The 106,800-nt window shown below is 37.0% G+C and overlaps 2 protein-coding genes and 1 non-coding gene across 3 annotated transcripts; all 3 read left to right on the top strand.

Annotated features, from left to right (window-relative positions):
- Positions 1-4,662: 4,662 nt before the first annotated feature.
- SmD2 (small ribonucleoprotein particle protein SmD2) lies at positions 4,663-27,853 on the top strand. Its single transcript, XM_090370803.1, has 3 exons — positions 4,663-4,747; positions 18,721-18,897; positions 27,606-27,853. Exons 1-3 carry the CDS (start codon positions 4,743-4,745, stop codon positions 27,781-27,783), a joined length of 360 nt encoding a protein of 119 aa, XP_090226929.1. The 5' UTR covers positions 4,663-4,742; the 3' UTR covers positions 27,784-27,853.
- A 12,473-nt stretch (positions 27,854-40,326) lies between these two features.
- mRpS10 (mitochondrial ribosomal protein S10) lies at positions 40,327-80,669 on the top strand. Its single transcript, XM_090370802.1, has 6 exons — positions 40,327-40,487; positions 46,716-46,787; positions 60,575-60,714; positions 60,908-61,016; positions 76,290-76,379; positions 80,555-80,669. Exons 1-6 carry the CDS (start codon positions 40,380-40,382, stop codon positions 80,618-80,620), a joined length of 585 nt encoding a protein of 194 aa, XP_090226928.1. The 5' UTR covers positions 40,327-40,379; the 3' UTR covers positions 80,621-80,669.
- Positions 80,670-98,545: 17,876 nt separating this feature from the next.
- Positions 98,546-98,627, top strand: TRNAS-GCU (transfer RNA serine (anticodon GCU)). Its single transcript has one exon. It is a non-coding gene; the product is annotated as a tRNA-Ser (tRNA).
- The last annotated feature ends 8,173 nt before the right edge of the window (positions 98,628-106,800 follow it).

Here is a 106,800-nt window from a genome sequence, read left to right as displayed (position 1 = left end):
ATTCCAAAACATCGCAAAAGTGTTCAATTTCGTTCAGTTCAGACGAATATGGAGGCCATTCTAGACGCTTTAATATCTTCACTGTGTTCCTCGAACCACACGTGCACAGTGTGAGCTCGATGACACTGCCCATAATCGTCTTGGAAGATCCCGTTTCTGTCCGGGAGAAAAAATACAATATGGAACGGTTCACGTGATCTCCTAAGAGCTGCTGGTATATACTACTATTGTATTAGGCCACCCGAATATTTAAATTCACATGCCGTGCTGTGTGTCTTATGTCTGTTAATTGCGTGTGTTCTATGGTTGATTTGTCTGTTCTGCTGGACGAAAAACCCCAGATTCTTGGGGGGGGGACCTTGTTATCTATGCCTGAGACCAACTAACTCAGCCATGGAGTGAAAAGAGCTCATTAAAGTTCGAAGCCGGGTCTTTACCACTCGGTGTGGGGAGGACAGTGACGATACCACCGTGCTATCCGCGCAGACTAAGAGCTGCCAGTAGACCTCACCAGTGAAACTTTGGTCCAAATATTCAATACTTTTCCATTCCTTACCAAGTTTTCAATTTTTAGCAGTTTCAACTATATTCTCCAGGTGCTCTTCCCCCCTAACTGTCAGCCTTAAAACACATATCCACAAAACTTCATGTACACGATCAAAATGGCGACCTCATATTATGTTTTCCCTCCAAAATCAACGTTTGTCGACGCCATGACAGTGATGGAGGCAAATAATAACAGAAAATTCACTGATATTTGTTTTAGAGGCAAATGCCAAGAAATTAAAATAAAACCCAGGACAGCAACAGAGTGGTCAAAAAAAGACGAAAAATATCTCACGACCACGTTGTTGCGTCCCCCGTTGTGTTCAAAATCACCTTTAAAGATAGCCTCTCCAAATGATTTGGAGAGCCAACAATATTAAACTATAATCTGAAACGACAGTTACAGGATTGCATTATGCAATGGCAGCCATTATAGAATATGGTAGATGAAAACAACCATGAAACGGCAAAATCGAAACTAACTTGAAATAAGAAAACTCCCTAACTGTCATGCTTAAAAACATATCCACACACTCATCAAAATTTGACGTACATGATGGTCATATTTTCTATCACTTGGGCTGGTCACAAAACACATCAACAATTGAGGAATCCGGGAACTATCTCTTAAGCTATCACTGTCCACACGGTACTCACCACCCCCACCAAACTATGTTCCGGTGTGACCGAACTTTCTGGTGTTAAGTAGTTTCACCATCAAGACATTGCCAGGCCCCATACGGCTAATATTGTGTAGGAAGTGATCACTGTCATAGATGCCGACATTCAGCCACAACCCACTTATTCACTGTACTTAGCTCCGTGTGATCTCTTCCTGTTTCCACGTCTGAAGAAGGCTCTGAAACGCAAGCGTTTGATGTCCGACACAAAGATGTTCGCAGAGCCACAACGTAAGCACTTACCGTCTTTCCAAAAATGGTTTGCAAAAGCATTTAATGAGCGGTGACGAAAGTGTGTAAAGCTTAAGGGAAAGTATTTCAAGAAGGAGAAATCCACAGAAGATTCATATGATGAAAATTAAGATAAGATAAGATATTGCACCAGTTCATCCTGAGCTGGTAGCACAGTGGTATCATCACCTTCCTCCCCACACTGGGTGGAAAAGGCTGGGGTTCGAATCCCGTTGATGACATGAGGAAGTTTAATGGGCTTTTCCCTCCGTGTTTGAGTTAGTCGGTCTCAGGCGTCCAGCAAAACAGACAAATCGACCTGAGAAAACAAGAAATTTACAGACACGAATACGGGTTTATGTATTGAATTACGGGTAACCTAATATAATAATTTATATTTTGCACCAGTCCGCGAATTAAATGATCACCTCCTCGTATTATAACTGCGGCACGTGTATAGATCTTTGCCTAGGTCTTGCAAATTTATAAGCGCCTTCGTCTGGATGAAGCCAGATAAACAAGACTGAAAGATTATTTAAAAACTTTGCTCCACCCCTCATAAAAAATGAAAATAAGATATGGTATAATCAGAAAAATTTCTAACTTTTTGCCTTATCGGTAAATCTTTACAAAGTTCAATCACCTGAATTTTTAACTAAAGTCGTAAAACAAAGCCGCTCAGTTTTGCGATGAGTTTTCCAGCATACTAATTGCGACAACGCTCAATTCAATAGGGAACTGATAATCAACGATACAGTATAAATTGAAGGTGTCGTTTATATGGATTGTCCTGCTCGTTCCCTTGACCCATCTCACCAGTTACATGTGGAACGTCCTTGTAAGACGTAACGTTGCTCATCGGAGCTGTCCAGTGATACTAACTCAACTGGAAACAGCCCTTACATAGGGAGGTGACTGATTTAACAGCTATTTACTGAGAGCATATCAAATGGTTAAAAGAATTCATAGAGCAAAGATTAATTTTCAAGTAAAAGGGAGCTGGTCCAATTTGATATTCTAAAGGAAACTCTGTCCTTCCATTATAAATTCTAAAATTGAAACGTTAATTTTCTTGCTCTTTGAGAAGTTGGAGGCAAATTCCTCGAAAAATCACCTATTTTCAGACCTAAACAACTCAACAGACTTCATCGGACTGATATTCACTTTCGTATTTGTCTAATTTCATCAGCATTTTTTTTTAAATATCGATCCTATCCTTCTCACATCTGATTGGAATGAATTTAACCTGATATGTGAATGAATTGCTGAAATGCGTTCTGTGTAATATAGTCAATAATTATAGGATAATTTTCACTCTCTCTCAAAGTTTTCGAATTGTTGACCTTGTGCCAATATCAATTTGACAGCGATATTGGCACTTTGCCTATTAATTTCTGTTTTATGGTAATGCATATCTTCTGTTTATCTGATTTTGTCTCAGGCGTAGTTCAGCCTCCCTGAGACCAACTAACTCCGCCAATTTGTAAAAAAAAAAAAAAAAAAAAAAAAAAAAATCACAAATAATCCTCACCATTGACGGTGATTTGAACCCCGGCCTTTTCCACCAAGTTTAATAAAAGGTATTCAATAATTATATCGACTTTGGATATAATCACCAACGTGCTACCCAGGAAGACGAACCGCTACTCACACGTGTACGTCCACTGAAATACAAAGGGTACTAGGAAAGTTTTGCAATACAGCTTTGTTTATTTAATTTTTTCAAAGTAATTTCCTCTACATTCAATATACCTCTCCATCCTCCGAAACCAATCTTTAAACCAGTTCTGCCAAGTTTCACTAGGGAGTAAAGCACACTCGTTGTCCCAAGCCCGTAGAAGGTCCTCATCACTGGAAAACCGCCTCCCCTTTTAGCTTCATTTTCACATGCGGGAACAGTGCAAAGTCGCAGGGAGCAAGGTCTGAACTGTAGGGAGGGTGCTCGAGAAGTTTCAGTCCTGTCGTGGTCAAATATTTGGTGCAGGCTTTGGCGCGGTGAGCTGGAGCATTTTCGTGATGGAGGTACCAGGTTTCCATTCTTGACTTTGGCCGCAGGTTCTTCATAGATCCAATGACTTTAGGCAGGCATTGTTCAGTATACCACTTAGCTGTGACTGTCTTCTGCGTGTCCAAAACGACACGTTCCACAATTCCACTCGATTTGAAAAATACAGCTATCATTTTCTTCTTTACAGATCGGGATTTTCTGACAATTACGGGTGTGTCGTCATCATCAAAGACCCAAACTTTGTTTTGAGCCTTGGTCGGCAGATCGTAATAGTACAGCCAAGTCTCGTCACCTGTCACGATGTTGTTCACATACCGAGATTGTCCCTTATCAAACTTTTTTAACATCTCCCGGCACCAAGTCACACGTCGTGTCATCTGCTCTTCAGTCAGTTGATGCGGCACCCAGAGAGAACAAAGTTTCTTCAAGTGCAAATGATCTTGCAGAATCGAACGAATTGCTGGTGCATTTAGGCCCAAAGTATCCTCTATCTGTTGGTAGGTCACTCGCCTGTTTTCGTCAAGCATTTTCCTCACAGCAGTAACGTTTTCCTCCGTAACTGACGTTCGTGGCCTTCCCGGCCTCTCAGAATCCTCCAGAGTGAAATTTCCCCTTTGGAATTCTCTATACCACCTGAATATCGTTGTACGATGTGGACAATCATCATCTAGTGCAAGAGTCATTTCTTCTAAGCACTGGTCTATGGTTAAACCACGCACGAAATTATACCGCAAAACTGTCCTTATCTCATTTTGTGACCACGATGCCATCGCAATCACTTTACACTTTCACTACTAATGAATAACTGAGCCCATTGACTTGGCGCGGCGGCTACTATGCACATATGAACATGTCTCAACATACAGCAACAAGCAGCTTCCTGTGATTCATTGTTGCGTCATATTGCAAAACTTTCCTAGTACCCTTTGTAAAACAGAAGTAAGCGGTCCCACGCCACACTACCAATAAAAAACTGAAAACTTTGATCAATTATAATGGAACGTTTTGTGCCATAAATTTAGAAGCCCTGAAACATTCCAATCCACAATGATCATAAATTTTTATTTCTTTATCTAAATTTTATTTATATATAAGATTTTCATATTTTGTAATCTTGGGCTTCGGCTCGCTGAGTGAGTTGTTTAATATTTCCTTTTGATTGCGGACTAAACAGTTCATGCCTCTCGTGTCAAAAATACAAACTTTTACTGTTTGGTGTTTCTAATGTACTGTCGCGCAATTTGATTTTGTGAAAACCCTGCATAAAAGGAAAAATAATGTCGTAAGTGTTTATGTAAAATTGATTTTACAGCACGTGCATGTCATGTTTATTTGTATTTGTAAATTTAAATAAACATTTCACGGTGAAAAAAACACCAATTTTTATTGGTGTTTCTTTCCACTGCAGTTATTTCCCATACAGTATGTGAATGAAAATTTCTTATGAAAAGGTGATTAAACACATACCCTTCTGCTGTGTTCGGGAATCATGCCATGTTAGTTACCATTTGACATGTACTAGGGCCTGAATAACTGATGGGTCAAGAAGAATACGACCAATGCAATGAATTGAAAAATGACCTGTCTACTCTTCAGTGTCTTAAGGGATTCTGATGGCCGGCTTCCATCATTTGCGACTCATCGAGAATGCTCCTAATGAAAGTTGCGCAGCTTCACTCTTGTGTGCAAGTTTGCTCCTTCATACGAAAAGTACATATGAAAACTGCTCAGAAACAGACCAATAATTTAACTCTAGTTAGACGTGTGGATTACCTGTCACAATGTCAGTTCAGTGATTGTGCAGATTATTATTTCTCTCATACCTCTGTAATGGAAAAATCGGCAGAGCCAGCCTTCATCAGATAGCAGTTTTCTTTAAACCAAAGCAGGCCCTGTATTTTGTGTCTGAAACCAACATTGCCAAGATTATTGCCCTTGCTGTTAGCATGTTATGATTACTATTCTTTCACACCATGTGGAAAAGGCCTCAGTTCAAATCCCGTCTTGACTGGAAGAAATTTTATCAACTTTTTCACACAATCTGCTAGGTTAGTTGGATTAAGGTGAAGGTTGCATAGCTTTATCTCCTCGAAACTGAGGTGTTTCATCCAGTGGACAGGCAAATACAGACAGAATATACTTACATCGCATAACTTTAATTGCTTTAGCACTTAACCCATGCTCACACCTAGCCAAACATTATGAATCCTGAAGGCAACATAACTATGTTTCACAGATTCCTACAAGTCATTGGCCTAATGCAGCAACCAGTCAAGACTGCATTGGGTATTTGAGTCTACCAATACTCACTCTGACTAAAACAGAGATGTGAGACATGATACAAACAAATTTATGCCTGAGAAGGGAGAGCATATTTTCTTTACAGTTATATGATGATTATAGTTTTATATTTGATTGATGCTGTACTAAGTTGAGTGATTATGGTATTTAAATATAACTTGCATGATGTCATCAAAGGGTAATTAGATGAAAGTTTATTTGGATGTACAATTAAGGTTTCAAGGCATAAAAGATTTTTTTTTCTTAATATGGTTATTTTTTAATTTGCATATAAATATAGGAAATATATAAGTCAGTGGTTTTTAACCTCTTTTTTAATAATGGCACCCCTAAGTAATTTATTGTATTTTGCGGCACCCCTACTCAATTTTCTCAATATATAATATTAAAAAATATATACAGGGTGATTCACTACCAGTGCGACAAACTTGCAGGAGGTGTAGGGGTCACAAAGATGAATCGGAATCACATAGCATTGCAGGGTCCGAAATGCCTTCGTCATGTGGTAGAGGACGTTGAACGGGAGGTCGCGTGAACAGCGATCCCGCTGGAAGTCAGCATTTGCGAACTGGTTCCCGAGGCAGTAGGATGGACGAGTATTCAAACGTTGAACTGGCCGACCTTCACCTCGCGTATGGAGCTGCGGACTGTAACGGGCGCGCCGCTCTGTGCTTGTACCAGGAATGTTTCCCGCACAGGCGTGCTCCTCATCATACAATTTTCGCACATGTGCACAGAAGACGTGAGACTGGTTGTTTCACGAGAGGTACCATGAATCGAGAATGAACGACGAGGATGCCAGATGATGAGGAGAATGTCCTACGTCTTGCAGAAGGCAATCCGAGTACGAGTACTCGAGCGATAGGCCAATGATTGGGTATTTCCCAGTCCACTGTATGGAGGATACTGTCAACAAACCAAATGAGTTTGTACCATCTGCAATTCGTCTGATCACTGGAGCCTGCGGATTATCCACTCCGGAGGACTTTTGATTCTTGGTTTCTTCAACAGAAACGGTTCACAAATGCTGACTTCCAGCGGGATCGCTGTTCACGCGACTTCCCGTTCAACGTCCTCTACCGCATGACGAAGGCATTTTGGACCCTGCATGTGATTCCGATTCGTCTTTGTGCCCCCTACACCTCCTGCAAGTTTGTCGCACTGGTAGTGAACCACCCTATATGTTATATGATATTTATTATAATAATATAATTATAGACATTACATTTCATAATACAAATTATATATATACAGTATATAATTTTATTCTTTATATAGAGGTACTAAGTAAACATCAATTATAGATCACCACAAAATTAAAAAGATACTGTAAACCTTTTTATAATGAAATAAACGTATATATTAAAAAATAAGTTTAAGTAACTTAAACTCAAATTATGTGGCGCCCCTGTAATGTTGTTGCAGCACCCCTGTTGAAAACCACTGATATAAGTGAAGACAAGGACAAATCCTAGGAAAGGTAATTAACCTCCACCACAGTTATTCCAAAGGCATGTACTTGCATGTTATGTTTTGTTTTATCTGTAAACAATAGCTTTCATATAATGTTATCCAGCCCCATATTGAATCTCCTTTTGTTTTCCTATGCCCCCCCCCCAAAAAAAAACACAAATGCTTGGTGTGCCCTTGAATGAATAATTGACCATGAATGTTCTTTTTTCTCACACACAAAAAAAAGGGGGGAGAAAAAAACCATCTTGCCCAGTAATGGCAATTTGATGTATTTGTGCATTTCATATACAGGAACTCCCAGACTTAGCATAATACTCGACTTACAGAAATTCAATTTTACATAAGTTTTTGCTGGCCTGTGCAAACCTAAAAAAATTGAGGAAACATATTTTGCAAAAAAATTGAGGAATAAATGGAGGTTTTTTTTTTTTTTTTTTTTTTTTTTTTGGTAGTTGACGCATCGGCATCTGTGGCCATAATGCACCTTCCAAGGTTTTTGCAGTACTTTGATCCAAGCCCGAGGTGGGATTCGAACCCGCGACCTTTGGGTTGCTAGGCAGGTACTTTACCCACCCGGCTAGCCCAGTCGGCATAAATGGAGGTACTGTGGAAATATCGTAATGAACTGAACTGCACATTGGGTTTTTTTTTCGTAATTCATTCCAAGGCCTCAGAAGTTGAAATTTTTGCTTGCTAACTAAACTATTTATCTCTCTAAAAGGTCATTTTTATAATGGATGGAAATTGCAGTATACTTTCATTGTTATCATATGTTTCATTATAAGAATCAATTTTGAATGCCTTTGTGATATTTTTCTAAAACACATTTCTGGAGGTCACTACCATAAAACAATAAAAACAATTTGCACTTTCCGGCTTATTCAGCTTTTCTGTTAGTGCATCTAATTACAAATGGGTAGTAAATGCGATAATCCTGATAACTGGAATTCTGTGGGTGTTTACGTTACAGTATTATGGTGAAATGAGAGTCTCTTCACTGAAATCTTCAATCATATAAAAAAACATAAATTTTCAGAATCTTCTCTTCATTCAAATTTACTTATTACAATGGTGAAGAGAAAGGGACCAATAGAAAATGCAATTGCTGGCAGTGCTAGGAAACTAAACAAAATTGATTTAGAAATGTAGATGATTAATTAAGAAGTATGAAGCAGGACAAAGTTTGTCATCTACTGCACGGAATTAGATCTCGATGCTTCAACAGTGAATACTATTTTAAGGGACAGTGCATGTATAAAAGAACATTATTATATTATTATTAGCCATATGTTGCAGGGATATCTGAGGCTTATGCTGCACCAGCCAAAAAAAATTTCTGAATTACCCTGAGAGAGAGAGAGAGAAAATTGAAGGAAATCACCAAGAAAGAGAAGAATGATGATATCTAGCTCAGAAGCCTAGTTGCCAACCCCGTACTCACCAGATGTGAGCCCATGTTAAAGGATCAACACATTTAAGATCAACAGTGATCACAAAACAGCATTCAGGTGCCATATCGAAGATGGAAAATCTGGTTTTTGATACATATTGCTTTTTAAAACTTCATGTTTTAAAATTCGGGACAAAATTAGATTATCATGGGAGATTTGTATAATTTAGTGCATATTTACACTACAGTAACATTACGATACCCCACACAAAAACACCATATCGCCTTTCTAAAACATTGCCTTTTTGAGGGGGGGGGGTTCCAAAATTCGCTAAAGTTAATCTTAAGCAGAAGATTCCCAGTATAAACAGGCTGTTGTCTGCCACTTATAAAAAATGAGAATCACACTTTCCTGTTCAGTGAAGCTAAGGTTTAAAACATACAAGACAATTATACAAAATTGCTGATTGCAGAAACCTTAGAAATGAGACTACAAAGTAACTCAATTAACGTACAGTGTCCGTTTCTCATTTCAGATTCATTTTGTACACGTGCGTAGTAACGACGAGCAATCACCTATTAATATAGAGTACACACCCAGCTCACATTAGTATTCCAACCTGTGAACAAGACGAATGTCGAAAAGCTTGGTCCCCTTTAAGGAAGGAAAGTTTCATAAATTATTTTCATTGTCGCTTTCTTAATTTTAGCAAATTTTATTCCACAATATAATTTTTATCACCGTCTATTTTTTATATTATATAGTTGACATAATGTCTTCGGTCACTCAAGGTTTCGTGGAGAGTTTGAGGTGCCGCCGTAGGCAGGTGGGTAGGAGCAGCAGTGCATAACACACGCTTCTTGATTAGACCGGGGTTCGAGGCCGTGACCACCAAATACGAAGGATGTGGAAAGGTCAGGAAATGACCACCGCATATCCCCGGAGCAATATGGTCTTAGTTGCTAATGCTCCTAAAAACCAAACAACAAACTGGTGGAGAGTTTGATGGGTCTGGGATCAGGTTGGGGCTTTCAACTGTGATCTCAGCTTGTCTGATCATTCATGTACTAAGAGTGATGAACACATTAAATTATTTTATAGTTTTCATGCATTTTAAATCATTTTAAATTGGTCTTTCGTGGTGAGTAGAGTTAGAGTGTAGAAGTTATCCTATGAAGAAGTATACGTTTGCATTTTTAAGTATTAATAAAACTTAGGATATATAGAGCCATAATAGCTCTTAGTTTCATATTATACTCTTAGTTAAGAAAAATATTAAATTTAAGGCAGTGCATCCAGACTTGGGTGAAGTGCAGTGTTCAGTAAGTTTGGTGTGTATAAGTGCTGGGAAACAAAAATTGAGACCCGGAGTGTGTTATAGGTGTAATGACTGTGATGAGTATACCAAACAGCTATACAAGGAAATGAAGTGGTCCAGAAGTAATCAAATCAGAATGTTTCATAATGAGGGATTTTAACTTTCCAGATGTTAACTGGAATTCATGGGTTGTTCACACACACTAGCAAGACTTTAATGGATTTCTTGGATGACCCTTTTCTATAGCAGCATGTTAAAGAAGCAACAAGAGGAAGCAATACCTTTGATCTCGTTATCTGCAGTGATTCTCCATGCATTAAGAATCTGCAGGTAAAACATCCACTGAGTGGCCACAATCACAGTGCACTAATAGAATTTAATTAAAGACAACTATTGTCAAGGGTAAAGGCTTTTGCTTTCCTAAGGCAACTACAAAGATCTCAGACAGTATTTAAATTGCATGCAGTGGAACCAACTGATGATATTACCAACAGCAAATTCTAAATGGAAATTATTTAGGAAAGTAATTAAAGAAGCGAACAGGCTTTTTATATTATCAGAGAAATACCATTCAAGACAGACATAATTGAATGTCAGATGAACTATTGAGTCACTTGGCAGGAAAGAAAAGTGCATGGGATGCATATAAATTATCAGGTGATATAGAAGCCTATTGCAGATATAAATTAGTCTGTAAACAAGTCACAACAGAGGTCAGGCAGGCTGAACCAGATTATGAGAAGTCTCTGGCAAAGAATGCAAAGAAAACCAGCAAAGACTTCTATACTTATATTAACAGTACAAGGAAGGGGTTGAATCACATTGGGTCAATTGATGTCTGTGAGTTAACTGTTGCTGACCCTGCTCAGGTTGCAGATAAATAGGTGGAACAGGACCAGGGTATGTCTGCCAGGGGAAAGGTTGATGACATTGTCGAGCAGATATCATCTTTTAAGGGCACAAAGGGCGATATTGTTGTACACATTGACACTAATGATATTAAGAGTAGGAGACTGGCGGAATTACTTAACAAGTACTGGTCAATGTTGAAAAAAAGCCATGAGTTAGGGTTGAATTTGAAAGTGTCTGCAATTCTGCCCAGACACGATAGGACGGAGTATATGATGAAAGCCTTGTCGATCAGTTCGTCCCTGGAGAGATTGTGCAAGGCTCAAGGGGTAGAATTTTTCTCAGCCTGTTCTGTGCTTGTTAACAGGAGAGATTGCTTCTACAGGGATGGGATACACTTAAATAGAAAGGGTTCAAGAGTATTTGCTGATGCTATCGAGGCCGAGTTAGGTGGAACGGAAAACTGCTAGCTTGGAGGGATATACATACTAATAGATTAACAGCAAACACTGGCAGAGGTGAAAGTGATTCTTGGACTGCTTCTGTTGAAATGCAATTGAGAAGCATCCTGGAAAGCAAGGGAATGGGGATTTCCAGGACTGCTGGGAGTCATAGTGGAACAAGTAAATACATGGGCTGTGTTAGGGTAACTAAGAGTAGAAACAGGTGCATGTATACTTGTGTGTACACCAATGCTAGGAGTATAGTTAGTAAATTTGATGAGCTTGAAGTGCTAGTCAAGACATCAAAGGCAGATATTGTTGGGATATCAGAGACGTGATGTCACACAGACATAAGCAGTGCAGAATTTGAATTTGGGGAGTACAGTGTGTACAGGAAGGGAGGAAGGGTTATGCTGTTAGTTAAGAAACACAAAATCTTTGGAAGTGCATCCAACTGATGTTGGTGGACAATGCAACGTTGAGTCTGTTTGGTGTGACATAAACGCTGGGAAAGGAAAAATGAGAGTAAGTGTGTGTTATAGGCCGAATAAATCTGATGAGTATAATGAGCAGTTGTGCAGATAAAGAGTGGGCCAGTAAATCAGAATGTCTTATAATGGGGGATTTTAATTTCCTGGAGATAAACTGGAATTTGTAGGTTGGTAACTCACACACAAGCAAGGCTTTTGTAGATTTATTGGATGATTGTTTTCTACAGCAGCATGTATGGGAGGCAACTACTGGGAGTAATACTCTTGATCTGATTATCAGTAGTGATTCTTCATACATTTAGAATCTGCAGATAAAGGAACCACTAGGTGGCAGTGATCACAGTGTGCTGAAGTGGGGTTTCCTCAAAGAGGCAACTACCATCAGGGGTAAAGGGAAGGGTTTTTGCTTTCGTAAATGTGACTACGGTGGTCTGAGACATTATTTAAATTTTATACTTTGGGACCAACTGATGATGTTACCAACAGCAAATTCAAAATGGAAAGCATTCAAAGAAATAATCTTGGAAGCTACTAGGCTTTTCATTCCAACTAAGAAATAGTTGGAATGAAATACAAGGACTAATAGATTAACAGTAGCCACTGGCAGAGGTGAAAGTGATTCTTGCACTGCTTCTATTGGAATGAGCAGCAGCCTGGAAAATAAGATGCAGGATATTTCAGAGACTGCTGGGAATCATTGGGGTACAAGTAAACACATGGGTTGTGTTAGGGTAGCTAAGAAAAAGAACAGGTGCATGTATACTTGCTTGTACACCAATGCAAGGAGTTTAGTAAATAAATTCAATGAATTTGAGGTATTGCTCAAAACATCAAAGGCAGATATTGTTGGGATTTCAGAGACATCGTGTCACACAGATATAAGGAATGCAGAACTGGAATTTGGGGAGTACAATGTCTACAGAAAGGATAGGAAGGGAGGAGGGGTTATGCTATTAGTTAAGAAATACATAAAATCCAAGGAAATGAAGCCAGTCGACATCGCTGGACAGTGCAGTGTTGAGTCAGTTTGGTGTGACGTAAGCATTGGGAGATCAAAATTGAGAGTAGGAGTGTGCTATAGGCCTAATGACTCTGATGAGTATAATTAGAAACTGTACAGGGAAATAGAGTGGGCCAGTAAATCAGAGAGTCTTATAATGGGGGATTTTAATTTCCCAGATATTGACTGGAATTTGGGGGGTGGTCACTCACACACTAGCAAGGCTTTTGTGGATTTATTGGATGATTGTTTTCTACATCAGCATGTTCGGGAGGGCAACTAGAAGGAGTAATACTCTTGATTTGATTATCAGTAGTGATTCTTCATGCATTAAGAATCTGCAGATAAATGAACCACTAGGTGGCAGTGATCACAGTGTGCTGAAGTGGCATTTACTCAAAGAGGTAACTACCATTAGTGGTAAAGGGAAGGGTTATTGCTTTCGTAAAGGCGACTACGATGGACCGAGACAGTATTTAAATTCTATACAGTGGGACCAACTGATGATGTTACCAACAGCAAATTCAAAATGGGAAGCATTCAAAGAACTTATCTTGGAAGCTACTAGGCTTTACATACCAACTAAGAAATATTGTTCAAGGTTTAGGCCTAAATGGATGTCAGATGAACTAATGAGACATATGGCAGAGAATAAAAATGCATGGGATACACACAAATTAACACATGACACAGAAGCCTATGATAGATACAAGTTGATCTGTAACCAAGTTACAAAGGAGGTTAGGCAGGCGAAGGCAGATTACGAGAAATCCTTGGCAAGGGATGCAAAGAAAAACAGCAAAGAGTTCTTTACTTATGTAAACTCTAGAAGGAAGGGGATGAATCAGATTGGTCCACTTGATATTGATGGGTCAACTGTTGATGATCCTGCTCAGGTAGCTAACAAACTAAATGAATATTTTGCATCGGCATTCACACATGAGGAGTCATTCAGCTAGGGGAATGCCAGAGGTGTATTCAACTCTGGCAGTAAGCTAGAGAATCTTGTAATCTCTGAGAGTAAAGTGGAGGAGAAATTGTTGAAGATAAACACAAGAAAGGCACCTGGGGTGGGTGGGATCTATCCAGTTATATTAAAGGAGGCAGCAAAGGAAGTAAGCAAACCCTTAGCCATAATTATGAGAGCTTCCTTGGACTCAGGGGAGGTACCCATGGACTGGAGATGTGCAAATGTGACCCCAATTCACAAAGGAGGATCAAAGGCTGACACAAGAAATTATAGACCTGTGAGTTTAACTTCTGTTCTGGGGAAATTATGGAGGCACTGGTTAAAGAAGCACTGCAGGATCATCTAGACAAGACTTCAGTTATAGCTCAGACACAGCGTGGTTTTGTTAAGGGGAAGTCTTGCCTGACCAGTTTGATTGGATACTATGATGCAATTAAAAAAAGAACTGGATGCAGGGAATAACTTTGATATTATATACTTGGATCTTAGAAAGGCTTTTGATACTGTTGCACATGGAAGACTGCTGCACAAATTGGAGCAGTGTGGCATTGGAGGCAAATTGCTGCTATGGATAAAGGGGTGGTTGAGGGGGAGGAAAAGACAGAGAGTGGTAATCAATGGACACTGCTCATCGTGGACTAAAGTTATTAGTGGAGTCCCTCAGGCTTCAGTATTGGGTCCATTATTGTTTTCTGTATTTATAAATGATATTGATGATGGTATATCAAGCTTAATGTCCAAGTTTGCAGACGATACGAAGGTTGGCAGGGTTGTCAAGGACACTACTGACACTGCTGCTGCAACAGGATGTGGAAAGGTTGAGCAGATGGGCTGAGAGGTGGCAAATGAAGTTTAACATTGACAAATGTAAAGTACTACATATGGGAAACAGCAACCCCAGAGCAACGTATCAACTGTGGTACTACACTGACAGTGGTAGAGAATGAAAGGGACCTGGGGGTGGTTGTGCAGGCAGATATGAAATTCTCTGAGCAGTGCAGACGGGCTGCAAGAGTAGCTCATGGTGTATTGTCAATAATGTATAGGAATTTTTCTACCAGGGATAAGGAGGTGATTATTCCCTTGTATAAGGCAACGGTCGGACCACACCTAGAGTACTGTATACAGGTCTGGGGGCCTCATTTCAAGAATGATGTAGAGCTGCTGGAACAAAGGGTTGCTCTTACGAAGAAAGGCTTAAGTTTTGCAAATTACAGTGTCTGGAGACTAGGCACCAACGAGTGATCTGATAGAGGTGTACAAAGCCTTGAATGGTTTGAGCATGCTCAATGCTGATGGGGTTCTTCCTCTTGCTCAGAATAATCACCTGAGATGGCATAAATTCAAATTGAGGAAAGACGTAGGATAGTCATGCGGAAATTTGCCTTTAGCCAGCGGGTGGTTGGTTGGTGGAACAGACTTCCATCCCTTGGCGTGGAAGTTGATAGCCTAAATAGGTTTAAGGCTCAGCTGGACAGGTATTTCAAATGAACAGAGGGGTGAAGTGGAAGTGGTGATTTTATTTATTTTTTTATTTTATTTATTTATTTTTTATTTTATTTTATTTTATTTATTTATTTTTTTTTTTGGCTGATGCTGCATAAGCTTGCTTTCTTGCATCAAATGCCTCTACTAATGCTAATGATATTGATGATGGTATATCAAGCTTAATGTCCAAGTTTGCAGATGATACGAAGGTCGGCAAGGTTGTTAATGACATTAATGACAGTACACTGCTGCAGCAGGATCTAGAAATGTTGAGTAGATCAGCTGAGAGGTGGCAACTGAAGTTTAATATTGACAAATGTGAAGTACTGCATATGGGAAGCAGTAACCCCAGAGTAACATATCAACTCTGTGGTACTACACTGACAGAGGTAGAGAGTGAAAAGGACCTGGGGGTAATTGTGCAGGCAGATATGAAATTTTCTGAGCAGTACAGACGGTCTGCAAGAGTAGCTCATGGTGTCTTTTCAATGATATACAGGAATTTTTCTAGCAGGGATAAGGAGGTGATTATCCCCTTGTATAAGGCAATGGTCAGGCCACACCTTGAGTACTGTATACAGGTCTGGAGGCCTCATTTTAAGAAGGATGTAGAGCTGTTGGAACGAGTACAGAGAGTGGCGACAAGATTAGTGAAAAAAAGGGTTGCTCTTACAAAGAATGGCTCAAATTTTGCAAATTACGGTGTCTGGAGACTAGGCACCTGTGAGGTGATCTGATTGAGGTGTATAAGGCCTTGAATGGGTTGAGCAAACTCGGTGCTGATGGGATTCTGCTCTTGCTCAGATTACTCACATGAGGGGACATAAATTCAAACTGAGGAAAGACAGTTGTAGAATAGATGTGCAAAAATTTGCTGTTAGCCAGTGGGTGGTTGATAATTGGAACAAACTTCCATCTGTCGTAATGGGGGTCAAAAACTTAAATAAGTTCAAGGCAGAACTAGAGAAGTATTCAACTAGACATTCAAATTTCTTTGAATGGATGTCTTACACTGGTGAATGTTTCACACTTTGCTGAATGTTTCCCATTTAGACTTTGCAGTTGAGACCAATCCACTGCTTGCAGTGGGTTGGTTTCACTGAAAAGAATTTAAAAACTGTAAACACCAGTTTAATCCCTTCTGTAAAAGTAAAATCCCCTTCTTTTACCCCTGAAAATATTTATATCTTTAACTAAATCCTACAGCAATATATTATGATCACTGCTATCTTTAGTGGTTCTTTTATCTGGAGTTCCTTAGTGTGTGAAGAATCTGCTGGTTATTAGAGAGTATTGCTTTCTCACTAAATATCATATTGTTTTAATGTACTTGCTATTGTCCAATCCACCCTGAATAAATTTAAATATTGAAATTGGGCAGATTGTTAAAGGGATACTATTTTGTCCAACACTGCAGAATGAAATGGGATGCATGCTAGCAGGTACTGTTCAGACTTTCTCTGTGCATAGTTTCTTGTTTGCATTATCTAGAATAAAATCTTGTTTATGATTTCTGAGACTATGATTTTTTCTCTGACTTGTGTTTTCCTAAACTATATTCTGAACAAATATGAGATTTTGGTTAATCAAAGAACTACGTGTGGGAATGTCAGAAAAATGCTGGTGTAGCGTAAATCCCATTTTATTCTGAAATGTTCGAGAAAACAGCTACAATATTGAAACAGCATGATATTTGGTGCAGGCAACCTTAAAAAAATTACAAGCTATATTCTACCTAATTAATTTGCCTTCTGTGGAAATGTCTAGAAGTGAAGCGCTTTTACATTGGTGCATTTTACAATGCGGGTTACATTGGCTAAGTAAAGAGATATCTCAAGGCTGGGAAATCATGTTGATGCTATACAAAATAAGAAATTTTTAGTTCAGCATTTGCTTGAACATGGATGGCAAGAGGGTAAATCCTTGTTTAGCATCCATTATCAGGTACGAAAATGACCAGCAATATTTCCATTGGTTAGAGGTTATGCATAGATAATACCAGAAGTATATGATGAACAGGGAAAGGGGAACTCTTGTCCATCTGGTTTTTGAGTCTCTGATACTACATTGTGATAAAGCCGAGTGGAATGTAAAAAAATGGGACCTTGTGTAGTGTTATGTTGTTCCTCCAGTCACTTAGCTACTGAGCCCACGGAGAGAGAGAGAGAGAGAGAGAGAGAGAGAGAGAGAGAGAGAGAGAGAGAGAGAGAGAGAGCGAGCGAGCGAGCGAGCGCCAAGGTCCTCTTTCCCCGCCCCCTCCTACCCATTGCCCATCTTTCACCAAGGATGTGGGCTAGACATAGGATGTAGGTAAAGTCTGGCTGGGGTGAACTTTGGTGTCACCAGAGCTTGCCAGGGAGGACCCCCCCTAGGGAAAAAAATTCTGGAAGTTTTTATTGGAAAGGAGTGCAATGGTAGTAGTTCAAGCTGAGGTAAAGGAGGCGGATGGTAGGGAGACGTGCACCAGGAAACAGGGAACATAGGGGTACCCCTTGGGGGAATCCCATCTTCCATGATGGGGGACTGTTAAGAACAGGGAATGGCCCACCAGGAGAAAAGGCCATTCCCTGGTATGGGGCGGTAGTAGGTTTTTAGAGGCGTCAATTGGGGGAGAAACAAAACAGGACATAGTGTATAGTGTTCCAGGTAAAGTGGCAGCAGTGAGGTCTTAGATCTAAAAGATTATGATATTGGTCACAATGGCAACATCATTCATTCACATATGGTATCATAAATCACATGCCAAACTCCATATGATTAATAGGTATATTTAGGGACTGTTAAGAACAGGAAATGGCCCACCAGGTGAAAAGTAGGTATGGGGGGGGTAGTAGATTTAGAGAGAAGTCAGTTGTGAGGGGGGAGAACAAAACGGGATATAGTGTATAGTGTTGCAGGTAAAGCGGCGGCAGTGAGGTCTTAGATCTAAAAGATTATGATATTGGCAACATCAGTCATTCACATATGGTATCATAAATCACATGGCCAACTCCATATGATTAATGAGTATATTTAGGAAGCCACCAGATAAATCATTATGATTGAGAAACATTAGTTTGTATGTTAAAAGCTACCATTGTTTTAATTTTTATTTTGAAGTGCAATTGCTTTCAGGTTCCATGATGCTATTTTAAAGTTTTAATTGCAAATAGTTCTCTAATTTGTAAACAATTTTTATTTTGATTTACGTGTGATATTTTATATAAGTGATTTAGAGTGTTAAAGATTTGTGAAGTACAGTTTGGCTTCACAAAGTTAAGACAATAAACAAATTCTCACTCTGCTATTCAGCATATTACTCCTAAACTACAAGTAGTACAATTCTGAAAACATGATCTTGAGACAAGTTGGCCAAAACAAAAGTATATACATAACTCCAGACATCCTGGATTTGACTGGATACATAGAATTTACTGGTCACTGTCTGCAGGTCAAAAGGAATATTTGCTTCTTATTATTTATTTTTTTATTTATATATTTTTATATATTTGCAATTATTTTCATATATATGGGCAATTTTTTTCTTTCAAGTCTCTTACAGAAGCCGAAGAGTGATATGACTCCAGAAGAATTGGCAAGACGGGAAGAAGAAGAATTTAATACGGGCCCTTTATCAGTTTTAACTCAGTCAGTTAAAAATAATACTCAAGTTCTGATAAACTGTAGAAACAACAAAAAGTTGCTAGGAAGAGTTAAAGCTTTTGATAGGTGAGCGAGTAACTGTGAAATGGATTTTTGACAGTGTTTCTTCTGACACTCTTTATTCATGACCATTCATTATATACTAAATAAAGATTTAACTGCGATTAACTATAAAATATTTTATTTTATTTTTATTTATTTTTTTGTTATTTAAATGACTAAGTTTTCAATAAATTTTCATTTTATACAGTTACCACAAATGACCAAAATTTTGAAAACTTATTGTAGTGTAAATATGCTTATTAATTTGACATTAAATACAAAATGTGTTGTAGAAAGTAAAGGTACTCAACATTGGACTCCTGGTAGGGGTCCAAACACTACTCAAATTCCTGTTGTTTCTTGGTTAGTGTATATCTGTAAGGAGACGTAATGGCATATCATATGCCATCTTTGCATCTCTTGGTTGCATCTCATGCCTTCTACCTGCTGTCCTGCAGTCACTGTTCTCAAAAAGTTACAGCTTATACTATAACCTCTCATGAAAAATGCTTTGCTAAAATCCAGGTAAACAATGAAGAAATTGTTTCCTGCATCCAACTAGCAGTAAGTAACCTTGTAAAAATAGCTAACCAGGTTAGTTAAGCAAAATTTTCCCTTATCAAAACTGTATCGTTCAAAATTCTGTTTCTATCTAAATGATCAGTACAGCCATGATTTTCCCCTACCACTGATGTCAGTTTGACTGATCTGTAGTTGCTCACTTTGCTCTTAGAAATGCTTTTATGTGTTGACAATACACTAATACTTCTCTAATTCAAAAAAATCGCTAATGAGCCCAAAGATGCCCACAAAAATTAACCTTGATGGTTCATTGCACTCTCTTCACAATTATTGGGTATATACCACCATCTGTAGGAGTCTTAATTACCTTTAGGCTTGGAAGTTTTTCTAATAAAAAGTCTTCTGTAATTTCATTATCATAATTTCATACTGCTGAGCCTCTCTTTGCACTATGAAGAGTCTTTCGTTTGTAAAGATTGATGTGAAGTACCTTCAGTTTATCAGTAACTTCAGCTGATTTATCTTATGTAAGACTTTCTCAGAACCATAATGCAAGGGTCCAATCTTATTCATTTCTTTCTTCTTTGTATTTCTGTATAAAGTCCTTGTCCTGGTTCTTTGCTCTCTTAGTCACTGATTTCTCATATTTAGCCTTTGCCAGCATAACCTTTTCTGTAGTACTGTTACAGATAAACTTGAAACTGTTATAGGCTTTGGTGCTCTTCATCACCCTGTAACTTTCAAATGTCCTCTTTTCTGCTCTATTAAACTGACCACCTCTGTATTCACCAATCTCAGCATCTATTGCTTTAAAGATATTCCATAAGTCTAATTGTATTCACCCTCCGGCTACTAACAATCCAGTTGATCGAGACTGTGTATAGCACCTTAACCTTGAAATTAAAACCTATACCCTTTGCCTTTAACAACTGCAACCTGTCTGCTAATGGTTCCTGTACTCTGTCATTTGATTTGTGGTTGATAGTTGGGTGTAGAATGTTCTTGGTTGCAGTATTTTCACTAACATATCCTGATACAAATAATGCATCTAGCTTATTTAAAAATTTTGTTCCCCATGGTGAGTTTCTCTCCTTCTTGTTCCAATCAGTATGGGAAAAGAGTTACCCATAATAAGACATTCACACTTGCTCTCACAATTCTATCTACACAAATGCTCTTGTCATACTCTTCACAAACTTCTGGTCCGTAGCACACCCACACTCATTTTACCTTTGTTTCTAACTACCTCAAACCACACAGATTCTAAGCTGATATGTACACATTCTGGATCTGTGAAAGTTTTTGTCACACTCAGGCTGCTTTTGATAAGAGGCATGACCCCTCCTCCATCCCACCACCTTCCATTTTTGCCTGTTCTTAATTCATTATATGAGGTGTGGAAATAAAGTTCCCAAACTGGTGATGGTGCAGTCGTGTTTGATGAGTCTGAAAATAAATGGATGTGGTATGTTGTAGTTCAAACTTCCTCCAACAGTTGGTGGAAGAGATTAGCCAGTAGGGTGATGGGTTGCAAGTAACAACCAGTTTCATTAGTAGTGGTAACATTCCTTGCCACGATTTTGCAATAAAGCAATGAACAAATATCAAATTTTTCTTTTAACTGGAAAAATCTGTAACAAATGTTAAAAACTGTTTATGGTGATAAACTTAAATCATACCAGTGTGTTTGAATGGTATAAACATTTCAAAGATGGACTTGAAGGTGTTCGTGATGATCCGAGAAGTGGGTTTCTGCCAACCTATCATCAAAATGAGGTCAAAATTGCAAAAGTTCAGGAAATTGTGGCACAAGAGATTGTCATTTGATCCTCAGATTGATGGCCGATGAGTTGGATATGAATAAGGAAACGTCAAACTCTGCATGAGGAGTTGGGGGGAAAGGTCGGTGCAAAATATGTGCTGCACAGCTTCACAGATGAGCAGAAGCAATGCAAAGACTTCATCCAGACTTGTCATGACAATCCTAATTTCCTTGATCGATTATCACTAAAGATGAATGTTGGGTGTTTCAGTATGACCCAAAGACAAAGCATCAGAACATGCAGTAGATTTCAAAATCATCGCCAAGACCCAAAACGTTTCATTTACAGACGTCCAGGATCAAGCCAATGCTGATAAAATAAATAAATTTTCTGTTTATATTCTGGGATAACCATATGGTCAGAAGAGTTCACAAGATAGAGAGAATACAAGAAACAGCACCGTATTTAGCAGTCACGTGCTTGAACCCCGGTCACTCAAGGCACATGTACTTATGCTCCCTCGCATCTGACCAGCAGCCTGATACTGAGAATATATATATTGACAAACTGTGTGATTTACAAGGAATTTGTACCTGAGGGGAAGAGAGTCAATGCTGCATTCTGTACAGATTTACATTAAATACTATTGAAATATGAAATGTGTTTCCTGAGTGAGGCTACAGTTTCAAGAAAACGGCAGCCAGTTCTTGTTGCATGACAATGCCTACCCATTCTGCACAGGTTGTGAATACACTTCTAATGAAACAGGACATTGTACAGATCAACCATCCACCCTACTCTCCTGATTTAGCACCAGTGGACTTCTTCCTCTTTCTCAAGGTGAAAACTTCCCTCAGAGGAAAGAGATTTCAGAATGTTGAGGACATAGAAAAACGTAACCTCCAAACTGAACATCATCTCTTTGGATGCTTTTGCTGACTTTTTGCAGAAACTTTTAGAACAGTGTAATAAGTGCATTCCATCAGGTGGCGATTACTTTGAATACAAATAAAACCATTTTGAGCTTCTTCACTTTGTGTTCTACTTATTTTGCCAGTCCAGGAACTTTATTGCCACACCTCATACATACCATAGTGAAACTCATTACCCACCATTTTTGGTTGGCATTGTGTTTCCATTAGCCTTGATATGTCATCGTTAGTTGTGTTAATCAGAATTTTAAATTTGCTTATTTTATTGATATAAAATGAGAAAATTTGAATGAATTTACAGACATAGTTGAGACAATGTTCTTTTATAGTTTGCTATTCTGACACACCCCTCAAAGTTATTAATATTGGCACATCTTGTTTCTGGCTGCAAAAACCAGAAACAAGAGCTCTTGCAGGTGGGGTAGGGAGAATATTGCTTTAACTTCTATGATCAGATAAATGTATCTGTTATTCTTGTTCCTCCCCCCCTCCCAACTCACAGTCTCACTGAACCTATCATTGAAAGGCCTCCTTTATGATAGTGGTAAGGGCTCTTGCATCGCCTTTGCTCAAATGTATTTTTTTGTCTCTGCAAAATAGATCCACACTGATGAAAATTTCTCCAAAAGCCTTGCAGAATCCCTCAGTTGTGAGTTTTGCCTAGACGGAATACAGACATACATTCCATCATAACACAGGATATAAGCATGCTGAAAAAATGTTGCCATTTTTTCAGCATGCTTATATCCTGTGTTTTTTTGCCAGTTCATGTGTGCTTAATATCGTTAATTACCACAAATACCATTTCCCCATGTATAAGACGCACCCTTTTTCAAAAAATTTGGGGTCTAAAAACTGGGTGTGTCTTATACAGTGGTTGTAGATTTTTTTATTTGCATTTTCCGCTTTTTCGCACTTGTTACCGGTATATTAGGTTACGTTTTGCCACGTTCTGCCCAGAAATGGCTCAGAAAAGATTTTCATACAGTGCTGAATTCAAGTTAAAAGTGATCCAGTTTGCAAAAGTGAATGGAAATCGTACTGCTGAACATAAGTTTGGTCCTCCTCCAACTGAGAAAACAATCCGAGACTGGCTACGGGAAAAAGAAACCCTACTGAAAACGCCATGGCAGAAGGAGGCCATGAGAGGCAAGTCAGCAAAATGGCCTGATTTAGAGAGGGAATTGAAGATATGGATTGAAGAGCAAAGGGCAATTGGAATTCCTGTGTCCACAAAGATGGTTCAACATGAGGCAAGAAGAATTGCTGATGAAAAAGAAGTTACTGATTTCAAAGGAGGACACAATTGGTGCTTCAGATTCATGAAACGGAATGGACTAAACATGTGTACACGCACCACACTTGCCCAAAGGATGCCTGAAAGCAATGAGCAGAAGGTCCTTGAACTTCATTGTTTTGTCATTCAATGTCAGAAGACACATCAGTTTGAGTTGGGACAGATTGCAAATATGGACGAAGTCCCCCTTCTTCAATTTGATGTCCCAAGTAACAGAACTGTTGATAAGAAGGGAGTGAAAACTGTAACTATGAAGACAAGTGGACATGAAAAGAGCCATTATGCAGTTGTTCTAGCTTGTTGTGCTGACGGAACCAAGCTGCCTCCTATGCTGATTTTCAAACGCAAAACAATGCCAAAAGAAGACATTCCTTGAGGAGTGATTGTCCACGTTCATGACAAGGGTTGGATGGATCAGGATGGGATGAAGATCTGGTTTGAGAATGTTTGGAGCAGGAGACCAGGTGGGCTCTTACGCAAACCTGCCCTATTGGTTCTTGATCAGTTCAAGGCACACAACAAAAAACACAAAGAAGATTGCTGCAGAGAAAAAAACAAAACTTGCCGAGGCTTGACATCTCAGTTCCAACCACTTGATGTCAGCATTAACAAACCCTTCAAAGTTGCCATGAGAGACGAATGGAACCAATGGATGAAGTCTTCTGGGGACAATTTGACACCAGCAGGAAGAGTGAAGAAACTGACTATAGGAGAAGTTTGTACCTGGGTGAAAAGATCCTGGGATAATATCAAGATTGAGATCGTTGTCAAGTCATTTAAGAAGTGTGGCATTTCAAATGCTATAGATGGAACTGAAGATGAGGCAATATATGAAGACTGATTCGTCATCAGACACAGATGAGGACAAGCTAATGGATGGGAGTTTTGACATTGATGAGGAGTTGTATGAATTTTATGATGAATAAAACTTGAGTTCAATAACTTTATGTAATACATTTTTTTTTTTTTTTTTTTTTTTTTTTTTTTTTTCAAATTTCGGACCCCAAAATTAAGGTGCGTCTTATACATGGGGAAATATGGTAATAATGGTCTCTTAACTTCCTGGTTCTAGTCCACCTGTCCTTATTGAAAAAAATGTTAAATTTTTGTGTTATAATTAATTGTAAAAAAAAAAAAGTTATTACTGAATTCATTCTGTAACTTTTTAGTGCAAATAAAGCATTTGTATTTATCTAAATGCTAATAGTTTAATAAAATTTAATAACTTTTCCTCACAAATAATACATGTTTTTAAAACTAAGAAATGGAAGTCGAAAGCTACGTTATTCATGAGTGTTGTTCAAATATGAATAAGAATTAAATAAATGTCCATTTATACTCTGGAAATCCAAGGCTAGGAGAGTTTACAACTGCATTGTAACTATTTCATTACAACCAGCATAATGGTGTAAGAGGCTAACAATGGGCTGTGCACTTTTTGTGGTAGCATTTGGGCACAGTCTTGCAGTTTGCAAGGTTGTGTCCACATGCATTACCCCATGACTGCAGCCAGTCCTAAATGTTTGTATTACTGACACTTAGCACCAGTCAAATTTTTTTTTAGTCTTTCATTTATATTTAAGCCACCCTTGTACATATTAATCACATGCTTGTTTTAAATGGGCTTCGCTCTAAAGTAATTTTTCCAGTTGGTCGAGAACAGTGCTGGAGTTTCTCTAGGGGGAGCTTTCAGAGCCTTTGCATCAAAGCCCATGAATCTCCCTCCTCTGAAAAAAGACATTAAGCTTCTTGAAAGGATCCAGAGATGGGCAACTGACATAGTGAGATCAGCAAAAGGATGACTGTAAGAAAGACTCCGATTATGTGAGCTCAGAGGTGATCTGATTGAGGTTTATAAGACTCTGAGAGGGTTTAATAAAATGAATGAAGGTGGAATTTTCACAGCTATAAAGAATTACAGAACTAGGGTCCACAAGGGAAGTAATTTAGACTAGTTGTAGGAAGTTTTCTTTTAGCCAGTGAGTCACTGATTGTTGGAACAAGTTGCCTTTGCAGGTAGTTGAGCATGATGGTTTGAATAAATTCAAAGGTGAACTGGATAGTTACCTGTGAGGAGGTAAGCACATAGTTTGTATTTTGTATTTTCTTATCTCTCTCTTTTTTTTTTCTTCTTATTTTTGCTAATGCAGAAAAAGCCTGTGGCTTTCTTGTGCTATATGGTAAATACTATTACTATCTAAACAATTTCTTCCAGAGTTTTACAGCTTTTTCTAGAATTTTTTGTTTCTCTGATTTTGCACTTATCTGAATAGCTTTTTTACAGAAATGCAGTTCAATAGGAAATGTATTCTCCAAACCACGACTAAACCAGATTAGTGGCCACTTTTTTTTTTTTTCTTCTTTTTTTTTTTGCAGATGACTTGAACAGTTTTCTGAGTGCTCTGAATAGTCAAGAGTTTTTCATTATTAAAAAAAGGATATTTGCTTTTGTTGTTTACATACTGATGGAATTATTTTGCTGGAATCCTGAATTTCTCACAAAGATATAGTTAGCATGAGTACTGCACTCTTGTGATAAACATTCATCCCCAAGATTGAATTAATTATGTGATCCATACTTTTGATCAAGATTCTGATCTTTCTAGCCATTTTTTTTTTTTTTTTTTTTTTCTTAAAAGTGAATTTGGCCAAATTTTGCTTTTTGTCATTTTTAATAGACTTTGTAATATAATAACAAAAAAAAATTGCATTGTCTTGTATGTCCTAGGTATCCTTTTAATATCCTGGTATCATCCCCTTTATGACATGAATGATATTGTATCGCCTGACAGGTCCAGATTTTAATATTTGAAAAAAGTATTAAGTTTTCTGAATTGTGCTTGGAGTATGCTATTTTATTGATGAATTTATTAATTTTTTTAATGAAAAAAAAGTTTATTAATTATACTTAAATTTTCATATCATAAATATCAACATTTTTGTGCAAATTTTGCAGTACACCAAAACAACAAATTAAGCCAATATTTGTGATAAAAAAAACTTTGCAATTAATGTATTTCAATAAAAAATTATAATAATAAATTTCTATTAATGATACCTGTCTACATAACAAATATAAACATTAAATCGTTCATATATATATATTTTTTTTTCCAATGTTCTTTTCACTGTAAGAAAATTCTCTAGAATTCCCAGCTGATTTACAGTTCATGGCCACAAACTTTACTGGAATTTTTTTTTCTCCTATTTTCTAAGAAAATGGCCCTATAGGCAACTGGTGAGCTTTGAGAAGCCCTTGGATAGTATAAAATGCTATTGTCATGGAAGGTAGTGGTGTTTCAGTAGGTGACAAAATGTACTTGGCTGTACACAGTGGAGTAATAAACAGTATTGTGTCACCTCACAGACCTACTCAATTTGCACAAAGTGAACAACAATTTAAACAAAAAAAAGAAAAAAGGCAGCACATACAAGACTAAAGATATTACCAAGAAGGTATTATTATTAAAGTAACAACTACTAATCCCCTTGCATTATAGCCAAAGTAGCTTATTCTACATCAAACCCCCATAACAACAACTAATTCCCAACCAGTGAATCACCAGGATTAAATATTACCCCACTGACCATGTCAGGGAGTGGAGGTGACATGATACTACTTCCAGGTTACTACAAGGTTTGTTTATTACATATTGATTCATACCCAGGGGCTACAGCATTTTAAAAGTATTTTAGTGTATATTGCAGACTTTAAGCATAGTAAGGAAGAACTCTTTATTGTATACATAAGGCACATGCCATACATAACACCCTTCATGGCTACAAGCCAGGGGTTAACCAGGGATAGTTAATGCTAATATGGTTGTTGTTTATTCCATGTTTAGTGCATAAAAGTTCTATTGGATATATCTGCACACACTCACACAGGCAGAATGAATGTATATGCCATTGCATTGCCAGATGAAAGTGGGTGTATTCACTTGTGTACAGTATATATGGTTTAAGTGCATAATTCCAAAGAAAGAAACCAGAGAAGATAAAAATGTTAGCATTCCCTCTTGTATGAAAGTGTCTCATCTGGAAAAGCCACATGTTTTGTGATGACTTTTATAGAATGTTATAGAATGATTTTTTATATTATTAAATAATTTCATTTTTCAGTATATTCAATTAAGGAAGAGAAATTAATTGCTCTATATGTTTCTGTGGGAGTTCTTTAATAATTTGTAATACTGATTAGTATTTTATATTTTACAGACACTGTAACATGGTACTTGAAAATGTAAAGGAAATGTGGACAGAAATGCCTAAAACAGGTAAAGGCAAGAAAAAAGCAAAACCAGTTAATAAAGATCGCTATATTTCAAAAATGTTTCTAAGGGGAGATTCTGTTATTTTGGTTTTGCGAAATCCACTTGCAACACAAAAGTCTTAAGAAGTAATTTGATGTTTTAAAATGCATTTTATTATTATTTTTTGTATAATAAACCTGTTTTGTGTCTGTTGTTTTCTGTTGTCATCTTTTTGATCTTAGCAGTAGCTTTTACCTATTAGATAAAGTGTCAGAAGAGCATACTTTAATAGTATGGTTCTAAAAACATGTTTTACATGAAAATCAAATTGTTTTTATTTTCCATATGCATTGTTATATTTTTCAATCATGTGCATTGAATAAAAGAAGTATTAATGCAGTGCACACTTCAATGGATACAAGATGTGCTAAACTGTTCTGGAAGGTATACAAAAAATTTTAAATCCGATTTAATCGAAGGGAAAAAAAGTAAAAAAAGAAAATTAGTGAGAAAAGTAAGGAGTCAAATGATTCCTATGGCTCAAGTCACTCCAAACACTCAAACAAGTTTATAAATGCCAATGCATCTGACTCTGATATCCAGTCTGTGGTTTTGAACAATAGTTGTAAAGTGAAAAGGCATCAGTGATGTTAAAAGTTGTTCCATCTTTGAAGGTGTGTGTGTGTGTGTGTGTGTGTGTGTGTGTGTGTGTGTGTGTGTGTGTGTGTGTGTGTGTGTGTGTGTGTGTGTGTGTGTGTGTGTGTGTGTAAAATAGAAAAATAAAACTCAGATATTAGAAGTAATGCCGCTGTGATTGAGACCTCCTAATAAACAACAGATTAATTTTCCTGGCTGTTAGAAGGTAAATGTTAATCAAAAATGGAAATTTTTGCCACTTCTCAGGTAGGATGGTTATTTTGGTGGCTAACTGGCACCCTGTCAGTCAGAAGCCAAGTTTCAAAAAAAGATTCCTGATCACTACCAAACTGAAAACTTGTGTTTTATTTTGTTTCTGTGCAATTAAACATGGAAATTTCTGTGCTTCTCAGATAATTATTAGAATTATTTTTCAAAAAGGAAATTCTAATGACCACAAAACTGAAAACACCTTGCATTTTATGTTCTATTTGTGCTTTGTTTTTTTTACTAGAAGTTCATTCAACTTAATTTTTTGTAATTTGTAGTTAATAATTTATAATGTGTCTAATTTTTAATTGTTTCTCTAAGGTCTTGGTAGTAAGGATGGAATGAAATTATAATTACAGAGTTCCTGAGTTAACACTTTATTCTTTTTCCTTTGCTTTTAGCTCTCATTCTTGTTATTTCCACTTCCCATGCTTTTAGATTAATTGAGGGCTGCTTGCTTTATATATTGTCTAATGTGAATTTAAGCTTAGAATATTATTTCAGCTTGGTAGTCATTAGGATTCTTTTTTTTTCAAATGCTTTCAAATTGGCCCCTCATCAGTGGGAAACTGATGAGGGGCCAATTAAAGCACTGAAATGGCAGGAAGTGGAGGAAATTTACATATTTGGTTAATAATCATCTTCTATCATATATATATATATATATATACTGTATGCTAAATTAAGACAAGAATACAGGTGGCACACAATTCATACCTTTATGATAATCAGAATCTAAAACTCATAAATAAAAATATGATAAAAAGTTATTAGTAAATTTAATGTAATTTGAAAAATGTCTCTTCGAAAGAGTGATTCTGTTTAAATATAGAGCTAACTTTGGAGAACTTCTGAGGGCATAATGATATCCCAGCCAGAGATTATAATAATCTAGAACTAAAGAACCAAGATTTCGCAAGAGCTTGTCTTTGGATGTGACTCACTGAATATAAAGCAAAACCTAATTTGTTGAGTAAAGCAGGTTTGGAAACGCTGTATGAAATTGGTGTTAACCTATTTTCGAGTCCAGAATTATAAGACAGTCATTTATTTATTTTTTTAAGGCAAGTGCAGGTCAAATATCTGATGCATAACATCGATGACATCAGATAGGATTAGATATAAATATAAAATAATATATCATTAAAACCAAAGAAAATTGCTACTTTATGCAGAAATAACCCTTACTGAAATGTTTTTATCAGAATGTAATGCTTAACTGATTAAATAACTAGAAAAATCGACTACTCACATAAGCTTAGAATAGAATATGATATGAGCAGATAAAATGCTGAAACAAGGTACAACATAAAGTGGTAAAATTGAAAATGCTGTTGCTTCAGAAAGGAATACCTGTAAGTCTAACACTTTAAAAATATAACAATGTGAGCAGATTTCAGAATTTTTCTGCACAAGACAACAACAAAAAATATTACCTAAAATAACTACACTCAGTTGCTGCACATCTGTGGTTACAATGGGGCTTTTTTTTTTTTTTTTTTAATAATGCATAAAATAAAATTGAGTGCTTCTCCAAATGCATTATTTGTTTCTGCATGCTTAAATGATTATTTGAACCTATAACTCATACTTCATTACTTACTATGTATGAGTTAAGGATGGAGAAGGCAAAATATCTTTTGGCATTGTGATTTGTTAGTATTTAGTTGCAGTTGAAAACATTCTAAAATTTTTACCATAACAAATCACAGTTCTATACAGGTAGCCCTTGATTTATGCCAGGGTTAGGTTCCTGGGGGACATGCACAAATGGAACCCTTTATATCATGGAATCAATGGGAAATCACACAGGTTCCAGGCACCAAAAATTTTACCTACCACTTTGCATCAATTGTGTTTTTTTTTTTTTTATCATCAGCGTTTGTCATAATTGTAGTAATAGTCAATGGAGGCATATTCATAGCCCTACACACATTAGGATGGCTTTCACCAGCTTCCATCCTCCGAATAACCATCTTATTTTCCCATGTGATCGATCGACGTGCCTTTTTTCACACTTTCATTTGCACTAGCATTGAACTTCTTTCAACAGACATGGCATCTCTTTATTCTAATAAATTAAACACTGCACATGGACCTTTCTTTTTTAGTTGTCAGTTTATTTCTATTCTAATATGGAATTCTTTTGCAATGACAGTGCTATTAAAAGCACAATTAATAAAACATGTTTGTGTAATAAATTTCCAACACTTGTAAATAGCATAAACAACAAGCGACTGGATGCTTCTCTGCATGGACCTTTACCACCTGCATCCACGGGTGGCTACTTTGAGGGTGGTAAGCTTTCTCATCTCTGTTTGTTTGTGATACGGACCGGCTAAACACTAATTGACTCAAATTGTCCTCGTACAGTACAATGCCAATAAATTTTGTCTGATGATTTTAAACTTTCAATTTATAAAAATTGCAAAAATAAATAAATGCAAATAAAAATGGCCTTGTGGTTAGTGACTGGTGTGAAACAAGAGCTACTTGTATATGCACATAAAACAGCAACAGTAATGGCACATTCAAGATTAGAACTGCCCGTTTGTAGTTAGTGTAGTCTAAAGAGTGGTCTGGAACTGCTAAAAGAATTTATCTCAAAAGGTACTACATTTATTTCAATTTTTGTGATTTTTTAATTATTTTTGATGTTATATCTATATGATGTAACTGATTTCAGTTATTGTTTTACATATGTTAGTAAATATATTTTGGTTTTTAGTATTTTATTTTAAAACAGGAACATAATTGTGGATATGTTCCTTGTAGAGCAATCTGTATCTTTTGAAAAGGATTTAATGGAAATTGGATAAACCAGCATCCACAAGACAGGCATTTTTGGACAATCGGGTTTTAAAGATTATTGGTCATTTACTTAAAATCACTTAATGAAATTCCAAATAAACCAAAATGTTAGCATGTCTGCATGCTATATATTTGATGATTTTGGCATTTGCAAACTATGATGTTTCGTGTGCCCGAGGCAGCCCAAAGTACAGGCAAACCAAGTGGCCACCTAGGGTGCCAAGACACTGGGGGCACCAACAGTGTACATGAAAGGACAATATTATAAAGATAGTTCTCTTAATGATACTCAAGCATGAATACTTAGAAAAAAATACATATTATGCATATTCTTTTTTTTTAAAATCTAACAGTTACAAAACCTGGATTAAAGTAAGCAAAATATAACATTTTTGCCGCTGTATCACCATAAAAAAGATTTGCAGGGCAGAAAGCTACAAAAATTTAGATTTGGCTTTGTTAATAAAAATGAATTATTTGATAGGTATGATTTAGTTTTAAATGAACATATCTGTCGACTTGTATCCAAAAAAACCCATTTTCACTACTGTAGGAGAACAGTCCAAAACTAACTAATACTTGGTGATTTAACTTACAAAAAAATTAGAAGGGCAAAGTATTATAGTGTTATTGTAGGTTGTACCACTGGTGCAAGTTTCGTTTGTTTGCTGTAAGATTCTTTGAAGAGACAGAAGTAAAAGAACACTATAACCTATCAACCTGTAATAGAAACAACTGGATTGGAAATATATGAAGCCAGAGTTTATTTATCAGAAAAACATCATATGAACATGGTGACTGACAAGGTCAGGGCTATGACAATGGATAAAATGTGAAAGGGGAATCCAAGCAAGGTTTGTAAATTCTAATCCTCGAGCATTGTATATGCCATGCGGATGTCATTCATTAAAAGTATTAATTGGGGATGCCTTAAAGAATTTGGTAATGATGGTGTTTTGGTATTCAAACACTACTGTATGTAAACTTGTCTGTTTCCCCATCACAGAGAAGTATCCTGAAACATTAAAATATTAACAACCAAAACCGTTATGCAAATCAAGGCGAGAGTGCAGGCTTGATGAATTAAAGCAAAACTGAAATAGTGCCAATAAATGTTTCAACACAATGTTATATTCTTACAAGAGTACAAATCAGCAGTTGAAGCAGCAACACTATAAGCAAAGCATTGGGAACAGAGCCTAAATTTAAAGTTACACAATTGAGACAATTGGCAAATTTTTAATAATTTAATTCCCTGGTCTATAATTTAACATAGACCAGGGAATTATTTCAATGTCAAATCAGTTTTTCAAAAATGCAGGAATTTTAAAGAAGTGGGGGATCTTAATTTAAAAAACAAATCATGACATTCCACTGATGAGCCAAGACATTACCACCTACTTAATATGATGGTTGTCCGCGTGCAGCCAAAATAGCTTGTACCCAGCGAGGCATGGATGCTACAAGATTTCTAAATGTGTTTTGTGGTATCTGGTATGAACATGTAACCAGCAGATTGTTTTAACTCCTGTAAGGTCTGTGGTTGAGATGCAGATCGGAGTTGCTCTTCTAGTACAAACAGATGTTTGATGGGATTGATGTCAGGAATTTTGAGGCCAGGGCAATACGCAGAAGTCTTTGTGTTCCATGAACCAGTCTCGAACAATCTGGATGGTGTGGCATAGTGAATTGTTCTGCTGAAAGTTAGCGCTGCCAGAGGGGAAGATCATTGCCATGAAAGGGTGTACCTCGTCAGCAATGATGTTTAGATATAGGGTAGACAAGCATTCCTGGACATGATTGATGACCCAGGGTACCCCAGCAGAACATCGCCCAAAGCATTACACCTGCACTACCAGCTTGTTTTCGTCCCATTGTACATCCAGCTGGCATCACTTCCCCAGGTAAGCAACGCACACGTATCCGGTCGTCCATGTGTTGCAAGAGGAAACATGACTCATCAGACCAGACGACCTTCCAATGACTGAATGTCTAGTTTCGATGCTTTTGTGCCCATTGTAGGTGCTGTCGTCGGTGAACTACGGTTAACATGGACACTCGGAGCGGCCTGTGGCTACCTGGCCCCATTCTTTGGGGCTAGGTAGCCACAGGCATTACCAGTAGGGTTCTATGTACTGTGTGTTGTGGCACATTACTCCAGTCAACTGCATTCCAATTACTGGCGAGTTGGGCCACAGTCGCCCTTATGTTGCCATGTACCCTCCAGGAGAGCCTTCAAGCAGCGATAAGCCGTGGTCGTCCAACACCTCACCGGCAAGGTGTTACCACGGCTCGTGGGTTTCCCCTCCTCGAACCACTTTCGGTAGGTACTAACCACAGCTGACCGTGAGCATCCCACCAGCCATTCTCCTTCGGATATGCTCTGACCCAGTCGTCTGGCCATTACAATTTGGCATTTGTCAAACTCACTTATTCCACTGCCTTTCCCACCTTAAGAACAAAAGTAACACTGATTAACAGTGCTCAGTATCAGGTGTGTTTTATACCTGGTCCGACCCGCGCATGTGGCATAGTTCAACTGCAGTTGTTTCGATTTGCATAACGATTCGCTGGTCGTAATGTTTTGGCTCATCGGTGTATACAGGGTGTTTCAGTTAAACGTTTCAGAACTTCTAAAAAGGGTAGGGTACATCCTGACAACTCGAAATCATATAGCAATGTGGGGTCGGAAATGCTTTCCTGAAGCGGTATTGTACACAGAAGTCCTCGTGCAGCACAGATTCGATTTTCGGTCAATGAATGGGCCGGTATTATGGGAGATCACCTCATCGGACCTTAGCTGTTACCGTGTCGTCTAATCGGACCTATCTACTTGATCTTTCTGCAGCAAGTATTGCCACAACTTTTGAGAGATGAACAGATTTCTGCATCGACGCAACAGACAATGTGGTTCCAATACGATGGATACCTTGCCCATTATAGCAGAGATGTTCGTAACTACCTGGATGTCACATTTGGTCAACAGTGGATCGGACGTGGTGGTCTCGTGCGTTGGCCTGCTCGGTCACCCGACCTATCATGTCTTGATTTTTATTTCTGGGGTCATATGAAATCGCTAGTTTATGACACCCCTGTTGACAATGCTGAGGAGCTGGTTGCAAGAATCGCAGTAGCTGCCGAAGAAATTCGAAATTCGCCTGGAGTATTCCAGAATGTTCGGATGTCCATGCGTCGGAGATGTGAAGCGTGCATTGTAGCCCGTGGAAGCAACTTCGAACACTTACTTTAATCCATGTACCTTTTGCTTCTTTTCATGTATTATTAAAACGATTTCTCACTTACGGTCTCTTTTCTTTATGGTGCTTCTGTGTACAACACCGCTTCAGGAAAGCATTTCCGACCCCACATTGCTATATGATTTCGAGTTGTCAGGATGTACCCTACCCCTCTTAGAAGTTCTGAAACTTTTAACTGAAACACCCTGTATATGCAGGCACTCCCCGACTAACGTAAATTCGACTTTACATAAATTTTTGCCGGCCGTTACAAATTTAATAACATCGTGGAAACGTATTTTGCTTTCCTTAGGAAGAAATGGAGATATTGTAAAAATATCGTAATGTGAATCCAATAACACATTGTTTTGTTTGTTTGTTTTTTCTTTTTGGTAATTCGTTCCAAGACCTCGTGCAAAGTGCAATGGAAATCGCATTGCACTTTCATCCTTGTCATATGTTCCATTATAAGAATCAATTTTGGATGCCTTTGTGATGATTTTTTAAACCATATTTCTGGAGGTCAACCACAAAACAATTTGCACTTTTGGGTTTATTGGTCGTTTCTGTTTATTGATCAGTCTATTAGAAACTGGTAGTACACTCGATCTTATTGTATTTGCGATAATACTGTTAACTGGACATGCCGATAACTGGAATTCTGTGGGATTTTACGTTATGATATTATGTGAAATGTGTTCCCTCGCACTGAAATCTTCAATCGTATAAAAAATAAATTTTCAGAATTTTCTCTTCATTCCTACTTACTTATTACAATGGTGATGGAACAAAAGACCAACGGTAAGTGCAAGTGGTGTCAGGGCTAGGAAACGAAACAAAATTGATTTAGAAATGAATATTCTTATTATTATTAATAGCCACATAGTGCAAGGAAGCGTGAGGCTTGTACTGCAGCAGCCAAAAAAAAATTTCCGAGTTACCCTGATAGATAGAGAAGTAGGAAGGAATCACCAAGAAAGAGAAGAATGATGATATCCAGCTCAGGACCCTGGGTGTGCCAAGTCCATACTCACCATATGTGAGCCCTTGGGGTCATGATTAAGAAGTACGAAGCAGGACAAAGTTTGTCATCTGTTGCACAGGAATTAGGCATTGCTGCTTCAACAGTGAACTCTCATTTTACAGGACAGTGCACGTTTAAAAGAACATTAGCATTAGCATTAGTAGAGGCATTTGATGCAAGAAAGCAAGCTTATGCAGCATTAGCCAAAAAAAAAAAAAAAAACACTTGCTGGCTAAAGGCAAATTTCGGCACGTCTATCCTACATCTGTCTTTCCTCAATTTGAATTTATGCCCTCTCAGGTGATTTTTCTGAGCTAGAGGAAGAATCCCATCAGCATTGAGCATGCTTAAACCATTCAAGGCTTTACACACCTCTATCAGATCACCTCGCTGGTGCCTAGTCTCCAGACACTGTAATTTGCAAAACTTAAGCCATTCTTCGTAAGAGCACCCCTTTGTTACATTCACTAATCTTGTTGCCCTTCTCTGTACTCGTTCCAGCAGCTCTACATCCTTCTTGAAATGAGGCCTCCAGACCTGCATACAGTACTCCAGGTGTGGCCTGACCATTGCCTTATACAATGGAATAATCACCTCCTTATCCCTGCTGGAAAAATTCCTGTATATCATTGACAATACTCCATGAGCTACTCTTGCAGCCCGTCTGCACTGCTCAGAGAACTTCATATCTGCCTGTACAACCACCCCCAAGTCCCTTTCATTCTCTACCACTGTCAGTGTAGTACCACAGAGTTGATACGTTGCTCTGGGGTTGCTGTTTCCCATGTGTAGTACTTTACATTTGTCAATGTTAAACTTCATTTGCCACCTCTCAGCCCATCTGCTCAACCTTTCCAGATCCTGGTGCAGCAGCGTACTGTCATTAGTGTCTTTAACAACCTTGCCAACCTTCGTATCGTCTGCAAACTTGGACATTAAGCTTGGTATACCATCATAAATATCATTTATAAATACAGAAAAAACAATGGACCCAACACTGAGCCCTGAGGGACTCCACTAATAACATTAGTCCACGATGAGCAGTGTCCATTGATTACCACTCGCTGTCTTCTCCCCCTCAACCACCCCTTTATCCATAGCAGCAATTTGCCTCCAATGTCACACTGCTTCAATTTGTGTAGCAGTCTTCCATGTGCAACAGTATCAAAAGCCTTTCTAAGATCCAAGTATATAATATCAAAGCTATTCCCTGCATCCAGTTCTTTTGTGACTGCATCATAGTATCCAATCAAATTGGTCAGGCAAGACTTCCCCTTAACAAAACCATGCTGTGTCCGAGCTATAACTGAAGTCTTGTCTAAATGATCCTGCAGTGCTTCTTTAACCAGTGCCGCCATTAATTTTCCTGGAACAGAAGTTAAACTCACAGGTCTATAATTACTTGTGTCAGCCTTTGATCCTCCTTTGTGAATTGGGGTCACATTCGCACATTTCCAGTCTATGGGTACCTCCCCTGAGTCCAAGGAAGCTCTCATAATTATGGCTAAGGGTTTGCTTACTTCTTTTGCTGCCTCCTTTAATATAACTGGATAGGTCCCATCCACCCCGGGTGCCTTTCTTGTGTTTATCTTCAACAGTTTCTCCTCCACTTTACTCCCAGTTATTTCAAGATTCTGCAGCTTACTGCTAGAATTGAATACGCCTCTGGCATTCCCCTCGCTGAATAACTCCTCATGTGTGAATTTCGATGCAAAATATTCATTTAGTTTGTTAGCTACCTGAGCAGGATCATCAACAGTTGACCCATCAATATCAAGTGGACCAATCTGATTCATCCCCTTCCTTCTAGAGTTTACATAAGTAAAGAACTCTTTGCAGTTTTTCTTTGCATCCCTTGCCAAGGATTTCTCGTAATCTGCCTTCGCCTGCCTAACCTCCTTTGTAACTTGGTTGCATATCAACTTGTATCTATCATAGGCTTCTGTGTCATGTGTTAATTTGTAAGTATCCCATGCATTTTTCTTCTCTGCCATATGCCCATTAGTTCATCTGACATCCATTTTGGCCTAAACCTTGAACAATATTTCTTAGTTGGCATGTAAAGCCTAGTAGCTTCCAAGATAAGTTCTTTGAATGCTTCCCATTTTGAATTTGCTGTTGGTAACATCATCAGTTGGTCCCACTGCATGGAATTTAAATACTGTCTCAGTATTTTACAACATATTAAAGAATCAACGCATTTAAGATCAACAGTGGTCACATGCTATCCAATCAAATTTGTCAGACAAATTATGGTGTGGTTGCAAAGGAACTGGATGCAAAAATAATTTTGATATCATATACTTGGATTTCAGGAATGCTTTTGACACTGTTGCACATGGCAGACTACTGTACAAATTGGAGCAGAATTGTATTAAGGGTGAGCTTCTAAAATTGATAAAAGGACGGTTGAGTGGGAGAAGACAGAGGGTGGTAATCAATGGGCGCTGCTATTCGTGGACTAATGTCATTAGTGGAGGAGCCCCACAGGGTTCAGTGTTGGGTCCAGTGTTTTGTGTATTTATCAATGATATTGATGAAGGTATATCAGACTTAGTGTCGAAGTTTGCAGATGATACAAAGGTTGGCAGGGTTGTTAATGACAGTAATGGCAGTGGGTTACTTCAACATGATCTAGAAAATTTGGGAAGATGGGCTGAGAAGTGGCAACCGAAGTTTTACATTGACAAATGCAAAGTACTGCATATGGGTAGAAGTAATCCCAGAGAAACATACCAACTGTGTGGTACCACACTTAGGGTGATAGAAAATTAAAAAGAACTGGGAGTAACTGTGTCATCAGATATGAAGTTTTCTGAACAATGCAGACAGGCTACAAGAGCATGTCATGGGGTTTTGTCAATGATACACAGAAATTTTGTTAGCAGGGAAAAGAAGGTAATTGTCTCTCTGTATAAGGCAATGGTCAAGCCAGGCCTTGAGTACTGCATACTGGTCTGGAGGCCTCATTTTAGGAAGGATGTAGATTTGCTTGAGCGTGTACAGAGAAAGGCAACAAGATTGGTGAGGGGAATGAAGGGATCTTCTTACCAAGAGAGGCTTAAGTTCTGCAAATTTCAGCGGCTGGAGACTAGGTACCTGTGAAGTGATCTTATTGAGGCGTATAAGGCCTTGCCTTGAATGGGTTGAGCACGCTGAATTCTGATGGGATTCTTCCACTAGTTCGTGTTACGAACCTAAGGGGGCATAAATTCAAATTGAGGAAAGATAACTGTAGAATACACGTGTGGAAATTTTCCTTTAGCCAGTGGTTTGCTAAAATGGATAAAAATAGGTTAATTACTGGAGCAAACTTTCATCTGTCGTTGTGGAAGTTGATAGATTAAATAAATTTAAGGAGAAACAGGACAAACATTTAGAAGGAATGGTTGTGTGAATTTTTTTTTTTTTTTTTTACTGTGCCACATAAGCTCATATGCTTGCTTTCTTGCATCAGGCACCCCGATTACTATTACTATTTCGCAGATGGAAAAGCTATTAATAATATGGATGGAAAATCAGATTCAGAAACAAGTGCCCCTGAACCTAACGGCCATTCACCCAAGAAGTATTTATGAAGAAAACGATAATTTCTTATCGCAAACCCCAAGCCAAGTTAGTGGCAAGCAACGGGTGGTTTAATAGGTTCAAGCACGCGATGGTTTCCAAAACATTAAAGTATGCGGCAAATTCGCCAGTGTTGATTCTGCAGCTGCAGAGAAATTTTGTGATGTGTTGGAAAAAACCTCTTCTAAATTTCCACAGCTCTCAACTTCGGCAGCGGCGTGCTTTTCAGCTGGAGAGTTAATTCTGGCAATGATGCTTGAAAGATGAAACTTGCTGACGTTAGTCCTGTCTCCTCTCTCTTTTTGTAAATTTTTATAATTTTTAAATTTTTGCAATTTTGTACACTTTTGTAATTTTCCCTGTGCATAAGATAAAATGAAATTGAATAAATAATTATATTGAAATGTTCATCGTACATTTCTTTTTTGCTTCAATCAAATTCAGCGCTCATAGTTGTGAGTGCTGCATAAGCATTTAGGGAAATTCCGATTTATGTAAAATTCGACTTACGTTGGTCTGTGGAACGCAACCATACGTAAGTCGGGAAGGGACTGTATATACTTGTATATACACACGCAGATTAGAATCATTTTAAACGTTTCTTCGAGTTTCGCTCCGTAGGGCACGTGGACATTTTGTTTATGCCCCCAATTTTATTAAATCGCAGTGTTTTTTCATAAATTGTTTAAGCTGTTGGCAACTAAAGCGTTTTATTAATATTCTGATTTATTCAGATATAACTATGTATTTCTGATGCGCTTGCACTATATTTATACATAGTCTGTTTGCAACTTTATTCCAACCAAAAATTGTTGGTAATTGTAATTGTGTTTTTTAAAGAATAGCTCAAAATGCACACGGTTTTAACTCGGAATTTTACTGTAAGAGGGCGTCAAATATTTGTTTATGCACATATGGCGAATTGCAGAGGTTGTTGCGTGCTGGTATAGTTTTTCGTTGAAAAAAGTGCTACCATCATAGAATCTTTCAGTTTAGTTTAAAGACAGTTTTCTTTTTTTTTTTTTTGTTGCCTTTCAATTATTTTAAGAGCTGGAATACTTTGTTTCGTTCTCGTTGAATAAAGATCATTTGATAAATTATTTTTATTCTTTTGCATGTCTTGTATGGTATAAATGCAAGGCTTATTTTACAAATTTGCCAAAAAAAAATAAACAGCAGGTGACATATCTCTGAAATGAACACCACTGTGTTAGCATTGAACTCATTTAAAAGACTTATTCCCAATTTTAGGACTCTTGTTCATAATTTTTGTTTGAAAAGCCTTTATAATTGGAATAATCAGGTATGATTTTTTTTTTTTTTCATTCCCAGTTATTCGCATTACTCATTTCTGGATTTAGGTTGTCTGGAGCCCTGGAACATATTTTGAAAGGTCTTGAAATGAATTTCGCGTAGGCCCTGGACCAGCAGCAATAGTATTGGTCGGAGCCCAGTCACGACCTTGGGGCACCCTTGTTGGCTGCTGTTTGATAGGCGAGATTTGTTATTAAAAATTGTAATGTTAGGAATTTTTTCGTTTTCCAGGTCATCAGCGTTGGAAGAAGTTGAAAATGAATTTTCACCAAAGGAAAATGAAACTTAAAAGTTGCAATTTTTGGGTGAATTCCAGATTATGGGTACACCTTGTGACTGCGTTGTGGGCATGGCAAATTCGGGATGGATTCAAGCAAAAGAAGTGTAGGTTTTTTAATAGACTTTCATTTTTGGATAGTGAAAAAAGGTTAGGAGTTAGTTTAGGCCAGTAATTCAGGACGGATTCAAGCAAAAGAAGCCACTTCCTCCAGGTGTACCCATAATCTGCAGTATAATCCAATTTTTTGATCGTGGATGAGCAAATTTTAAGAGTTCCATGTACTGTATTAGTATTGGCAAATGATGTAAGAAAGCAAGCTTATGCAGCAGCATAAAAAAAAAAAAAACCTTTACATCTATCCACCCCTTCCAATAGTTTGTCTAATTCTTCCTTGAATTTATTCAAACTCTGTATTTCCAAAACAATGGACGGAAGCTTGTTTCAGCAATCAACCACCTGTTGGCTGAAGGCAAACTTCTTACATTTGTTTTACAACCATCCTTACTCAGTTTGAATTTATGCTGACTCATGTGCATATTCTGAACAACAGGAAAAATCTATCAGCATTGAGTTTGCTCAAGCCATTCAAATCCTTAAACAATTCAATCAGATCACCTCACAGGTGCCTAGTCTCCAGACAATGCAATTTGCAGAACTGAAGCCTTTCTTGGTAAGAGCATCCCTTTGTTTCCCTCATCAAAATAATTTTCTTTCTCTATACCCATTCAAACAGCTCTACATCCTTCCTAAAATTAGGCCTTCAGACCTGTATGCAATACTCAAGATTGGGCCTGACCATTGCCTTATACAATGGGATAATTATCTCCTTATTCCTGCTAGCAGAATTCTTGTATATCATTGGCAAAGCCCCATGAGTTGCCTGGCAGCAACTTCATATCTGACTGCAATATATTCTCCAGGTGCTTTTCATTTTTCCGTTATCATGAGTCTAGTACCACATAGTGGTACGTTACTCTGGGATTACTGCTACCCATATGCAGAATCTTGCATTTATCAATATTAAACTTCAGTTGCCATTTCTCAGCCCATCTGCCTACTTTTCTAGATCTTGTTGCAGAAGCATACGTTCATTACTGTCATTAACCACTCTGTCAACCTTTATATCATTTTCAAACTTAGACATTAAACGTGATGTACCTTCATCAATGTTATTAATAAATACAGAAAAGAACAGTGGGTCCAGCAGTGAACCCTGTGAAATTCTATTAATAACATTAGTCCATGAAGACCAGTGTCCATTGATAACCACTCTGGCTTCTCCCACTCAGCCATTCCTTTATTCAAAGCAGTAATGTGCCATTAATGTCGCATTGCTCCAGTTCGTACAGCAGTCTGATGTGCAACGGTATCAAAAGCTTTACCAAAATCCAAGTATATGATATCAAAATTAATATTTGCATCTTAATTCCTTTTGTACTGCATCACAATAACCAATAAAATTGGTGAAACAAGATCTCCCCTTAACGAATCCATGTTTGATTGAAGTATAACTGCACCCCTGTCTAGATGGCCTGCATTACTTCTTTAACCAGACTCCACTATTTTTCCATGAATAGAGGTTAAGCTGAAATGTCTGTAATTACTTGTGTCATCCTTCGACTCCCCCCCCATTTGTGAATTAGAGCTACATTCGCATGTCTCCGATCCACAGAGACCTCCACTGAATCCAAAGATGCTCTCATAATTATGGCTGTGGGTTTGCTTACCTCCTTTGCTGCTCCCTTAATATAATTGGTTAGATCCCATCCACCCCAGATGTCTTTTCTGTTTAACAGTTTTTCTTTCACTTTCCTTCTTATTAATACAAAATCATTTACCTCCCTGGTAGACTTTAAAAACTTCTGGCATCCTCTTCCCTAAAGAATTTCTCATGTGGGAATGTAGATGCAAAATACACATTCAATTTGTCTGACCAGGATCATTAACAGTTAAGCCATTGATATCAAATGGACCAATGTGATTCATCCCCTTCCTTATAGTGTTTACATAAGTAAATAAGTATTTGCTGTTTTTTTTTGCCTCCTTTGCCAAAGATTCTTTGTAATCTGCTTTGGCCTGTCTAACCTCCTTTTTTACTTGATTGCAGACTAGTTTATAGCTACCATAAGCTTCTGTATCAACTGATAATTTATATATATATTCTGTGCAGTTTTATTCTCTGCTACATGTCTCATTAGTTCATCTGACATCCATATAGGTTGAAGCATTGAACGATATTTCTTATCTGGTATGAAAAGCCTAGTAGCTTCTATGATTATTTCCCTGAATGCTTTCCACATTAGAATTTGTTGTTATATCCACTGTATGGAATTTAAGAATTGTCTGAGACCACTGTAGTCTCATTTACAAAAGCAAAAACCCTTTCCTTTACCCTTGACAGTACAGTAGTTACCCCAGGGGCTCTCATCTGGTGAGTATGGGCTTGGGAAACCCAGAGTCCTAAGCTGGATATCATTATCCTTCTCTTTCTTGGTGGTTCCTCTCTCTTTTTCTCTCTCAGGGTAACTCGGGAAATTTTTTTGGATGGTGCAGCATAAGCCTCAGCCTTCCTTGCATCATATGGCTAATAATAATAATAAAAAAAATCCCGTATTAACACTATGTTCATTATCACCCAGTGATTTTTTTATCTGCAGCTTCTTAATGCATAAAGAATTACTGCTAATAATGAGATGAAGAGTATTACTCTCCCTTGCTGCCTCTAACATGCTGCTGTAGAAGACAGTCATTCAATAAATCCACAAAAGCCTTGACAGTGTGTGAGTGACCAATCCACAAATTTGTTTGCCATATGGAAAGTTAAAATCCCTCATTATAAGACATTCTGGTTTTCTGACTCACTCAGTTTCTCTGTATAACTTTTTGTTGTACTCATCACAGACATTAGGCCTATAACACACTCCTACTATAATTTTTGTTTTCCCACTGCTTCTATCAAACCAAACTGACTCCACATGCACTGGCCACCTATGTCAACTGGATATACAATCTTAGATTTTATAAGAGTGTAACCTTTCCTCCTCTTCTGTCTTGGCTGTCCTTTCTGTACTCCCCATATTCAAATTCTCCATCTGCATGACACCATGTCTTTAATATGCCCACGATGTCTGCATTTGATGATTGGCCAGCACTTCAAATTTATTTACTGTGCTCATAGCATTGGTGTACATGCACCTGTTTTTACTCTTAGTAATCCTAACACAGCCTATATATTTGCTTGGTCCATGACAAATATATACAAGTATATTTGTATCCCTCTTATCTTTTCAGTTTCCTGACCTACATATGGAGCATTACCTACTACTGCTACTGTCACAGTAGCAGTAGTAGGTAATGCTCCACCCCTTCCATTATATTCCATCCTTGTGAGACAGTCCATCCTGTTAATAAACACAGACCACACTGAGAAAAATACTACCCCTTGAGCTTTGCACATTCTCTCCAGGGCTGCATTGATTGACAGGCCTGTCATGATATACTTCTCTTATTGTGTCTGGACATAATTGTAGGCACTCTTGGTTTCACTCCTAATTTGCAACTTTTTCCTCCACATTGCTCTATACTTGTTAATTAAATCCTCAGATATCCTACTCTTAATATCATTAGTACCAATGTGTATAAAAATATTACCTTTTGTGCTCTTAAAAGATAATAGCTTCTCTACAATGCCATCAACTTTAGGCTCTGAGAGATACCACTGCTCCTCTATTCCACTTGCCATTTTTGCACATTTTTGTCTTGAGAGCATGCAGATATAAAATACAGTGGTACCTCATATTATGCTACATTGCATTACACTAATTTGTATAATGCCTTAGAAAAAAAATATTAACCAAAAATAATAGGTTTATGCAAAAAATAATAAATAGGTTAAAAAGAATAATAACAGATTTATTCTAAAAGCATTAATAGAGGAATATGATGCAAGAAAGCAAGCTTATGCAGTATCAGCCAAAAAAAAAAAAAACACTCCCATTTCACCCCTCCATTCGTTCCAAATACCTGTCCATCTCAGCCTTAAATTTATTTAGGCTATCGACTTCCAAAACAAAGGATGGAAGTCTGTTCCACCAACCAACTACCTGCTGGCTAAAGGCAAACTTCTGCAAATCTATCCTACATCTGTCTTTCCTCAATTTGAATTTATGCCCTCTCAGATGATTATTCTCAGCGAGAGGAAGACTCCCATTAGCATTGAACATGCTCAAACCATTCAAGGCTTTATACACCTCAATCAGATCACTTCGCAGGTGCCTAGTCTCCAGACACTGTAATTTGCAAAATTTGAGCCTTTCTTCGTAAGAGCAACCCTTTGTTCCATTCACTAATCTTGTTGCCCTTCTCTGTACTTGTTCCAACAGCTCTACATCCTTCTTAAAATGAGGCCTCCAGACCTGTATACAGTACTCAAGGTGTGGCCTGACCATTGCCTTATACAAGGGGATAATCACCTCCTTATCCCTGCTAGAAAAATTCCTGTATATCATTGACACTATGAGCTACTCTTGCAGACTGTCTTCACTGTTCAGAAAACTTCATATCTGCCTGCACAATTACCCCCAGGTCCTTTTCGTTCTCTACCACTGTCAGTGTAGTACCAAAGAGTTGATACGTCACTCTGGGGTTACTGCTTCCCACATGTAGTACTTTACCTTTGTCAATGTTAAACTTCATTTGTCACCTCTCAGCCCATCTGCTCAACTTTTCTAGATCCTGTTGCAGCAGCGTACTGTCATTAGTGTCTTTAACAACCTTGCCAACCTTCGTATCGTCTGCAAACTTGGACATTAAGCTTGGTATACCATCATAAATATCATTTATAAATACAGAAAAAACAATGGACCCAACACTGAACCCTGAGGGACTCCACTAATAACATTAGTCCACAATGAGCAGTGTCCATTGATTACCACTCTCTGTCTTCTCCCACTCAACCATCCCTTTATCCATAGCAGCAATTTGCCTCCAATGCCACACTGCTCCAATTTGTTCAGCAGTCTTCCATGTGCAACAGTATCACAATCCTTTCTAAGGTCCAAATATATGATATCAAAGTTATTCCCTGCATCCAGTTCCTTTGTGACCACATCATAATATCCAATCAGATTGGTCAGGCAAGACTTTCCCTTAACAAAACCATGCTGTGTCCCAGCTATAACTGAAGTCTTGTCTAGATGATCCTGCAGTGCTTCTTTAACCAGTGCCTCCATTAATTTTCCTGGAACAGAAGTTATATTAATATTTATATATATTAATATTTATATATATTAATATATAGTGCTGTTTATATTTATAGGGACCTATGGAAATATAGTTCTTAGAATACCTTAATATGTTTATATGAGAGTGAGTCAAATGAAAACTAGAATTATTTTTTATCCTTAACTGGTACTTCATTTTACAAAAACATCTCTGCCATAGTTTAGACACTTGTCCCATCTGCATTTTTTATACCTTGCTCGTAAAAGTTTTTTTTTGATTTGTGTTGGTACATTGGTGCCAACATCAATCAAAAACATGTAAATTATGAATTCAAAACACTTGACTAGCCTCATGTTAGTCACTATATATATGTTTACTCTGGGGATGTGAATTAGCATATGCAGCTGCACCTGAACACTTGTATTTCTTAGAGTTTTATTTAATCATCTCTTTTAACTCATATATATTTTCTTATTATAACACCAATATACCATCTATATATAATACAGTACTGTGCTTAATAATGGTACTCAAGAAAGCTGCCTATTAGCATTTATAAATAAATTATTATGAAGTTGTGACCATGCCACCATAGGTGCTATTTTATAATGGCCTTGTTTACAACCATTTTAGCATATTGTCCTGTCCTTGGGAATCAATTAATATTAGCTCACTGAAGAATTAAATATAAATTGTGCCATTTTTATTTTATAGAACATGGGTATGTACATGTTATCTACCTCAGTCGAAGGCAATGTCTTACCGGAGGAATCAAATGCTAGTCAGGTATGTATATGTTATATTTTTTATGAATAATATTCATGTGGAGCTTAAAAAACAAATAATTATGTCAGGAATGTTATTTTGCAGGAACACCAGATATTTTTGGATAGTGTTCCTGGCAGAATACTATATATTAAATAATTAAAAGCCATTTTAAGGTTTTTCCCTATCCCTCCTCTCTAAGCTTTGCCTTTTTTTTTTTTTCCTAAGTAAACCAATCTCAGAAATATTAGCTTTTTTTTAAATTTTTTTTTTAACAACTGATATTTAAAAAGTTTCTGGCCTATCTTAGAAAGGATGAAACAATCTGTAACAGAATCAACTTTTATTCAACATATTCACCTGTACTGTCACATCTGTAACCAGTGGTGAGCTGTGAATATTTTAACAATGGGCTCGCAGTTTTTCCAACTTACTACTGAGTAAATTTGATCGGTCATGGAAGTGACGTCATCTGCGTCTTCCACTAGAGGAGCTTCCTACGCTCGCACTACTAGTAGTGTGATTAGAGCGCGTGATGTGTTTTTCGTGACCGTTATGATATCTGGAGTCGGGCAGATTTAGGGGGGTGGACAGGCGGCTTATTATCCCCTCAACCATGCATATAAGTGAATGTGTAAAACGTTCCTAGGTCTATCTAAAAAAAAAAAAAAACCTCAAAAACCTGGTTGTCATGCCTCGCCTTACCATGATAACTGGATACGACAGTGTCTGGAGTTCTAACTTTTTAGAATTTTTGAATAGTATGACATCACAACCATGCTTCCTGAAGTTACTATTGCAGTAAGTATAATTGCAACAATACAAATATTTGTCAGCAATTTCTTTTTTCGTCTCGCATTTTCGTTACATTCCATTGTTAGGTTCCCCTAACAGCTGTGTATGTCGCTTCAACTACAAGATCGGTACAGCAATCGGTGCGTTTTACAGAGATATTTAGATATTTGCACTCGCAAGTAAAAGTAAAGTAAAAAGTAAAGTGCAGCCATTATCGACCCACTGCAGGGTGGAAGCCTCCTCAACAATTCATGCTGAGGGAAATGGACCATAATCTGCCACGCTGGTCCAGTGTGGGTTGGCAGATCGACCGTATTCAGCAGTCAGGGGCTTGAACCCCGGTCTACTCAAAGAGCGTGTGCTACTGCACTCCCGCTCCTACCCACTCGGCTACGGAGGCCGTTTACATCTCTTACTTTAGTTATTATAAATCCATTGTATCTTATCTTCCAGAAATTATGAAAATCTGTGAATGATCAATAAAATATTTATAATAAAAAATCTCTTTTATTTTACGTAATTGATATATACAAATCAAAATACCTAAAAGAAACGCGAAGGATGTTTTGCATAAATCATCTACCGCGCGTGCTCGGCACACGTGCAACTTTTTTATTCGTCTTTTTTTAAACAACTAGGGAAATATAATGGATACATTTTTTCATGCTAAAATTTTAATATTGTGAATAAAAAATAACATGAAATATTTTCTGTATCACAAATAACATAAAAGCTTTTATCACAAAACATTCCACAATATAAAAACAAATATTACATAAAAAACAAAAACAAACTTTCTAGAAAAAGTACACAAAAAATCACAGATTACGTGAAAAAAAATTATTTTACCAATATTCAAGAAAAATTTATTCTGAAAATTGCCATATAAAATTTACTTCTTTATTAATATTTGTTGTTAATCTTCTGCTTTGCTCAATAGCTGAGCGATGATTACAGAGGAATAATTTGATATAACGATCTGGATCAAATTGAAGCAATAGTTTTCCATACAACCCCAGGGGGGGGGCTAACATCTGGTGAGTATGGGCTTGGCACACCCGGCATCCTGAGCTGGATAACATCATTCTTCTCTTTCTTGGTGATTCCCTTCTACTTTTTGCCTCTCTCTCTCTCTCTCTCTCTCTTAGGGTAACTCAGGATTTTTTTTTTTTTTGGTTGGCGCGGCATAAGCCTCAGGCTTCCTTACACCATATAGCTAATAATAATTTAGATGTATGGTCATCATAATCTGCAACATGTTTAATTGTCATAATATTATTCATTACGCTGAAAGCTGAAATCAGCTTCAGCACTGCTAATCGCAATGGTTTCAAAGATATTTTCTGGCTTTCTTAATGGAAAAGGGAATTTCACTCGATTTTAAAGATAAACTGTCTCAACAAAATCTCTAAAATCATTAATTTTTATTTCATATTTTATCGGAAAACTTAAATTTCTTATTCGGTTTTCACCGTCTTGCCACCGAGATGAAAGTTCTTTCATATTCACGATTTCAGGTAGCATATGTTTAAAATTTCTTTCAATGGTATCGTTATTTTCTTTATTTAATTTAAAATCACCTTATTGCATTAATAACTTATCCTTTAGGGATAAAACAATGAATGTAATAACTTGTCACGAGGTAATTTTTTTACTTTAGATTTTGATTCCTTCAAATTCTTTCCACTTCAACATGCTCTCAATTTTATCTTCATAATTTCCTTCAGAATTTTTCAAATTAGCAATAGCATTGATAGTTCGAATAATTAATTTATATGCTTTTACCATTGTGATTCTGTAAAGCTTCTGAAAGGTAAGAGAGCTCCTGCAGGATGTCGATCATTAGTGCTAAATGGTTAAGAAATTCCAAATTTAAAAGTCGATTTAATAATCTGGAATATTAAACTTCTGATTCAAAATGTTTGCACAAAGCAGGATAATTCCTCCAATCCACAACTCCCATCCTCAAGCTACTCATCATGGCCCGAACACCCGACCGATTTTTATAGTTTCCACATCAAGTTCTTTAGCAATCATCCTTGATTCGCGCTAGTTTTTTGGAGTTTTTTTTTTTTTTTTTTTATGTAAACCCCAAACACGAGAGGTATTAGAACCTATAGTACTTAGTACTGTGCTTGGGTTGGAGGTTGAGAAGACGAAAGAAGATATTTGTTGACATTGGACTTGAACTTCTGTAGACTGTAATTTTCAGGAAATATGTATAAAGGAAGGTTGTTCCAGAAAACGGCAGTTGAATGAATAAACGAGAAAGATAAAAAGTTGGTTCTGTGAGTTTGGAGTTGGACAGTAAATGGATGTTGGCTGGTGGCAGCACGTGTTCGGACTGTTTTGAAGGAGAGAGTGGGAATTATAGAAGCTAATTCAGAAGAACAGTGTCCATGGAAGTCTGTAGAAGAGGCATGCAACAGAAACAGTACGTCTATGAGACAGCGAGTGGAGAGACTTTGTTAAAGATGAATTATTAATTAACCTAACTGCCCTCTTCTGAATGGAATCAAGAAGCCTGAGAGAGGTTTTGGGGGCACCACCCCAGATGTGGGAACAATATTCCATGGCAGGGCAGATTTGCGATTTATACAGAGTGAGCAGCTGTTTGGAAGAAAAGTAATGCCGAGAGCGAAAGAGAAAACCAAGTTTTTTAGATGCAGACGAAGCAATATTTGTAATGTGCTTGTGCCAAGAGAGATTAGAAGTCAGGGTAATCCCCAAAAGAGATATATCATTTTGCCTAGAAATCGGAGTGTTACTAAAGATAAGCATAGGAGCAGAAGAATCCTTTTTGCGAGATATAAGACAAGACTGAGTTTTAGAAGGGTTGAAATCAACTAAGTTGTCTTTGCCCCATTGGAGAATTACCTGAAGATCGCCATTTAAGGAATTGGTATCAGATTTTCGAGAAGTTGAAGCTGATGGAGCAGGACAAGGTTTCTCAAAACGGAAAGTGGAATGTAATGTGCTATCATCGGCAAAACTATGGATAGGATTTCCAGTCAATGGAAGAAGGTCATTAATATAAAAGAGGAAAAGAGTGGGGGAAAGAACTGAACCTTGGGGGACACCGGCATTAGTGGAGAAGTTAGAAGACAGAGAGCTATCTACCATCACCCTCAGTGAGCGATCAGAGAGAAAACTGGATAACCAATTACTAAAAACAGTTGGCAAACCATAAGATGGAAGTTAGCTTGTTTAGAAGACCTTTATGCCAAACACAATGAAAAGCCTTTGAGATGTCAAGAGCAACTACTTGTGTTTCACCGAACCTTTCCATTGAATTAGTCCATAAATGGGTAACATAAGCCAGATTATCACCAGTGGTTCGACACTGACGGAATCCATACTGGCGATCGTTGATCAGACGGAAGGTTTCCAGGTAATTTAAGAGTTGGCGGTTAATTGATTTCTCCATTACTTTAGAAAGAGTAGACGTAATTGCAATAGGACGATAATTGGATGGGAGGGATTTGTCACCCTTTTTATGAACTGGCTAGATATGAGCAAATTTCCAGCAGAAGGAAAAACACCTTTGGAATAAGAAAGTGAAAAAAGGCAGCAAAGAATGGGAGTAAGTTCGGGAGCACAGGTTTTGAGAACAAGTGGAGAAATACCATCGGGACCTGGAGCTTTCTTAGCATCAAGATTCGTCAAAATCCTTCTGACATCCTTTTGACGGAAGACCACAGGAGACATTGAATGGAGCGTGTTGGGAATGGTGGGAGGTGTTTTACCAAGATCATTAATACATGAGTTGGAAGAAAAATGGGATGCTAGCAGGTCAGCTTTATCCTTGGCTGAAGTGACAACAGAACCATCTGGTTTGGACAGAGGTGGGAGCAGAGATGGGCAAAAGTTGCGTCCAATAGTTTTGGCAAGAGACCAGAATGCTCGGCTACCATTAGGGCAAGAAGCAAGTTTTCTACTCTTAGCCTGTTCAAACTCTAGTTTGGAACTGATTAATAACTGCTTTACAATTGTTGCGAGCTTTGGTGTATGCAGAAAATGAAACTGAAGAGTTAGAAACAAGCCAATTACGATATGCAACATTCTTCTCTTGAACAGCCTTAACACATTTATTGGAAAACCAAGGTTTAGATAAAGGATGAGATTTTAAAGTGGTGTGTGGGATAAAGGATTCCATTCCTGCAAGAATAATTTTACTGACACGATCTGAGCAAACGTTGACATCAGAAGTTTTGAAACAGTAATCCAACCAAGGAAAAGAAGAAAAGAAGTCTCGCAGGTCATCCCATTTTGCATTCTTGTAATGCTAAACAACACGAGGTTGGGAATAGCCACGAGATAAAGGCTGCATTGGAGAAGAGACAATCACCAAGTTGTGATCTGAAGTGCCTAAGGACCTCTCACTTTGAGCATGTACTTAGAAGGGTTGTTTGTGAGAAAAAGATCAAGCGTATTGGCTGTATGATTAGGATTGTCCGGTATTCTTGTAGATAAATGAACAATCTGTGCAAGGTCATTAGTAATTGCAAAAGCCTCAGCATCTCGACCAGCTGGGTCGGGATGACTAGAAAACGGAAGCCAGCTGGAGTTGTGAACATTAAAATCACTAAGGAAAATTACCTCACTGTTAGGAAAGTTGGACTGGAGAAAGTCAAGTTGTAAAGAGAGGAAGTCAAAGAGCTCCAAGTGATTAGTGGAGTTGGGAGAACGGTAGAAACAACAGATGAATTTGACACAATGAGGTAGAGAGATTTTAAGCCAGAGAAGATCGAAGAGAGGAGATTCCAAATTGCCAAGTCTCTGACAGGGAATATCAGAATGGACATATGCACAAGTACCACCTTTGAGGCGAAAGGAATCATACAGTGATTAATTTGGGCATCTGAGATGAGCCGTAGTTGAATCAACCGATAACTGAGATTCTGTCAGAAAAAGTACATGGAGTTTGGCAGACTGCAAGTGGAAATGGACATCGTTGAGATTAGAACTGAGACCACATATATTTGTGAAATGAATTAGGAAGTGCTTGGGAGGTTTAGATCTTTTCACAGATAAGCTTGTTCTATTAGTTTGACAATTCATGGTGTATTCAATAGTAAGAAAAAGTGGGTGGGACATGCTGTATGAAGTAATGAAATTTTTGGATATGGCGTACACATGGTAAGAATATACCCAGATCCTTGACATAACGTGGCCTCGACAATGCTCCCCGCATACACACTACTCGGACTCCCTCCAGTCACTGTCTGGCAGAGTAGAGGTAGCAAGATTATACACTAGCTGATCTGGAAGCCTCCTAGAGAGTTACCAATAGGTTCGGTCCGGTGTATTAACTAGCAGCCTGCGAACACCGTTTTAGAGCTGTACCCTCGAAATGTGAGGAATATAGGATCTCACCATGATGTTCATCATAACCTCAAAAGTCATCAATCATACTGCATGATGGAAGAGATAAGGAAGGGTTGACCGGAACTTAGCTCTAGAGACTAAACATGGGTTCCACCACTTCAAGCCTCCAATAAGCAAAGTGGTGGTATTTCACCGGTTGATGAGAGTCATCTACCACCTAGTACCGCCTGGTAACATAGAGGGATGGCATTCCTCCATGTGGTTTGGGCGCCACACCATGACCCTTGCTTACATTGGTTCACACCTGGGTGGTCACCCACCATATACTTGTGCATGGAGTTTATACCCAATATTACTAACAGTCCCACCATCGTGAAGGTGCAAGCAGAGGATTTGGCTGTCACAGACCGTCCGGACTTCACCAAAATTGGGTCCACTTGACTTGATTCTCACCCGAATATCAGTTCTATCAGCGTTTTAGACTCCAGGTAGCTAGTACAGTTTGTCTGGCATATCTGAGAGAATGTCTGTGACAACCTCAAGGACCATTGGTGATATAATGGTGATATAATGCTAATTATTGCCTGTATGCCATTATATTTTAGAACATTTTCTACATAGTGAAAAACTCGACAAAGTTTCAAAATCTGTCATCATTTCATTTTCGTAAGTTCTTAGTTGCCTCAATCCCCCCCCCCCTACATTGCTACCCCCACTAGTTCTTTGAAACAGTGCAAAATGTCGGAATCACATGGATATTCAGCTATTGTGACCATGTAAACATAGACAGGAGAAATTTACTGGAAGGCATGGATCACTCACTTCTCCGAAAAACTGGATAGATCCCATCCACCCCATTACTGGGGTGAATGGGATCTATCCAGTTATATTAAAGGAGGCAGCAAAGGAAGTATGCAAACCCCTAGCCATAATTATGAGAGCTTCTTTGGACTCAGGGGAGGTACCCATAGACTGGAGATGTGCAAATGTAACCCCAATTCACAAAGGAGGATCAAAGGCTGACACAAGTAATTATAGACCTGTTAGTTTAACTTCTGTTCCAGGTAAATTAATGGAGGCACTGGTTAAAGAAGCACTGCAGGATCATCTAGACAAGAATTCAGTTATAGCTCAGACGCAGCATGGTTTTGTTAAGGGCAGGTCTTGCCTGACCAATTTGATTGGATACTATGATGCAGTCACAAAAGAACTGGATGCAGGGAATAGCTTTGATATTATATACTTGGATCTTAGAAAGGCTTTTGATACTGTTGCACATGGAAGACTGCTGCACAAATTGGAGCAGTGTGGCATTGGAGGCAAATTGCTGCTATGGATAAGGGGATGGTTGAGTGGCAGAAGACAGAGAGTGGTAATCAATGGACACTGCTCAACGTGGACTAATGTTATTAGTGGAGTTCCTCAAGGTTCAGTGTTGGGTCCGTTGTTGTTTTCGGTGTTTATGAATGATATTGATGATGGGATATCAAGTTTAATGTCCAAGTTTGCAGATGATACAAAGGTTGGCAGGGTCGTTAAGGACAATACTGACGCTATGCTGCTGCAACAGGATCTGGAAAGGTTGAACAGATGGGCTGAGAGGTGGCAAATGAGGTTTAACATCGACAAATGTAAAGTGCTGCATATGGGAAACAGTAACCCCAGAGCAACGTATCAACTCTGCGGTACTACACTGACAGTGGTGGAGAATGAAAAGGACCTGGGGGTAATTGTGCAGGCAGATATGAAGTTCTCTGAGCAGTGCAGACGAGCTGCAAGAGTAGCTCATGGTGTCTTGTCAATGATATACAGGAATTTTTCTAGCAGGGATAAGGAGGTGATTATTCCCTTGTATAAGGCAATGTTAAGGCCACATCTTGATTACTGTATACAGGTCTGGAGGCCTCATTTCAAGAAGGATGTAGAGCTGCTGGAACGGGTACAGAGAAGGGCAACAAGATTAGTGAATGGAACAAAGGGGTGCTCTTACGAAGAAAGGCTTAAGTTTTGCAAATTACAGAGTCTGGAGACTAGGCACCGGCGAGGTGATCTGATAGAGGTGTATAAGGTTTTGAATGGTTTGAGCATCTCAATGCCAATGGGATTCTTCATCTTTCTCAGAATAATCATCTGAGAGGGCATAAATTCAAATTGAGGAAGGACGGATGTCGGATAGATGTGCGGAAATTTGCCTTTGGCCAGCGGCTGGTTGGTTGGTGGAACCGACTTCCATCACTTGTTGTTGAAGTTGATAGCCTAAACAAATTTAAAGCTCAACTGGACAGGTATTTCGAACGAACGGAGGGGTGAAATGGGAGTGGGTTTTTTTTTTTTTTTTTTTTTTTTTGGCTGATGCTGAATAAGCTTGCTTTCTTGCATCATATGCCTCTGCTAATGCTAATGCTAACATATGCCCGTTTGTCGGAGTAAAGGAAAACCACAACACAGGTTGACCAGAGGCTATAATCCGTGTCGAGAATCTTCTTAATCTCTTAATCCTCTGACTGGCTATGGAAAGCATATTGACTAGCGCGACTTCTCGCTATGTGATTGCATGGGTTTTACGAACACCACTAACATTGTGAAACAGCAATCCCTTTCACCCTTAATTCGCACTTTCTAATTACCTAAATAGCTTAAAGGCCAGAGGTGAGAACAATGCATACAAAATTGTCTCTCCTAATTCTTTCGTTACAAGGAAATTTTCTCTGTTCAATGGAAACCATTTTAAATGTAATTACTAAGGGGAATCAAAAAAATTCACTATAAAGAAGTTTGTTAAACAGAGGTTTGACAGTAATTAAATCAAAAATGAAGCAGCTTTAAAATACATAACTGATCGATTGTGCCATTAAAATGCTGGAAATGGGGCCCTGCTCGCCCCACAATAGTTTTGTTTCTGGATACTCAATAATTGCATTCAGGATTTTATTTGTAAAATAAATGATCATCAACAATGGGCTTGCAAATTTAAAAAAAAAAAATAACAATGGGCTCTCGCGAGCCCACTATAGCTCACCACTGTCTGTAACGACAGACACACAATACAACTTCCTTTGTCCTGTCCCTTTAAATAAAGCGCATTGTCTACGCCTTCCAGTTACACCTGATCACATTGATAATATCATTATTTGTCTCTAAGTGTCACCCTTTCAAATGCTATTTCAATGCAGGAAACAGGTATTAATTGAAGGGCCCATGTTTGGTGAATAGGTGTGACAGTAGTTCACAACCTAACATTATTGATTGTTTCCACGATTACCCATGGCCTATAACTGGGAGCATTGTGCAGGAAGAATATTCCTCTGGCAAGTTTCCCCCACAACATTTGGCTTTTAATTGCCCATGATGTTTCAGTATCAAGTTTAACTTTTTGAATATTTAACCCCAGGGGCTCACATCTGGTGAGTATGGGCTTGGCACACCCAGGGTCCTCAGCTGGATATCATCATTCTTCTCTTTCTCGGTGATTCCCTTCTACTTTTGACTCTCTCTTGACTTTGATTCACAAGTTTGGTGAATAGGTGTGACAGTAGTTCACAACCTAACATTATTGATTGTTTCCACGATTACCCATGGCCTATAACTGGGAGCATTGTGCAGGAAGAATATTCCTCTGGCAAGTTTCCCCCACAACATTTGGCTTTGCCCATGATGTTTCAGTATCAAGTTTAACTTTTTGAATATTTAACCCCAGGGGCTCACATCTGGTGAGTATGGGCTTGGCACACCCAGGGTCCTCAGCTGGATATCATCATTCTTCTCTTTCTCGGTGATTCCCTTCTACTTTTGACTCTCTCTCTTCTCTCTCTCGCTCAGGGTAACTCTGGGAATTTTTTTTTTTTTTTTTTTTTGCTGGTGTAGCATAAGCCTCAAGCTTCCTTGCACCATGTAGCTAATAATAATAATAATCAATGAATGTCACGTTCTTTACACCAAGATGCCATCATCTTAATAGATGATTAGCCCTGAAATTTCTTGTGGAAAGGAAATCCTTCATCATTCAATCCCTGGACTGTTGCTTGGTGCCTGGATAATAGTATTGAATTCAAATTTTCATCCATGGTCACCAGGTGACTAACCAACTTGTTTGAATCCTTGGAAAATTTTACAAGAATTATCTTTTCACAATTCACTCTATTCTCTTCATCATTAAAGGTTTGCATTCAACGTTTTACCATTTTTGCTGTATTTTTTTTAATGCTTAAATAGACAGTATGATGTACTGAATACCTAGTTTTTCAAAAAAACAACACATTTTTTCTTGAAAAAATGGATCCAAAAATTTGGATGTGTACTTTATTTATAAATTTAAGAGCTTGAGATGTCTTTTGAGGCCAGACAAGAATCTGTAGCCAAGCGCAAGGGTATAAATGTTCATGCCCTTTAAGTGACTGTGGTTTGAGTCACTTGATTATTAAAATATGGTAGAATGTTCTTGTATCCTGTCCATCTTCTGAACTCTGACCCATGTTGGGTGTTGTCCCAAGTATAAACAAAAAATTTATTTTTAAAATAAAAACACTTTGCTTTATTAACTTCAGCATTTTTATTTGCTTCTCTGGCTTGAGCCTAAAAGAAGTATTTCATTTATTACCAATATTTATTAAAATGTAGCTTGGAATGTTGTGCTGTATAAAAAGAATCCCTTTTGGAAATGGACATTCTTGTTTCCCAGCAACACGTGGATTATTCATATATCAGATTTGTGTGATTTTTGTCAGAACTGAAACATAAGATAACTAAGACTCAAAATGAAAGGTAGGATAATTGGCCACTTTCATTATTCACCTCCCATATTCAAGACAGAAATTGCCTAGCCCACATCATACAGTTTGAGATTCTGTCCTGCTAAACACGACTAATAAAGAGATGCATTTACAATCTTTTGCAGTTAGTGAAAAACTAGAAGTGATTCAAGAGGAAGCAGAAAAAAATCAGAAATTGTGCTGCTGGTAGGAATTTACATAAAAAAATTCTCTTTTGTTTCAAAAAATTGGATGCATGGCTTGTTCAAGGACATGGAGTAGTCAAGAAAATATGGTATATTCTATAAATATATGATATCCATGAGATATATTTACCATTTTTGCTATGTATTCTATCTAACCCAATCTGATAACCTTCCAAAGTCAGGTTATGAACAGCATCACTTTTCTGTGGTCAACATCATCAACAGTCATGGGTCATATAACTTTATAATCCATTTTAAATTCAGGAATGTATTTCTTGATAGTGCTGTATGATAGACAGTCATCATGTAATGTCTCCATCATATCCTTGTGAAATTTCTTCCCAAACAGTTCCTTCAAGAAAAAAGGTATTTTGCTGCTGCACAGCTGTATTCTTTTTACAAAATTATTAGCTTCCATAGTTGTGACTTCTTAACGAAAAAACACAAATTAAAATATTACCCTAAAAATTTTTCACAGAAATGGAAGTTAATATTATCTTATTTTATTTTCAAATAAGGAAATATATGGCAGGCCAGAAAATTTTCAAATACCTCTTGTTCATAATTATTCAGTATTTTTAGTAACCTTTGGAAATATAATTCTTAAAATGCAAGATTCCATTTACATGAGAGTAAGCCAAATGAAAACTAGAATTATTTTATACCATTAACTGGTACTTTATTTTTAAAAAATCTCCACTACAGTTTAGGCACTTATCCCATTTGTATTTTTCTATATTTTTTATACCTTGCTCATAAAAGTCTTTTGATTAATGTTGAACAGTTTTTACCAATAACAATCAAAAACATGTATAAGTAGACCCATGAATGAAAGGTCTGCCTCCAAGCCACATCATCAACTGTAAATACACTGTGAATTGTCTTGGTGATGTTGTCTGCTAAGACAACATTCTTATAACTGTGTGAGGTTGTGCCAGGCAAGGGCTATCCTTCAGAGTGTTTCCTTCTTCATGGTACATAATGGGCATGACATACAGTTATTGTTATACACCTTTTCCATATGTTGCCGGATTTATGCTGGAGTGATTGCTCCTGCTTTTCAAAAACTGAATAACACTGTGTTGTGCTTAGCTTTTTTTTTTTTTTTATGAAAACCCAAACTCAGAAAGGTATTAGAACCTATAGTACTTAGTACCATGCATGGATTGAAGGTTGAGAAGATGAAAGAAGATGATACTTGTTTACATTATACTTGGATTTCTAGATTGTAATTTTCCAGAAATATGTGTGAAGGGAGGCTGTTCCAGAAAACATAAACCAAAGGAATAAATGAGAAAGAAGAAAAGTTAGTTCTGTGAGTTTAAAGTTGGACTGTAAAAGGATGCTGACTAGTTGTGGCACATGTTTGGACTGGTTTGGAATAGGGAAGAATTATATAAGCCAACTCAGAAGAACAGTGTCCATGGAAGTATCTATAGAAAAGGCATGCAGCAGAACATCTATGAGACAGAAAGTGGAGAGTCTTTGTAAGAAATGGGTCATTAATTAACCTAACTGCCCTCTTTTGAATGGAGTCTAGAAGCTGAGTTATGGGGACATTGCCCCAGATGTGGGAACAATATTCCATGGTAGGGGGTAATTTGAGATTTGTACAGAGTGCATAGCTGTTTAAAAGAAAAGTAACACTGAGAGTGAAGGAGAAACCCCAATTTTTTTGGTTTTGGTTATGTAGAAAACCCTATAATCCCTAATAGAGATATGTGACCTTCTGTCGAAATCAGAGTGTCATCGAAGATAAGCATAGGAGCAGAAGAATCCTTTTTGCGAAATATAACACAGGACTGAGTTTTAGAAGGATTGAAATTAACTAAGTTATTTTTGCCCCACTGGAGAATTAAAAAAGTTGAAGCTGTTTGTACAGCTTGAAGGTGTACAAACTGGAAGGTGAATACAAAGTGCTATCATCAGCAAAACGATGGATAGGATTTCCAATCAATGGAAGAAAGTCATTAATATACAAAGAGAAAAAGAGTGGATCTTAAATATTCTTTTAGTGGCATGGTATGCAAGTATATCAAGAACTGGAAATTGGTAAAATAATGAGCACTTAAATCTGCATGAAATGTAATCTGCCTTTAATTTCTTAACGAATTACAGATTATTATCAGACATTTCTTGGTACTTCCTGTACCACTTCTTCAGTGACCATAAAGACAGCAGAAAAGGTAAATTATGGTGACTTGATTTACAAAAAGTTGTTAATTCGATTATACATTTCATATTTGTTAAGGTTTAGTCTTGAATTAGTTAAAAAATAGCTGTTAGCAAAACATCAGGTAAAGGTTAAATTTTAAGTTTTAAATAATTTTACTTTAGTTATTAATTTAGTTAATAAGATTAATATTTAAAATTAAATAAATTAACATTAAGTAAATGGTAATCTATGAAAACTTGCACTCTTTTAATGCTGTTCTCATGATACTATCAACTTCACATACCAATACAGTGGTTTATATTCAGTACAGAACATATTTATATGTTCTGTACTGAATTGTACTGTACTCTCAAACTACAAAGGCTGTAGTAAGACCCCTTCAACAAATACTAAAATCCATTTAAATAGTGAATCCACCACTGGGACAGAAGCAGGGGGAAACACATACATGTTTTGTTTCTTCCATAATTGTTTCATAACAAATATTAGTGATCAATTTTTTCTGAGTGACTTAGATTTTACATTTATTAAATGGGTTTTTAATTTTCATTTCAGATATCAGAAGAGGAAGAACTAGATAAATTATACAAAACCATTGAAATTGAAGTTAAGGGCCATGATAATGCAGTTCTTAAAAGTTATCAGTGGTATGTGACACAAGCAGCAAAAGAATTGGATATTACTGTTGCAAAAGTGTAAGTTATGGCATGTAAAATGCCAGAAGCATTCTAATCCCAAATTCTAATTAGAATGATTAGAAGCATTCTAATCCCATCATTTATAGTGAACAATAATAATTAAATTTGTTTCTAACTTTCTCAGTTGTTTATTGATTATTCTTGAGTAGCAAAAATTCAAAAAAAAATTTTTTTTTAAATTTTCTTTTAGATGGGAGCCTCCAACGATAAGACTGCGAAAGACTGTGCTGAAGTCTGTATTTATTTTCAAAAAGCACAGGGTGCAATATGAAACAAGAACGTATTTTAGAGTAATACAGGTAAGTTTGTGTATTTTTTTAATTGCTTGAATAACTTTATTTTTGCAATTCTTTCTGCAATGCCTTATTACTTCATGAAAATCGGCACCTTAACTTTTTTAGATATTCTTCCTGATTCAGTAGAAAAGCCCTTTGTGGTTGGAAATCATAGTAATTATAATGGAAATAATCTTGAATCATTTGCCACCACTAGTAATTGTAAATACAAGGTATGTTCAAAACATTCCCAGAATTTTACTATAAAAGTTTATTGAGTGAACAGTTGGGTTTACTAACCTAATCATCTCTAAAGTACTTTCCTTCTGTGCACGCACGCACGCACGCATGCATGCATGTATGTATGTGCACACGCACATGTGAAGACAGGAACAGAGATGGCCCAGCCCATGGAGGAGCTCAACTGAACACTAACATAGAATCAGTACCAATTTATCTAGCAGTGGGGCTCTTCCTCACAATCTGTTCTATATAATTGCCTCCTGTGGTAAACATTACCCAGGCAGATCTCGATGATCTTATTTTGCAATTGTTCTCACCATTCCTACTTCTTGGAGATTTTAGTGGACATAATACCCTATGGCAGTGGTTCTCAACCTTTTATGCTTCATGTACCCCCTGGAAATGTGTATGTAACTGGCCTACCCCTTGTATAGATAGATAAAACTATAGTTATAGTTTAACAATGGGAATAAAATAAAACATATATATATATATATATATATATATACACATTAAATTTTGTATTCATAAATTACATATATCAATAAACACAAAGAGTGACATAAACAATTTAACAAATCTTATAAAATTATAAACATTTTACTGAGTAATCAGTGAGATGGTTGTGCTTATTTATGCTTGCACAGTTCATCAGTGGTTGGGGTTATCTTGGTAAGGTAGAGTCGCAAGTCATCTTCAACATCCAGCCTGTTCCTATATTTATTTTTTAAAGCAGTTAGAGATGAAAAACCAGTTTCACATAAGTAAATTCTTGTGAAAGGTAACAAATATTTGACTGAAATTCTTGACAGTCGGATATTCCTTCTCCACTCTAATCCAAAAACTAATCAATGGCTTTTTGGAATGAATGCCTTTTAAACTATTGTCACAAGATATCTCAATCAACTCTTCTTTATTGGACAATGGAAGCTTACATTTTTCCAAATCAAATGTGAAGGAGTCTCGAATCCATTCTTGCATTTCATCAGGGGGTGGAAAATACTGCCTTATAAGAGTGCTTAAGTGAACAATTATATGTAATCTGATGTCTTCAAAGTCTGCAATCGTTTGCTCATTTTCTTTACGAAATGAATCTGGTTGCTGAAATTGGTCACAGCTGTTCTTTTTAATTCCGTTTTTCTGGAGAGAAATTTTTTTTTACCATGGCCTCTGTTTTCTTCTCAACATAGAACACATCATCGTCTCCTTGTAATGATAAGTTCCAGATATTCACTTTTTCAAAAATATCAGCTAAATATGCTAACCGTAGAAGCCATTCTAAGTCTTGTAGTAGTCCTGAGAAGACATTCTAAGTCTTCTCAGGTAGGGAAGGGGAGGGAGGATTGACAAACGCATACAAACATGATCTACAGTGCAGCGCTTCGTCACTCAGTTCTCAGAAATTAATCAGTAGCAGCGTTGCCAACTTAGCGACTTTGTTACTGATCTAGTGACTTTTGAGCTCTCTCGTGGCGTACCCCCAAAAGTTTTACCGCATACCCCACGTTGAGAACCACTGCCCTATGGTGTAGAAATTAATGAATGAGGTCATATTGTTGAATGTATGCTCAACAATAATGACCTTACCTTATTAAATGTGGTAATCAAGCCCTATTTCCACATGCCTACCCATATGTTCGATCTCTCCATCTGCTCCCCTTCTGTATTTCCCCTTTTTTTCTGGGAGGTGGAACAGAATCCTTATGAAATTAACCACTGCACTTGCTCCTTGGCGCCTCCGTAGCCAGGTGGGAAGGAGCAGCAGTGCGTGGCACACGCTTCTTGATTAGACCAGGGTTTGAGTCCATCACCACCAAATACGGAGGATGCGGAAAGGTCAAGGGAATGACTACCGCATATTCCCGGAGCAATATGGCCTTAGTTGCTAATGCTCCTAAAAACCAAATAACAAACAACAACTTGTTCCTCAAAGGCCAGTACTGTAGGACTAGATGATATTCAATATGAGATGATAAAACAATCTTCCATCTCATTCTCTAGAGCAGTTGCTATATCTCTATAACCAAATTTATTTGGAGGATCAATTTCAGTTCCTTCAAATTGCCTAGGATAATTGCATAGGGCAATAATCCTAGCATTCCCAAAGCCATAAAAGTACCCCAAAATTTCTAATAATTAGTGCCCAATTTCTCTGACTAGTTGCTTATGTAAGGTCTTGGAAAAAATGGTCAGTGCTTGTCTTATGTATTATCTTGAAGCAAAGGACTATTTCAACAAGACAAAGTATGGCTTCCAAAGAAGCTGGTCCACTTTGGATCATTTGATCTGATTAGAAACAGCAATTTGTGATGTGTTCATAAAGTGTGAGCACTTGGTATTGGTTTTCTTTGATGTGGAAAAAGCATATGACACAACTTGGAGGTAAGGTATTTTTAAAGACCATCTATCTGGTTTTAGAGGTCACCTTCCTATTTTTATCAGGATTTTTTTTTTTTTTTTTTTTTTTTTTTATAAAAACAACTCTTCCGGGTTTTTGTTAGATCTGGCTTGCCCTGATTTTTTTTTTTTTTTTTTGCCAAATGGAAGTTCTCCAAGACTCTTTATGCTTTTTGCATTCAAAGTGAACTCTGTTACAGAACAGCTTCCTCCATCAGTAAATAGTAGGCCCCGAGTGCCAAGCGATTTTTCTTAAGCGAATTATAAAGTGATCCTTCCAAGTGATTTTTTTTTCTGTTTCATTTCTAGCTGCTCTCTTATACTCAGTTCATTGTAAGTGGTTCTTGACTTAGCAGATTTTAAGTTAGAACCCAGGAAGGAAAATCACCTTTCTTTTTTTAGGATATTTATCCATTTTCTCACTAACAAACTAATCCTCCAGCCGCTTGTCACTAGATGGCACTGCTCCTGCCTACCCATGGCGGGGCTGGAAACCTGAAAGGAGAAATAATCCTTTCAGGGCTAAAAGGAGCAACAATGGACTTGACAAACTAGGCTTCTCCTGGAACTATGGATCAAACTGATCATAATCGACAGCAAGATGATCCTAATCCATCTACTGCCAAAAGACAAAAGAAAGATTGACCCAAACCATCTCTTCACTCTTTCTAATTTTTCATTCCCTATCAGACCAGCCAGTTAGTAAACTTTCTCCCTTTGTTATACAAAGGTGTCTAGAACATGTAGCTGGTCCACCGAAAATGGTTAGCTGCTTGAAATCAGGCGACCTACTGATAGAAACGACAAATCATCGACATTCTGAGCTTGAAACCACAACTTTTGGAGGGATTTCCATCAAAGTCACTCCACATGCCACTTTAAATTCATCTAAAGGGGTTATCATGGAATGGGATCTCCTAAACAACTCTTAAGAAGAAATCGTACAAGAGCTACAAAACCAGAATGTCATACATGCCAAAAGAATCCTTATTAAAAAGGATGGAAACCTGATACCAACCCGCACCATCATACTTACTTTCAGTACTCCAACTCTACCATCATCAGTCAAAGCAGGATACCTGAATTGCCAGATAAAGCCATACATTCCCAATCCAATAAGATGCTTCAAGTGTCAAAAATATGGCCATTTCCAAACAGTATGCAGAGGACAAGCTATCTGTGCCACTTGTGGCTCAAACGAACATAACTGTAAAGAATGCAGTACACAGTCTCCTCGCTGCCCAAGCTGCAAAGGAGACCACCCTGCCTATTCCAGAGACTGTAATATATGGAAAAGAGAAAAGCATGTTCAAAAATATAAAACTGAACATAAGATCACATATCAAGAAGCCAAAAAGCAGATACCACTATTTCCATCAGTGAAATCATATGCAGCAGCAATAGCAGCAACTACAGTGCAGAAAACTAAGGTAACTGCAACACAGACTGACATCTCAGTCCCACCTAACAGCTCAATAGCAGATTGGGCACGTAATCTTCTTTTACAGACAAAACCAAAAGTTGACCAGGCAATTAATACACCCATTGTAATCTCACCAGATGCTGAAGATCCAACACCAACAAGCAGTACAAATCCCACCAAACCAGTTGAAAAAACACAAAAAAATACTGACACTATGAAAATTTATGAAAAGGAACAAGAAGACGAACCAGTTCTGGAACTTTATGCAAATGATGACATGGGTAGTGGTGGCCGACCAAGCTTCCCTAGAAAAGAAAAAATCAAAACAGATCGATTAAAAAAGCAGCTCATTGTAAGTCATCTGAATCAGTTACTAAACCCAAATAATGCATACATTTCTACAGTGGATTTGTCGTGGTATTCGAAGTAATCTAAATGATATCAAAGATTTTATTTCCCTGTATGCTCCTGCAAGTATCTGTTTACAAACAACAAACTTAACTCTGCTCATAAGTATTTCAACCAAGCACTACAATGTATATAGGCAAGATCGAAAAACCACAACAGCTCTTGGAGGAGTTGCCATTTTTGTCGAGTCTAATATTCCATCCAAGCATATTCAGCTGAAAACACCCCTTGAAGCAGTCACGGTATGCATCATGACTGGAATTACCTTGACCGTGGTTTCACTCTACCTTCCACCTAATCATGCGTATACACTGCAAGAATTTGAGGACTTAATTGAACAATTACCATCTCCTTCCTGTTTGATGGGGGACCATATGGGCATCATATCATTTGGGGATCACTTCATACAGACAAAAGAGGACAGATGATTGAAAAACTTGTAGATAATAGGAACTTGACACTCTTAAACACATGTACTCACACCCATGTCCATTTACCAACAGGGACTACCTCTGCAATTGATCTCACCATCTGTTCTCCAGCTCTCTTTCCTCTCCTTGACTGATCTGTTTCTGATGATCCCTATAGCAGTGATCATTACCCAGTTGTGTGTCACCTACTAGCAAATGATGTACCGCAACCTATAAGAGGTATAAAATGGAAATTTTGCAAAGCAAACTGGGAAAAATACCAATGTGCTGCTTCTTTAGATGAGAAAATCATAAGACATTCCGATATCAATAATGCTGTTACTCATATCATAAATCAAATAATTTCTGCAAGAAATATTGCAATACCAAAGACAGCTAACCAGTTCCATAAACATTACAAGCAGTGGTGGAATGAAAAATGCTTGGAATCAATTCAGAAAGTTCCCCACCACCACTAATCTCATAAAATATAAGAAAGCCAGAGCAAAAGCATGTTATATATGCCGGAAATCTCAGAAAGAGTCCTAGATATCTTTTGCAATCAAACAGACAGCAGAATAATCTGGAATAAAATTAGACAAATTTCAGGCAAATATTCAACCGTCCCTAAACCGATCATAAGCTGGAAAGATCATGACATAACTGAACCAGAAAAAATTGCAAATCTACTATGAGAAACATTTGAGGAGTTGTCAGCAACAACATCATACAGACCAATCTTTCAAACATATAAAGCTCAAATTGAAAAATACAAAATTAATTTCCATGCAGCTCATGAGATTTCATACAACCAACCCTTTACTATAAATGAATTGCATAAAGCCCTAGCCAAATCTAAGCAAAGTGAAGTGGGTCCAGATGGAATCCACTATCAAATGATTAAATACCTCACTAAAAATTCTTTATGCATGCTCTTACTGCTATATAATAGGATATACCTTGAGGATACATATCCAGACTCTTGGCGACATTCCTTTCCAAAACCTGAGAAGGACCATTCAAACCCATATAATTATCGCCCCATTGCCCTCACTAGCTGTCTAGGTAAAACTTTAGAAAAAATGGTGAATGATCGGTTAACATGGTTTCTTGAAGTCCTAGCCAATACGGGTTTTGGAAAAACAGATCAACAATAGACATAATGACAAAAGCCGAATCAAATATACGCAATGCCTTTCTCCGAAATGAACACCTTGTAATGATATGCCTTGATATTGAAAAGGCACTCAATACTACTTGGAGATATGGTATCCTTCATGAATTGCACAAATTAGGACTTCGAGGTCATCTACCGAAGTTCCTTCAGAATTTCATGACTAAAAGAACTTTTCAAGTCCGCTACCATCATATTCTGTCTCTAATATACAATCAAGAACAGAGTGTCCCCCAAGGCTCAGTCCTCAGTGCAACCCTTTTCGCTATCAAAATCAACCCTATAACAAAAGTTATTCCATCAGCATTTGGGGATATGCCGACCTATATGCCGACTACCTCACAATATCATGTCACTCACAGAATATGTGGACATCAAGAGGCAGCTTCAATGTGCTATTAACAAAATAGAGTCCTGGTCCATCTATAATGGATATCGAATCTCAGTACAAAAGACAGTGGCAACACTTCTGCAGAAAACGAAAAATGCATCCCGAGCCAGAACTAAGAATAAGCAATCAACAAATCCCACTCAAACATAGTATCCGACTACTAGGACTAATCATGGATCACAAATTAAATTTCCTAGAACACATAAAATATCTATATACAATGTGCTTAAAGAAATTAAACATTCTACGAGCTGTATCAGCCGTGACATGGTGAGCTGATTGTTATTCACTTTTGCACGTTTATCGTGAAATGAAAAAGAGCTAGATTAGATTATGGTTTTCCCATTTACTCCTCAGCTAAGAAAAGTGTGTTGAATTGGTTAGATCCAATTCATCACAGTGCATTATGTGTTGTTTCTGGAGCCTTTCGTACCTCACTTGTGTATAGTCCATACACAGAGATCCATGAACTCCCACTCAGTCTTCGTAGACGAGTTCTTCTTCTGAACTATGCTGCGAAAGTTCAAAGCCTTCCTGGACATTCAACATGGCAATATCTGTATAAACCGAAATGGGAAACCTTATATGTGAACAAACCTAACACATGCAAACCTGCAGGCATCCGACTAAAAGAAATACTCTCACAACTGAACTTAAGTATGGATAAAATCTACCAAGATACCCCCCCCACATCCCTTCCACCGTGGGAAATCATTTCAGTTGACTGTGACATGGTCCTCATAAAATGGAAACAGAACAATATCCCAAATCAACATATAAAACAGCTACATTCCTTTTATGTAAAGCAATTCTCTAACTATTCTCATCTGTACACTGATGGATCCAAGATGGATGCACACAGTGGTGCTGCAGTTGTATTGCCAAACAGCATAATTTCACAGTCTCTTCCAATAGAGTGCAGTATCTATAGTGCTGAATTGTTTGCAATAAGTCTCACCCTAGATCACATTTCCAAAACTTCCCTCGTAAAAAGTACCATTTTCACAGACAATTAAATGCAATATATGCTTTACAGACAGAAGATCATCCATATGTAAGAAAAATTCCTTCCTTCTTATCACATCTTAGGGAAAAAAAAAACAAAGTCAGATTCACTTGGATTCCTGGAAATTCTAGAATACTCGGCAATGAACGTGCGAATGATGCTGCAGAACATCTGTAAAACAAAAATTCTCGCATGAAATCCCGCTCATTGACTAAAAATGTCAATCGAAAAGCCTCTGAAAATATATGGATGCAGACCTGGAAATCCGAAACAAACAATAAATTATACCAATTCAAACAGCAGCAGAAATCCTAGAAATCACGTTTTCAGTCAAACAGACACGAAGAGGTTATTCTCGCCTGGCTTCGCATCGGCCACACACACATTTAATACACTCTTACCTCCTAACAAACAACGATCCTCCACAATGCCCTCAGTGTCTGACCACATTAACAGTGAAGAACATCATTATAGAATGTCCACAATACCAAATTGCCTGCCAGTCAGCTTTCAAATCACATTCAAATGAGCCATTAAGCCTTGAGCTCATTATGGGAGAAAAATCAAACATCAGTGAACTCTTTTCATACCTCAGTTTAATAAACCTAACCAATCATATATAATATGTCAAATCAGTAACGGTATAATAGGAAATAACAAAACTTGAACAGGTGCAGTATAGCCGAAGCTGCTCTTGCACCATTAAACCCCAAACAACAACAACAACAGTAAATAGTGCTCTTTATATTGATGATTTTAGTATTTTTTCACTCTTGCAACATGAAAGTTATTGAATGACAACTGCAACAAGCAGTTGACTTTCTTAGTTCCTGGGCTTTATCCAGTGGATTTAAGTTATTTGCACAAAAGACCATTTGTGTGCATTTTTGCTACAAACAGAATCTTCACCCTGATCCTGAATGCCCTCAGTGTCCATCAAGTTTGGACAAAATGAAATTCCTGTGGTAGCAGAAACCAAATTTCTGCTACCACATTTGGTTTCAAATGGAATCTTTACCTTGGTTTTGAACTCAGGCTTGGAAAAAATACAATTTCTGTGGTAGAAGAAATCAAATTTTTGAGACTCATCTTTGATCAAAAGCTGACTTTCCTCCACCACCACATCCATCAACTCAGGGCAAAATGCACAAGAGGTCTGAACATGTTGCTCATTGCCTTCTCCTCTAATTAATGGGGAGCAGATAACAGCATATTATTGCACCTTTATCAAACACTTGTCTGGTCGAACTTAACTATGGTTTCCAAGTCTATTCTTCCTCTAGAAATTCCATTCTCCAATGGCTTGTCCAGTCCGCAGCAGAGCCATCTGGATTTCCGCAGGGGTATTTCATTCTTTGCCCATCCAAAGTATTTTTTTTGGAAGCCAAGTGAATTGCCAATGATCCTTAGACATGAGCAGTTGTCATTGCACTATGCCAAAAAAATAAAATCCCTGCCAGACCACCCTACATGGACATCCATTTAAATGCCACAATGGAAATATTTGTATAATACACATAGAACTCCAAGTCATCCCTTTCATATCAGGATTTAAGAGCTAGTCCAAGATTTAAACTTTATCTTGGATAATACATCCACATCAGTTATGTGGATATATTATCCAATATGCAAATTCTGTTTGCTAATATGCAAATTCTGTCTTGTGATTTTTCTCTTAGCAGCTTGTCGAAAGTGGACACACTCCATGTACCAAGCTGAATGCTCAAAGTTTGAAGTGTTTGTGGGATCTGCTTGTGTCTTTCTGAGCAAAACTTAATACTATATATATTAATATATTATAAAAGAGTAATTTTGTATTCTTAAAATTTATTGATTTATAGTATATTTTTAAAATTATTCTTTTATAGTATATTATAAAATTATTCTTTTATAGTATATTATAAAATTATTCTTTTATAATATATTAATTACATTATTTTATATTTTGACTTGGCACATTACGGCCTGAAATGCTGATGTGCCTTAAACCCTCTAAACAACCAACCCAACTTTATTTCAAATATTGACCACTTTTATATTTGAGGTGGAGACCACAGACTACTACATTTGAAGTAGAGTCCACAGGCCAAAAAATATATTGAACTATGCATGCAAATATATTAATAAATATTTTTTAAAAAGAAGGATATATACTGGGGATGCACCGATAAGCAAATTGGCTGATGATTGGCTTTCGCATATGGTTCATTGGTTTATATGATTAATGCACTCATAATATGTGCTTATTATGACTCAATTTTTTAATAGATTCTTCGTGATATAGGTAAAATCAAGGTAGATATATACTGGGGGCAACACTTCCAATGAAAACGGGAGACAGAATCTGAAGCAAGATAGCAATACATCATTTCATTAAATTTCTAGTTTAAAAAATAACTGAGATTAGTATCATTGTACTCTGCGACTAAAAGGGTATTTGAGGTAGAGAGGGGACTTACAGTCTCTCCAAGGCGCACAAAGTACCCTTAAATACATTATTTTATATATTTTTGATTATTTTTTTCCTATTACTGTTACTAATTCATATTAAAATCAATTTTCCCTGTACAATTTGTACAAGATAACAAATCTGTGTCCCTTTTTTAATCAATCGTGAGAATACCTTTGAAGAGGCTCTTCGACGGCATTTGTCGAAGACCAGGAAGCACATTTTTTGCTTCCCTCACCGTAATACAATCTGTAAGGTGCAAATTAAATTTTGCATTATGATAGAGGACTTCATTTGCTACAAAAAAGTCTGCAACAGCATATATCTCCGAGTTATACTTTCGAAGATATTAATTCAGGTAGTTCACTGTTTTCGTGTAAAAATATCATATAAAAACTAACATTTCTAAAGTTCTAATCTAAATGTAATCAATTTTCTTCAGATCTTTAATAGGAAAAAAGAAAAAAAATAATTTCTTTTATTTTGGTTATTTGGTTTTTTTTTAGGAGCATTAGCAACTAAGGCCATATTGCTCCGGAGATATGCGGTGGCCATTCCCTGACCTTTCGGCATCCTCCATATTTGGTGGTCATGGGCTCAAACCCCGGTCTAACCCAGAAGCGTGTGCTACGCACTGCTGCTCCTGCCCACTTGGCTATGGAGGCACCGTAATTTCTTTTATAAATAATTGTCAATCACCCTAATGGCACCAAGTATTGCGTGGAAGTTTTTTAAGGTAGACCCAAAAGACACAATTCTCTGCATATGCAGTTTGTGTGATGCTAGCATATCGAGGGAAGGAAAAACAGCTAAAACCTTTACAACAACTAATATGATAAATTAGCTTAGGAACTTCCATCCTCAAGGAATAACAAAGGAAGTAGAATCAAATAAATTGAAAAGGACTTGTACAGAAGCTGGGTGTTCAAGAACACCCAGCTTCTGTATAAGCGACAGCACCTATGAGCCTCCTACTAAAGTACAACCTATTAGCAAAGAAAAAGTTGTGGGATATTAATCATCATAGCACCAAAGAGATTCACTACACAATTGGAGAAATGATAGCTGTTGTTGATCTGCAACCATATTCTTTGGTATCAGACATTGGATTTCAAAAATTTTTAAAGATCTGTCCCAACTACTACATCCCAAGCAGAAAGTATTTTACCAAAAATATTATACTAGATATTTTTCAAAAAGTCAAAACAAAAATTCAAATATCTCTTGAGAAAGTCAAGTACATTTCTTTAAGTGCAGATATTTGGACAGCTAGTACAAACAATTCTTTTTTGAGTGTGACAGGTCGCTGGCTTTCAAATGATTTTGAACAACATAGGGCTGTCCTAAGCATTCTCCTTTTAGTGGCTCCCACACAGCTGTTAGAATCAGTGAACAGTTAAGCAAAACTCTTGAAGATTATAAGCTGACAAACAATATCTTCCTAGTGTTGTGAGACTCTGGAGCAAATATGGTTGCTGGAGTTAATAATTGTGGTTTAGAGTTGCAATCATGCCTTATACACACACTACAACTTTCAATAAATTAATCCATATTTGCCCAGAAGACAGTGAAGAATATCATTACAACTAGTAGAAATATTGTAAAACACTTTAACCATTCTGCTTCAGCAGTTAATAAGTTGACAGAATTACAGGATAAACTAGATTTAAAAAAACATATGTTAATTCAGGATATGTCTACGCATTGGAATTCAGCGTATTACATGCTGGAGAGAAATCAAGAGCAACAAAAAGCTCTTGTGACATATGTTGTGGATAATAACATCCCTATATTAAATTCATACCAGTGGAGTCTTGTTGAGAAAATAGTTCAACTTTTAAAGCCATTTGAAGAAATAACTAAAGAATCAAGTAAGAGAGAATCCACCATTTCAATAATCATCCCAACAATTCAAACTGTTAATTTGTTTTTATCAAAGGCTATTATACAAAGTAATAACTTCAGCAGAATTTGCGCCACAATTGAAGAACTTAGATCTTCAATTGACAAAAGATTTTCTACTTATTTGGAAAAGATATCTTTGTGTCTATCTTCTTTCATAGATCCTAGATTCAAGATGAGATTTCAGAAAAGTGATATGGAACCCAAAATAATGGAATGAGTATTAGAAGCTGTGGGCAAAATGGAGCATAAAGGAGAATTCATAGAAGATATTTCATGTTCATCCAGTTCTGGAGAGGATCAAGAATCCTCAAATGACAATGCACTGACTTTTTCAAAATTGATTGATGAATTAGCTTCTGCTAAGACAGAGAAGAATGAAGGAGAGGAATCTAAAAGGAAAAGAACAAACATTAATCATACTTGCTCAAGAGAAATGCATCATTATTTGAATTTACCATTACTACCAAAAACTGATGAACCTTTCTTGTGGTGGAAAAATTTACAAGAAACCTTTCCTCTTTTGAGTAAATTAGCTTTAAAATATTTAAGTGCACTACCTTCAGTCGAAAGTGAAAGGATATTCAGTACAGGTGGAAATATGTATGAGCCTGCAAGAAATGAAAATGGAGAAACTCTTATGTTCCTACATTATAATTTAAGAGTAATGAAATTTTATTATATTCATTAAAACTGTTTTAAGTTATTTACTTTTTTAAATGTTCCAAGATGTTTTTCTTAATTGTAGTACAATAGTTCAAAAGCTAAGCATTTGTGCATCAAAATTATTTAATTTTTTGTTTTTGTATTAAAGAAACTATGCATTTATCAAAATTATTTAATTTTTGTGTTATTTATTATTGAAACTATCTGTTTATCAAAATTACTATTTCATTTTTTGTGTTTGTTGTATCAATAAATAGTCAAATCAGCAGCCAGACACTGAAAATGAAGGTAACAGTGAAGAAAGTAGAACTATTGCTGTAATCCAATCCATTGGCAAAACTAACTGCTAATTCTCTTGGAAGAGATGAAATGGCAGAAATATAAGTGAAAATTAAATTTAATGAGAGCCGATTACCGATTATCTACCGATTAATTGGTGCATCCCTAATGTGTACTCATATGTAATATTAGGTTGTTGTAAGCATACATGTATTTCTTGCAAAAAAGTTTTATTGTATTGTTTAAGTCCTGCAGTCCACTTTCATAAGTTATTAAGGTAGTGTTTCTCACAGGTTGGGAAACACTGTCCCAGCCCACATGTATAAATAAAATAAAACTCTAAATAAAAAACCTCTGGTTAGAAAAAAGAAATTTTTAATATCAAGTATTACCCCTGAGTAGATTTTAATGACATCATTAATCCTCTGGGGAACAATTTCTAAAAGTTTTTGATGTGTAAAGACCGGAATCTTATTCCACTCTTCCCATAATGCTGCAGTTAGTTCCCTGCTTGAACTATGGCATTTTTTTCTGGTTCTCTTTTGTTGTTTCTAAACAACTTAAAAGTTTTCAGTTGGAATCAGATCTGAACACTGGGGTGGAAATAGCGGGTTCATGTTATTCTCTTAAAACCAATTTGTATTAGTTGTACGTTAATATAAATTATTTTTTAAAATTTACTGTACTAACCATACTGATCACTGTTTGTGAGTGTTATTGTGCTGTAAAAGCTCTTCTCCAAAGAATTGCTACAGTTCAGGCAAGGTGAAATTGTTCACTGTTAACAGCTGCATTCGTGGTTTTATTGATGATTACCAGTAGACCAAATCCAAACCATACAGAACAGGTCCATACCACCAGAGTACCATCACCAAATTTCATTGTTCATTTAGTATAATCTGAATGAAGCTGTGCTTTTGGTAAATACCACACCCAGTTGCATCTATCTGATGCCTAAACTGTTGTAGGATGATTCATCACTCCATATCATGCTCTGTTACTTCTGTAATATCGAATGCTGCCATCCTGTGCACAAGATAAGGTGGTGAAGTTTATATTGCTGGGAGACTGTTTTGTGCTATGCAGTAGCAAAACTACAAATTCTGCCTCGAGCCTACATGGGATTTATGATGGGATTCGTTGTGCTAGTTAAAAACCATGAGTAACTCTCAAGTGAGATCATTAAGGGTGCCTTTGTAATTTCCACGCACTATATGTTTCAACTGTGAATATGGTAGTTTAACTGGCTTGAAATTAATTGTTTTGATTGTTTTGCTACCTTTTGTTTTTTTATTGGTATACAATATTCCCAGTAGTTATATTGGTATATATTGGTATACAATATTTTGGGTGTCCCACTCTGCCACTCTTTATACATACAGTACTGTAATGTTATTGGAATTCAGATGGGTTATCTGATGATTTTTTCATCATGACACCATGTCTAAACTACTGTACAGTATATCATGCAATTCCAGTATACTCTACATTTACTCTGTAGTACTGTACTTTTTTCTGTAGTCCATATCCCATATAAGTTGACTTGATATGGGAAATATGGGATATATTTTTTGACTTTATAACAGTATGTTTTAGTATCCTCTGCATGAATTGAAATTCTATCTCTATTTATGTGGATACCAATGTACTCTAATCTGTGGTATATGGTATATATAGCATGGGTATGAAAAATTGTTTTTTGATGTTCTGAACATGAACATAAAAGTGGAATCGTTTTAACATCGGTGGATACCAATGTACTCTAATAAAACATTACACTGCAACATTGTAATGGTATTCATCTATGAATAAGATTTATGATAATAGTCTCATCATCCAGTTTAAATTATTACTGTGCAAGGATGCCCATGTTAGAAAGCTTCAGGAAATATTTCGTGTTTGTCTGTTCACAAATAAGTGTTAAGATTAAAGTGTATCATTCTTGGGGTGGAGCTTTAGACCTTTGGATATCTGATTCCTTTGGATTTGTAGAATGAGATAAAAAGGCTGTTTTGTTCTAGGTTATGTATTCCAGAACAGGAAATGTCTAAGAACATTATGTGATCACCAGTAATCACCTTTAGGATCTTTGCTTTGCTCAGTGTTCCAGATAGATAGAACTCAGATTATTTGCTTATTATTGAATGAAACAAGTTGTTCTAAATTATGTTTTTTTTTCCTTATTTTTCTCTTTCTAATTTGTTTGTGAACAATCGTGTTACTATAACTTTTTTTTTGTATATTAGATTTGAGACACATTCATTTGGTGGAGAGTTGGTTTCTTTTCAGCTGATATTGTCCATGTTACCTGTGGGATTTAAAATATAGGTTGATGAAGTTCATATTTGGTTTGGTGTATTTTGCTGTACTAGGGAAACTATAATTGTAACTGGCTACGAATCTTTTGTTTTTTGAAGGTATTTGAGCTTTTACTTTGAATCCCCCCCCTCACTTTGTAGTCAATAATAGATTATATAAATATTGCTAAGTAGCGTGAATTTTTAACCATGTTTATTATAATTTTTCTCTCTGTTTTATTTTATTTTTAGGTAAAATATCTTACTGGATCTACTGCTGACACTTTTCTAGAATATATTCAAAGGAATTTGCCTGAAGGAGTAGCAATGAAAGTGACTAAAGTATGTAATGTGTGTGTGTGTGTGTGTGGTGATGGGAATAATCAACAATTTCCATAATTGAATGATTAATAATGAATTATTTAAATAATTGAAATAATTGACCATTTGATTATGAAATCAAAAACAACAAAAGTTAAAAAAAAATTAGTTGGGGGGATTTTGACTGATATATATATATATATCTGCCCCCAAGCAGATTTTCAATTATTGCTGCTTGATTTACAAATGGCTGCATGGCCATTGTAATCCATTTTAGGAAGTGTTTTTCTGATGGTTACTGGTCCTGTATTTATCTCAGTCTGCTAACTGTTTTTCAAGTCAGCCCACTAAGGGTGCCTTTGGTATTTCTTCTCACTATCCATTTCAACTGTCAGCCTTCTCTAGGGGGGTGGAGTAATTAGTGGGGCTACATTTATGTTAATCTCAAATGTGAAGGGTTAAACAAGCATACAGCATTCTTATTATTAATATTGCTTATTCTAACAAACATTAGCCTTCCCAGCAACAAAGATGATGCTCACAGAGATAATATCTGATTGTGTACTCACAAAATAATGGAGTAACATATGTGCATGCAAATATTCACATTGCGAGTTAGAGCTCATATGCTTCTACAAAAAGTGTACAGATTATTTATAACTGTAGTACAGTATATTCAGTATATTGGCTTCCAAAAAAAAGCAACAGCCACTCTTGCCACTTTATGGCATTATCAGATAATAAAAAAAAAAAAAAAAAAAAAAAAAAAACAGTATATTTAGAATATAAAAAGAATTTTTTTGTCCATTTAATGTCATTCTGAACAGTGGAAAAACATGAAGCTGATCGTGCAAAATGAAGACATTGAATATAATTCCTTATGTTGATAATAATGTCAAAATCTTTGTCAGCACAAAACCAAAACAAGGTAACCTAGGCACTGAATAAGAAACAGATAATAAAACAGAGACAAACCCAAAAATTAGTCAATATTATAATTCAGTTAAGTAAAAAACTACTTACTTTTAGTAAGAAAAAAACTTGCAGTATGCAAGAATCTAGGAATCGTACTTGCCACAAGCTTAAGTCCATGCTATACTTACATAAGCAAAATCCTCAAAGTTGTGTTAATAATCAAACAGGAAACAACGCCCATAACTAGTAGCAGAATCATAATAAACCAATTCAATGCTGCATCTTCTCTACACTAATATTTGGCTCTGAAATATGTGCTCCACAAACAAATCAAGGAATTCATGACCATAAAATACTGGATCTTAATGCAATTTAATTGTCTTAGGATCCAGTCATAATCAAAAAAAGTATCGGTAACAATCTTCAGATAGTTCTTCATTAGAACTGTGAATTAATGAGGTTAGTATTGTGGATCATTGGAACCTAAATTCAACTTGCAGTCAGTGCACTACTTTGTGGCCAGTGGTAATTTGTAAAACTAACAACTTAATAAGTGAAGCTTCCATCAGATGACTGTTGTTTTTCAACTCAACTCTTAATTACCCTCTATGCAACCCTAACTAAAAAAAATTTGACGACACACTACTGTGGACAGTGAAGAATAGCTCACAAGAACACAATTCACTGAACAAAACCACCAGCCAAAATAGAGCTTCCATAGTTAAAATTATGCTAACAGTTTGTTCAAATCATATAAAAGCCCACCCATAGCCTCTGTGGCTACAGATGGAAATTTTTAAAAAAAGAAAAGGGACATGCTCCCATCCATTAATTGTGTTTAGAAGTAATATTAGTAATTTTTATCTTTATGAAAGGCTCAAAAAAATGACACAGAGACTAGATGATAAACTGGAGAAACTCTAGTTAATCATCTAGAAAAACAAGTAAACTGACCATAAAATCACATAATTTACAAACATGATATTCTGATGCCTCGTAACCTTATCTGCTTCAGTACATACTTTTTTGATAAATATAATAGACTGATTTTCAATTTCAGAAGGTTTTCATTTTGCTTAAATTTTATTGAAACAGTACAATAAATCTAAAATAATGAGTTCAGACTATTTTTTTAAGGAAAATGAAGATGGTTTATACTCCTGTAATCAGGATTAGAAAAATGCTCCAAATTGCCATTCTGCTAGTATGAATTTTATTCAGATGGAAAGTTATTTATTCTGTCAGTTTTGTTTTCTAATATGTTTTGGTCCTTTTATAAGTAATACTAATGTTTGACAAAGTCTCTTACCAAGTGAACACTTTATTTAACCACTGTTAAGTCATTTATACTAACAGCTTACGATGAAGACCTAAATTTATTTTTACAGGACATTTATTGACATATAGGTGTAACTTCTCTCAAAATAGAAATTTACATAGCTAACACTACCACAATTCCTTGTTTTTTACATAGCTAACACTACCACAATTCCCTGCAAACATTTAACTATACCTACTTTATGAGATGAATTTTTTATTCATTAGAATTGGCTCTTTTTGGTGGTTCTTGTCAAAATACTTTATAAATTTCTACAGTTCATTATATCATGTAATGCTCAATTATTTCATAGTGAAGAAATTGGTGTTTTCTCTGTTGAAGTGGAATCAGACAGCACATTCTTTCTCCCCTCCCCCTTTACCAGGCAGAATACCTTTCTGAAAAAATGCATCGGTACTGAAGTATGAAGTACTCCATTCTTTCCTGCAATTAAAGCTTTCATTTAAATGTTTAATGCTGTCATGACTGTTGTCAGCATTTTTTAACTATATATTTAACTACAAATTTTAACTACAAACCTTTCAGAATAATGAGATTTTATTCGTTGGAAATTTATTGCAATTATATTTTCCATGATGTATTGGTTTTATTAACATTCAATTTGATTAAACTCAGGTCTTTCCTCTACGCAATGGTGACAACAGCTGTTTGAATTTATAGAAGAAACCAAAATGAAATAAATGATAATTAGTAAATCAAACTCGTATCTTGCATTGCTAGTAGAATGATCAGATCAGCAATTATTTCTATAAAATTAGTGTAAATCATTAGGCATCTGTTAATATAAATCATGCAGTTATATTATACAGACTATGGCTAGTCATTACAACGAGCAGAGTAGTTACTACTGTTGTTCTTTCACACCATGTATAAAAGGATTGAGTTTGATTTTGGAATTCCATCTAGATGGGAAGAGCAGTGACCAAACTAGTTGACCTTGGTTGGGATGGAAATAATTTTTAAATGTAACTATTTTTTTATTTTTTAAATGTATCTCCTATTCAAAAGGTGGTTCAAAGGGCAAAGCTACAGATGTGTAAAGTTTAACCTCTGTACTAAGGAAAATAATGGAATCAAAAATCAAAGAAGTAATGCAAAATCATCTTTGATAGGAGTGAGGCCATTAGGCAATCAGCATGGATTTTTAAGGGAGATCATGCAGGGGAAAAGAGGTGATTATCTCATTGTATAATGCAGTGGTTAGTGTCTGCAATACTGCGTATAGGTTTGGAAACCTCATTTTAGTAAGCTAGATCTGTTAGAAAGGGTGCAGAGAAGAGCAGTAATATTGTTGGGGCATAAAAGGATATGCTTACCAAGAAAGACTGAAGTTCTATAAATTGCAATCTCTGGAAGCTAGGCATCTGCATGGTGACCTAAGTGAAGTGTTGTTAAGGCATTAAAATAATTAAGTAAACTAAATGCTGATGGCATCTTTACTTACTCGAATTGAACATACAAGGGGACATAAATTTAAATTGGAAAGGGATCATCTCAGAATACATATGCAGAAATTTGTATTCAGCCAAAGTGCAATCAGTTGGACAAATTATTAGCAGGAACGGTGAAATGAAGCGTTTATTTTTTTCCTTCCTCTCTCTCTCTCTCTCTCTCTCTCTCTCTCTCTCTCTCTCTCTCTCTCTCTCTCTCTCTCTCTCTCTCTGTTACTGTATGTTTTTTGTCATGTTGCCAATACAAATACTAATTATTTTAAGGGAATATAAACCAAAATTCTATTAAAGTGCAAGTATATTAGCATTGTTTGTTTTTCAGTGCAGAAAAGCAAAATAAGTCATGTCATATGATATCTTGCAAATAGAAGCTTAGCTTGTTCTGATAATTCTGTAATTTATTGCAATGGTAAAACGAATAAATAGAGTAGCTCTCTCTGAAAAGTATTGTAATTTTTTATTTATTAATAAAATTCTTCTTTCCTTTTCAGTATGCAATTGAGAAGATTCCTGAGCACATTAAACCACCAGAAACTCAAGAAAAAACCTCAATATGAGTGTTATTGATGAAAAAATGCATTTCCTTCACCATTGCATATTAGAGACTAAAAAAATAACATATTGAATAATAAATCTTAAATTATTTAAAATATTGTTTTTTTTTTTTTTTTTGTAATAATTTCATAGAGAACCTGAATAAGAGTCCTGTGACTCATAATTCCACTTTTTCAGAAATGTTTTTCTTTGTGAAGTTTCTTGGTTCCACCACTAAGATGTGAAATTATTTGAAAGTAAGTGCAAGAGAACCCCTATTTGAATTATACTATAGCCAGCTCAATCAGAGGAGGGTATACTAAAAAAGGATGCTTTTAGATACAGAAGACACATAAAAATATAAAAAGATAAAAAGTTAAATCATTGCAACATGCAATGATTTAACTTTTCATTGCAACATGCAATGCAACATTCACACACATATCCCAAGATTTTGTTTTTAAGCAAACTGAGGTATTGTCTTTAAACCCCAAACTTCTAACTCATGAAATTCAAATAATTAATTATTATTCTGTGTTACTTCATATTTTAAAAGGTAGGTCTATGGATAAAACTCCTAGAGTACAGAAAATATTTATTCAGAATTCTGATTCTCTGTCTTTACCCCCTGACCTGGCATATTACCCGAACTGTGTTTGTAGGTTTGAATGGAATGCTTGTCAACCTGCCATCAAGGCAAGTCAAAATATTAAATGTTTTATCTTTCTTTTCTTCTATTTTGATTGATAGAGTGTTGATTGAAATTATATTAATCAACTTCCACTGTTAAATCCTTATGGGCGACCTTATTTCTCTATTTCTGATTAAGATGGCCAATATTTACCTGTTTGACTCTTTAAAAGATGTTTTTAATCGATGCAGTAAGGAGAGGGTATTGACTCAATCATGGTCACTTTTTATAAGATCTTCCCTATAAAAAAGTTCCAAGACCATCTCAACTTAGGAGTAGTGGCCTCTTTCCATCTTTTCTCTTAAACTTTTGTAAAAGAGTTTACTCCATTCTAAACTTCAAATTCTTCCCAATCACTTCTACAATTCATTATGGCAGGAAGGGTGTTTCAGCCAGCTGTGATCTTCCCTTTAATACTTTTTTTTTGGCTACTGATACCATTAATGAAAATGCACAGCTCTGTCTTATTTAGATATTTCTGTTATTGATGTAGTTAATCCAAACTCTTTGAACTAATTCTCTCTTTGACCATAAACTTATTGTGGATTGTAATGCCCTCATTGTGCAGCACAGAGAATATCACTGTCCTCTCCACAGTTGGTGAAAAATGCCCAGGTTTGAATCCCATCAATGAAGCAACAAATTTTTATAGTCCATGTTTCATGAATGGCTGAGTCAGTTGGTCCTCAGATGAAGGTTGTATGTTTTTTTTTTTTTTTTTGTTTTTTTTTTTCTCCCCCTGGAAACTCAGGATTTTTGTCCAGAAAACTGATCAAAGAATCAGGTCCAGTGAGAGTTGGGGGTGGGAGGGGGGGAACAGATTAAGAGTCTACAGTAGCTGTAGACTCCTAATCTTGGCTTGCAATTCTTCAAAGAGTCCCACCCCGAGATCTTAATATTACATTTTTTAAGCAATTAAATTCACTTTTAACAATTGTCAAAAAATATACAAACTTAAAAATGATGTGTTTATTTTATTAACTTTATCTTATTGATTTATTATATATCAGAATTTATGTTGCTTTTTAACCATCATCTATTGAGGACAGACATATATACAAATACAAAGGGAGGCCCATGCACTTTGCACTATGGCCCATGTTAGCTCTTGATGTCTCTATGAAAAATACATGCAATTCCAGACAGTATCTAATGCTTCATAGCTTTGGTTACTGTAGCGCATAATGCACATCATCTTGTCTGCTCTTCTTTTTTCTGCTCTCATTCTCCCTCTTATTCAAATTGGTTTATCAATTGTTGCCTATGCTGGTGATGAGGCGCCTCTGTAGCCAGGTGGGAAGGAGCAGCAGTGCGTAGCACACTCTTCTTGATTAGACCGGGGTTCGAGCCCGTCACCACCAAATACGGAGGATGCAGAAAGGTCAGGGAATGACCACCGCCCGGAGCAATATGGCCTTAGTTGCTAATGCTCCTAAAAACCAAATAACAACAACAGCCTATGCTGATGATATTAAAGTTTAGTATATTTTTAGGTCTGCTGAGGAGGCAGCACAAAACAATGCTCTTTTAATTCTCTTCAAAGAATCCAAGACTTTTTTTTGTCACTTGGACTTTCTCTTAACCCTCAAAAGTCTGCTAATTTATTTATCTTTAAGGACATTAATCTCTTCTCTATTTCTCTGCATCTGTTAAATCAGCCTATTCTGAATTAATATGGGAATGGATCTGGGGATTTTCTTTGATTCTAGGCTTTATTTAAATCCCATCTAAAATTAAAACCCTTCAAAATTTTCTGGCTGCTTAAATAGTGGTTAATATGTATTTTACAACCTCCTAATCATTATGAAATATGTGAAGGCTCACTTGATTCCCTTCATGCTCTATGGTTCTGTTAGTTGCAGCCAATTCCAATATTAAACTGCTGTTCTGTCAACATAATTCTTAACCTTCAATATTTTTAAGGGTTAAGAATTAATTGGTTATTTTATGTTGAAATGTAATTTTTTGTGTGTTCTTTTTTATATATTGATGGTGCAGGACTAGGCTGGCAGGTTTTGGCCCCAGGTTTCTCCCAACAATTTTGTCCCCAACAGAATTGCTTATGTCGTGACTGCTGGTCTATCCAAATATGCAGTTGGCCCTAGGCTGTCACTGTCTGGTTGCCGTATCTTATGAAAACCAGACAGTGTAAGATATGTTTTTTCCAGGAAAGAATATGAATTAAAAGGAATGAAACATATCAACAGCACATAATATTTAAACTTGCAATGTCATTGCTACAAAAGTCACACTGAGTTTATAATAGGAACACAAACTGGAGAGTGCATAAAGCAGGTTTTACTCTAACCAACTTTACAGTACTTTAGGATTTTGAAAATATGTGGACACAATATGTTATTTGCTTCAGAACATTATGGTTTCCTTTTATTTGTCATCTTATTAGTTTACCAATTATAGCTACACTGAAAAGACAATTTATTATTGAGGCTTAATATTCATTATATAATAAACCTGATTCTCATGTCCTGTTCCAAATAAATTAACCATACGAGTATTAAAAATTCATTGACATCTGTTCCATATGTTTTATCATATCAAGAGGAAAAGGCATTAAATTCTTAAGCATAAATTAAAGTTGAGGAAAGATAGTTGCAGGATAGATGTATGGAAATTTGTCTTCAGTCAGTGAGTACTTGATTGCTGGAACAAACTTCCATCTGGTGTTGTAGAGGTGGAAAGAATTCAAGGAAGAAGTAAACAAACTGTGGCTGGTGCTGTATAAGTTTGCTTCTTTGCATTATTTGCCACTACCAATTACAAGTGTCTCTTATATTTCCAAAGGGAAATAGAGGAGATGCTGTTTTAATAATGGCCAAGACATGCTATTATAAGAAGTTACAAGCTGTTAATTACCGTAATATGTGTATATTGTATATGAAAATCCTATTAAATATTTAGTTATGAAGTAAAGTAACACTAATGAAACTGCATCATGATAGAAACTCTAAAAGATATAAAAGGCTCAACCTTAAACATCCAATACCTTTTAAAACAAAATTACACAAAGAAAACTAGCCCACAAACACTCATTTCAATTATACAAATCAGCTCTGGCTCTGGTAGCTACAGGGCTGTGCAAAAGTGGGGTTCACTGGATGTAATGCCCCTGGGCCCCTGACAGAAGGGGGACTCCCTAAATGTTTCTTAAATGATTATAACATAATTTAATAAAGGAAAGGGGACTCCCTCCCAAAAGCAACCATGCAACTGGGCTCCCAGACACTCTTGCACAGCCCTGGTCAGTTAAGTTTGTGTTACCCATTATACGTGGATATAGGAGTTATGTAACTTCATTATAAAAATGCAGCACATTTGCAACTCACACATATACAAGTTAATCAAACATTATTTTCTTCTGATATCACTGCTTTGTATAATGCCATAAGTAATAACCATTAGATTTATTATTATTAGTCAGCAGCAATTATTTTTTTAAGTTTTTAGAGCAAAATATGTAGACATAGGGCTAAATAAAAGTTGTCTAATGTCATTATTGGAGACCAACTTTCAAATACCACTGGCTTTCTAACAGAAAGCCAGTGGTATTGTGTTCCTCTTGTCCTTTAATGTATTAATAAGCTTCACTAACAAAATTTACATTCTTGACCTTTCCCTGGTTCTGTGTTAGATTTCAGTCCAAGATCTGCAATTTGATCAGCATTCTGATGCTATTTTCTTCAATCATGCATTCACAGTTCTTGTTTTATGACATGCTGTGTTGCTACGTGGAAAATTTACTTGATTGAATCACATCAATGATTCGAGTAATTTTTATGGGCTTTTTACACAATATGGGTGAGTTATTCGGTTGGGGGTTGAATTGTTTTTGTCTTGGAAAATTGGGCTTTGGGCTTTTCATCCAGAAGACTGACTGAAGAATGCACGCAATTACAGACACAATATACCCATTATAGCCTTAGTTGCTTTGGCACTTAACATACACCTAACATAATATCTTATGTTAGAAGATGTAAACCACTTTTATAATTCATTATGGCAAGAAAATATAAAATTGCTACAATGTAGAGAACACAGGATTTCCTGGAACAGCAATATAGATCCCGGCATTTGTGATTCTATGCTATCGCCAGTGGGTGTCCATACCAAAAAAAAAACTGCCATAGACAATACTTTTTCCATCATATTGAAAGAGCATTTAGTGAGATTCATTGCTCCAAAGAATTTATTTCATGTTGACCTACAGCCTAGGTTCAGTGCACCTTTCTAGCATCATCTCTCCACAGCTGCCATTTAAATACAGATTTGCACATGGCTGTTTGCAGCTCCAAACTCAGCATCTCTTTGAACCTGATAGTGAGATGGGCATAACTAACCAACTGTCTCAGGGTATGTAGCTCCTAACAATTGTATGCTATCAGTTCTCAGCCTCTTGGCTATGATCAAAATGTAATATTGTATGTCTGCCCATTGTATTCTTAGTGTTATTTCACTTCAGGACTTGTATTCCTTTAGCACATTGTCATTATTGGCTTGGAATGTTTGATTCCAGAGCATACATTTTCTCTACATGATATCCGTTATCATACCACCTCCATCTCTGAAATTCTGTTCATCCTTTCTGTGTGATGTAAAAATCCATGTACATGTTTGAAATGAATTCTGGGCTAATCACTGATTATTTTTAATGGCCAAAATAGTTCTCCATTAAAAGTGATCATATTTGGTTGTCAATTTCCTAGAGTGGCATCCGGCTCATGACTTCTGGTAGGATGGTTTATTTGGCTTCTAATTTTTGAATTAGCATGTTTCACCACATTAAATGTAAATAACTGTAAAATACAGTTCCGTTTATTTGAGAATACACAAATCACTAACCGAATTGACGATCGATCTTCTGTCCACTCCACTACAACAAAATGAAAAAATATATTTAACAAAACAAGCCACTTTTATTTGAAAATTTTATTATTTAGCAAAAAATGTAATTTTAAATTAAAAAAAGATGGCTTGCCATTGCAATATTAACAATGCCAATTTCAAGAGACCTCAACAAGTATGTAATAATTTTTCTTCAACTGCGTACCATAATCTAAATGTATTTTGGCTAAAAATTATTCATATGGTTGGTCTTGAAAGGCTTGAAAGGCATAAGTATGATAATCTACAGTCCCTAATAATTTTCTTGTTTTCTGCAAGGAAAAGATTAGGAAAAAGGTTTGCATTGTTTTTTCTGCCCTGAAACCCATTTTACTTCTATTAAAATGAGCAAACTGACAATAGAATACATGCAATTTACAGGCACAATACACCAACACCTCATAGCCTTAGTTAATTTTGCTAAAATAAATAAATATTAAAGCAGTAGTTGAATAAATATAAAACGTTAATTTTATCTTAATATGTATATTAAGATTGATTTTTGTGTTAATATACACTCATGAGCCAAAGCATTATGACCACCCCCATCTACACGAGGATCATCCCACAGCACCAAGGAGTGACATTACCAACCGATGCAGCATATATAGTGAGGGCACGGGTAGTCCTGCCAGTTTTTCAATGGAGAAAGGGAGTTTGAACAGGGAATGATTTGTGTGTGCTATGAAGGTGGTGCCAGCATCTCAGCAACCGTAGGCATTGTCTGCTGTTTGAGGGCCGTTTTAGTGAATGTAGAGGGACACAACTACTAACTGTGCTTGGGCATGAAGAACACAACTGGTTGACAGTTGAGGTGAAAGGTGGTTGGCACATGCTGTTCAGGACAGTCTTGCAATCGCTCAGGCTAACTAAGCAAAGTTAGTTTAACTTCTGTTCCGGGGAAAATAATGGAGTCACTGCTTAAAGATGCATTGCAGGATCATCTAGACAAGACAGCAGTAATACTTCAGACACAACATGGGTTTGTTAAGGGAAAGTCTTGTCTGACAAATTTGATTGGATACTATGATGTGGTTACAAAGGAACTGGATGCAAAAAATAATTTTTATATCATATAATTGGATTTCAGAAAAGTTTTTGACACTGTTGCACATGGAAGACTACTGTACAAATTGGAGCAGTATGGTATTAAGGGTACATTGCTACAATGGATAAAAGGGTGGTTGAGTGGGAGAAGACAGAGTGGTAATCAATGGATGCTGCTCTTCATGGACTAATCTTATTAGTGGAGTCCCCCATAGTTCGGTGTTGGGCCCACTGTTGCTTTGTATATTTATCAATGATATTGATGAAGGTATATTAGGCTTAATATTGAAGCTTGCAGATGATACAAAGGTTGGCAGAGTTGTTAATGACAGTAATGCAATGTGCCACTGCAACAGGATCTAGAAAATTTAGGCATATCAGCTGAGAAGTGGCAACTGAATTTTAACATTGACAAATGAAAAGTACTGCATATGGTAGAAAATGAAAAATATCTGGGAGTGATTGTGCAGTCCAATATGAAGTTTTCTGAGCAATGCAGACAGGCTGCTAGAGCAGTTCATGGGGTATTGTCAATGATATACAGGAATTTTGCTAGTAGGGAAAAGGTGGTGATTATCCCTTTGTATAAGGCAATGGTCAGGCCATGCCTTGAGTACTGCGTATAGGTCTGGAGGCCTCATTTTAGAAAGGATGCAGAGTTACTTGAGCATGAATGGAGAAGGGCAACAAGATTGGTGAGGGGAACGAAGGGGCTTCTCTTACCAAAAAGGCTTAAGTTCTGCAAATTGCAGTGGCTGGAGACTAAGCACCTGCAAAGTGATCTTATTGAGGTGTTTAAGGCCTTGAATGGGTTGAGCACTCTGAATTCTGATGGTATTCTTCTGCTTGCTCAGATTATGAACCTGAGGGGCATAAATTCAAATCGAGGAAAGACAGTTGTAGAATAGATGTGCAGAAATTTGCCTTTAGCCAGCTGGTGGTTAATTGCTGGAACAAACTTTCATCTATCATTGTGGAAGTTGATAACTTAAATAAATTCAAGGAGGAACTCGACAAACTTTTTGAGGGAATGGATATGAAATTATTATTTTTTTTTTTTTGACCGATGCTACATAAGCTCCTACGCTTGCTTTCTTGTATCACATGCCTCCATTACTACTACTACCACCACCATGGTGCGCAGAGAAATGCTTCCGAGCACACTGTCTAGTGTGATCTGCAATGCTCTTGCAGATAAGCCTACAGAGCAGGCAACCTATTCGTGTGTCCATGTTGACCAACTATTATCTACACCTCTGCCTGTAGTGCACATGGGAGCATCATTCCTACACATTGGATGACTGGAAATGAGTTACTTGATTTGATGAATCAAGGTTCCTGCTTCATCATGTCAATGTATGAGTGCATATTCGGCAGAAAGTAGGTGAACAGCTGTAACCAGACTGCACAGTTCGATGACAACAGACTGCAGCAATAGCATGGTTTGGGGAATGTTTTCATAGATATCACTGGGTCCAATTGAATATACCCACAGTGCCAGATCCCACCTTGGAATTGTTTCAGACTAAGTTTTGCCCTACGTGGTGATTGTATATCCAGATGGCACTGGACTCTTTCACCAAGACATTGCCCCTTGTCACAAGGCCTGCAATGCAGAGGAATGGTTTGAGGACCATGTCCAAGTGTTTTGTGTGCTCCCTGGTTGCCAAATTCCCCCTGACATCAATCTCATTGAACGTTTATGGGATGCAGTAGAATGCTTCACTTGCCAGTCCACACCAGTGCCTTGCTGGATGTACTGTCCAGCATATCTGAGTACATCTTCCTCAGCCTTGTGGAGTTGATGCCACTCCTAGTGAAAGCAGTTATTACAGCAAAAGTCAACCCAACATGCTGTTAAGTAGGGTCATAATGTTTTGGCTCATTAATGTACACTGAATGGACAGAAATCATGGGATACCTACCTAATAGTGGATAGGCCAACTGTTCCCCCGAATAAGGGCAGCCACACAGCGAGGCAGTGAGTCCACTAGTTCACGAAACCATTCCACAGGTACCGGTATTTCCATCCACGCTTGCTGCACCGCTGTCCATAATTCTGCCCCATTCCTAGGTGGAGGATCCAAAGCTCGAACGGACTTCCACAGCATCCCAAAGATGCTTCGCAGAGTTCCTGTCTGGTGAACGAGGAGGCCATTCAATGGTGGTAAAATCTGTGGAATGCTCTTCGAATCACGTTCTAGTCACCACAGTTCTGTGGGGGAGACTCATTGTCCTACTGGAAGACTCCATTGCTCTGTGATTGCATGATGACCACAAAGGGATGCAGATGGTCTGCAAGGATGTACACGTAACCTGGACCATTCAGAGATGTGACGATGATAATCTACAGTCCCAGTGGTCCCAACATGTGCCAGTCAAACATACCCAGACCATTACCGACCGTCCACTTGTCTGAACAGTTCCTTGTCGACATGAAATGTGAATAGTTTTGTGCAGTTTCTGCCAGATATGTACCCTCCCATCCGCTCAAAATAACTGGAAATGTGACATCGGATCAGGAGACCTGTCTCCAATCATCCTAGGTCCACTGCCGATGTTCTTTCGTCCAGTTGAGTGTAGAGCTCTGTGTCGTGGTGTTAACAATGGGACTGGTGGGTCAGTGGCGCCCATAACCTATTGCAGCTAATGATCTGATGGTCTTAATGGAGACGTTTCTGGCACCTCCCTCAAAGTCAGTGGTGGTTTGTACCACTGTTTCTCTCCAGCAGCTGAAACAATGCAAGATAGATGTCGACGGCCATGTTCATCCACCACCTTTCTCCGCCCATGGTGCTATCCACAACGAGATGTTATTCGGAAAATGGCATATTCCCAATACACTCTTGATACTGTCAAATGGGGATAGTGCAATTTCTGTGCCACCTCTGTGATAGAGTGACTCGTGCTTCGGGCACCCACTATCATCCCTCTTTTAATGTTGGTTAACTCACGACGTTTATCCATACTGACATCGAATTACCGTCTATGTGGATGCAGTGTAACTATATTATTATTATTTATTATTAGCCATATGGTGCAAGAAAGCCTGAGGCTTATGCTGCACCAGCCAAAAAAAAAAAATTCTGAGTTACCCTGAGAGAGAGAGAGAGACAAAAGTAGAGGGGAATCACCAAGAAAGAGAAGAATGATGATATTAGCATTTTAGCATTAGCATTAGTAGAGGCATATGATGCAAGAAAGCAAGCTTATGCAGCATCAGCCAAAAAAAACTCTCCCATTTCACCCCTCCGTTCGTTCCAAATACCTGTCCAGCTCAGCCCTAAATTTATTTAGGCTATCAACTTCCACAATGAAGGATGGAAGTCTATTCCACCAACCAATGGAAGTCTGTTCCACATATCCAGCTCATATACCTTCCATGAGGTGGGTTCGTCCACTAGCGAGAGGGTGACAGGGTCGCGTTATCCAGGAACCAGGTATCCCATGAATTCTCCTTGCAGTGTATATAAATCCAACAAAAGCTTTGTTATCAGGCATGCTTGGGGAGTAGAGTTCCAGTTGTTCCACCCATATTCCCTTTGAACTGAAATTGGAGTTACCAATGTAAACTATTTTTAACCAAAAACAAGTTTGTATATGACAATAAAAACGATATTGATTTATTTTAAAAAAAACGGAATTATTCTTGTCTGTTACTGTACAATATTCTATAATAATTGCAGCACTTTTTATATAGTAGGCGCCACCAAGTGGTAAGTAATTATCTTATTTTTGTAAGTTCGCTAATTTTACGTCTGAGTAATTTTACGTTTGGTCGTATTGAATGGTATTTTTTCGTGTTCTGTACTAAAAGGAAATATAAATGTGTAATAATATCAACTTGATAACTTTATGACTAATATTTTATGTGCAATGAGATCCGACTGTGACGGAGTTATATTTATTTATAAAGTGAATTGCATAGAAAAACTACTCTTAACTGATTACCCCTGTTTCAATTACATTTATTGTAGCTAAGCTACATCGAGGTATGCCTCATATATATATATATATATATATATATATTTATTATTATTTTTTTATTTTACATACTAAGGTCGATTCAGTTACTGTTTTGTAGATTAAATTTATGTAAATATATTTTTTAAAAAAGTATTCGGGACCCGATCACTATAATGCTCAAATTAACCCTCTCTGTTTTCCAACTGAATATAACTGGTTTTAACCATTTAAATCGTCTCTGAGTTGATTAATCCACAGCGCTCTAAAGCTAAATAATAATAATACAAATACGAATACACGTATTTTTCAAAATAAAACTGCTACCGCCTGGGACAAATTAACCTTTTCTTAGGAAGCTGTGGATTGTATGGCTATATGCAAGAGAACAACGTGTTGGAGCGTACCGAAGCGAATTTTACCATTTTGAACTATTAACAGGTTAACCACATCATTAGAATACAATACAGTACTTATAATAATTATGCGGTAATCTTTTACTTTAGCGACATTTTCCCAGAAGTATTCACCGCTAATTTGTATAAAAATCGGAAACTGTGATTCCCTTAGGTATTTGAATTCATGTGATCTGTCATATCCTTTTATATCTGTTAACAGTTGCTGGTAGCGCAGGAGATTAAAAAAATCTCTTGTAAAAAAACTAAACAAAAAAACTATACACTACAGTAAACTAACGAGGTAACGGCACCCCAAATAACGGAACATTCGAGGTAACGGCACATTCAGATCGGATGTTTACACGCAGCTCTTGAAGTGCCGATAAAATAAAACGGCAAGTCGCGTGATTAATGTATTTATTTAAGTTTTCATTTTTAAAGTGATTCCGTACTGATATCACGGATTATACCGCTGTTTTACATTTATTTTAAATTAAAAACCCCTCACTACGGCTTCTAAAGTTAATAAACCTCACACAGAGAAGAAAAGAACAATATTAAACTTGATATAATAAAGAAAATAAAACGGGGCGTAAGTAGGAGTGTATTAATGGCAGAATATAAATAACATTAGATCGTCAACATTGTACGATATTAAACATTTAAAGCAGAAACTTAGAATTTACTGCATGTCAGAACCTAACAATAAGTACACAAGCCAAAATTAGAAAACTTAGATAAAGTGAGTGGTTTTTATAATAAAAACCATGAGTGGTTTTTATTATAACAATCGGAAGGTATATAGCTGTCAGGGTCAATGATTATTTTCAAAGCAAAAGAAGAAAAAATGGGCATTAATACAACGATTGCTTTTACTGATGGATGGTTAACTAAATTTAAAATAAAACTTTCTAGATAACGGGAAAATCGAAATAACGGCACCTTTCAATCCTCAAATGTGCCGTTATTCTGAAAATCTACTGTATGTAGCAAAATATCGCCGTTATTATAATGAGCTGGAAATAAAAATAAAAATCTACAGTATACATCGAAGCATCGCTGTTGTAAGCGAAGGAAATTAAAAATTATTTAATTCTTTCTAAATTACTGAAAATGCTTTACTTTGTGATATTAATTCCAAAAACGACACCCAAGCTACGAATAACAATTCTTAGCAGCGTAAATTCCCAGCATACAAACGCGCAATCTCCCACCGAATAACAGAGGTTTCAATCGCAGGTTCAGTCAGAGATGGGAGCAGATGCGCAAGGAAAAGCTGAGAAAAAACAATATATGGCTAAAGTAAAACATTGCCAATTATACAACACGACAGGGACATTTTATCACGTGGTGTTGGGCCTTAACTTTCGAAGTTATATAGACGTGCCATTGATAACCTAACCAGCCTATTTGACTTTTTTCACAGACTCTTGAAACTTATTAGATTTTTATATGCTATTTTTAAAATTTTATTTCAATTCATTTTCAATTTTTAAGTAGCTGCCATAGTTAAGTTTGGAGGAGCGCAGATATTCAGTGGAGTTGTCATCCTGTTGGGTTCTCCATCACATTTTTTGATCACTATCCGCAAAGCAGTCCAGTGTGGTTCTCGATGTATGCAGGGCCGCTGCGACTGTATTTGCTGCCAGTAAGCGAAATCAAATTTGCCTCACCAAAATATTTAGATTAAAAAATAAAATAAGGCGTAAATATTATTAATTTATTGAAAAAGAAAAGAATTACAACATATCTCACATATATAATATAATGAAACTACAAACAAAAATAACAAAATCATTTTGAAATTCTGGAAATAAATTTTAAATTCTAAATCAACAGTAATCGTATTCTATTCTATCGCAATAATAAAATAAAAGGAAAATTATAATTAAAAAAAAATGATACAGATTTATGTTTCCTTGCTTTAAGAGATGCGAATTTATTAATTATTTCATTTATGTTTATTTTTTCCAAATGATCATTTTCTATTTCAATTATTGCCAAATTAGAGAGTCACTGTCGACACTGAAAATTGCAGCGTCTGGTCTCCAGACGCTGCAATTTTCAGGACTTAAGCCTTTCTTCGTAAGAACACCCCTTTGTTCCCTTCTTTTGCATAAATTCTTAATGCAGTTGCTACATTTCGAAAAGTATCTTTAAAATTGTTATTAAAAATATATTGTAACACTTCAGATGGAGTAATGTTGTTTAATATAAATTTGAAGTACAGTACTCTAAATTTTTCAGTAATGCTAAACCATCAATATCAGACTCATTACGATCAATGTCACATAATTTGATATGTAAATCTTTGCAAAGATTTAAGAAATTGTTATATGACTGATTTTTTTTTTAAATTCAGAAATATAAAATATTTTAAATATTTCTACGTGTTCTTTCATATTTCTAAACCTTTTAGCTAACGAGAAAATTGTTGAGTCCATAATTTGAAAGGAAAAATTATTTTTGAAAATTTGTTACGAATCCTGAATAGCTTCCTCTCTACTTTCATAATCGAAATGACGTCTTTTCAATCTTTTCCTTACAGTGCTTACTTCTGGAAACTAAGCGCAATGCCATTGATAGTAGCTATATTACTAGCCGAATCGAGATTTTTTTGGATTGCTTCCTCTGTTCTATTTTCTTGAAAATATTCCGTGATTTTCCATTGGTAGGAGTGTAAGGTAAGGATGTTCCGTGTCCCCCATATTATTTGATTCGTACGCAAACGTAGAAGAGCTGAAAGGAGGTGTAAAAGTAGGAGGGGAGAAGATAAAGACAATACGATTTGCAGATGACTAGAAATTGATTGCTAATAAAGGAAAAATGGAGTCATTTCAAAGAGGCCAGGAAAAAGAATCAATGTAGCATTTTATGAAATAATATTGGAACAGGTCAACAGATAGTACTTGGGAGGCATAATGACAGAAAAGGGATAAATCCTGGAAGAAATAAAAACAAGAACTGCAATGGGCAAAGAGGCATTTAGTAATAGAAAAGAACTATTGAGAAGAAATTTCAAGAATGAATTAAGAAAGAAAATGGTGAAAAGATTAACATGGACTGTTGTACTATATGGCTCTGAAACATAGATACTGGGAAAGAGGAGATTAGACGCCTAGAAGCTTTTGAGATGTGGGTGTGGAGGAGAATGGAAAGGATGAAATGGGTGGACAGAGTGAGTAAATGAGATTTTGAGGAAAGTAGAAGAGAGGACGTTAGTAAAGAATTAAGAAGGAGACAAAATAACTTTATAGGACATGCATCGAGAAGAGAAAGCATGTAGAGGAAAGGGATTGAGAGATAGATGTGTGGGAAGAGAACTGTTGGGAGAAGGAGAATTGGAATGATGGATTAGATGATAAGAGGAAAGTATGCAGGAATTAAAAGTATAGCACAAGATAGAGAAGCATGGCGCCAATGGAGCCCTGAACCTGCCTGAGGGCAGAGAACTTGAAGAAAAAGATTTTATAACTGCAAAATATAAATATAAATATGAAACACAGATCCAGATAAGCAACTAACATGTCTACAATTTCATGTGCTGTATTTATTTCAAATGAATTATTTGCCTGTCCTGTTGAATACTGGTAAACGATGGAAGTCGCGCTGGTCATCTGATTGTATAAAACCAATCAGATGACCAGCGCGACTTCTGGGTATGTGGGACAGGCGTTTGGTTAGATTTTAAGGGTAACTAAGTTGCAGAATGATAATCCCTTTGGCTCTTAATTCGTACTTAGCAGCAGCATTAATGACTCAATTGCCTGAAGGCTAGAGGTGCAAACAATGCGTTTCCAGTAAAGTCTCTCGTAATCCGTTCGTTATATGGAAATTTTCTTCATTCTACTGAAACTATTAGAAATGTAATTACCCAGGGAAATTTTTTAAAAATATATATAGAAAATTTCTCTATAAAGAAGTTCGTTAAACAGGGGTCCGACTTATATATGTCAAAAATTTTTTGGCGCCCTGCTGAACTGCCGCCCGTAAGCAATGCTTACCTCGCCTACCCACTTTCGGCAGTCCTAGATGTATGACATGTTACATCCTGCTGATACCAGAAGTCTTTGTATTACCGCAATATAGGTAGCGCATGATTGTCAAAAACGTCGAAGTCATGAATTTCATGGTTTCAGACACTGCCATCAACGGACCAAGTCTTAACCAGTGAAAACAGCCCATACTATAAGACTGCTATCAACAACCTTCATGGTCCACAGTGGCATATCCAGGTATCATCGTAAAGAGGGGCATGCCAACCAGGCTTTTGAGTTTTTTTTTTTTTTTTTAGAAAGTCTCCTGCATTCTTTTTCTTTAGTTTCAAATTTTTGGTTAAAGGGGATATATTCCCCCTCTGTCCACCCCTGGTCCAGACAATACACTCTGACAAGAAGCACTCTCTGAATATTCTCTACGCCAAAACATATCAGAGCGAAACTGTGCAGTGAGATTCGTCCAAAAACCCTTGTTACTGTTACAGAGTTGATGAAGACTGGGAACGATCGCACTCTAAACGTCGTTCCTCGTTGGTGACCATGATATCATATCTATCTATACATTAAAAAAGTTTTCCTCCTAGTGATATTTATTTGAGCCAATGGGAGAAGAGGGCAAGGCAATTACGTCACTACAAATGCAATTAAGTATTGACAACTGCCTCCATAACGTTCACCAACCTCGTGCACGTGATTCACTGTCTAACACTTGATGTTCCATTGTAACGTTTTTGTATATTAATGAGTATTCTATATTTGTAAATACTCTAGTATTTTGTAAATATTTTAAATATTTGTATAATTTGTAAATATTTTAAATATTTGTATAATTTGTAAATATTTCAGTTAAATATTTTAGTCCTGCTCTTTTTGATGCAACAATATTTCTCATGTATTATGGAACCCGAAGCAAAAGGCCTTTTGCTAAGTGACCTATGTAATCGCAGGTAAGTAATTAAATAGTGTATTGGCTGAAGTCCAGGATAGTATACATCGGCAGGTAGTTCGATGAAAGCGAGGAAGACGGCGATAATTGACAGGTGAAGACACCTCCCTTTTCTGATTGTTTTGTGTCGTCAAGGGGGTAGGCTTAACTTAGGTAGGGTGTTTATCCCTCCATCCTGCTGTTTTAAAATGGGAAAACGAGTTTTCGATTTAAAATCAGCAGCAAATGTGGGGAAAAACACTAGGAAAACAGTGGGCGGGGAAAGCAATGGCATCTGCCAATCACTGCTTTGTTCCTGTCCATTTGTCGAAATATGGGAGCCACAACTTGTCTATCACTGCTTTCCCACTGTTTTGCATGCTGCCATGTTGGAGGGTGTACACTGTTCTGGAATCTTACCGTGATATTTATTCGACCTTGAGAATGCCGCGCACCACAAATGCGCAGGTAAATAATTACATAGGTCATTTCCTGATTAGATATCGATCAGTGCGTTTCGACAGGTGTGTGTTTTACGTAGAAAAGATTTGACTTACTCCGTATACCTCTACATTTTACGTAGAAAAGCGTGCGCGGGGATGGGCGAGCAGGGGACAAAGCCCCCTAATAAAATATTATATAAATGATATTGGTCTTATGCACAGTTTCCTACCATTCAATCCAACGCCATGCAGCTTCCTACAGATGGTTCGTGTTCTGACGGATGTTCCTGTAATTCTCTTGGATTTGCTCCCTGATGTTTTGTACAGATCAACCTCTTTACATTTCGTGGAACACATTCCGTGAGAACTTTCCTTTGTTTGTTTTTTTTTCGTTGAAATGCCACTTATAGTCTTCCATCTTTGAATAGCATCTGCCACAGTGCACTTCGGGAGTTTCTGACAAGTCGCAGTCGCGCACACAGAAAGGTCACTCATATAGCATCCAACAATACTGGAAAGTCTGATACAAAAACATACTGGCTTATAACATACTACTTGTATACAGGCAGACCCAGTAGCGCGTTATACCTTCATGGGCCCAAGGCAAAATGAAATTTGGGACTCCCAAATTCCATTAAACGAAACAAACGGAAACCATGAGTTTATCGATATATATCGGGTATCCGTTGTATTTGTTAATATAAAACAAAATAAAAATGAATATTCTAAAAACGAAAAAAAATACCTACGATATTTAAGTTAAGATGTTCTTATCGAAAAAGTTCAGCTCTCCGTGTTCTTCTGTCACTCAATATTTAATGTTCTTACATTCGTTTTTTATGTTTCTTACACTCGTTCATTTAGGTTCGTTACACTCATTAAAATCAAAAACTGCCGCTGAATCTCAGTTCTGCTTGGACGTTCACTCAATACTGGTTAATAAGATCGTGGCTACCTTGCAAAGGGCGCTAGCGGCGCTGGTTACGTAGAAGGCAGTCTTTATTTTTTAAATTAACTCAACTATTTAAGGGAGAACTAAATATAAAATTTCATCAAAATCGGTAAAACCACTTTTGAAAAAAAGTAATATTCAAATTAATCTTCAAGTAAAGTTCGTTGACCTTGGCAAGTAGAAAGTTTAGTCCACACTTTATTGTTTAAGACTTTATCACGTTAATAATTTAGAATTAGCCCTAGAATAACCCAAATAACCCTGTGTTAATTGCAGGGCCGGATTTAAACTTGTTGTGGCCCTAAGCTATAACATGTATGAGGCCCTTCTCTCTTACAGTTCACTTGTGACGATATTAAAAAAAAGGGTTTTTTAAGATAGAGCGAGGCCCCTTGTAATGTGAGGCCCTAAGCTGTAGCTTGTTTAGCTTATATATAAATCCGGCCCTGGTTAACTGGGTAAATTCTTTCGTTCATAAGGCACGAAAACTAAGCATTCGAAAAAGAGAAACAATTACAGAAATTTTTCCTTTCACTATAGGTCTTTGCATTAAGGGGTTTAGTATGAAAATAAAAATTACATACAAGTTGAAATTATTATTTCCATTTCTTTAGGAGAAAGCCGCGTAAGATGACGAGGTGGCCGAGTGGTTAAGGCGATGGACTGCTAATCCATTGGGGTTTCCCCGCGTGGGTTCGAATCCCATCCTCGTCGAGAGTTTTTTTTTTTTTTTCTGTTTCATTTTCTGCTATCGACCGGTTACCCATCCCTTCCAAGATTTTCTTTCATGTGTTTTATTGTATATTATGTCTGTACAACGTATATTCCCTGAACTGATTTGGATGTTCGGAGAGTTGAAAAATCCGGAAAATCTCAGGAACCCTACCTCTTGACTGAAGACTGAAAAAAGCCTTTAAAAATCCTCCAGTCTCTTACGAGATTTAAACTCAGAACTTCTTTAAAATGCATAAAATACAGTACAGTATTCACCTGAAAGGTGAATACTGTATTTTATGTACTGTGCGCTGATCTTTTGCGCCACCTACTAATTTGTATACCAAACTTGATTTGCATGAAGTTTGGTATACAAAGAATTACAGGAGTATCATGAAAATAATTAAATAAGTGGAATCAAAAGTCGTCTGGGGCGATTTTTCAATTCGTTTATATAAAAGACTGAAAATTATCATTACGAGAAAGATAAATGTACGCCTGCCAAAGATAATGTGCTAATACGTGCATGTCCATAATTGCGTATTTTTATTACTAATAGGAAACGATCGGCAAAAATGAGAATTGATTTTTTGTTTTTTATAATTTACTATACTTTCTTCTCTGAAATACTTTACTATACATATATATACTTTACTTTACTTCCCTGTCCGATCGGCAAGAATGGGAATTGGATTTTTGTTTTTTATAATTTACTATACTTTCTTTTCTGAAAAAAGAGATACTTACTTGCTTATCCGTTGTCGTTCCACTTTCTTATGGGATCGATAAGGAAGCCAGGCTTCTCCATTCCACCATTCCTCTCTCTAGCTCCTCCCACCTAACGCCTCTGCCCTCCATGTCGCTCTTCAATTCTTCTGCCTTCCTCTTGGACTTTTATGATCCATTTTCATTTCTAACGTCTTCTTTGACAGTCTGATATCCCCCGTTCTCTTTACTTGACCAAACCATCATAGTCTGTTCCTCCGAATCTTTTCTTGTAATCGTTTTTTCCCAAATTTTTCCCGCGTTTCTTACTCCATCTCTCCTGGTCCTTCCACACACACCTCTCAGAAACTTAATTTCCATCTCTTGCTTTCTGATAATATCCTTTTCCAAAAGTTTGGAATCACGTTTAATTTTTCTTAATTTTTAGAGTTTTTATTTAAATAGGGCCAACTTGCCTACCAGTTATTATTGAAATATTTTCTATTAAGTATAAAAATCAAAAAACGTAAATAATATTAAGAAATTTCTAGAATATTCCAGAAAGCTGTAGATGACTCGTGAATCTGACAGAACGTTGTGTGGTTTCCCCGCGTGGATTCGAATCCTATTCTCGTTGAGTTTTTTTTTTTTTTTTTTTTAGGAGTATCGCCAACGTTTTCATGGTAGCAAGCTATTTTGATATTAATTAAATGGTCGCGAGCACCAAATAATGCATTTATTAAGGGTTTTACATTGAATGATATAAACTAGAAATTTAACACATACATTACATACCTTGTCATACATAATGTTATTTTATGATTTTACTTTTTTTTAAATAATAAAATAAAATTTAATTAAAATTAATGTGAAACTTGTGATTGCATTTCTTCAATTATCGAACGAAAATCTGGAGTATAAGATGAACACCCAGATTGCAAACAATCAGTTAGATGTGTATCTGTAAGTCTCGATCTATTCTTTGACTTTATGAACTTTGCTAAAAAATAATGACTCAGAGAGGTAAAAAAAAAAAAAAAAAAGTAAACTGCAGCCATTATCAACCCACTGCAGGATGGAAGCCTCCTCAACAACTCATGCTGAGGGAAATGGACCATAATCTGCCACACTGGTCCAGTGCGGGTTGGCAGATCGACCGTATTTAGTAGTCAGGGGCTTGAACCTCGGTCTATTCAAAGAGCATGTGCTACTGCACTCCCACTCCCTCGGCTACGGAGAGGTCACCATTAGCGCTACATTTTTTAACAAAGGATACTTATTCTTGTCCACCCGATTCCAGAAGTCATTATCAGTTTTATATGATTGTAAAACAATGTCACTTTGAAGGTTGACAATTTCTAGTTCAGTTTCTGCAGTGTGTGTTTTAAAGAAGTTTCCAATTAATAAGGTGTAAGGTATATTGTTGTCATGCGGCACCAGGGGTTTCCCCCATCTCCGCGTTGCTTTCTTTGTGGGTGTACCAGTTTCCTGGGAACGCCAGAGGTTTAAAAACTGTGTGGGTATTGTACCTGTGTAATGTCGTGTACCGTTGTTCATCTGGTTCCAATTAATAATGAAAACTCGAAAATATCTAAATTATTGAAGGGATTTAGAACATATTTCACAACTGGTTCAATTTTCTTGAAATCGTGGAAACGCCATCGGAATTCTTGCTTTAGCTCTTCAAGATATTCCACAAAAGGTTGAATATTAAAATTCTTTTCAGTGGCAGTTTAGATAATAAACTTTTTCAAATAACGGAAATGTAACAGTGACATTTTCTTATGGTCAGATTCTCACAAGTTTAGTTTACCTTTGAATGCACTGATTAAACTAATCATTTCAGCAATATTCTTGTCTTTTCCCTGAAGTTCAAGATTTAATACATTAAGTTTCAGATACATATCTGTGAGAAATGCTAAATCTAGCAACCAAGTGTGGTCATTAAATTGTTGATATTCCTCATTTCTGGATTCCAGAAATACTCGAACTTCGGGAAGTAAAACAAAATCTTTCCAGAATCTTCCCTTTATTTAACCATCGTACTTCTGTGTGCAATATCAAGTCCAATTTTTCACGCGGGCACATGAAAATTCTTCGGTGGGCATGGCTAATGCCCGCGGCACACCGTTGGCGATCCTTGTTCTAGAGTGTTTTTCAGTAATATAAATTGAGGAATAAGAGCTGTAACTTATAAAATCGAGCACCCGTCATTCAGGAAGAGTGTTTGGTGTAAGTTTTGTGTTTCGTGATAAACATAGGGCCGGCCCCAAAATTTGCGAGACCCTGTTCAAGAATTACTTTAAGGGGGTCCTATTTGTTATTTCCTTACCACCAGAAGTTAAAAACAATACAGATTACATTTTTAAATAACGTCCTATGTTCGATATCAACGAAACATACACATCGAAAATGAAAGTACACGTTCTACTTCTAGAAATTTTCAAGTCGACTTGCGCTAGCGCTCTTGGAGTGACAGTAATTTGGTAACTAGACATTAAGATGCCGGTAGGCTGGTTGATAGAAATGCGGAAATAGCAAGAAATGGGGAAAACATACACACAAACGTGCAAATATGCACAGTGCATCAGAGTACATGTATACATATGAACCGAACATACGTACAAACCCACGTACATACAATTTACCTGCATACATACAATTTACATGCATACCCACACATATATTCAATTTGCATATATATATATATATATATATATATATATATATATATATGCAATATATATATATATATATATATATATATATATATATATATATATATATATTTGTTATAAAATTATATATAATATAAAATTGATATATTATATATAAACTGATGTTCAAAGAAAGTGCATCATCTAGGAATTTCACATTTCTAACCCTTTTTCGCGATGGTATGTTACATTAATGACTAGCATCACAAATATAAATATAAACAAAAGACATTTATTAATAGTTAAGGCAAAGCTAAGTAATATGGTTAAAAAGGCCTATGCGCTCCGGATTCATATTGGTAAAATAAAATTACGGCTTTCTCAGAGCGAATTGTAACAGGTTTAATAAATATTTATTAAACCTGTTACAATTCGCTCTGAGAAAGCCGTAATTTTATTTTACCAAAGCTAAGTAATATTTGACAGGTGCTCTCAAAATATTCCAAAATGAGCATTTTCAACCTTTATACAACAGTTTTGATAAACACGATAATTATGGCTGAAATGTTATCAGAAGCCCTCAATTTGCTTCAGTGTATCATTTAAAATGGAAAACAAAATGAAAAGTTCACCAAGTGTAAACTAATATTTAGTTGAACCGCCTCTGGCCCTAATAACAGCAGCACACCGTCGAGACTTGGACAAGATCAATTTCTGAAGATAATCAACTGATAGTTCGTGGGTGGTTCCAAACACGAATTATGGCTTCCTGAAGTTCACGAAGGGTCATTGGTTTCTTTCTGGCAACTGCAGATTCCACACGATGCCAACAGTTCTCTATAGGATTCAGGTCCGGGCTGTTTCCTGGCCAGTTAACAGTTGTAATGGACCGTTCTTCCGACTATTTTTTCACCTGTAACAAATGTAAACATTACTGTCGAACCTTTAATGCAGAAATGAAACTACAGAAGTGCCTACTTACACTTTTCGTCCGATGACAAGGAGCAGAGTCGTCCTGAAAGATGCAGTTATTTGGCAGGTTGAAATGATCTCTAATGGTTGGAAGCAATTTGCCATCCAATATAGCCAGGTATACATTGGCATTTACGGAACCTTTTATAAACTGCAGATGACCTACTCCGCGATACGTAATGCACCCCCATATCATTTGGCTGGTAGAGAATTTCACTGTAGACACCACACAGTCTGGATGACATTCTTCACCACGTCTACGGCGAATCGTTTGTCTCCCATCAGAGCCATGCAGGTCGAATTTTTACTCATCCGAGAAAATAACTGACTTCCACTGCTCGGGGATCCATTTGACATGCTCCTTACACCATCGGACCTTTTTCATTTTTTGTATGAGGAGGGGCATCTTCTTAGGACGACGGGCTACAAGTACATTTTTGAAGAGGCGTCTTCTGAGTGTTACTGCACTTGCTACCACCCTTGTATGTTCTTTCCATTCTCTTTTCAGTTCAGACGAAGAAGCATTACCAGTTTTTAAGGCGTAAGCACTTCAAAACGCCGTCCTGTTTTGGCGTAGAGACTGTTTTCTTTTTTTTTTTTTTTTTATGTGAACCCCAAACACGAGAGGTAATAGAACCTATAGTGCTTAGTACCGTGCTTGGGTTGGAGGTTGAGAAGACGAAAGAAGATATTTATTGACATTGGACTTGAACTTCTGTAGATTGTAATTTTCAGGAAATACGTATGAAGGAAGGTTGTTCCAGAAAACGGCAGTTGAATTAATAAATGAGGAAGATGAAAAGTTGGTTCTGTGTGTTTGAAGTTGCACAGTAAATGGATGTTGGCTGGTGGCGGCACGTGTTCGGACTGGTTTGAAAGAGAGAGCGGGAATTATAGAAGCCAATTCAGAAGAACAGTGCCCATGGAAGTATCTGTAGAAGAAGCATGCAGCAGAAACAGTACGTCTATGAGAAAGCGAGTGGAGAGACTCTGTTAGAGATGAATCATTAATTAACCTAACTGCCCTCTTCTGAATGGAATCAAGAAGCCTGAGAGAGGTTTTGGAGGCACCACCCCAGATGTGGGAACAATATTCCATGGCAGGGCGGATTTGCGATTTATACAGCGTGAGCAGCTGTTTGGAAGAAAAGTAACGCCGAGAGCGAAAGCGAAAACCAAGTTTTTTAGCTGAGGAAGCAATATTTGTAATATTTGGAACGGTCCTGGCTTCTAATCTCTCTTGTGCCAAGAGAGATTAGAAGCCAGGGTAATCCCCAAAAGAGATATATCATTTTGCCTATAAATTGGAGTGTCACTAAAGATAAGCATAGGAGCAGAAGAATCCTTTTTGCGAGATATAAGACAAGACTGAGTTTTAGAAAGGTTGAAATCAACTAAGTTGTCTTTGCCCCACTGGAGAATTACCTGAAGATCGGCATTTAAGGAATTGGTAGCAGATTTTCGAAAAGTTGAAGCTGATTGAGCAGGAAAAGGTTTCTCAAAATGGAAAGTGGAATGCAATGTGCTGTCATCGGCAAAACTATGGATAGGATTTCCAGTCAGTGGAAGAAGGTCATTAATATACAAGAGGAAAAGAGTGGGGGAAAGAACTGAACCCTGGGGGACACCAGCATTAGTGGAGAAGTTAAAAGACAGAGAGCCATCTACCATCACCCTCAGTGAGCGATCAGAGAGAAAACTGGATAACCAATTACTAAAACCAGTTGACAAACCATAAGATGGAAGCTTGTTTAGAAGACCTTTATGCCAAACACGATCGAAAGACTTTGAGATGTCAAGAGCAACTACTTTCACCGAACCTTTCCATTGAATTAGTCCATAAATGGGTAACATAAGCCAGAATATCACCAGTGGATCGGCACTGACGGAATCCATACTGGCGATCGTTGATCAGGCGGAAGGTTTCTAGGTAGTTTTAAGAATTGGCAGTTAATTAATTTCTCCATTACTTTAGAAAGAGTAGAAGTAATTGCAATAGGACGATAATTGGATGGGAGGGATTTGTCACCCTTTTTGGAACTGGCTGGATATGAGCAAATTTCCAAGCAGAAGGAAAAACACCTTTGGAATAAGAAAGTGAAAAAAGGCGGCAAAGAATAGGAGTAAGTTCAGGAGCACAGGTTTTGAGAACAAGTGGAGAAATACCATCGGGACCTGGAGCTTTCTTAGCATCAATATTCGTCAAAATCCTTCTGACATCCTTTTGACGGAAGACCACAGGAGACATTGAATGGAGCGTGTTGGGAATGGTGAGAGGTGTTTTACCAAGATCATTAATACATGAGTTGGAAGAAAAATGGGATGCTAGCAGGTCAGCTTTATCCTTGGCTGAAGTGATAACAGAACCATCTGGTTTGGACAGAGGTGGGAGCAGAGATGGGCAAAAGTTGCGTCCAATAGCTTTGGCAAGAGACCAGAATGCTCGGCTATCATTAGAGCAAGAAGCAGGTTTTCTACTCTTAGCCTGTCAAACTCTAGTTTGAACTGATTAATAACTGTTTTACAATTATTGCGAGCTTTGGTGTAGGCAGAAAATGAAACTGAAGAATTAGAAACAAGACAATTACGATATGCAACATTCTTCTCTTGGACAACCTTAGCACATTTATTGGAAAACCAAGGTTTAGATAAAGGCCGAGATTTTAAAGTAGAGTGTGGGATAAAGGATTCCATTCCTGCAAGAATAATTTCACTGACACGATCTGAGCAAACGTTGACATCAGAAGTTTTGAAACAGTAATCCGACCAAGGAAAAGAAGAAAAGAAGTCTCGCGGGTCATCCCATTTTGCATTCTTGTAATGCCAAACAACACGAGATTGGGAATAGCCATGAGATAAAGGTTCCATTGGAGAAGAGACAATCACCAAGTTGTGATCTGAAGTGCCTATAGGACCTCTCACTTCGACCGTGTACTTAGACGGGTTGTTTGTGAGAAAAAGATCAAGCGTATTGGCTGTATGATTAGGATTGTCGGGTATTCTTGTAGGAAAATGAACAATCTGTGCTAGATCATTAGTAATTGCAACTGCCTCAGCATCTCGACCTGCTGGGTCGGTGTGACTAGAAAACGGAAGCCAGCTGGAGTTGTGAACATTAAAATCACCAAGGAAAATTACCTCACTGTTAGGAAAGTTGGACTGAAGAAAGTCAAGTTGCAAAGAGAGGAAGTCAAAGAGCTCCAAGTGGTTATTGGAGTTGGGAGAACGGCAGAGACAACAGATGAATTTGACACAATGAGGTAGAGAGATTTTAAGCCAGAGAAGATCAAAGAGAGGAGATTCTAAATTGCCAAGCCTCTGACAGGGAAAATCAAAACGGACATATGCACAAGTACCACCTTTGAGGCGAAAGGAATCATACAGCGAATAATTTGGGCATCGGAGATGAGCAGTAGTTGAATCAACCGATAACTGAGATTCTGTCAGAAAAAGTACATGGGGTTTGGCAGACTGCAAGTGGAAGTGAACATCGTTGAAATTAGAATTGAGACCACCTATATTTGTGAAATGAATTAGGAAGTGCTTCGGAGGTTTAGATCTTTTCGCAGATAAGCTTGCTCTATTAGTTTGACAATTCATGGTGTATTCAATAGTAAGAAAAAGTGGGTGGGACATGCTGTATGAAGTAATGAAATTTTTGGATATGGCGTACACATGGTAAGAATATACCCAGATCCTTGACATAACGTGGCCTCGACAATGCTCTCTGCATTCACACTACTCGGACACCCTCCAGTCACTGTCTGGCAGAGTAGAGGTAGCAAGATTATACACTAGCTGATCTGGAAGCCTCCTAGAGAGTTACCAATAGGTTCGGT

Source organism: Mastigoproctus giganteus, chromosome 3 (assembly GCF_048544385.1).
Source record: "Mastigoproctus giganteus isolate SK-2022 chromosome 3, ASM4854438v1, whole genome shotgun sequence".
Lineage (NCBI taxonomy): Eukaryota > Metazoa > Arthropoda > Arachnida > Uropygi > Thelyphonidae > Mastigoproctus > Mastigoproctus giganteus.
The sequence above is the reverse complement of the archived record's forward strand: the minus strand, read 5'-3'. Positions and strand labels throughout refer to the sequence as shown.

Coding starts and splice junctions, on each gene's coding strand:
- SmD2 (XM_090370803.1), top strand. Junction 18,898..27,605: donor AGAGTTAAAGCTTTTGATAG/GTGAGCGAGTAA, acceptor TATATTTTACAG/ACACTGTAACATGGTACTTG.
- mRpS10 (XM_090370802.1), top strand. CDS start 40,380: ATGAACACCACTGTGTTAGCATTGAACTCATTTAAAAGACTTATTCCC. Junction 40,488..46,715: donor TTTATAATTGGAATAATCAG/GTATGATTTTTT, acceptor TTTATTTTATAG/AACATGGGTATGTACATGTT. Junction 76,380..80,554: donor TAGCAATGAAAGTGACTAAA/GTATGTAATGTG, acceptor TTTCCTTTTCAG/TATGCAATTGAGAAGATTCC.